Here is a 142,932-nt window from a genome sequence, read left to right on the forward strand (position 1 = left end):
GCAATGGACATATCTACTGTGACATCTCCCACTGGTTTTGTACTCTACAATTTTGAAGTGTCAAGGTTTTATTTTTATCTTTGTTTATGCTACAGATACACTAGGGACAAGAGTGGTTGGAGACCACAACACAACCAATAATTATTGCATCCATGTACAATGAACTCACAATCTGCTGCATTCAAAATGGTTCCTTTGAAATGTCATTGAGACTGAAACATGCCTGCTAGCAGTTTGCAATTGAATCGGTACAGGCTGACAATTACATGCAGTCTGTTTGTGATTTTATAGCAATTAACTGTGATAAATCACAGGCTCTATACTCAGAAATTCACATTAAACAGAAATTCCTCCACAAATAGTGACATAGGTGCTACAGGATGGCAATTTATTTGCAGCTGTTTATATTCTTCACCCTCATTGGCAGTCGTTTCAATTGCTCACCTCAAATTTCAGAAAAGTTTGACCCGCCCAGTTTGCTTTGCCAGTTATTTCCCTTGTCGTTGCTGAATGTCACTGAGTTTTCATGGTCACTGCTTACTGCTTCGAGTGTACGACTCCTTAAATTTTGGCATTTTAACATTGGGGTGTAAGGGGAGTGACTCACTTTTGGAGGCAGCCTGTAGTGGCTGTAGTGTTTGGCACTTCTTTGTTGGCTTACTTTTTCTAAATTGTCTCCAAAACAAGCAGGTAACTGTTTCCCACATACATCACAGTGATAGTGCCGGATTCAGAACCCATCTACAGGCAAACAAGACATGAAGCCAGAATGGATTTCCTTGAATTGCCACTTAATCCTTGATCCAACATCAAGTAAACCTGCATAGACAAACATGTTAAAATGCCAAATTTTGCAGCTTAAAATACATGTTTTTAGCCTGGGACAAAAACCTGTTCTCTAAAGCTAATTTACCCCTTCATATCAATAAGGCCAGGGTAGGAAAAAGTATAAACCACCAATTTAAACTTAAGGCTTAAAGAAGAGATGTGACTGACTGGCTAGTAGCTGAGAAGTGATCACCAGGACTCACCTCCTTCAATCAAGTAACTAAAGTGAACCTCCACATGATGTTTGTGGTGTTTTTGTGGGATTGTCTTAGTGCTACTTACAAACCACCTGTGAAATCTGTGATCCAGTTTTGGTCCAGTTTGTTATTAGTCTGATGATGGTCGCTTAAGAAATTAACACAGCAGCAGCCGAAATGGTACCAACGAGGCTTCAATGAGGTTTCACAAATGACTGATGTGGCAGCGATTGTGCCCAACCACTCTGGGACCAACATGGAACCACAAAAGAAGGTTTCAGATAGTTTTACCTTCATTTAATTATTAGATTTATGACCCTACCCATAAAAACTTTTAACAACCGTCCTTTGAAATGACACACTTTTGCACTGGCATCTTTCCAAATGAAAAAAGAAAAATTTGAAGCTCTCTCATTTACCTCATTATCTAGCAATAACCAACCACAGCACTGTGCAATTCCCTGTCGGCTTTTCATTGAGGCAGATGTTTAAATTACCGGGGGCGCTACTTGGTCGCCAAGTTGAAGAAGGGATTCCCTCTTTTTTTTTTCCCTCTGCTAATGATGAACATCTGTTTACTGTTCCCATACCTTTATCAGCTCTGGGGATAACAAGCCAGCTGCTGTAGATGTCTTTTAACTGTAACTGGACCAAGGTGTAGATGAAAGTGTGCATATAATAAACTTGCATGGGTTTTTTTGTTTGTTTTTTTAAAAACAATTATGCATATCCACATGGGGAAACATTTTTTGTCCATCAGTTATTTTTAACGCAGCCTCTCAGACAAACAGGGGAACATCAGTGCCCGACTCTCATCTGCCAGCATGTGAGAGGACTTCTCTCTCCCCGGCAGCATAAGCTCCCACTCTCACTGTACACGTGAGCGCTGACGTTGTGTTTATCTGATGTCAGGCAGATCAGACCCAGAGCTCGGCGCGCAGCAGCTGATCTGTGCGCCAACCAGCTGATAACTGCCACCGGCACAATCGCATTGCATTACGCAACTCTGCGTGTGTGTGTGTGTGTGTGTGTGTGTGTGTGTGCAGCGCTCATCATCATGATGTTCATATACTGCGGACAGCTGTTTAAGAAACGTTTCAACTGTGTGATGCGCAGTCACATCAGTGCTTGTGAATTTAAGTTCTTTAAAATATGAAATAAGTTTGAAAGGATGGTTTTTCTTAAAGCAGCGCCTGTTGTTGCATTATAAGGAAGCGCTCTCTGGAATATTCACTTTTAATTGAATAGTGCTGTGTTTTGTATATATTCCTTTTCTTTGTTCTTTTTAAACGTACTTTAAGAAGTTTGGTGTGCATGTGTCACTTTTTGACTAATAAATCATGAAGATGACCTTGAAGGTCTTGGTGGACAAAAGCCCGCTTGCAGTCCCACTTACACACAACTTTACTTAAGTTTGATTCTTCTGATTTCAGTGTTTCAAGAAAGAAGAAAATGAAGATGAGGGAAACAGCTGCTGAAGTTAGGTTAGGCTAGCAGAGAGGTGACGATCAGTGAGCAGCAGTATGGCTTCATGCAGAGAAAAAGAACTACTGATGTGATGTTTGATTTGAGAGTGTTGATGCAGAAGTATCGAAGAGTTCTGCCGTGTCTTTGTGGATCTAGAGGAAACAGATGATAACATCCCGAGAGAGGAACTATGGTATTGCATGGGGAGGTCAGGAGTGGCGGAGAAGTGTGTGAGGGTGGTGCAGGACAAATGTGAGGACAGAGAGACAATGATGAGTTGCACGGCAGGAGTGACAGATGGGTTCAAGTTGGGAGCAAGAATACAACAAGGATTGACTCTGAGTCCCTTCTTCTTTGATGGACAGGTTGAGTTTAAATACCTGGGGTCAGCTACCCAAAGTAACAGACAGGTGAAGAAGAGAGTGCGGGCGGGTTGTAGTGGGTGGAGATGAGTGTCAGGGATGATTTGTGAAAGAAGGAGAGCAGTAAGGGAACATATTAAAGATGGTAGTGAGAGCTGTTGTGCTGTTTGGTTTGAAGACGGTGACACTGACAGAAAGAGACGAGGTGTTGCTGGACGTGGCCGAGCTAAAGACGCTCAGATTTTCTTTGGGAGAGATCCGAATGGACGAGATTAAAATGAGCGCATCAGAGGGAAAGCTCAGGTTGAGCAATTTGGAGGCAAAGCTAGAGAGGCAAGGTGAGGAGGGACAGTGGATACTGGACCAAGGATGCTTATTATGGAGCTGCCAGGCAAGAGGAAAAGAGGAAGGTCACAGAGGAGGTTTGTGGATGTAGTTAAGGAGGACATGCAGAGAGTTGGTGTGACTGAGGAGGATGCTAGGGATGGGGTAAAATGAAGGAAGAGGGAGGGAGAAGTTTAGGAGGATGAATGTAAGGTAGGGGTAGTTTGTCTGCCTAGCCTGTAATCAATTTGTAAACACGACTGTAAGAAAAGAAAAAAAAAATGCCTATGACATTCAGGACTTCAGTATTTTTATTAACCTATCTAAAAAATTAATTATAAGATTTGATTATAGAAGATATGAACTTCTCGGTAGGTCTCCATCGATGTCTTGAGCAGTTTGGACTGCAGCTGTGGGGGAGTGTCATTGCCATTATGGAGCAAGGTTTGGGCAAGGACGCAAGCTTTCCCAGCAGTGGCAGACCTTTGCATTGCAATGAGAAGATTAATGTCATTCGCTTCACTTGTCAGTTGTTTTAATTTTGTGGTTGATCGGTGTGCAATTGAAAAGTACTGCTTCTTTTTCTTTTCCCAAGTGGGTTCTTGGACTCCTGACAGCATTCTGAAAATATTACCAGAGTTTAAAGTCAGCATTATTGAAAGTAAGAAACTTTAAAGCCACATGACTCTCTGACCGGCACTAAAAATTACTCCACCCCCATACGTTTGAGGGGGAAGGATATAATTTTATGGGACAAATGAATGTGATCAGCTCCGACTTTCATCTTCAAAGCGAAAAGCGAGTTGAAAGCGTGGCAGCTCCAGGAGCGAGGGAGGTGACGCTCCTTCCTACCTTGTGACTCAACACATTGGGCAAAGCCAAGAGTATCCAGAGAAAAGGGAGGCAGGCAAAGAGGGGCACATGTGGAGTAATGCAGCACTGCACAGTCACTCATGGGCATGCACAGAGCTCTGCAGATACACACTCCCTAAACCTCATGACTAATAGATGAGATTTGCTCCAAGTTTCATCTACTTGCAGCACCTCATGCTCGCTTCACGGAGAGAAATGAAACCGGTTTTCTGCATCAGATGCTCTGCTGATAAGACAACTTTGATCATTCTTGTGCTCGTCCGCAGCATGACTGTTACATACAGAAACGCATATTTTTATGAAGAAAATACAAGGCAGGTTTATTTGTGTTCTTCAAAGCGAGCTTTCCCCGAGACATCAAAGGCTTTTTCAGCGAGATGAAAGAGATGCGAGCCAACATAAAAGACATCCTAACTGGCAGGGCTGGGTTATTTTAAGAGTAAAATAAAATGAAAGCGAAAATACAATCAGCTCCATAAAATAACGAAATTTAGCTGGTAGTTGCAGTGCAGTGCAAGATATGCAAAAAATAGGCCCGAGTTTAATTGAACAAAATGCAGTGACAAGCAGAAAAGTCTACATACCTGATGATACATTTATTATTTTGGTTCTATGTTGGTGATGCATAAAACTGACTACAGGTCCATCCACATCCAACAATAATGCTGCTTCTCCTTGTTTAGTTAAGCAGCCATGTCACATGACCTGAGCCTGGGACGAGCCAATCAGAAAGATGCTTTTTAAAAAAGTTGGACTGATGTGACTCCCTTTTCTGCAGCAACAACAAGCAGCGCTTACAATGGTTTCCTTAAGTCTTTTTGAAGCAGACCACCTTTATTTCTCAGCTACTCTTAAAGTTAATACTGAAGCAGCTTCATGTGGATAAAAGGTTTAGGCTTGAGTCCATACTTTCCACAAACCTTCTGGCTCATTTTGGAGTCTGCAAAACTTCTTTGGTGCACAATTGTCTCAGTTTTATCTGTTTTACTCGTCATGACTTTCTCCAGTGCTCGATAAAGCGCGAGCTCCCCACAGCTCGTGACCGCACATGAATTAAGGATAGAGCTGGGCTGCCACTTTTAGTTCACCTACAGCTGTCTTGGACATGCAGATGTGCATACAGCCTCACAGCTTTGCCGGTATGGCTGTGAACTCCTGTCTTACTGTTATCCTAAACATATTAACCCTCTTAGTAGATAGTACCTGCTGAAAACTCATGTAACTCTATACCCCTGTAGGGTGTAGAATAATCTCCTTCCATGGTGTGAGACTATATCTCACATGAATCTGTCATGTTTTATATATTATGTACTTGAAGCTTAATAATAAAAAAAATTGAGTTGGCTGGACTATCTTATCATATCATATTCTCTGTCAGGCTTTCTCTTCATGCTCCCACTCATCCCATCAGACTGAAGGCACTGCTTCATCTGCTAAAATAGAATTTTCCACAAAACTCAATAATGTTGCTAATTTAGGGTCTAATTTCCAAAGATTCTTCACATATTGCTTTAACTCATCCATATTTTGAACACCACAACAAAGAAATAATTTAACTATTTTTTAAAAACAACTTTTATTTAATTTATGTATATCCTGAGGGGAATATCACCAAAACTCACCTACGTTTGGTACATCCTGCATAAAATGTGTCCCTCTGATGTGCCGATGCTTTAAGGAAAAGGCGTCTGAAATTACATACCCGCCATTACTGCTCTCCATTTCTGCCATGAAAGTAGAGGAATTACTTCTCACTGCAAATCGATTTCTTCCTCATGCTCACGTGCAGTCCTGTGACAGAGATATTTCTTTCACAGGACTCTCTGCAGTCCTGTGAACACCTCATGAGTCAAGTAATAACTTGAAGCTGTTTTTTTCCTGTATGACTTTATCAGTCTCTCACATAATTGTGAAAGAATTCTTGTAAGGTCCCACCACAGCATCTCAGTCTGGTTGAGGTCCGGACCGGGTCTGCTCTGGATCATTCTCCTGTTGCATGACCCACTTTCGGCCAAGCTTTAGCTGTCGGACAGACGGCCTCACATTTGACTCGAAAATACTTTTGTATACAGAGGAGTTCATGGTTGACTCAGTGACTGCCAGAGGTCGGGGTCCTGTGGCTGTAAAACAAGCCCAAATCATCACCCCTCCATCATAACTTTCACAGTTACTATGAGGCATTTGTGCTGATGTGCTGTGTTTGGTTTTCACCAGATGGCATGCTGTGCAATATGACCAAACATCTCCACTTAGATCTTGTTTGTCGTTGAGTCTTGTGATTTGCCCAGATGCAACTTTGCAAACCTGAGGCATGCTGCCATGTTCTTTTTAGAGAGAAGAGGCTTTCTCCTGGTGTGTGCTGTCATGAATCTTAGCATTCAACATGCTAACTGAGGCCTGTAGAGTCTAGTGCAGCTATTGCTGAGTTTCTTGCATTTTTGTGAGCATTGAACGGTTGAATTTGCAGGTACGTTCACTCCTGGGAAGATTGTAAAATTCTGTTAATAAACACCTGAATGTGACGGACCAGCAAAATGCCAAAACCTCTGTTTTTATAGAGGTGATCACACATACTGATGATCAGTTTACCAAGGGTATTTGATTATCAGCACTTAGCCGCTACTTCCCCTGGTGTTTTATTATTATGCTGACCGTACCTGCTATCAGTTTCAATGCCACAGTTGCATTTGTATTGTGTGCCTTTAAATGCTGTTTAATTCATAACAGCATTTCTTTAGTGCAGTAATGAAACATTGCTTTTCCCACCAGAGTCAGTTCCACATTCTTCCATGCTGTGCTAAATCCCTGCTGTGCCTGGTAGCTGTGAAACCAGGCCATATGGCCATTGAGCTGCTGTGGGGTCAACCACTGACCATAACAGCCAAAACAGTGGCAACAAAGATCCACAGCTTCCACTCAGTCTTTGAGCTCCCCTGAAGGCGTACCAACTCCCGCCATCTGCTCGACTTCTTTCTAGCTGTGATATCATTTTGACAGAAGCTTATTTCCACAATATACTCTCGGGATCAAAATACCTGTCCACCTCCAGGATTCCCACTCCAGTGCTTCCTCTGAATGAGATTTATTTCGTGCACACATTACAGCGCGTAGGCAAAATATATGGAGATGTCATCTCCGCTCTTTGCATTTGACACACTGAAAAGGAGAATATTGTGGAGAGAATTCACAAGGGTGTGTTGGATAATCAGAGACTGCATGTGTTAAACCATTCTAGAGTAAACCCAGAACTTACAATGAGATTTGGAAAGCTAGTCTAATTTTTGTATCTATTAATGGTTAATTAATAGTTTCTATGCTATCAGAGTGTAGTGACATAATTTAACAGGTGGTAAATCCAGACCCAACATCCTGTATATGTGCAAATACAAACAGTTCAAAGGGTATAAATATAATTACTATTCAAGAATCATACGCACAAGTTTCCCCTCAAGCCTTAAAATATCAACACAGGTCTGTAACTTGGTGTCAGTTTATGGGTGCGCCATCAGGCCTGAAGTATGTTGACTGAAATAAGCTTGAGTGAGTGAGGGTGCTGTTGCTGGATGACCGGCATATTCTTAGACTGTGTTTAGAGAAGATCCAGCTACAACAACAACACGAGTGCTGCAGCCAACTACAGTTGTGCCTCAAACAGGACAGCTGGATTTCACAACTCAAAAAACTGGGAGCAAACTTTGTATTTTTAGATACTGACCGCCCGTCTTCCAGTGACAGCAGGGCTCAACTGCAGCCTCTCCTCACAACCCTGGATTGGTTGGAGCGTTTGTCGCAACTTTGTTTATTTTTGTTTGGTTTGCAATGAAAGAAAATGAAAAGTAGACACTCCATAAAATTCTCCAGACTCCCTCTCTCATTTCAATTCACCGAATGAGTGAGGGAGGAATGTAAAAATGCTCAAACCTTAAAGTGATAAAATTCCTCCCTGAGGAGGCAGGGGAGGAGAAGAAAGATGTACAGCCAGCAGCAGCTCTGGCATTGATTAATGAAACAGACTCGGAGCTCTCAAGTTCAAAGCTGTATTTATTACTCTGCTTTCTTTTCGCTACACGATGGAGTCTGTAGACTGAGATTTCTGTTTTCCCTCGCCTGAAACTCAGGTTATAAACTGGAACAAACTGTTGATGCAAGTGCTAAATATGATAAACTATCAAATCAGACTCATTCAAGGCAGGATAAAGAGTGATGCACGGAGCTATTTGTGGATTTTGACCTCAGGTAAACATTCGGAGCATTGAAGCCGGTGCAGCGTACTGCTGAACGCTGGGAATGCGATAAATGACTCAGCGTTGTCAGCAGGAGCTGGCAGAGCTGACATCCATCACGCCACTGTGACGGTGTGGCCGTAGCCTATAGTGACTCCTCTGACATTATAACTCTGTGCAGGTGGAGCAGACACTGCTGACTGCAGAAGAAATATTAGTCTTTTTCTGAGCAGAGGTCAAACTAATCTGAGGAGAAGTCATTTCGAGGAACAGCCAAACTATAAACTGTGATTAGGTCTGAATGAAGACTGACTGTCTCGGTGGGATTATGCCTGCTTTATAACAAGCTGCAGGACCTCTGGTGCAAACATGAGTCGTGGGGCATCTTCATTAAAGTTTCCCTTAAGCCCCCTTAAGTAATTAACAAAAGCTCCAATGCTTGGAAACTATCCTGCCTAGCTAGATCTTTCTCTTTCAACACCACGCCAAGTTTTTGTTTGTTTCCAGAAATTAGCACAAGATCACTTCTTCTTCCCAGCTTCATCCCTTTACACTAACAATGAGCAATCAGCCTGAGAGAAACAGGCCTTTCCACTGACAGAGCCTAGACTGAGAAACACATCATCCAAAAAGCCCATCACACTCAGAGCAATCACTACCTTTTGTAACTTTCTTGCTTCCCACAAAGAAAATGGACAAGAAAAAGCTTCAACACCTTCTACAAATGATTACAATCTAATAATGATAACACCACAAGCCACAGCTGTAAGAAATCCCCATATTTTACCTCTGTGTCAAAGAATCAATAACATCACGGAGGTTCAAATTTGTTTTGATCTCCTGCAGCCCCGGCGCTGCTACATCTACCTTTGCCCTGCACAAAACATAGTTTTTATTTTTCACTCCTTTTTTAACTCCTCTCGCCTCCTCCATCACAGGCAGCAGAGGTCGGGATCATCTGGAAGACGGCACCCTGCAGTAGCTTCTCTGTGAACCACCTCAGCAAGCCTCTGGCTGAAGGACACACTCTGGAACGCCTTATTGACCTCGTGCATGACTCCCACGTAAGAATTTGGAAATGCATGCGCCAATACCAGTTCCGGAAAGCGTTGCTGGCACGATTGTAATAGAACCAGCTTTGATTCAGAGCATCAGTGGTCTGATGCTAATGCACTGTAATGAACCAACTGGATCTTATGTAACAGCAGCAGCAGCTCCTGTTAGCACCTGTTAGCATCAGATGATGATGCAGATATTAGTGACTGATGACAACATTTCAAGCTAATTATTTTCAGGTCTGGCATATGGACCAACCAGATCACACAAAACAAGTTTGTTTTTTCTTTCTTGACATAAATTATATATTTTCTCATTTAACAATTGCCTCACTTGCACCAGCAAACAAACCCTTTAATTATACTCCCATGACACAGGGGGAGGTGTCACTGTGAATGCTTTCCTTGGATCGGCAGATGGTGTTGCCACGGCAACAACAACTGAAACTGTCATAGTGGATCATGAGTTGACTGGTGGAGATGGGGAGTGAGGTTCACTCTTTGCCCTTAGATCAGGTCCTGACCTCCTCAGGAGGGGTCCCTTGGGAATGGTAGTCAGAGGTGCTGGTGCAATGATATTCTGCCACGCACATGCAACACGCAGCTTTCTTACTGGTTTTAATATCCACTGGCTCTCAGCTCTCTCTGTGACACCCATATCCTCAGGCCCTCCACTTAAAATTAGAGAGCAGCTGCCCCCAGATTGTCTTATCCCGAGACAGATTCCTAAAATACCTGGGACAGAATTATCCTGGGGGTGATGCAAAGAGGAGATGCGGGGCAGAGAGCCTCTTTTAGAGGTGAGTGTACATAAATGACTATTTTGAACTGTGTTGGTACTCAGGCAGCAGCCTGGCAGGAATGAATGTTTGTGTTTCTATAACAAACTGCCAAAGCTAGGGCATCACACTTAATCCAGTGCCTTAAACCATCTATTTTAGGATTATATGACGTGCTTAGTTGTGTATTTCATTTTGTGTGTCAGGATGTTCATCCATCCATTCAGTTTTCTACCCCTTATCAGGTCCAGATCCAAACCGCCCTTTCCCTGGCTACCTCCTTCACCTCATCTGGGGGCTCACTGAGGCAAGCTCGTGACTATAGGTGAGGGTAGAGATACAGGATGATTGTTATTCCTGCCGCTTCACAGTTGGCTGCAAAATGCCCAGTGTGAGCTGGAGGTCACCCAACACATTGAAGCCAACAGAAGCACTTCATCAAAAAGAAGCAGAAACAAGTTCCTCAGCAACTAAAGTGGATCCTCCAAAGGATGTGATTGAATGCCTTTTCAAAGGCCACATAACAGACATAGACTGGTTGGGAAAACTTCCATGCACCTTTAAATCCTTGAGAGGACAAAGACCTGGTCCAGCGTTCCATGACCAGGACAAAAACCACATCATTCCTCTTGAATCCGAAGTTTGACTAACAGACGGACTCTGCTCTTCAGTACCCTGGCGTACCCCATTTGAGGACTGTGATCACCTTAAAGTTGGAAGCCAGTCACTGGTCTCACTTCTTAAAAGGCAGACTACCACACCAGGCACTGTGCCAGACTTTTATGTGTCAGCCAAGACACTCCAACAACATCCAGAGAATTGAGAAACTCGTGCTGCATCTCATTCCCCCCCGGGGACCCTGCCAACAAGGAGTTGTTTAACTACCTCACTGACCCCTGCCCCAATAATGGGCTCGTCCTCAGACTCTGCTTCCTGTATGAAAGGCCTCAGACTTGTCATTCCACGAAATGGAACTACTACCCCTACTGAGTTGCCAAAGAGTTTGCCAGAATCATTTTAAGGCTGAAAGAGTATCTTGCTCATTCGCCCCACCAAATTCCTCACACGCCCGTTTATGCTTCAGCTACTTCGAAGAGTCACGCTCCAATGGCTTGTTGGTACCTGCCAACTGCCTCCAGAGTCTCACAAGCAAACCAAACCTGACAGAACTCCTTTTTCAGCAACTTCACCTCCAGTGTTCACCACCTGATTTAGGGTTTACTGGCACAAAAAGCACCAACTACCTTGCAGCCACATCTTCATGCAGCCCCCTCGGCAATGGAGATGAAGAACATGGTCCACTCAGATTAAACGCCGGCAGCCTTTCTGGAATGCAATCGACGCGTTGCTGAAGGTGGGAATTGAGGACCTCCGTCGATTTCTAGCACACTTTCACCACATGGCTGGTGATGATCAGTTGACAACTCGCTCCTCTTTTCACCTGAATGTCCAAGACATAGACAAGCAATACAACTACAAAATCACTGATTGATCTGCAACCTGTGGTTTCCTTACGAACACCTTTATGCTCAAACATCATTATAGACAATCAGTGACAGAAGTCCAATAACACATTGGACAGGCTCTTCCTCTCATTCACACACCTCCAGATCTCGCTGTTGTTCCCGCACCAGAACAGTGGAATCCCCAGCAGGGTCACCTGCAAGCACAACACCCAGGTACTCCAACAAAGCTGGGTACTCTGAACTTTCAGTTGACACATGAGTTCAAAGGCTCCTGAGGACCGATTCCCAGACCCTAAGGTACAGGGAAACAATCCGATTGTTCACTGGAGAAAACCCCCAATGTGCAGTCAGAGAACCGAAGCAGATACAAGTATACCCACCCCCACTCAACTGTCTCTCACAAGGGACAGTGACATATTGGAACAGAGTCCAACCCCTCACAAAGATACACAGACATATGCTCTATATACTGTATTTTTGTCTCAATGAGTGTCTGCTTGTCACTGGGAATGTGGCTGTTTGCTTTTCTGTGTGTGTGTGTGTGTGTGTGTGTCCTTGTGGGTTTGGTAATAGAGCTCCAGTGAGAACCGTGACAGTCTGTTTACACTGGTGTCTCAGAGAACTGGGCTGGTGCTCTAAAATATACCTCATGTGGGTGTAAACACATCCAAGGCTTTCTACGAACCGACATCTTTTCACAGGAATCGCTTCTCATCGAGAGGCTTGTGTCACCATCTCCACAGAGAACTAAGTGGATCTGACCAAATAATATAATTCACTGATAGCTATAACTCAGGGGGTGTGTGCTCTCAGGGGCGTTGCAGGTAGCGTGAGCTCCCATTTATCTCAATCTGAGCTCCGACAGTACAAATATACGCCAGCACCAGGAGCGTGCAGTGTTTAATGAGATCGTGTGAGGCTGTTGTTAGTGCAAGGAGAGATGCTGGATTATTGATGCCTCTAAGGTCCTTTGCTGGGCTCATTTCTGGCTGTCTTTTCAGGGTAGAGGTGTGCTTACTCACCTCCAGTTTCAGTGACAGCCCGGTATGAATTACCTTCCTCATTCCCCCCTGCTGACACTGCAGCTAGCGGCCAGCAGCGACGCATTTTAATATGGAGACAAGACAGGGAGACGCACATGAGGGAGAAGCGAGTGGGAGAGAAAGGACAAGACGAATTTGGTGCATGTGCGTTTGGGTTGCTATGAGTGATTTTGTGTTTTGGAAGAAGAAGAGCCGCGAAGATAAAGGGAGAGGCGGTGGCACAGACGAGAAGAAGGAAAGGAGATGAGAGGCGAGATGAGTCCTAGTGAGCTGAAAATCAATAATTAAAAGGTCACACGAAATGAGAAAGTGAAGGTCCTTTCACTAAATAATCCTCTCAACACACAGCTGCCAAAATCTGCTGCTTCCTCATCCCATCAGGTCTCTGGGAGTGCTGACACCAATGTACCCAGGGCTTTATTCATGCAAAATATATATCCTGCTCTACCAACACACACACACGCATATGTGTAGTGTACATACACAAAGAATGAGTCCTGAATTGGCCGGTGATGTGTGGTTATTGCTGAATAATATACTGTTGTGTGCCTCTAACACTTGACTCATGCATTATGTTAAACACACGCTGGTATTCACTTAGTGCATGCCAAAGGAGCATTTGAAAAAGCACTTGGTGACGGTGCAGAAAAAAAATGTTCCCTTTTAACAGGAAAAAATCTCAGAACTAGGCTTAACCGGTTGGGCTGGGAAGTGTGGGGGGGGTAGTAAGGCAAAGGAAGAGCATGAACTAGTGGAACATGCCGATCGGGAAATGTGGCACTTTAGATCCAGAAACAGCTGCAGAAATGTAGAAGGAGAGAAAGTATCGAGGGGGAAAAGGGGTCAAACCTTGGGGAGAGAGAGGACACAAAGTTAATGACATGCAGTAGTGATGATGGGTGAAAGAGAGCTCAGTGGGAGCATTCCTGGGCCTATAGCAGCATGGCTAGGAGACTAATCGTATCCAATACACCCAAACTGAGCTGGTTTCACGGGAAAGTAGAGGAGCCTGATAGCTGATGGCTCCGCCTCTCGTTGTCCAAAGGGCTTTACTGCAATGTCACCATGAGGTCATTAAGATATGACTGCGCTTGATCTTTCAGGACTTATTATATGAACAGAATATTTAATATCTGCCCTATAAATCCAGGTGATCCAGTCAGCCTGAATCAAAGTGACCTCGGTTTGATAACGTAGACAGAGCTTTCTCACCTAAGCCCGGCCACTCTCCTTTTGAATGCTTAAGTCCTTGTCTGGTCTTTCTATTTGCTTGCCGCACTGAGATTTGGAATAATCAAAGAAATTCAATCACCTTGTGCAATGTGTCGCATTGAGGCACCCAGAGCAATCAGTAAGTGCATCACTGGCCGTTCAACTTGGACAAGAGACAGACTTTTGTAGAGAAAAGGCCAAGCTCAACAAAATCTATAATGAACGAACCCAATTAACAAAATGGATGCATTAGAAGCAGCTTTCCACCTTCCTGAGCATCACGCAGTGCTGATGCGTCCATTCTGACAATCTTAGCCGTGGACTTTGTTGCAGAGTCTAAAGGACATCTTAAAACATGAGCCTGGGGATCATGTGTCACACTGTGTTAAAGCTCAGAGTCATTTCCAGTAGCTCTAACTGTTTGGGTTTTTTTTAGCTGGTGGGGGCATGAACTGACTTTGAGTGTGACCTGGGAATACTTCAATTGCTCCCCTTCTGCAGCGCTGACCCGGTCAGTTAATAATCGCTGATCTGAGTTAATGGCAGACTAACTACATAATTATGTGCAGTCTGGGAGCAGGACACAAACACTATAACATAATGGGACCTCAGTCAAGCTGACTGCACAGACCCTGATATGTCCTTTGCTCTAATGTCTTAACACCAGCTTTACATGTGTTGAGGGACATGAGGGTGAACTAAGTAACTAAATACCACAGGAGGGGATCAAATAAGATAAGATAAGATAAGATAGAACTTTATTAATCCCTCGGGTGGGTTCCTCTGGGAAATTCGACTTCCAAAAAGCACAGCAACGACCGAAGTTACAGTTACAGAATTGTTTTATATATATATATATATATATATATATATATATATATATACACACACACACACACACACACACACACATATATAAATACAGAGACAAATATAAATAAAATATACAAAGGGGATAAATAGAATAAATAGGAATAAAAAATAAAAATACAAGTGAATTGCACATTTCAAGTATTGAGTCTATTGCACTGTTGACTATTTACAAAAAGTACTGCACAAGGTATTGTACAGTGAGGTGAAGAGGCACTACAGCTTAGTTGTTCCCCCCTCCTTTGTCCTCCTGTTTCCCCTCCCTCTCCCCTCCAGAGAGGAGTTAAACAGTTTGATGGCGTGTGGGACAAAGGAGTTTTTAAGTCTGTTAGTTCTTGTCTTGGGGAGAAGCAACCTGTCACTGAACAGACTCTTCTGATTGTTTATGGCCGTGTGCAGAGGATGCCCAGCATTGTTCATAATGTCCATCAGTTTCTTTAATGTCCTTTTCTCTGCCACTGTCACCAGAGTGTCCAGCTTCATGCCGACCACAGAGCTAGCCTTCCTGATCAGTTTCTCCAGCCTGGATGAGTCCCTTCCCCAAATATTGTTTGGGGAAGAGATTAAGAGAACAAATTACTGTCATTACAGCCCACAAGACTTACAATTTCAAAGGGGGGAATATTTCTGCTCTTTAATTTAATTAAATTGATCTTCATCTTTATGATCTTATGTAAACACCTGAAATGAAGCTTAACTTTGAGTACTGAACCTTCCTTTTGTATTCTTTTCAAATCTCTAAACTTACTTGAATTCATTGGATTTAGCAGATTTCTTTCTTTTTTGGTTTTTTACAGCTTCTGGGTCAGCATGCTCCCGACTACACTGCTCAGCCAGAAATCATGGAGCACACCACACACTGGCTCTGATCCATTTCTAACCTCCACTTTAATATAACCCACTCACCATATGGGCCTCCTTCAAGGGTAATGATGGAGAAGACTGCTCACTTCCCCCTGTCTGGACAGCAGATTTTCCTATATACAAAAACAGGGACAGAGATTTTAATCACAGACATGTCTCAACTTGGGGGTTGTTAAAATGGGTTAACATAGGTCTGTGTTATTAGCTTTATCCGGTGTGTGGGTGGACACATTTGTGTGTGTTTTGTGTGAGTGTGTGTCAAGTGTTATGTTTGTTAGCTAAAATAGGAGAAGCCTGTCAAAACTTTATCACCCTCACGTGTCTTTTTCCAAACATTTATGTTTTAAGTGGATGATATTTTAAAAAACTGAACAGGCTGAGGATCATTCATGTTAACTTTATTAGTGGCGCTGTTGGAATCAGACTTTTGAACACAACTTTTAGAGCTTGAGGTATATCCAAAGTTTTGGTCCTAGAGTTTCTTCTTCTTCATTCAGCTGATCCCAGTGGATCATCTGTGTGTCGCCCTATCCCTATTATCCTCTTCAGTCATACCAACCCTGTGCATGTCCTCCTTGAACCTTCTCTTTTGTCTTCCTCTTATCCTCCTGCCTGGTTCCTCCATCTTCAACATCCTCTGCTCCATCTATTTCCTAAGCTTCCTCTGCACATGTCAAAACCACCTCAGCCTTGCCTCTCCAACTTTGTCTCTAACCCACCCAACCTGAGATGTCCCACTCACATACGAATATCACGTCCATCCTGCTGGTCACTCCCACTCAACACTTCCACTTCCAGCTCTGCTTCCTATCCGTTTGATACAGACACAATCTTCATTAGTCTTTTTGTGACAAAGAGGCACCATCTTAAATAGGGAGTGGCTGTTAATAGACTTTTTGTTTGTTCGTTTGTTAGTTTTAAGCTGAAGACTGTTATATACTAAAATCTAGTGTATAGGAGTCTGTTTGCACTATTTGACTGTTCTGAACTAACCTTTTTCAATTATTTATTAAAGGTTGTGCATTAAAGATGGGCAGAGCTAACTTTTGTTTCTGGACTCAATATTTTAAAACCTCATTGTTAACTTTTTGGCCTGTAAAATGTTTTTTTCTTTGTAGCCAGAAGCCTGTTGAAGTTAAGGGTCTGGCTGCTGGGCTGCAGTCAGCAGACACTTTGGGTCCTTGTCTAGCTTAGCATTAGCATACTGTCTGTGCAGGTGCTTGTAAACAGCCAAAGTGGTGTTAGCAGCATAATGCTGTTTTGCACTTGTCCTGGATACAGTTTCCACTTTACCATCACCTTCTCATCCTTTCTGAGCCTCTAATTTTCTCCTCTTGCACAGGAACTGAAATCAGCTGATTGTAGCACAAGTGTAAGCGGAATCAATAAGCGTATCAATGGGCAAGAAACTGGTCACAAAGTGATGTGTGGTGGTGCATCGAAAACTACCTTGCAAATGTTTTGGTCGCTTGCAGATTGCCACAGTGACTGGTAATTTCTATGGAAGGTGGTGATTTGTTTGCAAACTCAGACACTCAGCAATTTCGAGGAACCACTTGCCAATGAACTGGGGCATACACATTTTACCCTAGCAACTGCCAGAAGGCCTCTAGGCCTGTGTGACTGAGGCCTAAGGTGACCGACTTGCCTCAAGTGGCCAGAAGCTGCAGTGTTTTTATCTCATTTACTCAGTAACAGAGGTGGGACCAAGTCATTGTTTTGCAAGTCTCAAGTAAGTCTCAAGTCTTTATCCTCAAGTCTCAAGTCAAGTCTCAAGTAATGTCAGGCAAGTCAGAGTCGAGTCTCAAGTCACTGGTGTAAAAGTCCGAGTCAAGTCACAAGTCTGAAACTTTGAATTTCAAGTCCTTTCAAGTCTTTAAAAAAAAAAAAAACGAAAAAATAATGTTGCAGTTATATGCTAAATGTAAATATTAGACCATGTAATTTTAAAATCTGTGTTTTTCTCAACACATGACAAAATAGTGAACTTAGAAAATATACACAAATTGTGAAATTGCACCTCTTTAAAATGCAGCTCAATTAAACCTAGCTCCAAGAATAATTTTCACCGACAGTTCTGAGATAAGCTGCATGTTATTCTTGGATGCGGTTGTAGGACCAGCTTTAAAATCGCATGACAAAAATATCATACACATTAAAAAAAACTGTATCACCAACGTAGCCTGTACAACATTTGCTAGTTAGATGAAGTCAGCTATCTCATTGTAGCATATTTATATGCATATTTATAATCATACGGTTCTTGGAGTGAGTGCATACACTCATGAAGTTTAGTAACTTCAGGTCACTGCAACAAGCCCAGGTACAGTTTACCGACGGATGGGTGCAGGACCTTGAAATGCACCGTGTAGAACGAAAGACCATCGTACGTATCATAAGTTTACCAGTCTCACAAATTGTCGTCATAAATACACATTCGTTAACCGTTTATTAATAGGACCTTTGAGCTCAACGGTAATTAATTAGTAGTGGAAATAATTTCTGTTACCCATCACAGAAATGTAGCAGTGACAATAATACTGTATGCTGTAATCGTACTGGGCAATTAGTGATACAAAAAACCTGTTTTATCCTGTGAATAAAAGTATATGTTTTTGTCAATGTACCATAATAACAGAAGCGAAACGCAATATTGTGTCAGGACAATTCACTATTTATGCACAATAAATAAAGGAGCATAGCGCGACCATTTCTGTTCAGCACCAGACTTGCTTGTAACCTATATCACTAATTATGTTATGAAAATGACGTATTAACTACTAAAAAACACTGACCTTTGTGTAAATGCTTGGAGCAGACTAACCTGTGAGCTGGAGTGTTCTGGGACGTTATATTTGGTCTTAATGGCTGCAATCCAGTCGCGTCTTTGTTACTTCAGAAACATGGCTCGAACAATTTCTCTTCAACGACATAATCCGATAACAACCGATCTCTTTACCCGTCGGCTTCCCGTGGCTGTCATGCGACCGGCTATTGCAGTTAATAATACAACGGCTTCTTGTGTTTCTTTTTATCGCTGTGTAACTGATTTTAATTGAAAGCCTGCGTGCGCTAGTACCGCTTGCCACGAGTTCCCAGAATCCTTTGCGGTTCTACCCGTGAATGACGTCACATTTTCAATCTCTATAATATGCATGTTAAATTTTATATTTGGGGTAAAATATCAAGTCTTTTCAAGTAAACCGGTTCAAGTCCAATTCAAGTCCCAAGTCATTGGTGTAAAAGTCCAAGTCAAGTCACAAGTCTTAGAACATTTTTTCAAGTCAAGTCTAAAGTCATAAAATTAATGACTCGAGTCTGACTCGAGTCCAAGTCATGTGACTCGAGTCCACACCTCTGCTCAGTAAATCTAGCAAATTGTTTCTTTTACTTATCTACTTTATGGTTTATTTCAATTGTCAGCTATTATTCCAGCAGCTGTTTTAATGCTTTAATCATTTCTACTCTAATTTATGAAATTATCAGTGTGAACCATTTTTTCCATCACTTATCATCAGCGTTTAAACTTCTCCCCTCGATTTCCACTTTTCATGCACTGCCACAGCGCACACTGTTGGATCAAATCCTGCTTTATATTTGCTGAGCAGGTGCTCTGCTCTTATAAGTCAAGTTCTGAGTACCACCTTGGCATTTTTAGTGTCTGTGGTTGGAAATCGCTGGTACTTCATTTACATCTGAACACTCCAACTTTGTCCGGCATGTCTGTATTCATCAGCTGCCATCCCCAGGCTCCTAATATTCAGCGCTTAAAATGAAAGACTCTGGGGAGTCAAGAGACCTTGCATATCACAAATGACTGATTGGAGTTGGGGTGACAGCCATGTTAGTGCCCCCTCCCTAAACTCTCCAAGGCAATAAAGCCAAGGAGGTGAGAGTTTCACACCAGCTTGACCCCCTATGAACAGTCTCCATGGCGTGTCAGAGGTGACCTTCTGTAGGGTTCAGGGGTGAAGGTCCTAAAACAATAATATAACAATCATTGCACCCGCCCCCTTCTGAGCAACCTGATGCCCATCTGGAATCCACCACATATTAACACAAAGATGGCTAAGAATTATGTTTAAGCTCTGCCTTCAAAATGAAATCAAACACATGTGATGTCTGGTACCAGCGTTAACCTAAAATGCAGCTCTCATGAATATTCCTGAACGTGCTGAGTGAAAGTTTAATCTGCAAGATCCTTGAACCCTGTTGAGTGGACCACAGTGCTCTGTTAGGTTATCACGCCTCCATCTGCTACATTCCCACTCACTCCGTGTCTTTAATCAGTAACAATGAGACCTGAGGCACCGCTAAAACTGCAATAGCACAGAGGGACAAAGTGCTTGATCAGGTTTTGATCAGTGTGCATATTACTCCACATATATCACCCCTAAAATAAACTGGGCAGCTGGAATTCTGCGGAAAATGAAAACAAAAAGAGAAATGCACAGATTTCTGTGTCTCATCACGTCGGCTCCGTGCACTGACAGGATTTGTATTGGCTCCTGATTAATGACGGTGGGACTGTTTAAAAAATAAAAATAAAAGGACCACTGACAGTGCATTTTCAGGCCATTTGTAGACAGAGTTTGTACACATTAAGGAAGAGCATATGTTTAATAAATGACCACAAGTGACAGCCCAAGGCAGCAAGATAAATGAGAGCTTCTTAAGTGGAGAGGAATCAGTCACCACGGGTATGTTTTAAACGTTCCCTGTGGGAAATGTTTGAATTAGATGGCAAAGGCAGCTTAAAGGTGCACAGCTTAGGTTCTTTGTGTGATTTGTTGCCGGGCTCCTGCACGTATAGCCATCGGCTTTAAAATTTCCTTTGGAAGAACTTGATATTGTCCCGAATTTCTAAAGTGAGATTTAATTTCTCCCCAGCTGAGGGTTTTTTAAAAACTGCAGTCATGAGCAAAGTCAAGGAGACACCCGTACCGAAGCAGAAAAAAAAAAGCCTCGGTTTATAGAAAATGAATCTTTCAATGAAAATGTTCTCAGAAAATTGAGGATTACAAATGGATGAGGCGACACAAATTCAGCATGCGTGGGATACATTTTGATCTTCAGATATAGAAAGAGAATGTGACTTTAAATTTTTTTAAAAATGGAGGGAAATTGGCATGAAAAACTTTAATCCACTAAAATAACTTTGCTGAGCTTTGTTTTCCTGGGGCCAATTAAATCCTGGGACGAATATGCTGCTCCTTTGTGAAAGAAATACTAACAAAAACAAATAATTTGGTCTGTACACATCATTAATATAAATTCCCATCTAGGAAGTCATTACTTAATGTTTCTGTTGTGCCAAACAATCACCTTCTGAATAATTATTCTCGGTAAAGCCGGTGCCTGTTATCAAAAAAGTAGGACAGATAACAGAAGTCCAAATTCTCCTGGGAGGAAAAGCCAAAACTTTGTGATCTTTAATGACACAAGCCGCAGTCTAGACATGAAACAGGAAACAGAATATTGAGAAGCCGTAGTCTTTAATGGTCACGGCCACTTTGATTCCCATGGTAGCAGTCGAGTCTTTTTCATGCTCTGTTTGCTGCCAGCCGCCCACCATGATTGCAGCCCACAGTAACGTCTCTGATGGTGCGATTCCTACGGTCAGTGACTAAACACGTTCAACCCCTGCTGTCCATGCTGTGTGTGCAGCGCGGGCAGAAGGATGGCAACTGAGGTGGAAAGGTTTTTAAAGAATGTGAGCATCCATGAGGCATTCATGACCTTCAACCATGATAGCCTTGTAATGTATCTAAACTCCAAATCCTTGCCTGGAAGATGAAGAAGTGTGGTCGCTCTCTGTGATGGATAGCTATTTCATATTCTATTTCATGCTGAGGAGCTCGGCAGTGGAGGGGAAAAAACTGTTGATGTCTTCTTTTTTCTTCTTCTTTTCGTTTCTGACCAAGAAACGAGAGGGAAGCGGCAAATTCTTACATTTTAGAAGCTAGAAACTCTTCTTAGCCTTGATTCTTCCACACAGCCTGAATTCTTTTAGCCAAGCTTTCTTGTCATTTAATAGATAATACTTCTCCAGGCTTCTACTGAAACCATTTCTGATGAGGCTTCAGTAAACAGGCTCAGATTTCTGTCAGGTAGTGTGTCAGGTGTTTGCACGATTTTTCCCTTTTTGTTAAGGAACCTGACTTTTAAATGCTGTTCATCGGATGTAGATTAGTTTGTATGGCTGCCACTTCTTTTGTCCTCCAATTATCCAGTTTCCTTAATTTTTTTAAGGACACAGTAAACACTGTATTGAGATATGCTGAGTTTTTAGCTAATAGTTCTGTGGGACTCACCTTACTGGTTCAAAAATACAATTTCATGCCTGTCAAACTGTGTTATCTTTGGTATTTTTTCCACATTCAACGAAAGAAATTGGGGGAAAAAATTATTTGTTCTTGCCCCTAAGCATACAGTTTAAAATCAGTACTTTGCTCAATTGTCTGTTGTGTGTAAACACAACACTGTTTCATCTCCCGAGTTATGTTTTTTTTTAATGATTTGCACTTCAGGGTTGAGTGTGTTAGCAAACAAACAAGGTCTGGACTGAAAATGAGGAAAACGGTTGCCAACATTCAAAGAACAATATGAAAGATCTTCACCTGGAAGTTGTTGCTCAGGTTTGGTGCTTGGAAGCAACATTTAAAGCAATCAAGGGTGGCTCAAGACTTTTGCACAACACTGTACAAAATCCAAAATGTCATATGTTATTGCAGCTTCCCTTTGTTGATCTATCATATTCCAGTCATTCATTTTCTCCCTCTTATCCAAATCAAACTGGCGGGTGGGCTGGAGCATATTCCAGCTCTCATAGGATAAAAGTCAGGGTACACAAAGAGACAGACAACCATTCACACCTACGGCTACTTTAAAATCACCAATTAACCTGACATGCATATCTTTAGACTGTGGTGGTGATGGGTGGGGGTTGGGTCAGTCTGCATGCAGGCAAATTTGCCCAACACACCCCTGCTGCCCCATAATATACTCCATCACAATCATCTCTCGTGACTTCTCTGTTGACTTACACTGATTTCTTGCAAATAATCCGAAGTCACTGTTGAGTCACTGTTTTTTTTTTAATGCTCGTCTTCATTGCCATAGCTTGACTCACCTTCATTGTTTAGAAATAACAAAGGACAGATATCCTGAAACCTTTTTTCCCCAAAACACTGCTTGGACTAAGCAAAAAATCCGTTACCTACCAACACTCATGTGTGGATATTAGTGAGGCTGACAGGTACAGCTCTGCTTATGGAGCCAAACCACTGCTCCAAATGAGACAGACTACTAAGTTACTCTTAGTAAGAATGCATTCGTAGCAGACATTAAACTATCAGCAGTTGTGAAAACCCCTGAAGAGCACAGTGTTTCTCTCACAGTGGGTAAAATGCTCCTGAGGAAGTTGCACCTACCTGAGCTTTTGTTGTTGTCTCACACCTATTCACTAAGCCCTCCTATTGACTGTCATTGTATCCTAAAGAAATGATAATGGCCACTCTGTCTTTCTTCCAGAGTGGCGGGGATCTGTGAGAGAAGCCTTGTGTGCGTGCATGTGTGTGCATGTGTGTGTGGTGCTGGGTGTCCACTTTCTCTCGTTCACTTCATGTGTTGCCAAACTGGAAACAAACAGGCATTGTGCTCCAGTTCTGCGGCGGTGGCCCTGAAGTTCCTGTTTATGGACCCATCACTTAATTGTGGCCTCACACAACTATGCCCATTATCTGCTGTTTCCCTGTGAATACTGTAGCCAGTGCGGCTTTGCTGAGGTCTAATGGAGGGCCTCTATCCTTCCAACATCTATATATGATTTGTTTGGGACAGTTTTTGAAGTAAAAATCAACAGATATGTAACAAGATTCCTTGCTTCACAGCGAGAGTTTGCATCATGGGCTGCTGACCTTTTCTTTCTGATTTCCCAAGTAAAATAATTGAAGCTACATGTGTCTGAATTTGCATGAGCAGCAGCCGTAGCAAAGTTCTCAGTGTGATGCAAATTTAGCGATGCAGACGCATCTGAAGTAATTCTTTGATTGCTTCGCATCCTCCTCTCCTTAGGGGTGCTATCTATATCTGAGGGTGTTGATTAGATAGCAGTCTCCACCCACATTTGCAATTCAAGGAATTGCTATTCTCACATTGCTATGCGCACCGCCGTGTGGTTGTTCCGCAGGGTGAAGACTGTAGTTAACTCATAAATGATCAATATGCCATACAAGCCTCTTTCACAGAGAGTGAGCTTTCTGAATGTCCCTCTGTGGAATAGAGACGGGGTGAAATGCATGGATGTACTTTTGATTTACAATTCCCATCTTGCCTGTCAGGACTAAAGGATTAAAAACAGCTTTTTAAGCTTCGCACATAAACAGTTTCATACATTTTGTCACATTCTGGTACAGACGTCTTGTTGAAATATCAATTTTTACCACGTCTGGATTATCCATCCAGGGCCTTAACGCATCGGGCACTTATGTGTTTAATCTACTCTCTGCCAGCAATGTTCTCTGTCCTGTCCAGTGGAATCCTTTGAGATAACTGAGGGAACTGAGATCTGCAGCTAGTGATGACAGCCTGCGTGACCATGGGCCAAACACAAATTTGCAAGTAAACTGGAAATTTGTCAAGCTGCCCTTTGTTGGCCCCTATGTTTCATGTGTTAAGTACTCTGTTCAAATCAGCCATGCACTTTAAATCATGGCGACCACTTAGAGCCTGCTATCCCCACAGATCCCCACATAGCACCGGAAAGCATCTGACCCTGGACCTCAGTCTTAGTTTAGCCGCCCGTGCTAAACTAGCTGCACGCTCCCACAATAACAGTATTGACGTCACTGACCATCATTGGACACGTGCTGCCTTCAGGTGCTCATTTTAAACTCAGATTTTGGATATTTGGAGAGCTGACATAGAATGGATAGAGGTGGAAAGAAGAGACAAAATAAATAAATAGATAAATAAAACAGATAAAATGCAACCCAGTAGGCTTCATTAAACATCTAACAGTATTAATTTGATCCTAGTGCATGTGAGTTATGGTTATTTAAGCAACTGGCCTAATATGGATGTTTTCTGATACTTAAATATGGATGCATTTAAAATGTACGATGTGCCATGCATTCCGGCGCTTCTCATACATGAATGTGTTTACCTGCTATGGGGACTGATAAACTAATATTTCCTTTCCCTACACACAGCTTTACATTTGATTGGCACCCAGAACACTCGATTCAATATTTAAACTAAACTTTAACACATAACTATAAGTAATCTTCCCTGTAACAGCGCAGCATTTATTTTACTTCAGGTTTGGTACTTCTCCCCCAAATGTAAAAATTAGACAGATGCTGTGACAGATGCGGTTTTCCTAATAGATAATATTGAATTTTGCTCTCATACGATAAAGTTAATTAAATACAGTTTTATTTAGGCTGTCCTTCTTCGTTTAATATCGGGAATCCCAGCTTCATTGATACATTTGATACGTACGAGTCTGTTTTGATACATTTAACATTACATTAGGTGAAACAATCTCAATACACGCCTCCTTTTTGTATTTACACTGTGACTAGGTGGTTGCTTAATACACAAACGGTGTCACCCATGAGTAAGATTTAGGTCTGTGTGTATTTTGGTACATCCGGACAGGTCTGGGAATTCTTTCCGACAGTCCTTGAACGCCTCGAGCTGCAAAACTGCGAGAGAAGCGGTGATTGAAGAGGATAGCAGAGCGGCGGTGGCGACGACGACGGCCATCTTAGAGCTACCGTGGTAACCGACACACTCATCTCCTGGATTTAATTTTTCATGTGAGACAAACACTCCGCCTGACTGACGAAGGGAAGAGGAAGAAGAAGACGGCTGTTTTTAACTTCGCCGCGGTTGAACTCGAAGTCGGGATGCGGTTCCGAGGGAACAAGCAATTTGCATCCGCAGTCGGACTGGTCCTCGGACTATTATGTGCGGTGGAGGCAGCTAAAGGTAACTAAGCTGGGATTTAGATCCCGTTGTGTCTCGTGAGTGTCAGAGGCAGACAGTCTTTTATTTCATTTTATTGTTTGTTTGCGGCTGTCTGAAGCCACTTAGTCGCTCCAGGACGCTGAAGGTTACAAAGAGCGGTTAGCAGACAGGGGCTGTGCGGTCCTGAGGGGGGATGCGTGTCCAGTAACCTGCTCCGGGATTGCCAGCCCCGGAGCCGCAGCGGATGGATGTGGCGAAGTATCCCGCCGGTGGACAAGTGCATCCCGCGATGCTTTGTCCAGTGCAGCCTGAAGCAGAGGGAAATTAGCCATTATGGTCCAACTGCACTTATTCCCTGTCCTGCTTAACATTGCCTCCTTAGTGCAAGAAGTGTGCCGCTTTATGAGATAATATCGAGGCTGTGAATGACCCCCTTCTGTCATCCGCATCGATTCTATTTTTGGCATCTAGTCACTTCTTTAAACTCCTTTTTTTTATCTTTGTGTTTTGTATTATTAGGATTAAAAATCCGCTTCAGCCGCTGCATGCTTTGTAATATTGCCCGTGGCTGGCACTCCCTGTACTAATCTTGTTTTTAAATACGTTTGAGTACATCTGGATTAGGGCTAGTGGTGATATGTTTCTTTACCCCCAACCCACCCAGTTTTTTTTGTGTGTGTGTGTGTCTGTTTTATGGCCATGCTGTTAAAACCACGCAGGTTTATTTTTCCATTAGTGGGTTTAATACTTGGGGTTTGGCAACGTTGTGTTCGCACCAGGATCGAGTGGCTTGGTTGGCTGCGCATTGCAGATCCTCTTCACCCTGTCCCTGTTTCGTTGGTAGATTTAAAAATTTTATGTGGTGTGATCACGGGCTTAAAGTGGGGGGAAAACACACACACGCTCAGTAGGTCTGGGCCTACTTTTGTGCAGAAACTATGCAAGACCCGAAAGTGCATCTGCCCTCTTCTTGTGCAACGTCACCGGTGGGCATTTGCTGCAGGGCGGTCCACCTCTCCTGCTCTACAGTGGCTCCAATCTGACCACCGTCGATGCGTGATTTACACATCGTGTTTCATCGTTAAACTCCCAATCGGCACACTCCCTAGCGTGAGCTTCCTGTTTCAGGGTGTGTAGAGGCAGGTGCGACTTAATCACCGGCCATATCGGCATGCCCAGGCAGGGCTACAGAAGCCAGGGTGTGCTTTTGTCTTTGACAGTTATTGTGATGAGAATACAGGCGGTGAAATAGACACAGATTTTAAAAAATGTCTGCACAAATAAAGGGTGGGGTGGGGGGATTATTCTAGTCGTAATTCAGTTGTTTCCAGGTTAAGCAGCTGGGAATGCACCGCTTGTACAGCAGTAACTTCATTTCTTTTTCCATCCATCAAAAGAAAGAAAAGGCCTGTAGCACCTAGGCCTGGATAGTGTGGCTGCCTTTTAATGATCTACTAAAGAGCGTGCGTGAATGCATGCGTGCAAAGTGCACCTGCTGCCTTTCCTGTGCTTATCAGCGGACAATACCTGTGAACTGGGCATCTTGATGTTGGCTTATCTTTTATTAACCAAAGATTACTTGCTTGTTTGTTTGCACTCTTCCCTACAGCTTTGTTTTCATTGCTTTTTTCCCTTCTCATTACCAGCCATCTCGCAGCACATGAAGAAACCAGACAGTCCTTGGGTAGTGGTTCTTGTTCCCTTCTCTCGGTGTTAGCAAATATTAGCACTATGGAAACTGATTGAGCTGAAAAGCTTGGCACAAACAGGTGATTTGGCAAACTCTGACCCACAACTCAGACCGATAACACGGCCGTAAGACGTTAAGGATGTGTTGAAACGCTATCTTTTTGGCTCCACCTATGATCATATGATCCATCCGATTGGTGTGTGTACCAATAAAGTCAAGAGCCAAACAGACACATCACTTGTTTTTCCGAGGTCTCACCCGTGTAACTTATTTAGTTTTCTGTATACTGTGAGCAGCGGCTGTGTGTCTCCCATGCTCCAGAGTCAAAACATTAGGTCTGCTGGGATGCCTGAGTTTGTTCTGTGCACACAGGGTCAGACAAAAGAGAGGCCGGCTTGTTGGGAAGTTCCTTCATTCATCATTGAATTAAGCAATTGTAGTTGAACAAATCGGATGCCCTGCTTTGTGGGGTGCAGAGTTAACATGTGCGTTCTTCTCGCATTGCTGGGGCTTTTTCAAGTCAGAGACACCCCCCCCCCCCCTGCACGCTGCCCAAAAAAAGCTTCCTAGCCCTGCATTAGCTGCAGAAGCCCATCACCAATCAATAGTTACAGTTAAAACAATGTAAATAAACTATTTATTTAACAGCTCAGCTCTGAGGTGTCTTATGGCAACCTCATTAAAACATTCTTCAATGGTGTAATTAGCTCAATTAATTAGTTATTACGTCAACATTTTGCTCAAATTACATTACTCTTACATTTTCTACATGCTGCCGACTGTCTCAATGGAGCCCATTTCAAGCCTTCAAACTAGCAGCGATCCGGCTGACGTATGTTATCTTGCCGTGTTATGGCAAGCAGAAACTATGTGGATGCACACAGCTGACAATGACTGCATTGTTTGCCTCTTCCATGCAGCTCGAGAACCACTGTGGCGTCCTGCTATTCAGAGTCAGTCCAGAGACTTGTGTTTTTCCTTAGAAAGTATGCCAGTAAGTATGGGGTTGGGACAAAACATTGATAAAGTCATATCTCGCTGTTTGCTCTCGAGATGCAATTATCGGGTGAAAATGTCGATCTTTTAATAAAACGTGCAGCAGCGGCTCTAAACAGTTTCCCCTGATAGTTTGTCTTAGTAGAGTCACCGCTTTATGACTCCTCCTCGTGGTGCTTATCAAATGATTGATGGTAAACTGAACCGAGGCTGCAGTGAAAAAGAAATTTAAGGGGGAAAAAAGACAAATCGCACATTTAATTTCACACATTCTTGAAACTGAATGCAAATTATAATAAATATGCACAGACCACACTGCAGTGAGTTAATGCATCACTCTTGCTTTTTGCTTTGTTTTTTGTCTTTAATTATGCAAATATTGTGATGTATTGTAGGCAGTTTTGTCTCAGAGTCGCTCATTGAGGCGTTATCATGGTCTTAGCATACAGTGATATTAGTTAGATGGCATGGCAGCAGCTTAAGATCCAAAAGTGTGATGTAGCGCTGAAATTAAAACTGAGCTCACTTAATTAGCTGATACGTGTGTTGCATAAAAGATGGATTGCTTCAACATTATTTTAAGTTGTTGAAGAAGGAAGCATCTAGAAAGAACTTGTGGGAGGGGGGAACACACGTAGCTTTCCTGAAACATGATTAAAAATATGAAACGCATACCCCTTTTTTTCTTTAAACTGTTTGAATAACAAAAATACAAACCTGATTGTGACTCGCTCTGTCATTTATTCTTAATTTCCCATTCACCCATTAATCCTTTCATCAGAAAAGCATGTTTGAACTAGGTGTGAACAGCTCCACAGGGCTACAGGATGCTTTCAGTGCAATTACTGCCTTGTTTTCAGAAACTTTGCGCGCTTAATGTTTCTTTGTTATGCTGGTGCACCACTTGCTGCGAAAATGTTTTGGGTGCATGCCGTGAAAAACTGATTACATATTTAGAACATCATGTCCAAGCTGGATTTAATATTGAATGTTTCTTCTGTGGAGACTCACAAGAAGCATTACAAAAAAGTTGCCCTCTTTTGGCCTGAATAACAGTTTGCTTGCCCTGAAGGGAAGCTCCAGTCACACTCGTTACCTCTTAACATTTTTCAGTATTTATTCAGAGATTTCTCAGAGGAACAAAGGGCTTTTATTGGCTAGATGTTTGGGGGGGGTCGGGATCTCGACTGATCACGTCACAGTGCGGTCACTGTTCATGGAGTTGCGCCTCAAGCCCCTGAAGAATGTGTGTATGAGTTAATCCCCTGAGAGTGCTAAGCATTTCCATTTGGTAGTTTGCCACTTAGGCCACGACAATACTGGACTCAATTTGTGTCTGTGATGACTTTCCTCTCATTGGTGCCTTCAGGAGCTGAAAGGAGTCAGTGAACTGTCAAGAATGGGTCATTCAGTTGTGAATATTAAGCCGGCCAGAATACTGGGAAGTTGTGTCGACCACCAAGAAAGGAGTCTGGAGTCAAGTCAGCCTGTGGTTGTTAACTTTTGCGTGAGATATAAAAATAACAACGTGAGAAAGTGCTTTTTCATTAATTTCCCCGCTTAAATCTGCCTTAAATCTTTTTTTTTTTTCATATCTCTTTCTGCATTTGAAACTAACACTGCAATAAACTACCCAGGTCTGCAGAGAATGTAATAAAAATATCCCCTTTCCTCATAAAAATGTCAAAAGTGAAACCGAATGCATAGAATGCCGTAAAGTAATAGCCAGTGATGATTATCCTATTGTGTTATTTCTATAAAAGTGTAATAAAAACCAGAGCGAACAGGGTTTAACTGAGTTCAGCAGCTTATCTGGCTGTTACCTCCTACCATTGCTGCCGGGCGAAGATATTAACCCGCTCAGCTATTCACATTTAGGCGTGTTCTCATTACGATTTGGTTTCCCTGAGAAGCAGGTAACCAGAGAGCACATCACCTGCCGCAGGTCGGCTACACCCGAGCATCTGGTTAGTTTCGTCTGTTTTTCTCTTGTGTTTTCACTCTCACTGGCCCCTTTTGTGCAGCTCGCACAGAGAGGTGATTGAGTTGCGTTCAAGGCCCCGCAGCTCCCCACCCCCGCTTCAGAGGACCGCCGTGTCGTCCGGGGTGTGTTCACTCTGTTGGGCGGTTGTGACTGCACGGAGGACAAACAAATGTTGTTGCCTGGCAGGGAAACTGAGAGGCTCTCCTGTGTGAGCCGAGTGTTTAAGGAGTGAAGGGGGCCTGAAGTCTGGGCTGCGTTAAGGGTCTTCGGGGTTCTGTGAACAGTCCACAGTCTGTGATGGAAGTAGCTTACGTCAACAAGCTCCAGAGCTTTTAAGGCAAGGCAAACAGAGAAGTGTGCCTGCTTTTTCACACCGTGAGCAGATTATTCTTTGATTATTTCTGGTCCACAAAAATGGACTAAATAGTTCAAGTCATTCCTTGGCTCACATTTGCAAGCATCACATACCTTAAGCTGTTTGGCCACAGCTTCTGTTTCACTGTGCTGCCTTAAATCCCTGAAGTTGTCATCTAATTTGCAACGAAGGCACACCTGTCTATGAGGCAAACTTTTCTTCTGGCTAGCACAAAATTATTGAATAATTTTACATAGTTAAAATGCATATGCTGAGGCAGGGGATATAGCTGGGGCATTCAGCATATTCTTCTGTTAGAATAATGTTTAAGTTTCTAGACTCTCCATGAAAAACCCATAAGGTCTGACTATTGCCTCAGTGCACACACTCCCTCCTTCTTTTCTCAGTGCAGCTACTCCTGCAGCTAATGGGACAAATGTGATCAACCTGGCAACAACAGGCTTTATTTAGTCTCAGACAACACACTCTGCACGCGCTGCTTGTAGACCAGGGGTCACCAACCTTTTTGAAAGTGAGAGCTACTTCTTGGGTACCGATTAATGTGAAGGGCTACCAGTTTGACACACACTTCTCAAATAACAAATTTCCTCAGTTTAACTTAATTATGTGTTATCATTAATAATTAATGATATTCATCTATGTACGGACACTAATTATGTTAATTATTTTTCACCATAATTATAAAGAATGCAATTAGGAAACAAGGTAGGAAACATAAATATCAATATGCAACGCTTTATTTCTATATATCTCTGCAAGTATTTACATTTTGAAGTGATCACTTCTACAACATTTTCACTTACCACTAACAAATTTTAACAAATCATGCACTGTTACATACATTATTTTTGTATGTATGTAACATACAAAAAATCAACTTTCAAATTTTACCGAACTTTTCACCAAATTGGCAGCATTTTAAAGCAAATTGTCACATGTTACACTTAACAAACACATTTGTTTTTCAATAATTAAATTAAACTTTGACATGACACTGTAATGTTGCCACTGAGAACTGTTCTCAAACTCTTGACCAAGTCGGTTTATGACTTGAGTGTACTTTTCTGCAACTTTGTCAAAAGTCTCAGATGCAGAAGCATTGTCTTTCAGCACCATCTGCACAGAGGGAAAGTGCAGCACCTTTTTTCTCTGTAAATGCACAGAGAAAATGTTCATCTGGGCTTTAAATCCATTTAAAGCACTTATCATGTCAGCAACAGTCTTACCTTTGCCTTGCAGCTCACAGTTCAAATGGTTCAGTTTCCCAGTAATGTCTGTTAAAAACGCAAGGTCAAGTGTCCACTCAGTGTCCTCCAGCAGAGATGTGTCTTCCCCTTTGGATTGCATGAACTCCTTGATTTCACCCAAAAGTGACAAAAAACGAAGCAAAATCCGTCCCCTGCTGAGCCATCGGATTTCCGTATGTAGTAGCAGGTCACCATATTCAGCTGACAGCTCCTCCAATAGCACCTTGAATGTTCTGTGCTGTTTAGCTCTGGAGCGGATGCTGTTTATGATCTTCACGACGGGAGTCATGACGTGCTCGAAGCCGATCACGTTTGGGCATAACGCCTGCTGGTGAATGATGCAGTGGTAATGCATGAATTTTGGGAACTCTGTGTCACCTTTACAGTGAGCGATGAATCCCGTATGTCGGCCGATCATAGCAGGAGCCCCGTCGGTAGTCACTGATACCAGCTTTTCCAACGGTACCTTTTTCTTCGCGAAAAACTCCTTCACCGCGTTATAGATGTCAACTCCCTTCGTTGTTGTCTTTAGCGGCAGTAGTGTCAGAAGTTCTTCTTTTGTGGAGAAACCATCAAATACCATCCGGATAAAGACCATCAGCTGTGCTGTACTGCTGCTGTCGACGGACTCGTCACACTGGATGCTAAACCAACTGCACTTTGCCAGATCCTGATCCAACTGATCGGCCAAGTTCCCGGACATAGCCGACACTCTTCTAACAATTGTAGTTGCCCCCAGCTGGACATCAGAGAGAGTGGAGATTACATCGTTTCCATATTTCTCGTCTTTAAGCACAGTTTTTGCAATTATCATCATTGCTTCTTTGAAATACTCCCCGTCTAAAAATGCCTTCTTTTTCTTAATCATGAAATGTGTAGCTCTAAATGAGGCTTCGGTTGCTTTTTGAGAGTTTTTCACCGGTCTCGTGAAAAAAGACTGCTGTTTGCTCAAACCTGCCTTTAATTCGCGGGCCTTTTCCGCTCGCAGTGTGCTGCCCTTTGGGTAGTTGGCATGGTAGCTTGTGTGACACGTTCGGAAATGTCTCTCCACGTTGTGCCGCTTTGCCGTTGCCACAGTTGCCCCGCAAATGAGACACACGCATGAATCTTTCACAGTGGTAAAAAAAACTCTTCCTCCCATTCACTGTGAAAATTATGTTTTCTTCCTTTTTTCCGCCATGTTTTCCTCATCTCCTCACCTTTGCCTTTGCTGGTCTTCACGGCAACTGTTTCCGTGGAGACCAGCTAGCACTAAATATTAGATCATGATCTAATATTTAATAATAAACATTTTTTTAATATATTATCTCTAACAAATTAACGCCAATGCAATTGTGATAAAAAAAAATAGCAAGAAAAAATAAAAATAGATGCAGCTTACTGGTAAGTTGTTATGGTGAGCTATTTTTAGAACAGGCCCGCGGGCGACTCATGTGGTCCTTGCGGGCGACCTGGTGCCCGCGGGCACCGTGTTGGTGACCCCTGTTGTAGACCATTCAGCCACTTGTATTCCCTTGATTGGCCAATTTTCCTACTAAGTTTATTATATTTCTCAGTCTGGTTAATCAATCAGTGGAATGAGGCTGATTTGTGTGTGTGTGTGTGTGTGTGTGTGTGTGTGTGTGTGTGTGTGTGTGTGTTAGTTATATCATAAATAAAATTTCCATATACTTGGATGTATGTGATAGGCATGAATGAATGCTCTAATTGTTGCTGCACAAAGGGTAAGTGTTGCTCTGGTGTGACCAGCCATAGCTCTGCATTTGCATGTAATCAAACAAGATTTCAAGACTTGCAGGCTGCCGGCCTGTCAAATATAAAATCGACGAAGCAGACCTCCACTGAATGTCACAGGCCTCACGTGTGACTGCAGCATCATCATTACACAACAGGTCCTCGGAGGTTCACCGGCATTACGAGGCTTGATCTGATAATTACAGACTGATCATCTGCTGCTATCATGCAGCTACAATCTGGACAGCTGTGGCATTTTTCTCTGGTTCTTCTAGAGTAAGGACGAGTGAGCCGTGTTCTTATTGTGTTTGGTTTAATCTGTACTGTTAGGGAGGATTATACAATGAAGTGAAAACTTTTGGCAAGTGGTTTGAGATTAAGATTTTTATCCTTGTGTTTCCCTTAGGGGAAATATGTTGTGGGCTCAGAGTTGCTGCCAGAGTGTTGGTGTTGGGGAGGAGGATTCACAGTCCTGGCATAGATGGAGAACGAGTGTAAAGGCTGCCTATTGAATCTCAGGATTACCAGCACCTATTGTGACTCTAACGTTCTCGCAGGAAGTATTTCATCACGGTTAATAGGCCAAACTGTATAGGTTAGGCTTCTATAAAAGAGCAAGGCAACCATAGTCGGGACTTTGTCTTTGTGTCCAAGTGAATGGACAGCATGTAACCCAGTGCAACTCCACCACAGATTTGAGGTTTTCTGTTGTTTACTTTATTTCTTTTGAGCAGATTTGATCTCTATCTAGCTGCAGCACTTGCCAATCGTGATTTAGTATATATGAAAATTGAAACCTAAAATGCTGAAAAGGAAAACACAAATCTTCATTTCAAGTCCTCAAATGCCCCTCTGCTTCATGAGAGCTCAGTGCAGGTGGCAGAGACGCAGAGCTGATTAGTCGAAGGCATGCCACAGCACAGCTTGGCGCACACAGACAAATAGAGTACTTGATCCTGGTCCATCTGTGTCATCAGTCAGCTGTGTTTCAACTTTGCTCTCCAAAATGTTCTCGATCTCTGTAGTTCTTCCTGTCATTTGAGCATCTTTTATGCTCTGGAGGGACCAGTGAACAGATAATTTACATTATAATAAACCACTTATGCTTGCGCCCAAGCAGCAGACTTCAAAGAAGTGTAGGAATGACTACCCGGCTGTCGGGTCTCCATGTGTACTTGTCCATATCCACAACTGGTATCATGGTCACCTCTGTACAAATAGTATATTGGTTTACAAATCATCTAAGAATTGAAAGATGCTGGTTTCAATCCTGGGAAGAGACACAAGTCCCTTTGGAATTGCATCAAGAAGGGCATCTGGCTTAAAAATCTGCCAAATCAAACATGTGACTCTACCTGTTGTCGTGCCCCCCCTCACCCTTGTGAATAAGGGAGCCCGATGAAAGTAGCTCCATGCCGACCTCTACATGTACACGATCAGAATTTGGCAGGAATTTGTTTTCTCCAGGTTTCTTTGATGTCTTTATATCTCGCTCGTTGCACGACCTTGTCATTGAATGAAATAGACGCATCCCATTATAGGATTAAATGACATTGGCCTTATTTGCTGTGTAACAGGATTGCATGGCGCTGTGTGGTTGCCGGCCTGGAAGTGCATCCAGTGGCCCACCATCTGTGCACATTTAGTAATAATATCTCGATATGTGTGTTTGTCTCCAGCTTCTGACACATTCATCCCTCAGAGGCTTCTTGTATATTTTCATTTTTCCCGTGTCTATCTTTCTGTGTTTTGTGAACTTATTTGTATTCATGGTTATTGGCGGGGGGATAATGCTGCCTGAAAAGACTTTATTACACCGCAAAAGGCCAAGATTGGTTTCAAATGTCTGTGTATTTATGGCCCAGCTCTGCATATAACATTTATACTGAGTACAAAGACTTGCTTGTGTTAAAAATAGGATGGTGAATAACTAGTCCATTTTTCTCTTAATCTTTAAATATATGCATGTGTGTGCAGTGGTTAAAAATGGCTTTCCTTTTCTGTTCACCTTTTACCTGATAAGTCTGCACCACAGAATTTAAATGACACATTAAATGTGGTTAATGATGCACCATCCCTACTGTTTATTTCTCTAGGCATCTTAAAAATGAGCGTGTTTCTTTTCAGTCTGTCGCAGTGATAATGGGGCCAGATACTTTTTTTTTTTTTTTTTTTTTTTTAAAGAGCTTTATTTTGCATCCCGTTAAAAATGGATTTAACGTGAAACTACTTTGTTCCTTGTTGCTGTGACCTCTTTTGAGCCTTTTAACTCAGAGAGCATCTTGGCAGCTCCTGCGGGCAGTTATTTTATGACCAGGACTTAAAAACTTCATGTATAGAATCACCAGCCAGTAAATGCTTGAAGTTTGTTGACTTTGCTTAAAATTATGGGGAGGTTTTTGGGTTTTTTTTCAGTTTGATAGTTTGACATTACAGGTTTATGTACGGCTAAAATCAGAGTGGCGGCACAATCGAGATTTCTGGTGTGTTCCACTGGAGCACTTCAAGAAAAATCACATCATAATTCACGTATACTTGGTTACATTTATATGACAGTATTGAGTAGATGTATCACTGCACAGTTAGAACTGTGGTGGACCTCCTCTTTGCACTTGCGGCAGTGCAGCAAAACAATTGTAAATGTAATATAAAATTACTGAGGGGCTCTTTGGGAGAGAGGTGCAGCATATCCACTACTTTTGGTATCATAGAATATATTTATGATTACGGTTATTTAAGTGCTTTTTCTTTCTCTGTCTCCAATTTCGGCCTCCAGTTTTCTTTTCTGCTCTTTCACATGTGAAAAACTATTCTGATTAATTTTCAGTGATTTTGATGATCAAATAAAAATTCAGTTTAACAAATTTTAGGATTAGCTGCTTATCATTTTTAACATGGTCATTTTTGGCATTAAAAAATACAATTAAGATTAGTTGGTGGTTAATATAACTAGTGTAAATCTGATTTATTTTATTTGTTTTTTGCTAACACAAGACACAGTAAGGCCAGTTTCAGTTTAATGTTAATCACTCAGCTTTCCGCTGAATTATATGCTTTGATTTGTATGAAGACTTGAGTCTGCAGGTTATAATTGTGCTGGTTGGGCCTATGCACTGCATTAGATGGATTCATTTCCTGATTAAGTTAAATTAAAGAAATGGCACTCGTCCAGGTTGAAAATCCTCAGTGCTGCAGCAGCAGGCCTTTAACAGGCTGCCTTGTTTCAAAGGCCTTACTTCTAATCTCATCCCAAAGTCTCCCCCTTTTTTTTTTTCTTTTTTTTTTCTTTTTTATTAAAAGCAGCCAGTCCATCCCTTAAAACACATCTTCTCCCCTTATAATCAGCATATTATTATTATTATTATTATTATTATTATTATTATTATTAAGTAAGTAAATTATTCAGATTTGCTCATGTTCCTCTGTGTCAAATGTTGTCAAAGCACAACAAATGTTCTCACTACTCACTGCAGGCTTGATGAAGCGATCTTGTCAAAAAGGCTTTGTTGGCAATTTCATGCAATCCATGTGAGATTTCCCACTTTAAATAAAATAATGTTTTAGATTTGATTTCCTGGGAAGTGTCTGTTTGATTTGGGCTGTGTTTTTTGACAGCAGTACGGTAGCGGTAATCTGTCAAAGGTGTGCCATCTGTTTTCTCAGACATGTTAACATTTTTTCGCAGGCGTATACATCACTATTAATTATTTTTCATTAGTTTTGTGTTATACAAAAAGCATGCTTCAAACTAAAACTTATAGCACAATAGGTTTGCACAATTAGACAAACACATTTATAAGCTACAATATCTGTGAGTAACTCCAGCCAGTTAGAGTATTCACACAGGACGTCTTGAGGTGTCCTGTGGTGTCTGGCACCCTAGATTGTTGGCAGCAAAACCTTTTTGATTAGGGCAGGCGAAACGGATCAACGTAACATCTTTAGGAATCTCAGGACTCAAGGTTGCCCAAAAGAAGTAGCGTTGTCACATGGCAAGATGTTCCGTGCTATACACCTGTCTGTCTGAGAGTATTTTCTTCATCTACCTATTTTTATTTTCTTTTCTTTTTCTTGAGGGGAATGGAGGCATTCCACTTGGCATTTTTGCTGTCTCAGTGGGTTGTCTCCTTGAGAATAAAAGCCTGTACAGCTATACATAATTTAAATGGCTCATTGAAGCTATCATTTGGGGTTGGGCTCCATTCTGCACATCCTTTTTTCACTGATTTCCTTCTTTTACAGAGCAAAGACGGCATTCGGGGACGTCCTCTGTATCCTCAGTGTTGAATTTTAAAACCTCATTATATATCAGTAAAGATGTGGGTTGACCACCATTAGACTAGCTACCAGGTTTTTCCAAGGTTTTCTAGTCCTAGTAAGCATTATAGGCAGAGATCACCCTCACGAACTTCTGATGCACAAAACACATACACCTCTGTGAATATATCTCCAACTGGATCAATAGTTGCCAGTAGAAAAATGGTATCTGTCACCTAGCATTGATAAGTAAATGGGCATTGTGTTTAATATATTGGGGCAAATAACTCTTAACTAGTGCAATTCATTGCTATTCTATCTGAGAGATGTCCTGTTTGGTTCATCTCATGGGCAATCGTGGCTCAAGAGTTGAGAGTTCGCCTTGTAATCGGAAGGTTGCCGGTTCGAGCCCCGGCTTGGACAGTCTCAGTCGTTGTGTCCTTGGGCAAGACACTTCACCCGTTGCCTACTGGTGGTGGTCAGAGGGCCCGGTGGCGCCAGTGTGGCCCGGTGGCGCCAGTGTCCGGCAGCCTTGCCTCTGTCAGTGCGCCCCAGGGCAACTGTGGCTACAATGTAGCTTGTCATCACCAGTGTGTGACTGGGTGGATGACTGGATATGTAAAGTGCCATACAAATACAGGCAAGATTGCAGGTTTATACAAAACATTTCAGAGTCTTGGAGGATACTGCATGACCTCTTGCCATTTAGTATTAGTCCTGAAGGCCATAAAGGACTCGTGAACAAATGTGATCATGTGACCTAGCTCACAGTAAGTGTGAGTCTGAAGAAGCTAGAGCTGATTATTGTAGTACTGGTCTGTTCTGGCAATCTGTCTGAAGATATCCACTTCACTTCAGGGTCACGAGATGCAAAGACTATTCGTTAGGCTCGATCAAATCAAAAATTACTGGCAGGCAAAGCAGCGCCTTCAATCAAGGCACTGGTGTAAAGTTGTGTCAAATAAAATGTTTTTTATATTGTTAAAGACTCAATTTGAGTTAACATAGTGACGTTTAAACTCAGTTTGTTGTCATAGCTGTGCAGTATTTTTGTCCTTGCTAAGACTAGACTTGAGGTTATTACATATTGTACGGTTCAGACACACTTTTAACGGGTTATCAACTGTTTCATAATGATTATTTAATGTCACAGCCTGTATAAAGTGTATAATTGTTGTAAGTCATGATTGAAAATCCTTGCTTGGTAGATTGTGCCAAATTCCTTCGCTGTAAGGCTATCTAACTAATTTCTGGGTAATACTGCTAATGCTTGGTGATGCGTGTGTCGTACAAATCCCGTGCAAGTAGCTTGTAATTAATTTCCATTGATTGTGCAATAACTGAGAATTACACTTAATTATGCAATGACACAAATGCAATTCATTTGCTTCACTGAAATTGGATTTGGCAGGCTGTCACCAAATGTCATCTGAAAACATTTACATTGTGGGTTTTCTGTTTACATCTGTGGCTACTATTTAAAGCTCATAATGTAATTGTAGCCCAGACTCTCTTGGAGAACATCAGGCACCTTCCTATTAGTAAAGTAATTTCACTGCATGCCATATTGCAATTGCTATGTAACTGTAAAAAGTCAGGTAGGAAAAACATCTGAAAATGTGTGCGTTTTGTGTAAGTCTTAGTGGAACGACACACATTTATGAAGGTCTGGATATCCTTTGGGTCAGTTTGCTTACTAAAAGCGTTTCTGGAACAATTAGTTATCAGTTATTGAGTGTAAAAGTTTAACAATACACACATTCATGTGTACATTCGTGAGAATATCCGTGAACATTTTGAAGCACAGATCCGGTAATTAATCGTAAAGCTGTTTGTTGTCTTGTTAATGAATTTTGTGCATAGGATCAGCATTATCATGTGCAATTAATTGGTCGATTTTAAGATTTCTGTTCATGTAACCTTTTATCATTTTTTTTTCTTTGTTATTGATGTAAAGCAACCAGAAATGTAAAAATGCAATTTTGAGCTTTTAAACAAGGTGATTAAAGGAGAATATGGCTCATGAAATAATTATCATGCTGAGCTATAAGCGTATTTGAGTAACTGCCAGTTATGTTTAGTACTGTGCAAAGAGTGTTTGATTATAATTACAGTTTGATGTTATGCCAAAGTTTTTATATTGTGTGAAAAATGCCAAAGTGTGTGTGGACAGATACAAAGCATTGATAATGGACCCTCCCACTGTCTTTTCTTTAAATCCAGTTTGTGTCTGACACTCTCAAAATGGTCCTTTTAATAGCAAACCAGGCTTTTAGAGGCTATTATTTAAGCAGTTCAGCACTGCAATGTTTCCCTGCAGTGTTGTGATTAAAAGTGGAAAAAGCTCATGAAGCAGGTAATTGATGTTTAACTTGTTTGTGGAAAGTCTGTATCTGCCCTATTGCTTTTTGTCTCATCTTAGAAAATTGAATGTTACAGAAAAGGCTTATTTACATCCAACAGCAGCCTGAGGTCACTTCACGTGTGCTTTAACAGCTGTAGCATTCTTATCAATAAACCCCCCAAAAGTGCCTGTATTAACACTGGGAGTTTTTCTCATCTTATTGATTATTAAAAGAGATCACTCTCAATCCTACCTGTTATATAACTGGAAATGTTTCCTATTTGTGAGCCTCCTAATTATGCTGTGATCAATGATTTCCTGCCATTGATTGTTTAGGCTATTGCAGCACTTCATTGTTAGCAGGGATTAGATTGTTTCTATTCAAATTTACCATCTGAATAAGAACTGCGGTTGGTCGGGGTAGAGGCAGCGTGTCTGAACGGATTTCGGCAAGCTCTGTTTGTTTGTGTCATCACAGTATAAAAAGTAGAGCTGTTATATAATATTTTCTTAATGTGATATTATGCCTGAACTAAAGCTACAATTCCAAAATGCAGTGAATCAGCGTCAGAGCGATTTGGACGTATTTATGTGTTGTTGTGCCTCGTCTGGTTACCTTTTCGACCGTATCTGTCCCCCACGGCGTGCTGTCAGCCAGCGTCAGCGTCACCTTTGCAGATCAGTAGCACAGGAATACCGCCCTCCCTCGCATTCTGAAGTGCTCGCATATTGGCTGTAAGAGAACTGTATCTCCCCGCATCAGCGCCATGTTCTGCACCATCCCAAATATGTCACTCACTGCAGCTTTTTACTGCAGCCGCCAGCTACAGCCGAGTCCCGTCTGCAGCTGGGCTTCGTCTCAGGCCGATGAGCACGCAGTGATGTAAACGGCTCGACTGCCGCTCCAAAAACTGGCCTGAAAGTCTTTATCACCCCTGAATCTACTGTCAGGACAAATTAACTCATGCAAACTGTGGATCATGCTTTGTAACTTGTACATCTTAAAACTGAAGCTATAGAAGGATGTTCAATACAGGGTTTTTATTAGTGATGAATATTGATATTATTGATATTCCTATGCATTTGTCATCAGTTTTAACCCTTTAAATCCTGAACCAAAAATTCTTTTATTTTTAATTGAAGCTTGTGAGATTAATTTTTCCTCGCTGATGCTGTCTGAAAAATGTGCCAGTATTGATACACATGCTTGGCGGCACATCAGTGTTGGACCTGCTCCTTCCTTCTGTAAACAATGCATGTTCTCATTCCTTCAGGGCTCATGGTTGCCAGTTGCTGTTGTATGTGATCTTTTCTTGTTTTGTGTTGCTTCTAATGTCGTTTCTAAAAATACCATTAAAAGCATCCAAAACCTCATTAAAAATGTATTTAAGCTTCACTGGTGAGGGGAAAGAAAAGTCAGGCCAGCAATGAGATCACACACACACAGTGTCAGTTTGTTATTCAGCATTGGTGAGAGGAAAAACAAGTTGCCAGCTCGATTGTGGACAGATATTTAGTGTTTTTACTTTTTACATACTCTTACATTTTCTGTCTCGCTCTCCCTCTGACAGTTAATAAGCACAAACCATGGATTGAGACAACGTACCATGGGATCGTAACAGAAAATGACGACAAAGTTCTTCTGGACCCTCCTCTGATTGCACTGGACAAAGATGCTCCTCTACGCTACGCAGGTGAGAGAGAGCGTTTAATGCTGCTGCATCTGTTCCTTAACAAGAATTCTTCTTTTCGCACCAAATTACAGAAAACATCCACTAATTAGTTTGTACCTTTTGAGCTTTGTGACATTATCAAGTATTATGGATGCAGGAAAAACTGCAGGAATAGTTTATAGACTTGAAGAAGAAAAAGAGTCCATCCACTTGCTAAAATCTTATTCTTCTTGATAAATGAAATAGAATAAAGCTTGTTTAACACTTGATTCTTTAAAAAATTACATCTATGTCATGGTTAATGTGTGGAGGTCTCTTTCCCTGCAGGGTGTCTCATTATACATTGCTCGTAATTCTTTCTGTGATACAGGTTGTAATCTTAGATTAGCTATGCACACGGATACAAATCAAAGCAGTGAGTCTGCAGTGAAGAAAGAAGACAGTAACTGTCAGGTCTTAATTGTCAGCTCACTCTTGAATAAGTTCTGCTAACACATTTCTGCACATTAGTTTTTTATGACTTGCCTGCCATACTGATGTACAGTTTCTTACCATATCCTCCAGGCTGAACCTTTTGATATTCAGATCAAAAACTTTTTTCAAGTTTTTTTTCCCCCCCTCCCTCTCTCCCACTGTAGAGGCACAATTAGTGTGCTTTATGTACCAAGGCAGCATTAGCTCTGGGGTTTTTAATCACATCAGGCTTGACTTTGGCCATGATTCAAAGCACCACAGCACTGGAAATGGTTTCCCACCATCTCACATCACATGAGTTGTGTGATCTCTTGTCTGCGGCTCTCTTCACACTCGGTGCTCTCACCAGGCTTTATATGACTATTTTAATCACAGATTACTCCCCCTGATTTAGAATGTGAGGCTTTAGCATCCACGTGCACGCCACAGGACATGCCAAATGTAATCTTCTTGACAAAGTTATGTGAAATTTCTCCTGAGCTGATTGGCTTGGCAGCTTTTTAAGGTGGACAACTGCACCAAGAGAGCCATGATTAGAGTAATATGCCCAACTCTCTGCATGATGTTTGTCTCCCTTCACATAAAAATTGTTTTGAATGCAGAGCTTTGGGGAGGGGAGTCCTGTTTGTTTCAGCTCTTTTGATGAGCAGGCCTTTTGCGATTGGACTGTGTGTCCTTGTGAACTTGCTCTTTTGAGACAGAGCAAGCAGTCCGGCTTCACGTGGCAGCAGGGGTGACCTACTCTGTCATGCAGCCTCCTTTTTAGTCGGTTCTTCTGTGCCAGCAAGCAGGGTTCACTTTAAGCCAGCCTGCAGATCATTCAGAAGCCCAATCCCAGGTTCTTAAGTCAGTCTGAGGAACAGAAGCTTCACCACGAACGAGGAGTTGCTATATAAGTTGTCTGTAAGGCTGATTCGCTGTGGGACGGGCAGGGTAATTGGAACTGAAATGGCTGAGACTAAAGCCTTTGAACACAAGCTCAGTGCTCATGGATGACTGTGTTGTAACACAAGTGTGAAACACAAAGCAAGAATGGCCCACCCACCAGATCTGGTTATTTCATTCCCTGAGAAGTAATAGACAAGGCGAAAGGAGGAAGAATCTTGTTTCTGCCACACAGCTCCTGGAAAATGGGTTAAGATATTAACCTTTTGTGAGTGTGTGAATGTATTGAGAACATTACTCACTGTATTTAATTAGTACTAGGCAGGCTGAGGATAAATGTTTAACTATCCTTGTGATTGCTGACCTGATCCGAACTGAGAGGCCTGTGAGATAAATGAAAAGCTAAGGAAATCCTAAACTCCTGATGTGAGCTGGTCGTTAGAAGCGTGTTAAACTCAGCAGCCACAGTGCCGACTGCATGTCAGACTTTAGCAGCACCTCCATCCATCCACTATACCAGCTTGCACTGGCTAATGTGAAATCCATTTCTAATTGTTCAGTAGGTACAAACAAAGGCCCAGCTCACCTGTTAAAGAGATTGAAAACGTCAGCTAAGCAACAAAAGAAGTTGTCGTTTTGTTTTTCCTAAGCTACTTTATCTTCATGTCTTAAAGTTTAATATATAAAATATATTAAAAAATGAATGAAAATGGTAAATGTGACGCTTTGAGAAATATGATTTCAATGTGACGGGACTGACTTTCCACACTTGTCTAAAACGGACTGTCTAAACTATCCTCTAATTATATATTCTTTTTCTTTTTTAACTTGTTTAGTACTTGTTTACTCTGGTGTAGCCCTTATTCCCCACTCGCAGTATGTTTTTTGTTTCTCTGAGGGAGGTATTGTAAGCCTTTAGCTAGCGTGTATTATCTTCCTGTCCTCTGTGTGTGTTATCTCTCAGCTTCTAACTCTTCTCTGAACTGATCTGGGTTTATCTTGTCTCCCTTCCTTGTAGAGAGTTTTGAGGTGACCCTCACTGAAGAAGGTGATCTTGGGCTCTTTCTTCTGCCTTGTGCTTACTTGTTACTATTAACCCACTAACGCTAAAACCAGCATCCACACTTTTACACAGAAACTCCTCGTGCTCATGCTCTGTAAACTCCCCATTTGGTTTTCTTGACCTTGCGTTTTATTTTCTCACCCTGAAGTTTTTGCCGTTCCAACAGCTGGATGAAAAGTGTGATGTGGGGGCTGACTGTTCTTAGAAATATCTATGCATGAGACATCCATTGCAGTTTGCAGACCCTAACAGTTTTTCAGCTGTCAGCAGGAAACAGAAGCCGCTTTAAAATAACACAACAACAAAAAACAGGAGTTCTGAGTCTCTTTGCCGTTTTGTCCAATTCGGTCCTTTTAATTCCCCGGGAAAAAAAAAGAAAGGGGGGGGGAAGCAGAAGGCTAAAGCAATTTTCTACACAACTCCAATTTAAAAGTCTGTGTAGGATTATTTTATAACCTCTTTAACATGCGGCAATTGGAGCAGAAATTGAAACTCTAATTGGTATTTTAAGAAGCTGAACCTTAAAGTGTAACCATCTTAAAGGCACCGAGCATGCTCTGTTGTGGCCGTTAATGACCTCGTGATAGCTGCACAATTCCAGTGACTCCTGTGAACCTTTCTGACATTTTAAGTCTTCACGTGAGATTGCTGAGATTGTTAACTAATGCAAACTCTCTCTGCTGCAAAGTTTCTGTTATCGCATCTTTGCCTCAGTGGATCTCTTGATTTCTAATTCTCCACCACTAACCTCTACCATTAGCATGGCTGCAGTTGTCATTTGATGTGGATGTCAAGCAAGTTGATATTTCTAACCCCAGTTCTCATCCAGTACTTTTGTTTTTGTTTGAAAACTGTTTTTGTACTGGTTTAGTTCTCTATGATTTCATGGTTTTCTTTTCAGTTCATTTTGCAGTAGTTTTGGGTCAGAGGCAAAATTACACAGGAAGACTTTTCTCAAATTGTGCCAAAATATTAAGCGTTGTCTGGGCTTTTTTTCCCCCTTTTCTTTTCTTTTGCAGACATTTAAGCCAGGATGGCTGAATCTCAATGGTCTCTATTGTTAAGGATTTCAATTTTTGTTCCTATAATTTGTGTTATATATTGTTTGTCTCATGAGATAGGATGTAACGTTTTTGTTTTTTTTATTCTCAACAAATATACTGTGCTCTATATGCTTACTTTTAAACTTTGTTTCATGACTTACTTTTTTAATATCTTAAGTACTCCTGTGAAATGCCTGTCCACATTTTTTCAGTTTCTGCCTGCATGACTGGATGCAATGTTTTCAAGTGGCTTGGAAAATACACTCTCTGTACTGATACGTAATGTCACCCACCCCCAAACTACTCACCCACACGGGCTTCCTCCACAGACCCCACGCACCTCAATCTACAAGTCCCTGGCTCCCAAAACCTGTGGCTGACTTTGATTTGATTTTGTTTATTTTTGAGGCGTTTAATTAATTTGTTTTGTGGTTAATATAATTGCTTAATCGCTTCATTAGACGTTTAAATTTCACAGCGGTCACCAGTTATTCTGAGCAAGCTCTGTTTTGGCTCTTAACATGTTCAGGTGAGATTTGCGGCTTCAGGATCCACGGGCAGAATGTCCCTTTTGAGGCAGTGGTCCTGGACAAGTCCACTGGAGAGGGGGTTATCAGGGCAAAGGACAAGCTGGACTGTGAGCTGCAGAAGGAGCACACCTTCACCATCCAAGCCTACGACTGTGGAGAGGGTCCTGATGGTGCCAACATGAAGAAGTCTCATAAGTGAGTTAACCCCTGCACTAAAAGTGTTGCACAATTATCTTTGAGCACATTTTCTTTGAGATAAAATGTTTTTAACTATCTAAAAAAAATATGACAGAGCAGTGGGAAGCCTCAGATTTTGGCTCACAGTGATCACTTGTTCATACGCTACTATAAAGGAATACAAAAAGAAAAATCATTTTAGGTCTCCTAAGTAAAAAAATCCTGATTGTGGTTCAAATGCATCATCAAATCTGATGCATTTGCCCTGACGAATGGGTTATGAAAGAAAAGCAGAGCAAGCACACAAGTGTGCAAATATAAATATGTGGTTTTGGCGTAAAATCAAAAGCTGCGTTTTGTTAAGTCTTTATGCTGATTGTGGGAACTGTCAAGGGAATCCTTTCCCGAATGAGCCGTGTAATTATCCATGAACATTTGGTGACATGAATGCACATCTGGATTGTGAGGATTTCCAATCTTGAATGAATGGAATAAGGGTCATGATTAGATGGTTATTTGATTTGTCTGTCAACAGAAAATTAAGCTGCACCTTTTCAAAAAAACAAAAAAGATCAGTAGTGATGAAGTAATGATTACAAATAGAGTCGACTCAACACAAGAAGATTATTCTTTCCATCTGCAGTAATCAAGCAAAAGCCAGGCCAGGGCTTAAAGTCAAGAATTTATTTTATTTTAACCACTCCAGGATTTGAGATCAGTCTTAGTTATCCATGAATGAGGATGATCATGTAAGGTCTCATTTTCATAATAAAATAACATAAATAAATAAACCATCGACTATCCAACTGATAAAGTGTCCTAACTTGAATATCTCTCTATCAGGGCCACTGTCCACATCCAGGTGAACGACATCAACGAGTATTCACCAGTGTTCAAGGAGAAGTCCTACAAAGCCACCGTCATCGAGGGAAAGAAGTACGACAGCATCCTGAAGGTGGAGGCGGTGGATGCCGACTGCTCGTTCCAGTTTAGCCAAATCTGCAACTACGAGATTGTGACCCCTGATGTGCCCTTCACCATCGACAAGGATGGTACGGATGTTCACATAGCGCCTTTGTCTTTGTGCCCACTGGAAAAAAGCCGCAGCCCACGCCCAAGACTCATGAGTGCAATGACACGCTTCACAGTGCCTGTTGATTAGTTTAAATGATGATGCTGCAGGGCCGTCATTCAAAATTCAGCACAAACTTGTCGGTTTGCAAGACAATGACGGCGTTCTTTGAACATCACCGAGCTGGTCAGTGATTAGTGCCGGATTTTAAGAGGATTTCTTTTTATCTTTAACAAAAAATAAATAGAAAAAGTCAAGACCCAGTTTTCAAACTCTGACGATTATAATGCCTAACTAAAAAAATAAATAAGGATGGGTGATAATATGAGGAGATCAGTGAGAACCGGTCATGTGACACTTTAATTTCACTTTAATTGTGAGACTCTGCATACACAAAAGCTTTGAAAATAACTCTCAGTACAGCGTCTCAATTCAAAATGTTATGAATCCTAAGAGTGGTCCATCAGTTTGTTTGGCTTGTCGATAAATCCCTTTTGTTTTGTTTTTTAAATAGTCTTTACTCTATAATTCTGTTTGAAACGCTTAATGTTTTAGTGCTTTGAGGATTTCTACACCTACCGATACCTCTGCCAATTTTAGCACAGCCACAGCTTTGAAGTTAAAGAATGGTCCTTCTATTAAAATTACATTTTCCCCCCCACCTGCTCTGTTCAGGCTTTATCAAGAACACAGAAAAACTGAGCTATGGCAAAGAGCGCATGTATAAACTGACCGTGACCGCCTACGACTGCGGAAAGAACCGAGCCTCTGAGGACGTGCTGGTGAAGATCAGCGTCAAGCCCACCTGCAAGCCCAGCTGGCAAGGTATGAAAGCTCTCCTCCTTTGTTGTAGCTCGTCAGCCATCACTGTTAAGTTGTGTCTTTTGTGTTGAATGTAAATGATCACTGACGCAGTCCAAACAGGCTGAGAAGGATAATTGAACTCCTTTAAACTATAAGGCCTCATTCAAGCTCAAAAGAAGAGGAATACTTCTTAATGAGTGATTAGTATTAAAAAGGCTTTTAATTAAATAACATCTTTTAATGCTTTTTACTCTCTCTGCTTCTTTTTCAGGCTTCAATAAGAGGATTGAATACGAGCCTGGCACTGGTAGTTTGGCCCTCTTCCCCAGCATGCACTTGGAGACCTGTGATGAGCCAATCACGTCCATCCGGGCCAGTATTGAACTGGAAACCAACCATATTGGAAAGGGCTGTGATCGTGACACCTACTCTGAGAAGTCTCTGCATAAGTTGTGTGGTAAGGAACTGGAAATGGTCCTTGTCAGTAGTTGTTTTATAACTCTGTGAGCCACATACAAGTAAGTATACCATCTTTCTTTATTAGGAGCCAGCTCCGGCACTGTGGAGCTCCTTCCTGCTCCCAGCAGCTCTGCTAACTGGACCGTAGGGCTGCCAACCGATAACGGCCACGACAGCGATCAGGTGTTTGAATTTAATGGCACCCAGGCCATCAAGGTTCCTAATGGTATGGTGAGCACCAGCCTGAAGGACCCCTTCACCATTTCTGTGTGGATGAGACACGGCCCTGGGGCCCACGAGAAGGAGACAATCCTCTGCAACTCTGACAAAACGGGTAGGAGTCACAGCTTATTGTGAATAAAATAAACATGCGTATTTAAAGGCTCCAACTATTATTCAACTGTTAAAAAGGGGGGAAAAAGATAACTGACTCACTGTATAGATTAAATCTTCCTGTCAGTCCACTTTAATTGAAGATTTAGCTTTATAATAAGATACACCCTGGAAAGGTTGCCAGTCTGTCCAGGATGTACTCTGGACACATAGAGACACTCAATCATTCTCATTCACATTCACACCTATGGGCAATTTAGATTCAACAATTAACCTAACCCCGCTAACTGCATGACTGTGGGAGAAAGCCAGTGTACCCCGAGAAAACCCATGCAAACTCCATACAGTGGAATTGAGCCTTCTTGCTGTAAGGCTACAGTGCCACCTTGATGTCCCTATTGCTGTAATTCCAGTAAAATCATGCTAATAGCCACAAAAGTTTAATTATATATGCTAGACCATTATATATAAACCACCTATCAAAAGGCAAAAATGCCTTGTTTTTAGCATATAAATGACATGCACTACCCAATTTTCACCTTTCCTAATGTAATAAAGTGCATCCATTCGCCAGTGGCATGATAAGATTAAATAATACTGTAATGCTGGCATGAAATATTAATAAAAATCTTGGAACAGAAGGTTTGAAGAGTTCTGTAGGACAGAGCGTCTTGTTTCATACATATAATAAGCATGGCACATGGACTCATTAATCTCAAAACTGTGCTGTTAAAATATCTGGCGGATACTGATTATTGGTGCACATATGGTGTCTGAAGAGATCCTCTGATTAAAAAAAAAAAAAAACAACAACAAAAAAACCCTACCATTGAAACTTCAGGCTATAATCAGTGTTTGTGCTCAGCTGGTGGTCTAACACATGGAAACGTGATTCCTTTTTAATTTCTTTCTCACATCCCGCTGAGCGCTTGCTGACCTTTCCATTTTGACAGTAGTTGTAAATTTTCTCCATGGTCACAAGCTCCTTGATCTTACGGACTGTAAAGTCTCTGCCGTGGCCAGTGACGGGGAGCCAGTTCATCAGCTTCGGCCCAGCTGCTTATATAAGGAGGATTACATCAGGGCTGTGGCCTGGACAGGAAGCTCCCATACCCATGAGATCATGGGTCATTTGTGACCTTTGTTCAGCAGAGTCTGGAACAGAAAGACGAATCTCATTTTGCTTTAGCTTTACAGAACCACGTAAAACTGAAATGTATTTTCATCATTTAAACCATATTTTAAAATTTTTATTTGCTTCATGTTAATGATAAATTGACTGTTTCTTATATGGTGTTTTTCTACTCTGCATGGGCACTTTTTCTAACGTAGACCATTCACAACTGCATTCATGCAAGCACTTGCATCTAACGCGCACACTACAATCAATATATTAGGAACAACCTACGGTTCAGTATCTTGCCCAAGGATACTTTGGCATGCAGAGCAGTGAGGGACTGAACCACCTAACTTCTGATTAGTAGATGACCTGGTCTGCCTCCTTAGCTACAACCACCTTTGTGTCAGTTTGATGGTGTATTAATAAGTGTTAATTGGTTACCAAAAAACAACAACCTTCCCATAAAGGTTAAATCTTTCAGAATCAGATACAAGGAGAGGATGCCCACTCTGTGAGAGACTATGTGGGCAAATAGTTCAGCGTTTTAAGAGTGATTGTGAAGACGCAAAAAAAAAAGCATAATCTATGTATCCATGAATCAGGGTATTTAAGGACCATCCATTTCTATCAGCACACTCATTGTACTTATGTTTTAGATGTATGGCTACATACATACATATGAGGGCACCATTAATGCTAAATGTTCACAGGTATTGCGTCAGTCTGTAAAATCCCATCCAGGCATTGTTTTCTGTTTTCTCCTGAGGTTTTGCTAATTCCAGTAAGGCGTTGCTAAACCACACTGTGCATATTACAGCCACATAGCGATTTTTTTTTAATAGAGAGAGGCTGCTAAAAGGGCCTGTATTCAGTCCACACCTTCTCAACACTTAGTGTTCTGACAGATTACAGATTTCGACACTGAGCTGGAGCACAAGAGTTCAGTTTTACCTGGAGAATCATCACGAAAACACATTTGTTATGGTTTCTTAAGAAGATTGTGATATTTTCCACAAATACATTGCTACACATTTCCATGGATAGTCAGATATTTAATTTATCCCACAAGGGAAATTGTTGAATATTTTAGAGTTACAGTTTCTCATCCTGATCTCTTCTGTCGTTTTCTTCTCTGCAGAGATGAACAGACACCATTACTCGCTCTACGTCCACAACTGCAGGCTGATCTTTCTCCTACGCCAGGAGCCATCTGAGGCAGAGAACTATAAACCCGCAGAGTTTCACTGGAAGCTCGACCAGGTCTGCTGCTTCCAAAACTCAACTTTGTGCCAGTGCACAGCATGAGGCGGCACATAAAGTTAAAAATAATAATAAAAACCAGGTTTCAGTGTACTGCAGAGTCTAGATTTCAGGTTTTCACTCGTCCTGCTGTCATCTTTCCAGGTGTGTGACAAAGAGTGGCATCACTATGTGCTTAATGTGGAGTTCCCCACTGTTTCTGTATTTGTGGATGGGACTACCTTTGAGCCCTTCCTGGTTACAGAGGACTACCCACTGCACGCCTCCAAGATAGAAACTCAGCTCACGATTGGTGCCTGCTGGCAAGGTAAACAGTGTAACTGATTTTTGGAGAGCTCTCTTTTTTGACATTTATATCATTTATATGCATTGTATTGAAACACAAGTTCTTCTTTTGTGTGTTTGATACTCTATTAGAAAGAGTTAAAACTGTGTTCATGCTAGATGACATAAACTACCTTGTATAAACTGTTACTTTATATTCAGCCAATGGCGTATTAACTCTTTGTAATATTAATGACGTGACCTCGTATGTAGCATCTGAATCTCTCCTCCAGATCCTCAACCTTCCTCCCTGTCTCTTCCTGCTCTCTTGTTTCTGTCCTTTACAGAAAACTCAGGACATGACAATGACACTGAGACAGTCTCTGAGCCCAGTTCAGGTTGCTCACGTCTTTCCCTTACTACTCAGATATGTCCATGTGTCCACAATGTCCCACCATGCTAATTGCATCCTCATTCCATTAAGACTAGAATGATTCCTACCCATTCTAGATGCAAAAATAATTTGTTTTGTTGCAGTATTGATGTTCAGTGGCGCCTGACTCCCATGTATTTTATTTTCTCTTCTAACTGCAAAAGCTATGCAGTTGGGTTTTTTTCTCATTTTCCCCTTATTTGTTTATTTTTTCCCCCAGCATTTGATACACCAGCAGATCGCAAATAAATCTATAACGAGTCAAGAGTCCGATCCAGCTGCAGCCTTTTAGCCATGCTGGCTTTTCTTTCAGAGCTTGACCTTGAGGCTGGAAGCAGTAACTCCTCTGTATCACATAACAAACCTGCAGCAGAAGCGCGCACACACACATCAGTGGATGAATACGCGACCTTGAGATGTAGTTTGTCGCTGACTCCGCAGTGGTGCAGACTAATGCTCATTATGATGTAGCTGGAAGACAGGAGTGGCGTACCTCTCTCGAAATGTCAACTCCAAATTTCAGATCATGAGCATTTTGCGGCCCTCAAGATGGCTCTGTTATTTTGTGAAAATGAGGTGACTAAAGAGGATTAATTCATCATTATCTTACGCAATCCCTTTGAGTTTCTTTTTTTTTTCCCTGTTGGTGTCATTTCTTTTCCCACAGTAAGCCGTTCACCCTTTTAATGCAAGCGTTGCATGCTGCCGCTGGCGTGCATAAGCTCATCAATCATTTGCCTGTCTTGCTCTTTGGGCTTCGGGCCTTTTGAAGGGCACACATACTAACTTGCATGAACTCCATTCACGCCAGCTTTGTACAGTGCGACAGCATGCTTGAAGCTCCAGCTCAGAAAAGGTGAAGCCTGTGAAATCTACCCCCTAAATAACTTCTATGTGTTGTCTTGGAAACCAGGTGGAAATGCTCGAATGGCGCAGTTTTTCCGCGGTAACCTAGCGGGGCTGATTATCCGCACCGGCAAGCTGGAGAACAAGAAGGTGATCGACTGTTTGTACACGTGCAAAGAAGGACTGGACGTGCAGCTGCCTGAGGAGGTAGCTTCAGCTATCAAGGTGAGGAGGCAAAGAAAGCTTTGAGTTTGTGAAGTGAATCTTTTTTATATCATTTGACAGCTCGCTCAAGTAATGAACTGTGGTTCGTAACATCCAACCAAATAAAAATAAAAAAAAAAAAACAATTTTTAATTTTAAACCTGCAACTTTTGGAGAATATTTACCTCAAAAGTTGCATTTTTGCTGAATGAATTACTTTAAGTGGTTCTCCAGGACTGATGCTGGAAAGGATTGTTTATGTTTGTTAGCTCAGCATCAGTCACAGGTCATGTTATTCACAAATCCCTCACCTTGTTTTCTTCTCTCAGGTGGAATTCAACCCCAACCAGTCCTCTCTGACTGTGGAAGGTGACGACATCGATGCCTTTGACAAGGTCATGCAGCACATCTCCTACTTAAACTCCCGCCAGTTCCCAACCCCTGGAATCAGGCACCTGCGTATCTCAACCACAGTAAAGTAAGTAGAAGAAGAAGAAGAAGCCAGAAGCACTTATTGTTTTCGCAGCCTGGCCTGTGTCTTGTCACTTCATCTGTTGGCCGGCAGCAGCAGCCCTGTGTTGTTTATAAAGCAGGTCCTTTCTGCCTCATAGACATTCAGAAAGCTTCTCTGCTGCTGCTTAAAATGTGAGGATGGTTTATTGAGGTAAAATGGAGGTCAAGAGTTTTACCTGATGCCCATAACAAAGAGAATAAACACAATGTGTTTTGCTGCTTGAGAATGACAGACTGAAGAGCAGTATCCATTTTTTCCCTCTCCTTTCTTTTCTATTCTCTTTGATGTCTGCAGCACTGGAAAGTCAGTAAGAACAGCAGTAGTTTTACTGATTTATACACGAGTATGAAATGAATATATCAAAGCTCTCGTGGTTGTTCTGAGCCTAGTGTGAGATTTGTTCCAGTTGGTGAAGTCGTTTAGTATTTGTTCTTATTTGCACATGCACAAATGTGCATCAGCTCCCAGCTTTATGATGTGGACTGAGTAATCAGACTAAATTGTTTTTATTTTTTCTTGTGATGGCAGTTAAATTTTTATAATTGATGAGGAACATTTGAAATTAGCTTTTTATATGTTGTTGCAGTCAAAGTGACATTTAATGTCAGTGAAAAGAAAGAATGTGTTCTTTATTTGTTACACATCAAACAGCTTGATGCATAAAAATACACAAATACCCACAAGAACTGATGAAACAATTTTATTTTGCCATTTGTACAGATAGGTGAGCTTTAGGCTTCTACACAAGCACAAATAAAGGCCTTTGTCTTTTATGCCGCACACTGTTGTTGGCTCAAATTTGTTCACATACCTTCCCAACTATTCAGCATGCCACTTTTCTTCTATAGGGAGAAGCAGCAACGTGATTTAAAAAAAAAAAAAAAGACAGAAGGAAAATCACATTTCTGAGCATTTAAAATCGTCTATTTCACAGATGCTTTAACGAGGAGTCCTGCGTAACGGTGCCAGATGCTGAAGGTTACGTGATGGTGCTGCAACCAGAAGAACCCAAGATCAGCCTGAGCGGCATTGACCACTTTGCCCGCAGTGCAGCTGAATTTGAGAGCCAGGAAGGAGTGACGCTGTTCCCCGAGCTACGCATTGTGAGCACCATCACCCGTGAAGTGGAGGCCGACACGGAGTCTGAAGCTGCAGAGGGAGCTGACGATGACCCTACAGGTAAGAGATGTGCACACTGGACTCTGAAGCAACTTCCTATCATGCTAATAGGATTTAGCATATACACAGGAGCTAACCTGAACCTGTCCATTTAAACATGGCTGCATATGTAATAGTAATTATTGCCTTGATGGCATTACGGAGTGATGATGTGTTGGAGTGATTTAAGGCACATCCGGACTGGAGGAGCTGGGAATCGAACCACCAACCTTCTCATTGTACCTCCTGAGCTTTAGGTGCTTGTTAAGAAAGCAGCTGGTCTTCCGTTTGCACACATAGGCCCGTGCACATACTATGTCGTCCCCTCAACAAAAATAGAGCGCACACACTCACTGGTTTGATTTCCCTTTAAACCCTCACCTGTCTGCACCTTTGACAGTGAATGATTCTGCAGTTACAGGGTGTGTACAGTACAGACGTCTGTGCAGAACTACAGTAGCAGTCTATGTTGAGGATTACGCTTGGGGGATGAAGGGATTGGGAAAAACAGCGAGAGGGAGGGTGCCATCTGTTCAGCTTGCACATAAGTTAAGTGGAGGAGACACAATAGACAAGCTCTGAGGTTGACACAGATACCACGAGATACGACGTCCTGCGGTGAGCAGCAGGCCATAAGGGACAAAAGGGCTTACAGAGCTCTGCTGCTATCACCTGCATTACCCTGCCCCACCTTACACACCTCGCAAACAAGAGATGACACGGTAGATAATTAAGAGTCATTAAAATGGAGCTTTGAAGAGTCAAATGGTACAGGCAGTAGATGCATGAAATATTAATTTGTTTCATAAGCAAGCTGAGGATGCCGACTATTACAACATTATGATTTAAATAATAAAATCACTTTCTCTGATATACAAGTATAATAACATTGCTAAATCTGCTGCAGTTGTTTTATTGGACTAACTGTTGGAGCCAGGATTCTCTGTTTACCAGCATTTCTAAAGAGCACGTTGCATATTCTATAATGTCAGTAGTTGACTCGTTTTAGCATGTCTCATCAGTTCTGGATCTTTCTCTCTTACTCCAGTTCTTTAGATTACTTTGTTTTGTTGATTGAACAGAAATAAAATCACAAATATTTGTTCCCTTGTTCTTAATCTGTATCTATTTGTTTGGAAAGGGCAGCCGGTTCTTGAAGAAATAGAGAAGGAGTGCTGTTTCAGATTTTCAAGAGTGCTCCAAATCTTCCTCCTCAATCGTTTTTGTGCTTTTGTTCTTTCAGTCCAAGAGACGGTGGTGTCGGAGGAAATCATGCACAACCTGGACACGTGTGAAGTGACTGTGGTGGGAGACGAGCTGGACGGAGAGCACGAGAGCCTTGAAGTGGACATGTCCCAGCTGCAGCAGCGCAGCTTAGAGATGAGCTCATCCAACGTGGGGCTCGTCATCACCGGTACAGACCACCGTGCTCGGCTAGGAAGCCTTAACTAGCATATAGCCCTGGTTTCTGCAAAACCTCTAATAGTTCTGTGAGATTAAAGAAGGAAAAATGACTTAGTGTCATTAACACTTCCCCCCCCTCTCTGTGGTCCAGGTGTGAACACCATGGCCAACTACGAGCAGGTCCTGCACCTTATCCGTTACAAGAACTGGCACACCGAGGCTCTCTTTGACAGGAAATTTAAACTGGTCTGCTCTGAACTCAATGGTCGCTACATCAGCAACGACTTTAAGGTCGAGGTACGTCTGAGCGTTTGTCACGTGCACACTGAACCGTGACCAGCCTGTCCTGGTGTTATCCACATACTTGTGCGCCCTCACTTCAAGTGTGGTCTTTATTTCTCTCTAGGTTAATGTAATCCACACAGCCAGTCCCATGGAGCATGCCAACAATGCCATGGTGCAGCCCAACTTCATCAACCCTGTCCATCACGCCTCTGTGGATCTGTCTGGGCATAATTTGGTCAACGCTCATCAGGCCTCAGGTACTGAAACATGGAGAATGCTTCATCCTTTTTCAGCAGGTTGCATAGAAAATCAGTAGTCATCTGCAGCCATCGATTCACCAAAGTTTCAAAAAAAAAAAAAAAAGAAGAAAAAATCAAACATGCATCTGTTTCAGCGACGTGGAAAAAGACACAAAATCAAAGTATAAAAATCTTTCCTGCAAAAATTAATTTAAGGATGCCTGGAAAATAAATTAAGCAGTAGTGTTTATTTTTTTCCTCAGTATTGGCTGCAATATCGTGTTTATCTGTTGAATGCAACACTAAATATCATAATCAAAGCAGTAATCAGCTTAATTGTTGCTGTAGAAAAAGATTTGTGATATGAAGCAGGAGGATTACAGCCTACTAAGCAGAAGTGGGGCATGTATGAAACACTAGTAGTGTGTCTGTTTTTTAATGGACCAAGTTAGGGATTACTTTTGAGCGCTGTTTGTGACATCTGTACAGGCAGTGCACACTGAGCACGACCTTTTATTTTCCGGCTTCTGTATTCTTCTAAGCTGACTGCCTCGCTAAGCTCGCCACTGCACCAGAGAGGGCTCTTCCTGCTAATATGGAAAGTGGAGCAGGTTGGCGCGAGATGGGCTAAGCTATTTAAAGAAAAACAGCCTCAACACCTTGAACAGCCAAAAGCACGTGTGTGTACAGATCGCTGGGAGCACGCCATAAAGCCAAAGCGGCGGTGGAAGCTGCGGCTCCACATATTTGATCGTGAAGTGTTGTTTTGCGTCTAACTAATCACTGTGTTTTTCCTGATGTGGTTTACCTCCTCGTAGTGGTTCCGAGCGCTGCCACCATCGTCATCGTGGTGTGCGTCAGCTTCCTGGTGTTCATGATCATCCTGGGCGTGTTCCGCATCCGAGCTGCACACCAGCGCACCATGAGGGACCAGGAAAACGGCAAGGAGAACGAGATGGACTGGGACGATTCAGCCCTCACCATCACCGTAAACCCCATGGAGGTAAAACGACGCGAGAGGAGGAAGCAGGGAAGCAAAATAAGCAACAAAAAAACATGATTATGATGGTGATTAACTGGTGAAAAGCTGTTTAACAGAATTTCGCTGCTGGTGTTAGGCTGTAGCCCAGACAGCTTTTCGCCTGCTAATGCGAACTGGGTGATGTTAAAACTGTGCCCTAGTTTTGTCTGAGCCCCTTGTAATTAGCAGCCTTGTGGGGACGAGAGAGAGACTCTGTTGCAAATATGTAAGTCACATTACCTGACTGACGCACAAGAATGAAACGAAAGGAAGCAGCTTCTTTTCCCAAAAGCCCAAAATGAAGCGAATGAGTCAGCTCGTGGGCTGAATATATTTGTACAAGAAGATCCATGTCTTTCTGAGTCATTCGATTACTCGTTGTTGCTTTACTGTTTGTTAAAAGGACCGATTATTTACCACGTTTTGATTTGCTTTAACTCCCATCCTGCTGTGACTAAATCACAGCACATCTGCCGAGTGAGACTTTACACATTTGACCAAAATAATCTGATCATATACAAACTCGCCAGTGAGACATACAGATTTGTTAAAAGATGATGGCCTTTTTTGGTAGCTCTGTTTTGTTAAACAGAGCTGAAACGAGACGCTCAATTTCCTGAGTATCTTGGAAATGACTCTTTCAAAGTGGTTTGTTATTTTTATTGCATGGATTTGGTTCGTAGGAGAAAGTTATTGAGATAATGCAGCGTTTCGGCAATAAGAGACGTGCATTAAATCCTCTCCCGTGGTTTTATTGTATGTCGCTGCCTTTTAATGCTAATCTACATCCCATGTTAGCTTTTCACCTGATGTGTTGAACTTCCGTCATATTTACATCAAAGTGTACTTGAAACGTCCGAATCTATTTAGGTTTGGTTAATGTGTCTCATGTGCACAGTTCAATGACATCGAGTTTACCTTGAAAGGCTCACTGCTATGACTGTTGGGTTTTTTTTTTATTGTGTCTAATGGCCCCAGTGTTTTCTAATGTGTGAAATTCAGAACAGTGGACGTGATAAACCTTTGTCACCACCACAGAGGATTTTAAGCAAACAAGATGTGATTGAAGGGCAGACTTAGCTCAAGTTTTGCAGATGAAAAACGTGGAGCTTATTCCAAGTGTTTAACAAAATCTTAAGGAGGTAGGCGTATTATTGTGAAGAGTCTATAATCAAGAGACGTCTTCATAAATGGGAATGCAGAGGATTTACAACAAGGAGCAATAAGAAGGCCAGATTAGTCTTTGCTAGAAAACATCTAAAGGAGCCTGCACTTGTCAGATTAGCAGAGGCTGCTGTGTTGTTGTCCAAACACAGTTACATACATGAAAATGATGTGAAACAGGAAGGTAACCTGCACGGTGCTCAGCAAAGCCATGATCTGTATAAAGTTTTTCTAACACGGATTTAATAATAATAATAGATTGCATTTATATTTATTTACAATACCACTATTCATTCACTCTCACATTCACACACTGGTGGAGGGAAGCTACAGTTGTAGCCACAGCTGCCCTGGGGCAGACTGACATATCGCGCCGTCGGCCCCTCTGGCCATCACCAGTAGGCGGTAGGTGAAGTGTCTTGCCCAAGGACACAACAACCAAGACAGACAGAGCTGGGGATTGAACCAGCAACCTTCCGGTTACAAGATGAGCTTCCCAACCCCCTGAACCCCCCTGGTCGCCCAATTTAAGTAATTGAGTATTTAAGATCACAAAATGAGTGCCCACAGTCACAGTCTCCATCTTTTCTCTCGCTGTCACTAATGCAGACGTACGAGGACCAGCACAGCAGCGAGGAGGAGGAGGAAGAGGAGGAGGAGAGCGAGGACGGCGAGGAAGAAGATGACATCACGAGCGCTGAGTCAGAGAGCAGCGAAGACGAGGAGGGCGGCGAGCCGGAGGACCAGCAGGGGGCCAGCAGACAGCAGCAGCTGGAGTGGGACGACTCCACCCTCACCTACTAAACACACACAAGACACCCAAACAAGAGCTCCTGACACACACATCAGAAATTCACTCATACTCCCTCCCTCACACACACACTCACAAACACAGCACTCCCTGCAGTTTCATGTCTAGGAGCCATGATGTAAAAACTTAACAAAAATAAAAAAAATCAAGAAAAGGAGAAACATAAAGTCCCTTCAGCGTATATATGGTCAAGGTTTTCCTGTTGTTATCTTAGTGGTGGTACTCAGTGTAGTGTAGTCATCACCAGATTGCTGACTTTTTTTTATTTATTATATTTTAATTCCCAGGAAAACCTGGCTTACATTGGAACTGTGTGAGGAAGCCAACCCTGCACTTTGTTTGTTTTCTCTCAGATGTACGGCTTTGAAGAGCAGAGTAATCGCTTCTCCTGATGTATATTCTTTGCTAATGCTTGTAGATTAATTCGCTAAACTCACAACTAGCTCCGACTTGGGTTTTCTTGACTTGTAGTCCACAGTGAATCGAAAATGATGCTTTTAACAAGTAGACTGCATTTTCCTCTTCCATTTCTTTTTTTTTTTTTTTTTTGTTTTTCTTTTTAGTGCATGGAGAAATTTTGGGGAAGTCATGTGTAGAGAAATAAATTGCTTTTTAAAGATTTTTGTAAATATAATGAAACCATGTAATTAGTCAATGTGTTAGTGAAGACCTAATCAATGGGGTCCAATATCTACGATTATGTAATGTAGACTATTTGTGTCACACAGGCTGTCGCAGCATGCCGCTGAATTTCTGCAAAAGCTGTTCCATCACGCTTGTACAAAATGTCTCGCTTCATGATGCGAAACCGAGGACTGTTCAGCGGTTTCCATGACAAAAAGGTGTCCATTTCGTCCCTTTTCTTTAATCTTTTGCGAGGAGTAAAGTAGTTTCTTTTGCTTTCTCGTAGGCAGAGGGCTTAGTTGACGGTTTCAGCTTCACATGATGCTTTTGCTTCGCTTGCACGCGTGGCAACGCTCTACTCCTGGCTTTAGTGTTGTTTCATTCCCAGCAGATCTCACTGATGTACACTACAGAGGGAATCTTCTTTCAGTTTCAGAAAATGTCGTGTGGAATCACAAAGATCGGCTCAGCAGTAGTGCCGTTCGTGGTGAAAATAAGGGTACTAAAATGTCCTCAGCAGCTTTAAAACCGTTGTCCCTGTCCCAGTCCCTGTTGTGGTTCAAGGAGAAACCCTTTCAAGCTACTGAAAGAAAATGTTTATGAGCTTTAGTGGAGACTGGCTGAATCGTTGAATTGCTGGCAATGTTTTATTTTTTTTTCTTTTCATGGCACGGCTATTTTACCTAAAATAATACTACATAGCCTGTATGAGGTACATTTTAAACTGTTTGCTGCTTCAGCAGGAAAACACTTTAAAAATGAATCTTTGAATCTTAAAGTGAGATATTTTTTTGCAGTAGACCACTAGATTTTATTGTACATGAAACTGTACTGTAGAGTTGTTCAAAGATATTTGTTTACATTTGGTAAACTTATTTTCCTTCAGGTATTAGTATGAAGCTTACGATTGGGAAAGTGTGTCCGACCTCTTGTCTCCTCTCAGACACTGTTGTCCATAACTTGTATATAATCTTTCACCAGACCAGATAAAAACGTGCCGTCACACTGAACGATTTTAGTGTTCGTCTTTTATGGGAGGGTACAGAGTAAAATATAAGCGTTTCCCAAACCTGCATTTATTACGACCATGTTTGGGGCTTTGGATTGTGCAGAAAATGGCATTATCGGGATTGGAAAAGTCTATGCGTGCAAATCCGTTTTCAGAGGCCAAAATTAATTAAAAACACCTTCAACGCTTATTATTATTGTTGATGTAAAAAGTTTCCAGGCTACTTTTGTTTTCAGCTCAGTGAATCCATTTGATTTATTTGATTTTCTTTAATAGGTGTGCATTTGAAACTTAGTGAACAGTCTCCCTTCCATGATGACTTTGGCTTGTTTTAAAAAATGAAAAAAATAAAAAAAATAAAATAAAATAAAAAGGGGGGGGGGGGGGGGCGCCAGGTCTGAGCCGGTTGAGATGGGAGTGCCTTTTGCCGATCATAGCGTAATTAGCTGGTCTAACAAACACACTTATCCGTGCTCTTTTATTTTTATTTTTATTTTTAATGCTAGATTTCTTTCGTAGCTGGGGAGACGTTTTCTCTCAGTTTGTCGCGATAATAGGCCGACGCTAGTTTTATTACAGGTGAAAACATTTTACGTAGATGTCACGTGTCCTTGTTGATGTGTAGAGGAGTAGATCCACATTGTATCTTCTATAGATATTGTACTTAAAAATCATATTGACGGAATCCACATTTAAAAGATGTACATTATGAAATTGCTTTGGCAGCATACAGCGTGTATACTGACCTATTTGTGTATAGTGGAAGGTGAGTTTCTTTTTTCTTCTTTTTAACAGTGTCCTGTTGCTTGAGCTGTTGAGAAACAATTTTTTTTTTTTTAATTTTTTTTTTTTTTAGGGCAGCATGAAATTTCACAAGAGTATATATGCCTGTCGGTGACGCAATTCTCACGGTTTCATTGTGTCAAACACTTCATGTCCACATTTCAGCTACAGTTGAAAGGTTCACTAGCATCTCGTTTGCTTTCTGGTGCGCCCCCAATGAATGTCACTGCCTAACAATCTGAAATGCAACCATACTGTAACAACATCAAGATGAAGTAAGGAAGGGTGGGTGGATGGACAGGTGGGTGGGGGTATATTGACTTTGCATGAACCACAAGTGTGTGTGTACGCTCCACGTGGGCCTATGAGACCGGAGTGAGAAAGGAGACGTGATACACTACTGATTCTCAGATTGTCTGTTTCACACATCCATGACACTCAAGAATTTTTTTTTTCTTCTTCTTTGTTTTAAAATCTGCTCAAAATGGACGGTGACGGTGTTTTCAGCGTGGTTGGATGTTTCCTTTGTGCTTGTTGGAGCTGCTCTCTTTTCTACCAGTTGAAAGGCAAATGTAGTGAGGTTGATGCTTGCTCGTAAACAAAATAAAGGAAGATGAGATGGGGTATAACTTCTGTCTGCTCTTGTTTTCCTTCATTGTATTCTCTAGTGTAAACGTGGTGCCGGTGCACAGCATGGGAACACACCCTGGGTGGGGTGCTGTGAGTCTTTTTTTTTTGTAAATATTGAGCACTGTTGCCCTCTGGTGGTGAAACTGAGATCTGCTACAGCTCCACGATAAAATATAGTGCTGGTGGATTTATTATGCTCCTTTTCAACTCCATGCTTTTATTCGTGCGCTCTACCAGGGCTGCTTTGCATGATTCACATTTCAAACTGTGTATAGTAGAACCACCAGTAATACCAGTAAGGCCTTAATGCTTGGGTATATTTTTCAGTTCCCTTTCTTAGAATTGGCTGCCCCTCAAAAACGGGTTTGAACAGCAGGTGGGTGGGCCTCCTGTGCTCAGAGCATATTTATGATACCCACTCTCAGTGACATCATACAGAGACAAGATTTGAAAACTGTCTGAAGTGAACCTTGAGAGCAGTTTGAAGCTTTAGGCACTCCGGGACGACACGTATGTTTGCCAATCTCATTATTTCAGACTTTGCCCATGTTTAAAATGAGCATCCACGAATGTAACCATGTATACACTCATGACTTTATTAGATTTGACTTGCTAGTATCAAGTTGGACCCTCCTTGCCTTCAGAATTACCTTAATTCTTTCGGCAAAGATTCAAGACGGATACACGGTGGTCATAAAGTGACGGACATGGCCTGCAGTAACACTCAGGTAAGCTGTGGTGTTTATTTGATGCCCAAAATGTGTGAAGAAAATATCCCCCACACCATTACACCACCAGCAGCAGCCCAATCAGATCCATGCTTTTATACTGTTCACGGTACTCTGTTTGACCATGCTAACATGCCTACATGCAATGTGATTGGCTGATAAAATATTAATGCTGATGAGCAGCTGAACAGGTGTACATAGTGGCAGGTGAGTGTACATGGTGGGAAATAAAACATGAAGCCTGTTGTTAGTTTTATTTTTACTCACATTAAAAGTAGCAAGAATATCAAGATTAATGCTGTAAACATTGTGACATTCACTTCTACACAGACTCTGATGCGAGTTTAAAAACTATCAAACTTCATCACTGTCAACATGAAACTACAGTCATCAGTTTGAGTTGCATGATAATAAATGCATAGAGGACTCATTAAAATAATGGAAACACCCAAGTGACACTGAATAGTGGTAAAGCGTCTCGATTCATTACTTCATCCTGTAAAATCTCTGTATTTTCTCCATGAACAGACCGAAGACCCACACTATTAATAAAACTATGATTCTCATATTGTTGGACGACGGCTGCTCTAATCCACCCTGCAGACTCAGCACATTTCAACTAAACTGGTGAAAGACTCATCGAGTTTTACTGAAGATATCAGACTCTACATCTCACCTGCACACAAGTGACGGCACAGTTTTAGCTGAAATAAAAATACACCCTGAAGGAAAACTGCATCCTAAAAACAGCACTGTTGAATATTGAAATTTTGGAATAAAGAATCACTGCACAAACCACAAGATCATAATAACAAACTGTCTGCGCCGTCCTCTACATTCACGCACCTTTTAGCAAATCACACGCTCGTACCTAAAATACATTTTTACACTTTATCTGGACGATTAAAAGACATTTACAAAGATTGACGTGTACATATAAAACAATACTGTTAAAAGTGTCAGCGTCTGCAGTAGCACTTAAAAGCGCACTGATTGTTTAGAAAATCCATAATCGGATGGCACATTTTTGTCTTCATTAAAAACACACTTTTTTTTTTTTTTTTTGCAGAACTGCTATGACTTTGTTTTCACACCGGAGCTAGCTAAAGCCATTATTTTGTCTTCGGACCCTGGAAAAAAGAAAGCAAAATGAGGTCAACAGAAATATCTGAGAAAGTATCAGTTTTGTAGTAAAATCATCTTTATGCTCACCTTGGTTTGCAGTCACTTTTTCAAACTGGCTCAGGGTCGCTGTGGCGTTTTCAGTGAGGAACGTCTCGTCTTCTGGGGTGAGCTGTCACATAATTACAACATGAATGAAAGGAAAGATTTGAGGCAGCTAGTGAGGGCTGCATGACTGAAATGAATCATTTCAGACTTTACGTAGCACAAGCCGCTGAATCATCCTCAATTCTGTGGATAATCATGTGTGCTCTGAGTGCTCCTCACCTTCTCCCCCAGTTTTCTCAAGGCAGTGAGGATTTCCATTTTCTGCTGCGTGTACACGTCCCGTGACAGTTTTCCCACCATCACATCGCGGTCCATCTGCACAGTATGCCACACACCGGTCGGCAAATGAATCCACACATAAACACTGAGGCGTGACTGAACTCTGCTGTTGTGGTCAGAAATGCGTGTGCAATCATGGCAATTTGGGGCTTTTGATAATTTCTTTGAACTGTTCTTCCAGCAAACATCTTTCATGATATTAAGCAAGAAGAATTTTAAAACAAGTTTGAATTTTTTGGGGGATTTCCTCCAATCCACACAGGGTGAAATAATAGGTTTAAATATAGACATGCACTCACTTAAATCTTTCAATAAGTGGACAAAGTGGATGGAATAATGAAGGATGAGGAATACCTCTAAATTCTTCAACTTCACCTCAAATGAGCACAACACATGATCAGAGCAATAATCCCAAACACACATCAGAACTGGTTTCAGTTTGGATAAAACAGGCTAACATTAAGCTTTTGGAATGACCTTCCCAAAGCCCCGACCCCATTCTTGTTGAAAATGTATGGACTGCATTTAAAAGTCGTGTCTGTGCCAGGAAACCGACCAATTTAAATGGATTCTGCCAACACTGCCGAGAAGATCGGTCAGATATGCAGCAAGAAGTATGCCAGAAGATTGTTGATGTTAAGCAAAAGTGGAGATGACAATTTAATCAAATATTAGTGGGAATGTATGTTTATGTTTGAGACTGTATGGTTTAGAGAAAATCCAAATTAAATTCAATCTTGTGCACACAATTCATGTTTTTCCAAGTCATTAATACAGAAAGTAAAAATGAAACATCAAAGAAATCATTAAATGCCCCAAATTAACATGATATTCATGCACATGATGAGGGTGTGTAAACTTCTTATCACAACTGTGTGTGTGTGTGTGTGTGTGTGTGTGTGTGTGTGTGTGTGTGTGTGTGTGTGTGTGTGTGTGTGTGTGTGTGTGTATGTATATATTATACAATATATATTTGACATTGCAAACCTCTGCCAGTCTGCTTCTCAGCTGTCCTGGCTGCTTCTTAGCAAAAAGTCGTATCACCTCCGGGGTTTTGAAGGCTTGGCTGATGGCAGCTTGGATTGCCTGATGAAGACAGAAACATCTGAACGTTCTGACATTTTACTAATCAACAGTTTTCTTAATCAATGTGCTATAACCTATTTAATGCACTCCTAATACACAGTAGTAGCACATTAATTGTCCATACCAGTTGCATCCCACTGAGTTCATCCACAAGTGTCATATCTCCTGACATTATTTTCTTCAAGGAGTCATTGAATTCACCCAGCTGCTCCAAAGTTTCCTTCTTTGTCTCTTCGTACTCTTCCTCATCCAGATCTTCTCTGGAATAAACAAATGAAGGAATCAAAACTGAGACACAACAAAAGAATAGAGAAGCATTTATTTACTCACTGTTTTTTTATTCTCTTTGTTATTCTTCAGGTACTGCATGCCAGATTTTCATATACAAAAGCACACAAGAGGAGTTTATTGTTTTTCTTTTTCTGTACTACACCTGCATTCCTCCAGGTCCTGAAGCTGCTGCATTAGTCTGTCAAGTTGTTCCTCCATATTTTGCCTCAATTTTCCAGTTTCTGATTTCCCTCGAGAGGCCATCTTCAGTTAAAATCCTATTTTTCCTACGGGAACTGAGAGAACTGGCACCAAACAACAGGTCACGTTAGGTTTTGTTGCTGATGTACTTCACAGATAACTCAAAGATGACCTAACGTGCTATTTCCACTCGATGAGAGCAGAGCTGTTAGTGAAAAAAGACACAACACTTTATCGGATCTAACAGTCTCTTTGGCGACTACACTGATAAGATAAATGTATCTGTGTGTTGGAAGTTCATGCAAACAGTCCAAGTTGTTTTGTTAGCTAAACAGCTAGCGTACATGCTAAAGGAAAACATCTTACCGGGAATTTCTTTGTAAACAGCTGCAAATCAGCCTTAGTAGAATGTTAGCATTTGCTCAAGAGTTTGTCGTAAATTAAAGAAGGTAGCCGTTCTAGAGGAAAATTAAAAATAATTACTTAAAATACGGCTATAACACGTTTACTATTAGTCGAGACGTTTGGGATTTGGGGAATTTGTGATTGTGAACGCAGCACCACCAGAGCGGGTGCGGCTCACCGCTTCCTTGTCGATTGTGTCCAATCGGATTAGTGGATTTTACAGCGTAGTCCGTGACGTCAAAGGAGGAAGCGGGTGAAACACAAATGGTATCTGTAGCTGTTTGTCTTGGTACTACAATGACTACATTATTTGACATTATATTAAAAACGCATAATTTGCTTTTAAGTTAAGCACCGAGTTCATGTTTTGTCTGTTTAAGGGTCCCGTACGTGAATCTTGGACGTAAAAGGAGGCTCGCGCTGTGTGCTCAATAGATAAGCTAAAGTTAGCTACTTGTTATAGTCGAATGCTAACGTTTAACATAGATAAAGCGTCGAGCTTTAGTTTTCTTTACGTTTGTAGTTCCACTTTATGAAGCTCACAGACTGTATTTACGAGGTTAAACTACTCTTGATACAAATATACTGTTTCCGCCCCCCACAAAGCGATTCTCGACATGTGATCAGCCAAGTCTTAATCAGTCTTCGTTTCTTCTCCTTGTTTGTGCAAACCCAGCTCCAGTATGAGCCATGGAGGGTCACAGTATAACCAAAGTGGTCCTGCTGGCCTGCGGGTCCTTCAACCCCATCACCAACATGCACATGAGGATGTTTGAACTGGCACGAGATCACCTGGAAGACACAGGTTGAGTTACATGAAAATTGGATCTTTTAGTGTGATGCATCTCCACCTTTATCATCCATTCTTTTTTTTTTTTTTTTTTTTTTTTTAAATGAATGAATGATACTCCAGCTTTAATTCTGGGTACTCCAGCTTTCTCCCACAGTCACCCAACGCAGAGACATGCATGGGATGATTCTAAACTTACTGTAGGTGCAAATGTGTGCATGAAGGGTTCTCTGTTTCTATATGTTACCCCTGCAACATATTTGCAATCTACCCAGGATGTACCCTGCAATCCTGAAATGGATAAATTGGAAGAAGATGGATAGATGTGCAAAAATTAAGTGAAAGGGGTAGCTTTGTCGTAAAAAGGGATTGTGAATTAGTACATTGGAGAGACAAGTGTTTTGGATAAAATTGTTATACCAAAAGCCCAGATACAAAATAGTTCAAGAAGGAATTATGCTTTTGTAAATTGATTAATATGACAGTACAGAAAAGCTGGCAGTGTTTTAATATTGCATTATTATATTATTAATAGACACTATTAGGTTGTGCCTCATACTTGATTTGGGAGTTTTATGCCAGATCCCCTTCCTGACCCCTCCAGCTGGAATGACTTTGCATTTCACCACATACCGTATTTTCACGACCATAAGACTCACCGTACTAAAAGGCGCAGTCTCAGTTATGTGTGCCATTACTGTATTTAACACACACATAAGGCGCACCTGATTATAGGGCGCATACAAGTATGCGTATTTAAAAATGAAGCGGGAGCAAAACTGAGTTTGGTACTCACATTTTTATTACCGGTAATTGTCATCAATCAAACCCATCGAAGTCCTCATCCTCTGTGTCTGAATTGAACAGCTGTGCTAAATCTCCATCAAACATTCCAGGTTCACTTTCTTCACCGTCAGAGTCACTTTCCGTGCCGTGCGGCTCCTCGGAAATGATGCCGGCTTTTGCGAAAGCTCGAACAACAGTGCCAGCAGACATGTTAGCCCAAGCATCTACAATCCATTGGCAAATTGTGGCGTAAATCGCCCGGCGCTGCCTTCCACTCTTGGTGAAACTGTGGTCTCCATCGGTCATCCATCGCTCCCACGCCGCTCGCAGCCTTACTTTGAACGGGCGGTTCACACCGATGTCCAGCGGCTGGAGTTCCTTTGTCAGGCCTCCCGGAATGACAGCAAGCTCACAGTTCATTTGTTTCACTAGCTTTTTCACATTGGCTGTGAGATGGGCACGCATAGAGTCACAGATCAACAGCGATGGTGATGCGTGGAAAAAACCACCTGGTCTCCTTACATACACCTCCCTCAGCCACTCTTTCATCATTTCCTCATCCATCCAGCCCTTTTCATTTGCCTTAATGATGATTCCTGCTGGAAACTTCTCTTTAGGCAAAGTCTTTCTCTTAAAAATCACCATAGGCGGCAGTTTCTGTCCATTAGCATGGCAGCCAAGCACAACAGTAAAAGAAGACTTTTCGTGCCCCGTTGTGCGTATCGCTAGCGTGCTGGTCCCCTTCTTCTCCACAGTGTGACTCACCGGGATGTCAAAAGTGAGCGGGACCTCGTCCATGTTTGTGATGTGGCTGGGCTGGATGTTTTTGTCGGCGATGTGTTTGCTGCAGTAGGAGCGGAAGATGGCCAGCTTTTCATTACCGGTATAATCCGCTGGAAGTTGCTGCGCTACCGTAGTCCTGGTCCGGATGGAAAAATGGCACCGTTTCATAAAACGAAAGCACCAAGACGGACCTCCTCGGAAATGTTCAATTTTCATTTCTTCTGCTAGCGAAACTGCTTTTAGTCGAATGGTGACCATCGAAACGCTTCTCCCGCTCGTTCTTTGCTCGATGATCCACCGCTCGAGTCTTTCCTCCAACTCGGGCCACCTCGCCTTATGTCCGCGGAAACTCAGCTGCGTCTTCTTGACCTGTCGGAGCTTGTTTTCCAGCTTCCTCCACTTGCGAACCATCGATTCATTAATCTTAAATTCTCTCGCGGCTGCTCGATTTCCATGTTCCTCCGCGTAGCTGATGGCCTTCAGTTTAAACTGTGCTTCATAAGCGTGTCTCTTTGCCATTTTCAGGGTTGTTAAAACAACGATGTTCCACATAATCGCACATACCTGACCTTTTATACAGGTATGTGCGATTGTCCGGTATATACGATCAACGCCCACACTTCACCCTTTAGCGTTCTCATGGTGTTCTCTACTACGTCCTCCTTACAACACACAGGGCGCACTGCACTATAGGGCGCGCCGCACTTTTTAAAGAAAATCTAAGGCTTTTATGTGCGCCTTATAGTTGCAAAAATACGGTATTTTGATTTGGCAGACCTGGGATCAAACCAGGGATCTTTTGTTTGTTAGGCTAATGTGTAAACCACTACACTATCGAGCTAGAACCAATTATTTATTCAGTAAATGCTGATTTCTTTGATTCTGTCTTTGTTTCGGCTGTGGCTGCCTGGATTCTATTCTGCTTAGTTTCCCGTGTGTCATTTCCCTTGTGCTCTCTTCCACCTTTCTTCTCTACTCTACTGTTCTGTCCAATAAAGTCTAATAATTCAAATATAATATTTTACCTGACCAGTACTTAAACACGTGTCTTCTTTTGTGCGTAAGGTCAGTATAAGGTGGTGAGAGGAATCATCTCTCCAGTGGGTGATGCATATAAGAAAAAGGGCTTGATTGAAGCCTGCCACCGTCTGGAGATGACTCGATTGGCTACCGAAAGCTCAGACTGGGTTATGGTGGATTCCTGGGAGAGTTTGCAGCCAGAGTGGGTGGAAACGGCTAAAGTAGTTCGGTGAGTTGACATTTCTTGCGTCTGAGTACTTTTGCTTTGCTTTAGATTTGATATGTGTGTGTGTGTGTGTGTGTGTGTTCTAGATAAATTAATTCTTAAAGTAACAAAATCCATTATAGAGGTTTGATTTAAACCTTAGGGATTAAAATTAAACTTGTGCAGGCTTAATTAGATATTAGATAATTAACATCATTATGCCTCACATAAATGAAATCATTATTTAGAATCTTTGTCATCTGTTTTCCTGTGGCAGCAGGAAAAGGAAGAAATGCAAGGCAGGAAATGTGAGAGCCTTCACTGGTATGATACTTGATACATGTTATGATTTGCCGAATACTTCCCAGAACTTTGCAGGTGCAGTTCAAACAAGATAGAATCAGACAAAGTCAATCAAAATTCCTTAATTGTTTAAGTTGAAGGCTGAAATTATTAAATGCTGATGGTGAAAAGAATCTGAAATAAAACTGCAGCCTCACAGACTTGAAGAAAAAAACCCATAAAAGGCACAAAAACAGTTTAATAATGAGATCAAATGCATTTAGCATAACGAGAATTGGATTTTGGAGCATTATTTTGCTGATTGACAACTACCAATAGTAGCCTTTTTCCACTTTATAGCAAACTGTAAATATAGTATACACTCAGCGTGGTTTTTGCTTGATAAAAATCTTTGATTCCAATTTGTAAATTTACAGGCATCACTATGAGGAGCTTCTTGCATCAGAGCAGAACATCGATGATGTGGACACGATCAAGTATGCAAAAAAGAGGCGCATAGAAGAGAATCATCACAAAGACAGAGGTATGTCATGCCATACATTTACCTCCCTGTCATTGTCTGTAACTTTTCTTGTCCATCAAACGAGCCATGCAACAAACGTAGTTGTCAGGATTTTTCTGTTTGCAGCTTAACTGACAAGAGAATGGGTTTAGGGTGTGGATACACAGGTGTGGTGTTAACAGCACGAGCTGAGCCTCTGGGGGATGGAAGGGAAAAATATGCATTATGGAAGCACTTGAATTTTTGCTGAAGGTGCATTGTAAAAGCTGGCAGGTTGAAGTGCATACTATGCTTTGCATTTAAGTTCTACTAGCATCGCTTAACCCTGTAAAGCTTGAACCATGAAGTGTAATTGCCAGAATATTCTGACAAAAAATGTATTAAATATCAATTTTATCAGTTTGCATATATGAGTTATATGTGAGCTACAGTTGGCATTTTTGTGCAATGTATTACTTAAATACTTACTGTCCAATTTATTCAGGAAAAAAAATGGAAAACAGAAGATGCAGAGGTCACAAAATCTCATGTATCAAATACGTTACACTTGGCATTACAGGGTTAAGATGTCAGCAGTTCAGTTTAAAACCAGTGCAGCAGAACTGAATATCTTCTTCTTTATTCTATGAATCACCCTCTTTCCTCATCAAAATTTCAACCCTGCAATGATCTGCAGTGCAACGTGACCACTGACAATTCATTAGGACATTTGGGTGTGTTCTTATTCGCAGCTAATGTAGGCAAGTTCCAGTAAGCGCACTTCTTTGTTATTCCACACCTTCAAACTCAACTGATGTAGAAGCTGAAATAAATAGAATTTGATTTCATGTGTGTCAATTTCAGGCAGTCACATATGCACTGTTCTGCCCCATGACAGATAGTGAATACACTAATGGTCCAAACTTTAAGAAGACCCCAATTCTTCCATTCTTTAAATTGAAATTCAAGCAGCTCAAGTCCAACGAATAGCTTAAAATAGTGTAATGTTACCTAAAACTAAAAAAATACATATTTCAGAAATATACAACGGCCTTTTTTAGAGAACAGGAAATGGATTAAGAACTTAAACCTGTTCCGCAGCAAAGGAGGTTGATCGAGCTTTGACGGTTGGTCCTACCAACCTACTTTTGAACAAGAAAAAACATGTTGAGTGTGACATCAACTTTTAAATATGAGGAGGAAGCGTGATGGTCTCGGGATGTTGGTGACATGTACAGATTTAGAGGCACCTTGAACCAAAATGGTTCTGCATTGCCATGCAGTACCCTCTGGTATGCACCTAGTTGGTCAGGGGTTCATCCTACACCAAGATAAAAACCCAAAACATAAGTCCAAGCTGTGCCGGAACTACAGTAGGAAAAAGAAACAAGAATGGAATGGCCAGCACACTCTCCATCCTAAAAGTGCCATGCATTTATGGGAACTTCTGCAACACAGCTGGGAAAAACTTCCATCCATCCATTTTCTTCTCCTTATCCATGGCACGGTCGTGGGCACAGTAGCCTAAGCAAGGATGCCCAGACCTCCCTCTCTCCAGCCGCCACCTCCAGCTTATCCCGAGGAACACAGAGGCATTTCTAGGCCTCTGTGTCTCCAGCAGGTCCTGGGTCTGCCCCTGGGCCTCATTCTGGAGTTGGCCAGTAGGCATCCTTGCCAGATGCTTGAACCACCTCAACTGACTTCTTTTGATGTGGAGGAGTAGTGACTCTACTCTGAGCCATTCTCAGGTGGCTGAGCTCATTTTCGCCGCTTGTATACGCGATCTCATTCTTTCAGTCACTACCCAGAGCTTGCGACCATAGTAGAGGACAGGGACGTCGATTGACTGGTAAACCGAGAGTTTCACTTTCATGCGGCTGGACGGATGGATAGATGGCATTGTAGAGATAATGCCATGAGTGTTTTTAGCTGTTCTCTCTGCCAAAGGTGACTACTTTGATGAAAAGTTTAGATTACATTTTGATTTATAAATGGATTCCATGGTTGTTCTATGCTTTAATCTCAACGAGACATTAAACTGCTTAAATTTCAATAAAAAACTGGAAGAATTGCGGGGTTCTAAAATTTTTGACCTGAAGCATATGCACAGTGTGGATTAGTTGACTCTTGTGTTGTGCTGACAAACTTGTTTCTCTGTGCTCAGATGAGCTTCAGCTGATGTTGCTGTGCGGGGCTGACGTCCTCGAGTCTTTTGGGATTCCCAACATGTGGAAGCAGGAGGATATCGCAGAGATCGTGGGCCGCCACGGTTTGGTTTGCATCACCCGCAGCAACAGCGATCCACACAAGTTCATCCACCAGTCAGACTTGCTGTGGAAGTATCGCAAGAACATCCATATCGTCCGCGAATGGGTGACTAACGACATCTCAGCCACTCATGTGCGGCGGTCGCTGCGGCGCGGCCAGAGCGTCAGATACCTTCTGCCAGACAGCGTCATTCACTACATCAAAGAGCACGGCCTGTACAGCTCTGAGAGCGAGCAGAAAAACGCAGATGTGGTTCTAGCGCCCCTCCAGAGGTACACGGGCGCTTCCTCAAGTTGAGGAAATTTGACTGTGAATTTAAAACAAAACACAAATTCACATAATTCAAGCTTCCGACAGTGCCTGCACTGAACAGGGGTCTTTTCTAAGAATGGGTGTGTTTCAGGTTGTTGAGTGAAGTGATTTAGTAACAGTTTCACTTTGCCAGAACTTTTTGTTTGCGTGTGTGGAAAAATACACAAGATCACAAAATAACTGAGCAGCAGATCATATAGATGAGCGGTCACATAAATGTGTTTCCAGTCAATCAAAGGATTTACATTCAACTGTGAAATGGTGAGCCGACGATGTTTTTATTAGATGAAATATGGTGCATAGAGAATTAATTGAATCACACTTGTTTTACCACAATTATCCTTTCCATGTCTGGCTTCAGCGCACTCCTGTTAGTCAACGTGTTTTTGTACCTAGAGCTGTATTTTTCCATGCTTTAAATACCCACTTCTTCAGATCTGATGATAAAGACATGATATGTGATATTCTAGAAATAAACAGCACTTTGTTTACCACCTTGTGAGCCGTTCATTGTTGCTTTTATCGCACAGATAAGAATCCTTAAAAAGTCCTAGCTTTGCTTTCATGATGAAAATGCTTATCTCGCAGGATTATCCTTACTTTTAGATTTCCGGTGAAATAACGAAACTTCAGCCAAATGAAGAGATGTGATTATAGTAATGGGGTTTAAACTAGAATATAACACAGAACATCATCATTAGTATCAGAATTGATCATTATTAGTAGTAGTATTTTAATAATAATAATAATAATTTTATTATGATTCGTTTTGAAAAACATTATTATTTCTACCAATTTACTCTGAGTATGTTTTAGCCAGCATCCCAAACTCCTCTGTGTTTTATTTAAGCAGTTAATATGTCTGCATTGTCTTTACGCACATTTCGAGCGTTGGCAGGGAAAAAACCCTGACGTGGTTTTCCCATGTCACAAGACACCCCGTCAGAAGAAGCAACAACAACGCGAGTATTTGGATAAGTGCCCTGTGTTTCATTTATTTATTTTTTCCACACTTGACTTACATCAATCCTTTTCACACTGCATGCCAGATAATGCAAGAGTGTCACTATGTTCCTCATTGCACATAAAGGTGTGCCATTTTTACGTAAGCCCTGTTTGTAAGAAACAGAAGCTGTTTGATTCTGTTTATGTCTAGACTGGAATATTGAAATCCCTCTCCCTATAAAACTATTATATAAATATAAAACCTTAAATGAGATGAGCATGATTTTTTTTTTCTTTTAACTGGGAATATGTAGATTGTTGAAACTCAGAGAGAGTCCAGTGCCACAGCAAATTCACACATAGTACAAAAAGATTACAAAAAAAGATAAAGTGCCAGATAATGTATGCCTACCAGCTACTACACTACGAGATAAATACATATAATCACAATTTAAGATTTCTCTAACTGTGCAGTAAAAAGTATAGTGTGCAAATCGGTCAATATAACATTTACAGTCGTGAAAAATCAAGATTTCAACAGGACTGTGCAGCCCTTATTCCATGATTATTACCTATTATTATTATTATTGTTATTATTATTACCTATATATATATATTAGCTTGTAGAACCACCTTTAGAAACAGTAACTTGGAAGTTACAACTTTCTGTTTGATTTTTCAGTCAAACAGAAAGTGACATGGTTGTGGAGGAACTTTGGTCCACTCTTCTATGGCTGTGCTGCCTTTTTCTATTTAGAGAGAAGAGGCTTTGTCCCGGTGATGATTCCAACGATTCCAGCTGCTCCTTGCTGCTGCTTACCTTCTTAATTCCTATCGAAGCAATTAGGGTGGATTTCGCTTGTGTACTTAGTCATGTAAAATCTCTTTTCACATGGCTGTATTTACTGCAGTTATATAACAGAAATAGAGTGACTGCTTTGCCATCATTGTACAAGTGATTAATTCTGAGTATATTTTTGTTTTATTAAAAGAAAAGGATAAAAGCCTTTCAGTCCATCATTCAAATCCAAACACTGCTTCTGGATAACATGCACCATTAGGATTTGAATGCCATAAAGGCGTGATGCCTGGGGCAAATTTTCACAGCCATGTTTAAACTGAACTGTTGCACCAGTCTGACACGTCTGGCCTCTTCTTTACTCTGGAACAAATCAGTTCACCTCTCTCATCCTCAGGTGACAGGACACACCTGCCTCTGAGTCTCCTGATCTCATATAAACAGCATTTGCCTCAGCCTCCTCTCAGCAGTCTGCACCTGACCGGCTCAGGATCACCTTGCACTTACACGCTTCCCAAAAGAAGGAAAAGTCAAGTCCGTCAGCATGCCTGCCAGCCTGAGTGGCAAATGGGAGATGATCAGCAATGTCAACTTTGACGACTACATGATTGCGCTGGGTAAGTCCGCGTGTTGTTTCCCTCCAGAGTATGTGCATTCACATCATTCAAAATGCACTTTTGTAGAGAAACACGGCAGCGGGGCTATTTATCATTCAACCTCTTTTTCCACTTTTCCAGGCATAAGCGCTTCCTTACGAAAAATTGCTGCAAAACTTACCTTAAAGAAAACAATTGAGCGGCAGGAGGACCAGTTCGTCGTCAAAACCACGAGCACTTTCCGAAACTACACGGTCACCTTCAAAGTGGGCCAGGAATTTAACGAGTTTACAAAGGGACTAGACAACAGACACCTGAAGGTGAATGGGAATGGCTAAAGTGTATCATAAATATCATAATTGGAAGGGTTTGTTTCATAGATAATTGATGCACTTTGAATATTATGCATGTTGAAAAACGAGTCGCGATTCACGCTTTTGCTTCTCTGTTACCTGTGCAGTCACTCGTGAGATGGGAGGGGAACAAACTAATATGTGAACAGACTGGAGAGAAGAAGAACAGGGGATGGACTCACTGGATTGAAGATGACAAGCTTCATCTGGTAAGACTGTGAATTTGGACATTCTACATAATACACAGAATTTAAAAACTATGTATTATTGAACTCATTTTAATCTGTTATATTTAAATAAAATGTAATTATTAAAACTTTTCTGACCTTTTCTCCTTAGGAGCTGTTCTGTGAAGGACAAGTCTGCAAGCAGGTTTATAAGAACGTTTCAAAGACGAGAGAAGAAGAATGAAGAGTTGGAGGAGGATCTTGAGGTGGTCCAGAATTAGAAGATTAGTAGATTTATCAGCGTAAAACCCTGACTGTGAAACCCACCCCGAGAGTTGCGACTGGTGTCTTCCCCGTTGCTTATATACTCGGTTCAGGTGGAAACGTCTGTACTCTCAGGGTATGCATTTACACCACTAGATGGTATCGCTGCAATACTTTTGTCAGATGCTGGTCTGTCTGGTCCAGCAGCCTGTCGGTGCGTGCCTCTATCCCAAACCGTCAAGAATGTTTATAGCACCATTCAGCTGGCTGAAAAAATGTCTTTTTTTGTTAAATATTTAGAGCTATGAGAAAAAGGAGACACGGGTGCCGCTTGTGCTCTCCGTCGTGCATTTTGTTCAATGTTTCTGTAAATTTCTCATTCATGCAAGAACATTTATAACCAGTGTAACTGAAAGTTATTCATAGGATGTTTGTAATACAGTTTTGTTGTATGTAATATGTGAGTAAGAAAAATAAATCTGATGGAAAAGTTGAAGCTTTTTTTTTATCTTGTTCTTAGTAAATTGACAGGTTTTTCTTGTGCCATTAATCACACGTCACCATCGGATCGACCGGTAAAGTCACCGTACCCCGTCGGCTGAATGCTGCTGACACACTTCAACTATAAGTTACACTAATGCATACAATTTGCTGCTTGAGCTCTGCGGTAGAAGCTTCAGGTAACAGTAGTTTAGTGCTTCTGCAGCAATCGTGGTAACCAGAATGACTAAAGGACACTGAGCGGATTATCCCATGCAGGTCACACTTTGGGAAGAACCCCTCATCTCTCTTTGTAATTTAAAAGAGGTCATTCATCAGCGTGTGCAGCTAGTTTTTAAAGCTCAACCCTACTTGATAATTGCATAAATTGCCAGACAAATAGAAATGTGTTGAGGAAATTCTGCGCTCACAGCTGCCCTTCATTGATCCACTTCTGTGCCCAGAGAAAATGTCTCATCTGATTTGACTCTGCAGCACCACCTGTCAGCCACCTATGATCCACTCCCAGGCACTTCATACACTACTCACACTTTGCCTTAGGTGACCTAAATAGGTCACATGGGGTGGGGCAAGGTCTCATAGTGACTTTACCCTTAACCCCAGGTAATGGTAATGACCCACACCTGTTTTCACACCATCCACGACCCTCAGGACCACCTCCAAAGGGGACAGCCCCCACCTGGGACTCTCAATCTTCTTCATTTGTTTTAAAAACTGAAGAAGCTTCTTGGATGGGAAGTGAAACATCTTCACAAACCTAAAGAAATCCAGTTGGACTCTTTTTTTTAAATCTAGGACAGATATTTTTGCACTTATATATATATTCATGAGCATACCATAGAGTATAAATAGTAAATGAACTGGTACTTTCTAGTTAGTTGATCAGTCAAGTGGGACTACTCAAGGTTTAAGTGTCTTGCCCAAGGATACTTGGGTACTTTGGATACTGACTGCCTGTGGGTTTTTTTTTTTTTAAATATATATTAATTACGGCGAGTTATTGCCAAAAATTTTAAAATTTGGTTGCCTATTTAGTTCATCTGGTGTACTGCCCACCCTGTCACACACGTGATGTGGCTGTAACTGCGTTAAAAATAAACAGGCATTAAAATTAAATGTATAGGCACATACTGTGCAGGCATCTTTACCTGGTGACAGATGATTGGCAATTACGTCACTAATATAAGTCTTTGCAGTGACCTTGCACCCCTCTGACTGGCCATGGTTCACGCACGCTCAGTTTGATGCGTTTTATGTGGTAAATGTGACCTCAGTTATAACCCGAGGTCACGCTAATGCAGGAGCGTTACATTAAAGTGACATAAACAGACTTTTATACTTACACAACAGATGAAATACTCCATTTATCTGTGCGACACGCTACGCACCCCCACCTTTGGTCCCTTTGGTCACGTGACTTGTGGAACCAAAATGGCCGCTGTTGTATTTTGACGTATAATAGCTAGCTACTTTTCTTTTTGTTTCATTCTTGGTAGAAAACCAGCAAACAGCAGACTTTTTGGGGGAACTATATTTCGCCATCCTCCGAATATCGGTGTCGTTTTTTTATCTTGAAGACAATCAAAATCCTGACACATATATTTGTTGAACGAGTTAGACTATGCATATTTAGATCTAATACAAGCTAGCTAGCTGGCTCTGGCTGGCATATTAAAGCATTAGAAAGTGAAATAGCTAGCTGTCTTAGCTGGGATGATGGAGGAGTTGAGCGCAGATGAGGTAAGGTGACAATATGAATAAACGCTTACACAGGGAATTGAAATGATTTTACGTTACTGACGTTAGAAATGTACGTTTTGCAAATTCTTCCTTTACCCCTTTTAGGGGTATTGCTGCTAGCTGAGATGCTACAAAAACTAGCTGATGGAAGAAATACATTTTCGATAAATATCTCAGTTAGCTAGAACACGGCAGTGGGTGTCACGCAGTTTAACTCAAAGGCTAATTATTCACTTCTTATATTGGGAATATAAGAAGTGAAAGAACGAGAGGCGGATTTGGGCCGTGTTCTATTTAGCTGGAGCAGCTGGGTTGCTAAATGAAAGTAGCTAACGTAATGCTACAAGCTGGAGAACACTGCTCTTATATAAAGCATCGAACATATTTCAAGATATTGTTAGCCGCTTGTAAGTGGCAGATATTTTTCGGTGTTGTGTTTTGACAGGGAGATTAGGAAGGGAAGACGTTCTTTTTACTGATATGTTTTCGCATGTCACCTCGCGGCGGTTTAGCTGACAGTCAGAAATTAGCCTGCGAGACGACTCAGCATAAAAAACACACACAGAGACCGGGCCACCATTGTGCAATCAGCCGTGGGCCGATGCATGGCCATTGAGCTGTTTATGTGAAATCGCATACAGCATACTGCAGCTTACTGTTATCATTTTCAGCTGCTCGATTAGCATTCAGCAGAGTGTGCAGCAGATAATTTAGCTTTAACGTCGCTCCTCGGCCAAGCTGCGAAAATTGGTGTCCGCATCTGACTTTATTCGCGATGTTTTTCTTCAGATCTGACTTTAAAACGTATAACAAAGAAAATCTTTGCCTTTCTGGGCAATACATGCATAATTTGGTTATTCTTACAGTGTCCAGGCGTTTATATACATACATATAGGTTTATTAATAACCTATTAATACATTTCAACATTATGCAGTTATGAAGAGCTACAGAGTTCTTTTAATGACCCTTTATATCTGCTCATTCAAGATTCGCAGGAGGAGACTGGCACGATTGGCAGGAGGACAAACGTCCCAGCCTAGCACCCCTCTCAGCACACCCCTGACATCCCCACAGAGAGAGACTCCACCTGGACCCCTCCCTGGACCCTCAGGTGCTGCACCCCAACCCGTGCCACCAGCTGCCTCTCAATCACTGGGCCTCAATGTCCACAGTGGTACCCCTGCCACATCACCTATGGGCACCTCTGGTAAGAAATTAAAGCAAGGTTCTGGGAATTTTCTATAAGGAAAAAAAATATTGAAAAAAGGTTTGTGGCATTGAATGATTCACAGTGTTAAAATATCAAAAATCCCCCAAATCAGGGTACACTGTGACAAAAAAGTGTACCCTGCTAGACACGAATGGTGAGCCCTCTAGTACAAAGGTAGAATGGAGGCTTCGCTCATGCACAGGCTCTAGAAAATGCAGCAGAGATCCATGTATGGATACAGCAACAGTTTCCTGGCATTGTTTGTTGCTATGCATAGCCAGCTGCTTTAAAGGTCTTCCTTTTAGGCCCAGTGGTGCATTTCCTAAGTGATTAATAAGAAGAAAAAAATACTGGCAGTTTACAAGCCAAACCTTCTCACTAACTTATTAATGTGTATTACATCTGACATTGGTAGCGTAATCATTCAATCGCATGATTGTTGTATAACCAGGAGAGAGCTGTTAATTCCAGCCCGCTATCCGGAGTAAGAGCCTCTGTTAATCAGATTTCTCACTACCTGTCTGCAGTAGTCAGTAAGCAATAGAGCAGGGCGATATGGCCAAAAATATTTATCACGATATATATTTGAAAATTTGCGATAACGATATAACCGACGATATAATTGATGCGAGACAAAATACAACTCCACAACATTACTAGCGCAAAAAGACAACCTTCCATTTATTTTCACTTAAACAAGAAGCTGGTTTTTATGTACATTAAAGCTTTATAAAAATGTAACAGTGCAAATGCAAATTCCTTGCTGAAAGTTTAACCAAAAGGCATTTCCAGTAGAAATGGGCTGACATATCCTGAGCATAACCATGTATAATATCCACTGAAGTTAAAAAGAGGTGCTTTGCAACATTAAACTGCAGTGTGCAGTACGCATTTTTCGGACCATAAGGTGCACAGGATTATAAGGCACATTAAGCGAAACAAAGCAGTCAGATAAATCAAACTTGATTAAACTCATTCTTCTTGCTTCCTCCACTTCTGTACCATTGATTCATTAATGTTGAATTCTCTGGCAGCTGCTCTATTCCCATGTTGCAGTATATTAATGACTAACCTCGTATTGTGGATGGATTATCTCAGTTGTTCTCCTGACTGAAGTTTGGTCCGTTTACAGCATCCTGCCATGCGATTGCATTTGTCTCTAACCATGAAGAACCTTAACGTTAACTTTTATAAGTGGAAAAGTGTTAGTGTTCGTCCTCCAGCTTCACTGTTTATGTTATGCTAACATAGCTGTGTCGCTAGCGATCACGTAGCACATCATTATATACCAGCTAGCCCAACTTCAGTAACCCTACAAACGTCACTGCTGTTTAGTTTCCTGTCTTCATTTATGTTGGAAGTGATAGCAGAGCTGTACGTTTGATTTTTTTCAGAAATCTCTCAGTCAGAACATGCAATATCATGCTTAGGTAACTAGCAAAACTAGCGAGCTAACTTCCGCTAGCTTCCTGCTAACTTCTAACTCCGTTAAATGTAATAACTTTTGTTTTCATGGATGCCTGGAAGTTAAACTTTATAGTTACACCTGGTAAAGCAGCAATGCTGATCGTTTTATTAAAGATGAAAGAATTTAGACAGTTTTTAACGCTCAGTGATGCTGCAGTGTTGTTTGACCTGAAGCATACGGAGTTTAGGACCCAGATTACTCCCAGATTTAAGAGCATCTTAGTCTGACAAATACGACAATAACAACGGCCGCTTGCATGTTCTGCAAAAAAATGTGCTTTGTCGTGTATCTGACGGACAAACACCAAATCAGTTCCACATCACTGAAGTTGCACCATTTTTACAAACCAATTCTGGTTCATCTGTTTCACTCAACAATCGGCCATGTGCGTATGAAAACAAAGGCACTGCGCATGCGCGTTTTACTCCCATTCTATCGCGATATTTCATTTTCCTATCGTTGCCTAACATTATACCGGTATTACCGTGAACGGTATAATATGGCCCAGCCCTAGTAAGCAACTTAAAAATTGCAATCTGAGCCTTTGCTAACCCAGACTGACTAAACAGTTGGTTCTTCCTTAAGCAACAGCTGTGACACGAATTCTCAAAGTGTACATGGTTGCTTATTCATGTTATATCTTTGTGTGGTTCCCAGTGGTAAGTGTTAGAGAATGGTAGTAAAAAAAGTGCCGTATTTTCAGCATTAAACGTCATCTTTGATTACAATATCAGGAAAGATTAAGATGATAAAAACTATTTTGTACAAACGTCTTGATGCATTCTCAATCATCCAGGAAAGTAAAACTCCAAAAGTTAATTCTGTTCATCTGGACGTAGCGTTTTGTGGGAGAAACGTTTCGTCACTCATCCAAGTGACTTCTTCAGTCACAGCTGACTGCAGGTTTCCCCAAATCTTATAAACAGTACATTTGCATTGATACAATGCTGTGATTGCAGCCATTCCCCAACTCTCTGTGAATGGGACTCATGGCCATTGATCAGTGGTCTTTGATAAGTGGGTTTTGGTCGGTGGTTGTTGATCAATGGTCGTGAGAATTTGCGTAATTAGGATTAAGGAACTGACCTCCCAGCCCATTGTTCCTTCAGTGGGCTGGTTTCAGTCATTATGGAAATGTACTGTTTATAAGATTTGGGGAAACCTGCAGTCAGCTGAAACTGAAGAAGTCACTTGGATGAGTGACGAAACGTTTCTCCCACAAAACGCTACGTCCAGTAGAGCTGGGCGATATGAGATTTTTTCATATCACGATATGTTTTTTTTTTTTCATTTCAGGCGATAACGATATCTATCACGATATAAGCCAAATAACTATATTTGTAAGATTTAAATGTGCTGTTGCTCACAAGTAAAATGTGAAATAATCAGCAGCTTGTTTTTATTTAAATATTTATTCCCCATAATAAGTTCAACAGGGTAGATGTACTTAAGGAACATGAGACTTTTTCAGATAAATAAAGGCAAATATTGCAAACTACACAAAAGGCAGCCACTAAAGCGTTTAAGTTTCAAAACAAAACAAACGAAACAGACTAAATTGTCAATTCCACTTAGAAACAAAATATTAATTCTAAAAATAAATCTTAGTTTGTTTTACAGAAGAACAGACAAAACTGACTAACTTTTGTCAATATCAAATAAACTGAGAACTAAAAGGAAATTCTCAATCTCTCCTTGTTGTATAGCTGAGCTTTTCAAACAGTTTTAACAGTTACTTTAGTCTGACAAAAGCCGAATGACGAATTAGCGCTTCCAGTCAGAGACTGAGGCTACGTCCACACGTACATGGGTATTTTTGAAAACGGAGATTTTCCATTTTCGTTTTAAAAAATAATCCCGCCCACACATAAAGGCAGAAATGAAGGAAAACGCTGCTATGAACATGCCAAAGCAGCAGGTGGCGCTAGATTCCTAACCGTGCAGAAATGTTGGCCAATCAGAAGTCTAGAAGCCTCGGTGGGAAAAAGTAAACAAAGCTGGGGCATAGAAGCAGAACCGAGTCGTATGTGTGGAGGGACAGTAACTGTGTGTAAGCATTTAAACACTGCAGAGAGTAGAATTAACAGTAACAGTATTGTAGAAATTCATTTCACCGAAACAATAACGTGGCGCGCAGTGTGACGCATGCACCAGTTTATTGTATTTCCAGACTTGCTTTCGGCACAATTTACAGTGCACGCTACTCTGTTTTTTGTCAGACTTGAAATAGCCGAAATACCTTCACACTACGGAACTTCTATGGCTCTTCCGTTCGACAATCTCTCCGGCATTGGAACCATCATCTGTTTTCTCTTCGGTCACACTCGGTTGATTTTTCTAGTCGGCACACTCATTTCCTCCATTACCCGCTGGCTGCTTCCCAAACAAACACACGTGCGGCTTGGCACTTGTGCTGTACGTAACAAGTCACGCGACGTGACGCTGTGGCTGTGATTGGTTTGGCTCTGCGCTACTTAATTTAGATTGGCTGACCTTTTTTTATTTTTTTATTTTATTTTTTTAAGTGGACAAGAGCGGCGAGGTCTATCGCGATAGCTTAATTTCTCTATCGAGTAAAAGTTATATCGCGATACATATCGTTATCGTTCTATCGCCCAGCTCTAACGTCCAGATGAACAGAATCAACTTTTGGAGTATTTTGTATAAAAACTAAACCTGAGGCATAGTTGAACAATCATTTCAAAGTCAAAGCCTTCTTTTTTAAAAACTTGTAGATATGTATATTAATATTTTCTTCATTTCTTTTTTTTTTTTTTTCCTGGAAAATGTATCCTTTTTTTCCCTGACTACTGCCACAACTTTAGGGCCTTTTTGCACATCCTCTTCCTCATTTCCGCTTCTTACATTTCTTGATCTTTTCATGTCATCACACTCTGATATTATGCCAGCCATGTATAGATTTACCGTGTATGTCCTAGATTTTGGTCTACATTTACTGACATAGAAAATTAGGAGTTTCCCTTTGATCACAACATCCAGATGCGTTTGTCAGTCCACATGCAAGGCATTTGATTGGTTTATTCTTTTTGTTTCAAAATATTTTCATTGAATACATCAGAAAATAGGATTTAATGTGAAAGGTAACTCGAGGGCATTTCAAAGAGGAATCAGCCCTGTGTGCTGTGCAGTTCACTGGTAAAGGTGTCTTCCTTTCTTTCTGTACAAAGGCCAGTTGCAAGTGAAGAGTAAACATGACTGATGTTTGGTTTTAGGTGACTGTTTGACATCAATGACCTGGATCCATCATGTTTTTTGTTTCGATTTAATTTCCTCAGAGTTCTTAGTGTGCTTTTTTGACTATGTCGTTACCCTAATCGCTGTATGTTGGGACTGATTATACCTTGAAAGCAATAAAAAGATTAGAAAAATCTGTAAAAAAGGAAAAGACATGATAGACTAAAATTCAACGCTGTGCAAAGGATTTAAAGTGTACAGTATGAATCAATACAGTCAATATTTTTCATTTCTCGAAAACTTTAGTTCATCTGAGGGGTTGGTGAGTTATGTCGAACTTAAAGTCAGAGCTTTCTGCGTCACAAAAGTAGCTTTCAACCCTCTGCTCACCACATAACATGGTAGGGAGCAGGTTACATTCAGTTTCGATTTAAAGGCTTGGGGGATTTTTGTGTTTCTCTTATTTACAGTATGTAAGTGCACAAACTGTGCAACTTTCAGTCAATACAGTTAATTTCACTTTGATCTGCTGACAGACTAAAGTGACTTTGTTAGGCTGTGGAAGAATAACAGCAATGTTATATTGTATGCAGTTTAAAGTCCTCACGTATGCACTCAGCATTGCAATAATTAACTCAAATTAAACGTTTTTCTTACTGCTCTGTGCACACAGACCGCTACACCTGTGTTGAAAAACACAAGAAAAAAAAGCAAATTTAAAACCTTACTATTTCCATTTTATCTGAAGACGGAGGCACAAGAAACCCTCCAGAAATGTGTCAGATTTGATTCATTTTTGTCATTGTTGTTCAGAGAGATTCACTTGTGGTGTTTTGTTCTTCCAGGGGTCGCTTATGGTAGTCAGAGCAGCGAGGGTGTGAGCTCACTCTCCAGCTCCCCCTCCAACAGCCTTGAGACTCAGTCCCAGAGTTTGTCCCGATCGCAGAGCATGGATATCGACCCTGCCTCCTGTGAAAAGAGGTGAGAGCGTCTCCTGTGTCCGATTGCCCTACCCAGCTTCTGTGTTCATTCTCAAATACTCCTTATCTGTGGAATTAGATAAATATTGACACTGTGTACGATTGAGCTTGGAGTAATAGCATAGTTTGCTTGGAGATAATGGCTTATTAAGAACTGTGGTTTCTCTTTTATTCCAGCATGTCCCAGGTGGATGTGGACTCAGGGATAGAGAACATGGAGGTGGAGGACAGTGACCGCAGGGAGAAGAGAAACTTGACTGAGAAGGTAAGCAGTTAGAGTGAACATTAATCAAAAGATGTCGCCTCCTGGACTTTGACCATATCTATCAGGATATCAAGAAAGTTCTAACCGAATAAACATTAAAGGAGTGTCTGGTTGTTTGCAGACGGGTGACTTTCCACAAATGCTATTCTTGGTTTCATTTTTGTTTATATCAACTCATTCACACGTACCTCTGTTGTTTCTTGCTCAACCAGAGAGATCATGAGATAACGAGTATCCTGAGACTCAGTAATGCTTGTTCATTATGCATGTTTTGTTTTTTTTTGTTTTTTTTAAATCAAGGCTTCACTGTTTTTTTTCTGCATCTTAGGAAACTTCTGCAAACTCAGATGTCTCTGAAGAACAGGCCCTGCAGCTCATTTGCAAGATTCTCCGCGTATCGTGGAAGGAGCAGGATAGAGATGTCATCTTTCTCCCTTCACTGGCTGCAGAGTTTCACCAGAACCCTAAAGAAGGTAACGCCACTAAACAACAGCTTTGACCATAAAAAGCTGCACACGTGGGAGGCTCGTCCGACTGTTGTTATGTTTTCTCCGGCAGTATACTCTGACTTCAAAGACCTCATCAGCCAGATCCTGATGGAAGTCTTAATGATGTCCACCCAGTCACGTGTCCACAACCCCTTCGCCAGCTTGACAGCCACCTCACAGCCAATTGCAGCAGCCAAATCCCCCGACCATCGTCTGACACTGGTGCAGCCCTCCAGCCAAGGTGGAAGCCCAATGGGCCCTAGCGCTGGATCCTTTGGAGCCAGCTCTCTGTCCAGGCAAGTGCCACGAGTCATTATTAAGCTCGCGGAGACATATCAAGGCTGTTGATTGGGCTGTTTTTTCTATTTACTTTATTATCATGCTGCCATGTTCTTCCCAGTCTTTTTCATCATGCTTTAATCATTTCTGTTTTTAAGGCTTTAAGATCATTCTTGTCTTAACAATGTTATCCACAGTCTGTATGGCTGTGGTAGTCCTCACCCAGTGGCTTTGGATGCAGCCAAGAGGACCTCCCCCTCTCTCCTCACCCCTACTACACCGTCTACCCCACAGTTCGTTGTTCCCCCCAGCCCACCTGCTTCCACTCCTCCACGGCACTCCCTCAGTGCTCCATCTGCCCCCGTGCCCATTTCCCAAAGGTATCGCCCTTACTCGGTCACCACTCCCTGGGTGGCTCCTTCCCCAACAAGCCCGAGTCACAGAGGGTTTAGTTTCCCTGGACCCTCTCCCAGCCCTGCAGGACCCTCCGTTCCCCCCAACACTCCAGTTTCTGTGCCACCACCTTCCCCCCAGTCTTTATCCTTGAGCTCACCTATGGGTCACAACCAACCCTCCTCTGCAACCTCTCCTATGGTGCCTCCTTCTCCCAGACTGAACACTCGACAGGCTGCCTTTGCTGCCAGGATGCCTCCATCTAGGTATCTAAACTGTCACTTGCATGTCAGAGTGGAGTGCAAACGCAAGCCAACTTACTAAAGCCTGAACCTTTGGTGATGTTTCTGTTCATCACTGGTTATATCTGCTCCTGCATTAACTTTCCTGCATTTAGACGTTACTAGCACTTTAACATTTCTGTGGTTAAAATCTTGTGAGAAAATGAGATTTAAAAAATGCTACCTCTACCACAAAGTAACTATTTAAATTTAGGCAATTAAAAAAATTAATACATACATTTAATATTAACAGCTGTAGTTCTTTGTATAAGGTCATCATGGCACAGAGCTAGCATGAGTGTGCTAAAGGGATAGAAAACTGGTTTAAAAAGAGAGAAAATAGTCTCCATGAAAGCATGCATCTTCCCTGTGCTCCCTTTCTCATTTCCTTTTTTTTGTTTGTTACTGTTCCACATTTGTCTTGATGCTTTTTCCTCCCCCCTGTTGGCTTTCTGCCTCCTCACGCTTGTGCATCATCCTCCTTTCTTCCAGTCTTTCTCTCATTTCACCTGTTTTTCTCTCGTCCTGTCAGCCCCTTTTCGTTCCTGTTTTTTGCCCTCTCTGACATATCTCAGGACAGCGATGATGAAGATTCTCAGGAGGAGCAGGAGGAGGATATTTCACAGGTTCAATTTGGGTCCAGGTACACCACTGCGTGGTGTGTGTTAATGCGCGTGTGTGTGCACGCTTGCTCAGGGATGGGCTCTGATGCATGTTCCAGCGGGTCCGGTAGGCTTGCCACTAACCGTGCACAAAGACGCCAGGCGAGATTAAAGAAGATTAAACCATGTTTAGGAGTGTTTTGGTCATCGACATTCAGAGATAAATTCCCATAACTATAAATTTTAGTACATGCAATATGGAGGTAAGTAATAACCACATTAACTCTTCTGCAAACGGCTTCAAGATGTAGAAAATCTTCAGTGCTATGAATGGCTCATTAATGACTCTGCGTTTCTGTCTGTATAAGAATCCATTTTTACGTTCCCATCTTTCTTTTTAAGAAGGAGAAATCACCCTTAGCTCAAAGACATGTGAGCCACTGTTTCATCATTATGTAACCCGATCAGACAACATTAGATATTTATGTATAAGCCTACCAAACCCGTATTTTGTGTTTTTGATTGCAAACATTGGAAGTAACACCATGAATCCCTGACTGCAGAACTTCAAGCTCTCTGGCACTGCCCTGCCTTTGATTCATAAATGGAGTATTATGTCTCTAAGAAAATATTGTTGCTTACTATTTAAAACCATCATTTAGCCAGTATATGTGTATATATGTATGTGCGCAGAAATACAGAATATATTGCTCACATTAGTAAATGAAATCTACTTTGTTGATATCTCTTTTTTATGCTGTGGCTCAGAGAAATTTGGAACAGGTTTGACCTTTGCAGCTTTAATTTGTTTCTGTTGTCTAAATCATCTTGACATTATTTTAGACTAATATGGAAATTGATTGACAGCAAGGCTTATTTTTTTATATATATATATATATATATATATATATATATATATATATATCTCAAATGTTTTCGCTCACACTTTGAGTCTGTCTTCATTGTAGCCTCATTTGTGTTCATTGTAGCTTATAGGATCCATATCTTCAGTAGCAAAGTTGCCTAAAAATCAAACCGTATGTGTTTTTGTTTGTTTGTTTGTTTGTTTGTTTGTTTTATTTGAGGACCATAAGTACAAACCTTAAAAAGTGTTGATGAAATAAAGTAATTTGATTGGGTACCGACATTAACATTCTCTTGCAAGGAGCTGAGAAACTGTTCCTCACAGTAGCAGAAACGGTTAATTCACATTTGAACATCTAATTCACATTTGAGTTCAGTTTGCTTCTTATCTTATTGAAGAAAGAAAAAAAATCTGTAGAGCTCGACCCATATAGGACTTTTTAAGACTCATACTGGTATTTGGTGATTTAGAAACAAAATTATATCGGCCATTTGTTTTGTTTTGTTCTTTGTTTGTTTGTTTTCAGGCACACAAAACATAAGCAGATTCCCTTTTTCTTACATGTAATTTGTGTGCTCTTACTGAGTTGACATGACAATACAGTTTAACACTAATCTTATTTTACCATCTGCTCTGATCACCCGGTGGTTGAATTTTGCAATGCTACCTTTAAAGTGCTTTAGTTTGTCGTCTTTCGGGACTTTTCAGGAAAGTTTGATTCTAATGGCACGTCTGTCCACACTGTGACATTTCCTGTTATTTGATGAGCCCCTCTGTCTGTGTCTAATTTTTTTTGTAGTCTTGGGGCATGTGGAGGGGGGATGTCCTGCGAATCAGCCAGCGACCGCTTCACCATTGAAACATGCAAAGAGACAGAGATGCTGAACTACCTCATTGAGCGTTTTGACAGTGTTGGCATGGAGGAGAGGAAAGCTCCCAAGGTAGATGACAATCTGTGAGACCAATAAATATCCCGACCAGGATTTATAGCAGATGATTTATTTTTCTTTCCTAAAATATTTAAGATTTGAGATCAAAATCCTAATAAGAGCTGATATATAAAGGTCTTTAATATGTTCTTCATGTTTCAATTGTTTTAAAATGCGCTGAGTATAGAAGAACAGGTTGTGCTTTGTAGACTAGCTGCAGGCATTAGGCATAGCTCGTCACATAACACTTTTTTTTTTTAATCACACTGCAGTCGTTCTCACTCTTCTCTCTGTGTTTCTTTCTCAGATGTGTAGCCAACCAAATGTCAGCCAGCTTCTCAGTAACATTCGCTCTCAGTGTATTTCCCATGTTGCCCTGGTCCTTCAAGGCGCTCTGACCCAGCCTCGGTAAGAAGCCATCCATTAACTCAGACGATCTCTGGGTTTTTACTTCTTTTTTTTGTTTGTTTTTTTTTTAACGCTCTCACCATATTTGTGCATCTTCCATTCCTTTTCCCTCTCTGTATCCATAGCAACTAGTCATTCACCTTGTCTCCAAATGTGTGATTTTATTAATTAATTAATTTGCTGTGTGTTTACTACTTTTAGGAGCCCTCTCCAACAGTCTCTGCTGGTACCTTACATGCTGTGTCGGAACCTTCCATATGGCTTTATTCAGGAGCTGGTGCGCATTACTCACCAGGAGGATGAAGTATTCAGACAGGTGACGAGCACATCCATCCATTCTTTTGGATCTGTTTATGCTTACTCAAAGCTGTGGGTTTTTTCCAAAAGAATTCTTTGCTTCCTGTGCACTATGGCTCATACTGTTTGGTACAGACCGGCTCTTTACACACACCCATAAATAATCTAGTTAACTGTAATTAATGGGGATGAATCAGTTTAAAAAGGTGGAACTATATTTCTTCATAACAGCTGGAGATGATCTCATACAGCCATATACAGTTTGTACTGGGTGATTCAACTAAGCAAACCCCAAATATCCATTTTTAATTGTCAGGTTCAGCACAGATAGAACTGGAAAGTCTGCACGCTGAAGCTTTACCAGCCCAGCATGACTAAACAGACTGTACTGGGTTGAATCTTTCACGCTGTGTTTCTCTGGGTTGATCCTGCAAAGCCAGAAATGATAATTCGTTACAAAAACATCCTTGCCCTTTTTTTTCCCCAACCTATTTCTCCTGTAGATGGAGCACCTAAATTTAAACAGCTAGAAGGTGACGCCTTTATTCCCCCCATATTTTGCCATCTGCTTGTCCAGATGCATGAATATAAAAATGTAAAAACAGAGTGATCCCATGTTTAGGGCAGCTAGTTAAACGCCCTCACGGTGATGTGTAAATACAGACCGTGTGAATGTTTCTCCAAGGTCAAAATGCACTGAAGCATGCTGTTTAATGTGTTGTTGTTTTTATTTAGATTTTCATCCCCATCCTCCACGGCCTGGCTCTTGCAGTCAAAGAATGTTCCTTTGACAGTGACAACTTTAAATTCCCCCTCATGGTAAGGAGACATTGTCCTGGTCTTTCCTGCAGCTGCCGTATTTCTGTAGGGAATATATCATACAGCATGGGATGAAGCACACATCCACACAACTCATTTTTAGCACAGTTCACATGTTGGGTTGTAATCTTTTTCTGACCTGATGTCTGTCTTTGATTTTACAGGCATTAGCTGAGCTTTGTGAAATTAAGTTCGGAAAGACTCACCCGGTGTGCAATTTGGTAAGTATACAAATGGAAAGGTAAAGCTGCATCGTAACACCTGAGTGTTGTTCACTGGGTCCTTATGGCTCCAATTATTTTGGACATCTATTGTGAAAGCAGTTACCCTGAGCTTATTAATAAATGTAGCTGTTGTAAATGTACTTTCCTCATACCAGGAAGGTATGAACTCTGCCTGTTGTGAGAATTTTCCTGTTACATGGAAAAAGGGCAAGAGGAAATTCCCTGGTGGAGGGGTGGGGTCTCTTAGCTCTCTTAGTGTTTGTTATCTGTCCAATAATATTCTTTACTTAGTGTTTAAGTTTTTAAAATACTGTGGAATTAATTGATGTATAATTAGCCATTTAGCTTCACTTAGGGAAAATGAGTTATGAGTTACAGTTACTGTTGATTAGTATATAATATATAAATGTATAAATCAGTGTTATTAACCACACTTGACAATAACATGTATTAAATCAATGACTGTGTAATGTGTGCAGGTAACATCACTGCCTTTGTGGTGTCCCAAACCTCTGAGCCCTGGATGTGGCAGAGAGATTCAGAGACTGTCCTACCTGGGAGCCTTTTTCGGCCTCTCTGTGTTCGCTGAGGATGATGTGAGTTGTTCTCTACGATGAGTTGTACTTTGTCTGAATCTCAAATAAATCAGGAGTGTCAAACGTAAGGCCCGGGGGCCAGAATCAGCCCGACTCCAATCGGTCCGAGTGAATAGCTTAGGAAAAGGTGAAGGAGGGCATAAATTGTGGACTTCTAACTGTCTTATCAGAAGTTTTTCTACTTCTCCTACTGATGAGGACTTCCCCTGTGACCCTTCTTATTACACCATATTATTATTATTATCTAATTAAGTAAAGGATAAACTATGGGAAGTAACGCAAACCTCATATTAAAAAAAAAAAACAGAACAAAACTGAAAAGTACCAACCATTTCGATGACAAAAGTTTTTTGTTTGTTTTTTTGCCTTTTTTTTTTTTCTTTCTTTCTGTTTTTTAGACAAAAGTTGGAGACAAATACTTCTCCGGCCCGGCCATCACCATGGAGAACACACGAGTTGTCAGCCAGTCACTGCAGCACTACCTGGAGTCTGCAAGGGTAAGTCTCTATTTCATGTTTTTATTTTTTATTTTTAATAGTTGTTTTTTCCAGCAGTGTGGAATGATGTTGTTTATTGATTTATTTTTTTTAAATCAGGGTGACATGTTCAAAGTTCTCCACAACATCCTGCTAAACAGTGAAACGCGGGAGTTGGCTCTTAATTACATGGCAGCTCTAGTCAACTACAATGTGAAGAAAGCCCAGATGCAGGTAAAGTTGTATGTTTTACAAATTGATGTTTTTCATATTACTAGATTCAGACCATAAGGAACAAACCTGATTAAAAGTATATTAATTTTAGAAGTCATTCTTGATATTATTTAATCTTCGGGGGCAGGTGTTTACTGTGTGTTTGTAAAGATTTTAATAAAAAAAAACCAAACAAACCCCACGTTCTCCTCTCTTCCAGACTGATGACAAGCTGGTTTCGACAGACGGTTTCATGCTCAACTTCTTATGGGTGCTGCAACAGCTGAGCATGAAGATCAAGTTAGAGACAGTGGATCCCTACTATATTTTCCATCCACGGTGTCGCCTTGTCGTCAGTCTTGAGGAAACGCGTCTCAAAGCCACCATGGACGAGCTCAAGGCCTGGCTGTCTGAACTACGTAAGCTGGCATAACCAGAAATGCTCACATACATATGATCATTTCAGTAAATCTAAGTGGACCGCATAGGTTTTGAAGAGGGCGGTCGTTAAAGATAAATATCACTTGCATGTGAACTCGTAATTCTGCAGTTCTCATGAACTAATCCTAAGCATATCAGAGCCACGGTTTTGTTTTGGGGTATTTTTAACTAATCTAATTGGTTAAAAGAGTCACTTGTAGAGACTAAAGCTGATATTTGTGTCCTTATAACCATAAATTTCATCTGTGAATATCTACAGATAAAGACCCCGCCAAGTTCACAGAACCCAAATTTCCTACCGAGTGTTTCTTTTTGACGCTTCACACCCACCACTTATCCATCCTGCCTGGCTGCCGGCGCTACATCCGGAGATTACGAGCCATCCGCGAACTCAACAGGTACACGCTCACACATCTACACAGACAATCATATCGCGTTAAGTGTATGCGTGTGTATTAATACTGCTATTTTTATCTTTTAGGACTGTAGAGGAGCTCAAAAACAGTGAGAGCCAGTGGAAAGATTCTCCCCTGGCGAGTCGACACAGAGAGATGCTCAAACGCTGCAAAACTCAGCTTAAGGTCAGTGTTACGTACTTGTAGATGGAGCCACTGTCTTAATTCATTTAATGATCAAACATCAAGGACCAATTTAAATGTAGAGATGTGAGAATGCTCTCAGCATTTCTTGGTTGGGTATATTTGGAAGACACGCGTGGCTGATTTTGGCACGGAGCATGTTTACAGACGAGTGATTGTTACTGTGTGTGACAGAAACTGGTGCGAGCCAAAGCTTGTGCTGATGTGGGCCTTCTGGATGAGAACCTGCTCCGCAGATGTCTGCAGTTTTACAGCACAGTCATCCAGCTCATTCTTCGCATGGTGGACCCCACCTACCCCAAGTTAGTCACCTCTCCTCTGACGCACCATGTTGCCATTTGTTTTGATATCGATGTCAGAGGAACAGCTGTGGCATCACACAGTTTGTCTGTTTTTTTCCCAGTATTTTTATTTTTTTTGCTTCACTTCAGTTTATTATTAAATCAAGAAGTAATATGTTTGTTTTTCCCTCCCTTGCGCAGCATTAACCTGCCTCTGAACCCCGAGATTCCCAAAAGCTTTGCCGCTCTGCCCGAGTTTTACATTGAAGATGTGGCAGAGTTTCTGCTTTTTGTTGTGCAGTAAGTCCTCTGCTCTCTGCTCATCTATCATGTTTTAATGACTGTCCTGTGGAGGGCAGTAATAAAATGTTAACAGGAAGGAACGATGAGGGGGAAAATACAGATATTAAATGCTTAACAGGTCTATAAATGTGTATATACATGTATAAATCCATAATTCCCGGTGAACTTTGTGAGGAAAAATTAAATCCAAATAAGGGATTTGTGAACTGCTATCTCCTCTTTTCTCACAGGTACTCACCCCAGGTTTTATATGAGCCATGTGTCCAGGACATTGTCACCTTCTTGGTGGTGTTCATCTGCAGTCAGAACTACATCAGGAACCCCTACCTTATCGCCAAGTTGGTGGAGGTGCTGTTCGTCACCAACCCCGCTGTTCAGCCTCGTACTCAGCGATTCTCTGAAATGATGGAGAACCACCCGTTGTCCGTCAAACACCTGGTCCCTGCTCTCATGAAGTTTTACACTGGTGAGCTTTATGTTGTGCTGCAGCTCTCTGCTGATGTTGTGCTCGGTAGAATAAAAAGCTTTACAACTTGTTCTTTACTACAAGTTGTGATCTTTTCAAGCAAAAAGTTCACTAAAATCTTTCCCTCCTCTGGTCAGATGTTGAGCATACCGGTGCTACCAGTGAGTTTTACGATAAGTTCACTATACGGTACCATATCAGCACGATCTTCAAGAGCCTCTGGCAAAACATTGCCCACCATGGAACCTTCATGGAGGAGTTCAAGTGAGTTTGCTATTGACAAAAACAGCAGTTGCAATGTTTAATTTAATTTTTTCCCCCTTATTTTAAAGAAATTGTGGTTTAGAGTGTGTGGCTGTATGACTTTTCCAGCCTCACATCCTCTTCTGTCTCCTTTTGTCCTTCTTTCACACCAGCTCTGGCAAGCAGTTTGTGCGCTACATCAACATGCTGATTAATGACACCACCTTCTTGTTAGATGAGAGCCTTGAATCCCTGAAGCGTATTCATGAAGTTCAAGAGGAGATGAAGAATAAAGAGCAGTGGGAGCAGCTGCCAAGGGTCAGTGCTCAGTTTTTTTAGGACCCTATATTTGTTTATCAGTTTTTAACAGAGTCTAGCAAAGACAAAAATGTCAGAGGTCATGTTTTATCAGATTATCGCTTCATTCACAGTTGTGCTGAGCTGTGAAGACAGGCAGAAGGTTACTGCCATTGTGTAGGGTAACTTATTTATTATTTTGTCTTTTTTTTTTGTTGTTTTTTGGGGGGGTTGTACAAATTTTCAGGAGCAGCAGCAGAGTCGTCAGTCCCAGCTGACTCAGGATGAGCGGGTGTCCCGCTCCTATCTGGCCCTGGCTACCGAAACAGTTGAAATGTTCCACATCCTCACCAAGCAGGTCCAGAAGCCTTTCCTAAGGCCTGTGAGTGTCACTGTTACCAATGAACACTTGATGTATTCTTGAGATTTATTCTCAGTTATACAAGTAATATAAAGGAAGCATTATTTGCCATTTTCCTCCAGGCATAGCATAGAATAGGTACGTTGTCATTCAAACATACACCAGTTAGTGCACGTTAGAACAAAATGTCGGTCCATTGACTCGACATTGGACTAATGTATGCATCCATCCACCCATCCATGCATCCATCCATCTTCCCTTTTCCACAGCAATAAAACAGCAAAAAACAATGTATATCATTATTCCAGACATAATGCACTGCCATGAATATACAGTAATGTGAAACAGTCCAGGGACAGTTTCAGAATGTACCTTGTTTATGTATAAGAGGGGTGTGGGGGTTATGGAGAGTTCAACAGTCTGTCTTGGGCAATGAAACTATTGGAGAATGTGCTTTTCTAAACAGTGGCTTCTTCTTCACACAGGAGCTGGGGCCTCGTTTAGCTGCCATGCTGAACTTTAACCTCCAGCAGCTGTGCGGGCCCAAATGTCGGGACCTGAAGGTGGAGAACCCAGAGAAGTATGGCTTTGAGCCCAAGAAACTCCTAGACCAGCTGACAGACATCTACCTGCAGCTAGACTGTGCTCGCTTTGCTAAAGCTATAGCAGATGACCAGGTTGGCACTGACGGGAGAGGGGGGGAAATTTGATGTCCGGTCTACATTTAGTTATCCTGAATCATCTGTCGTGACTTTATTGCCGTGCCAGTTAGCATGAATTCTCTACTTCACGTGGAGAATATAGTGTGTATATATATAATTCCTGATTTGTTGAGAGAACAAAGAGAACATTATGAATGATGAAGCCACATTATTGCACATTATTGTTGTCAGAGATTTACATCAGAACATATATGTATGAAACGCAGCAGTTTCTTGTTGTGTGCATTATCAAAATCTGTGTAAGTTTGAAGACATGACTTAAATTTCAAATCTGTGATGTGATGACAGTAAGGTACTGAAGACTGACCTCAGGGACTTGTTGCTCTTTGCAGAGGTCATACAGCCGTGAACTCTTTGAGGAGGTGATCTCAAAGATGAGGAAGGCTGGCATTAAGTCCTCAATTGCTATTGAGAAATTCAAGCTGCTATCGGAGAAGGTGGAGGAAATAGTCGCGAAGAACTCCCAGTCTGAAATGGACTACAGTGATGCACCGGATGAGTTCAAAGGTGTGTGAAAGACTGTTTAAACAGCACAACTAGAACTTTTGAATCTGGTTATGCAGCAATGGTAAAGCGAATCATCTTTCCCACAGCTGGTTTAATAACATCTCACTCTGATATGTGCTGTATCATTAAATTAATCTATCTAGATCACTTCAGAGTAATGTATTGAGATCCTCAAATAACATCCATATAAAAATAATGGGTCACATTGCGCTGCTTCTGAAAGCATCATATTAAATATCTTTCTAGGTCTTCAAATGCAGTTTTTAAATAATATTGTCATTGTGTAAAAGACTGACCTGTGACCTCGGGTCAGTCAATGACAGACGGGATCTTTAACGGCCTCTTCTGCTATTGAATTCCAGACATGTGTGGTGGATTTTGAAGCTCACACTGGTCATCTAGACAGCTTAGTGCAAGGCTATCGAGTAACCACAGACTTAATATAATCTAGAAAGAGTATGTGGTCTGCGTGCCTCCTTTGATTCTCAGATATGCCAGCTAGCCCACCACAGTTGATGGGAGTGTGCCATACAGGAGACTTGAGTATCAGCTGTCTGTGTAGATGAAATCTCCCATGACAGGTTTTATTTTTGTAGCACCGGAGTCCTACTGTAATAACCTTGTGACATTTCAACACAGAGCCCCACGCCACCAAACGCTCTGTATCGGACTTCATGGGAAATTTTGTTTACTAGTGTTTTGATAGGTGCATCAATATTGTGGTCATATAAAACATTTTTTGGACATGTGACAGGCTCCTACACAAACCAACATGGGCACACATGTATGTCACTTGCTGATTACATTTATTTATTTATTGTTTTTACACTTAAACAAAGAAGTTTAATTTTAATATTTTTGCTTTTAATGTTGTAATACTGGTCCCTCTCCTTGTCCAATCAGGGCGCCAGTGCTGCTGGTGATGAATCAGATTTTTAGTGTAGCATCTCGCTTGTAATTTTCTGTAAAATCTGTTTGTGACTGTGTTACAACAGACCCTCTGATGGACACGCTGATGACCGACCCTGTGATGCTGCCTTCGGGGAACATCATGGACAGATCCATCATCTTACGCCACCTGCTCAACTCCCCCACTGATCCCTTCAACAGGCAGCCACTCACAGAGAACATGCTGGAGTCAGGTAACCCCACCATTTATCCTTTTACTTTATTTATTTTAAACAGATAATGTAAATAAGTGTTGCTGTTTAAGGTACGCAAGATAATGCACTTATAGCTGGAGGCGAGGCTAATAATTTCAGGATGCCTAAATGTCACAATGTTAATTCCACAGTGCCTGAACTGAAGGAGAGGATCCACACCTGGATGAGGGAGAAACAGGGTGGACGGGGTGTCTAAGGACTACGTCACTGATGTCTGGCTAATCATCATTAAGGGATCGGTCCAAATCACCTGAATTCAGCATCACTACTACCAATGAGAACAAAAAAAACAAACATTTTGAATGGAGAGGAAAAAAAGGAGACTTGATTTGATAATTTTTTTTCTTTTATTTCTTTTTTTTTTCTTTTTTTTTTTTTGCATTTACCCTTTTTGTCTCAAACCATTATCATGGTTCTAAAACAAAACATAATAAAGCTAAGACTTTTAAGTTTTTCTCATGAGTTTGTGTATATATATATATACATATATATATAAAAAATATATATATCAAAGTATATACATTAATTTAACAATAGTGCATTATAACGCTGCAGAAACCATTACCAACAGGTTTACCTGCGAGGTGCATACAGTCTCTTCATTGATCACCTTCCTTTATGGTTCTCATTTTGTTTGGTATTACTGAGTCTAGTTGGGTTCTGATAAAACTGTTAGCCTCAAGTTTTCTTTATCAAGACTTGTGACGGTAATGAGTTTGAGTCCACGTAATGTTTAATGGTATCCCAGAGATAACTTATGCACAGTTTGTGCTTGTAGAAGAGGTTCAGGATTGGGAATACCCTAAACTAATCCTCAGTGTCAGCTTTTGTTTTGAGTAAAGTAGGAAGATGAGCTGTGGCTCACAATGATAAAGTGTGCCCAAATTTTCCTTCTCGGTCACGTTTTCCCCGCTGACTTTGATAGATTGAATTTACGTGTGTGTGTGTGTGTGTGTGTGTGTGTGTGTGTGTGTGTGTGTGTGTGTGTGTGTGTGTGTGCACGGCCTTAAGTCAAGAACCTCCTGAGCGCCACGTGGACATGTAATCCCCATTTTAGGTCTAGTGGAAGGACCGTGAGAATGTAGCATGATCACCTGAAGCACCATCCTAGGAGCACACCATTAAGTCATCTCACCTTAAAATGGTCTCTTTTAAATAGCACTGTACCTAACTTGACCTTGCTGACCTTAACTGTACAGGAAATTATTTCCTTTAACCACATACCTGTTTTGGAAGCTAGGATTTTGAACTCGAATAAATGATGATGCACATTATTTCACAACTGGTCACCATTTTTTTTCCCCCTTCAGACTGATGTCTTAGTGGCTTTGTTTAGTATCTTTTTTTTTAAATTTAAGTTTAGTGTAAGTAAAGAAAACAAAGACGCCCATGACAAGATACAAAATAACAGATCAGTTGCATTTTATTTATACAGTGCCAAATTAAAACTGTTGCCTCAAGAAGCTTTATATTATAAAGTGAAGACCAGGAGGAGGCAGGACAAACGACACATTGAAACAGAGAGAGAAAAACAACTATATAAATAGCAAAAAAAAAAAAGCTGGATGTGGCAAATATAATGCAAACCTGTTTTCATTTTGTGTCAGCAAAGGTAACTTCCAGTTCTAGGGAACATAAAAGTTGCAATCTTTTTTTGGAATGTGAATAGGTTAGTCATTGTTCTCAATTAAACTTGGCAACAGTCCAGTATTTACTGGCAAGGACACCTGTTAAACTTTTAACTCCGAGTTCATTCCAAAAAGAAACCGCAACTGCAAAAATATCACAGGAAAGTGAATTGCTTTGAATCAAACCTGCCTCTTAATGGTTCTTGCCAGAGGTTCCCTCCTGTTAAAAGGAAGTTTTTCCTTCCCCTTGTCTCCATGTGCTTGCTCAAAGGGGTTGTCTGATTGTTGAGGTTTATTCTGTATTATTGTATGGTCTTTACAATAAAAAAAAAGCGCCTTGAGGCAACTGCCGTAGTCATTTGGCGCTAAATGAGTAAAATTTAATTGAACTGGTTATATTCAAACACAGCAGGAAATGTATTTGCTCATTTTATTTTGTTTTATGGTCAGTGACATCTCTTGTGCCTGCTTTAAGGCAATATTATAATTATAATAATTATATTAGCAAAAATATAAATAATTTGGTTTATAAATTCGTGATGCACGGAAAAGTTACGTCGCTAGGCGGCGATCTTTGCGGTAACCCACGGTGCTGCGGGTAGCAGTAATGAGAAATCCTGCAGTGTGGCGTCACGGGCGAAAAAAAGGGAGCGACACCCCACCTATTCCCTCCCCCTTCGCGACCCCGAGTCACGCCATAGGCTCTTCGCCGCATTAGTCGCCGCTCTCTGTTTGCTCATTGGCCCGCCAGCCTGTCCGTGAGCGCGCTGAGAGGGAGTTGACGTAATCTCTTCGGTAAATCGAGACAATCTACCAATTCTTCTTCTCGCTAGTGTGCAGATAGGCGTCCGCCGTTCATCTGTAAGGGAGACTAAAGTAGTCAACGAAGTGGCCGTTTCCAAATACAAATCCTTCCACCGGAGGATACCGCTATAATGGGTGTTTTTCACGGAAATGGACTTTATAGCAGTTTCCTTGCGCACAGATTCTGATAGAAACAACACATTTTGACGCCTGCTAGCTAGCGTTAGTTCTCGCCACTGTCCGGTGGTTTTGGTTTTGTCTTTTGCAAGAGTCTCCAAGCGTAAGTATATATTTTTAAAAATAATATATTTATATTTTGGGGGACTGTTGTGCACTGGGTTGTTATTACAGTTTAGTTTCAACGATGGATAGGGAGCAGTTGTCTGTGTCAACTAATACATGTCCGATGGTCAGTGGACCTCTACGTGGCCATGGTTGCGATAACACAAAAGAATTAAACATATATATGTACTTAATTGTTACAGTATATAGAATAATTTGTTTATAGGTTTACTTGATTATAGTTGGATAGCTGTTTCCGTTAGACTGTAGGTCGTAAATATTGAAGTCGGAGCCAATAACATTTAACGGGTTAAAGCTAGCTTAAAATAGAAAATATAATTGCTACTGTTGAAAGCTTCGCCTCTGGTAGGATTTAACGTCAAAACGCCTTTAACCCTGCCGGATAGGGTAAATGTGAACAATGTATCCAGTCTGGGCTGCTAAAATAAGCATGCAACTCCTCCCTTGCACTATTCCCCAACATGCAGCGGCGGAGGATTAGCCTACTTCCTAATATCAGCGAATGTGATTTTTTTAAAAGGGGGAAATTTAAGCTCTTCGTCTGCACAAAACGAACAGTGTCAGATGCAACAGACAGGCCCTCGGTTAGCTGTCCCGCTGTAGCTCTCGCCAAATAGGGGAGATAGGATTTCATGGGCGTATGCTTCGGCAAGTATGGCTGACTGCAAGTACATGGAAAAACATAGGATATTTAGGCTGTGTAGTCACCGGGTGCGGACTGTAAAAACGATGGAAAGTTGTGTGGTATTTTAACGCCACGTTATTTTATCCATGCAACAATCGTGATTTGTGATCTTCGTATTTTGTTTTCGGCTAAAGCGCATTTCACGTAAACGGTGGGTTTATGATATAAATATAAAGGCTTACATCCTCTGTTTGATTTGCTAAATGTATGATCGGCTGCTGTTTACAAAATATTAAAGGCTTCATCGGGTTTGGTCGGCCATATTTGTTGTAGGCTGTTATGACTGAAAATTGGGAGGGGGTGGACTTTCATTGTGTTTGATTTACATTTAGTGAAAACAGGCTCTGCTCCTTTTCACTATAGCACTTTTGTTTTATTTTTAAAGAAGGAAGCAAACATTGTCTGGCTTACCTGCATCACTTATTGTTTTAACTGATGAGATGCACACTTGTTTTTCTGTTTCCTTTAGGAGGGATACACACAAGGGATCTTACAGGGAGACTGACTTAAACTGCAAACATGTCTGGGGCTTCTGTGAAAGTCGCTGTTCGAGTTCGACCCTTCAACTCGAGGGAGATCAGCAAGGAGTCAAAATGTATCATTCAGATGCAAGGCAACACTACAAGTAAGTGGCCTACTGGCATGCATGCAAGACCACCAACACAAACTGGAGGGAAAAAAAGCATCTTGATTTTATGCAGGTCCAGTCTGCAGGAACACTTCAGTGTACCATGCATGCTCCTGCATGTTCTTCCTTTAGGCGTCTTAGCAGAGAACAGTAGAATGAGCAAACTGAATAGTGGACGGTTGGGGACGAGCAGCCTGAAAGAGAATAAAAGGCTTACAGAGTGAAATTCCTCCTCCTCTGGAGGGGTGTGCATGCCAGAGGAGATTCTGTGTGAGAAACGCTTAGTTGGTTCACGCTGGGAGACCCAGGGGTCGTCCCACAGCGTGGCCTGCCAGCACCCCCAGTTCAGCTAGGGTTTATCACACGGCCACTGTTTTTCTTTAATGGATGTGTGTGCTGCTTTATAGTTTATGGTTGCCTTATCTCTTGAGTGTACACAAACAATTTGTGAACAGGTTGTTGGATGCATATAAAACACGATTGGCAGTTAATTATTTACAAGATTTGCATCCCTATTTGAACCACAGTGATTGAGATAGAGATCCAATGTGTATATGTGTCGTTCTGGCTGCTGTTACAACCAAATTTCCGCTTGTGGGACAATTAAAGGATTATTCTATTCTATTCTATTCAAAGTCTGACAGGTTAAGTAAAAATATACATATTTATAACTTTTCTCATGTTGCACTAATCCGTGATTGAGGCATAGGGAAGGATGTTAAGACCATCTAAGATTTATTATGTGATAGTGCCCTTATTTACTGTAAAGCATGCTTGTCGACAGTGTTATATGATAAGCAATAGCAGAGCAAGAAGAGAAAACCTGAACGTGGTTTGCAGTCATGTGATTCAACCTGCTTACTTGTGAGTCATCCGTTACTGTGAAGCACTAGCTGCCTCCTTACTCATGACTCTGTCGTGTGTGCTTCATTCCAGCTGAGCACAAGCTCCACGACGTTAGCGTGGAGGCATTTATTAACCCGCAGTAACGAGACAGCATGTGGAAACAGAAACATGCTCTACCAGCAGGCTCTCGAGTTTTGTCTGTCAGTCTTATATCACCCTCATTAGACTAAGCTTATATGAATCTTCCATAAGATCAAGTGTCCCTACCAGTTATGGCTCACTTGTCCTTTATCTCTCACACTCTACCAAAAAGAAGCTTTGTGTCAAATCCCTAGTAGTTTTACTCTATATCCTTGGGTTTTCATTATGCCAATGTCACCCGAAGGAGCTGGAGGGTGACTCGTGGTTTGTAGCAGAGCTGCAGTGGAATATGCAGCGTTTTGTAGGGGGGTTAGTCAGTGAGTGTGTGTGTGTGAGCGAGCGAGGGAGAGGAGTAGGCTGCGGTACTGCCTACTCTGCCTCCTTTCACATGGGCAGATTGCAGAGCAGAAAGGGAGGCTGGCAGGCGGCCATACTCTCCCTTCGTCAGGACTTCATTGCAGATGGTATGCTGAGAATGAGCTGTCTTATTTGGATGCCGAGAGGCCGAATCTTACCTGATGGCTCAGACACGCACAGGATCATACTGAGACTTTTTTTGTTGTGGTCGTTGTATTCCCCCAGACTTTCTAAAAGCCATTGTGCATTTTTACTCTAACAAAATGAAATAGACACAGCATTGCCATTTGAACAGTATTTTAATAATCAAGATTTTTATGGTATGTTTTTAACAAGATAAATAGATACAATTAGTCACATGAGTGTTACATTTACCAAGGAGTTTTTATTTGTCATCCTAGTGTTTTCTTTCTAAGTGATATGTTCAGCATCCATCTGTGTAAATGTCAAATTTTGCATCATTGAAAAACAAAAATCTAAACATGACTCATCCCAAGTTTACCCAAGTTGTTTGACACCCAAACAGCTTTGGGTATCAAAAACCCAACAACGTAGCCTTTCCAGAAGGCGTGGAAGGTGGCTACGAAACAGTTGGTGTCTGACGTGGTGAAACAACAGCATCTAGAGAAACTTCTAAAATCCATGCTACTGGAAATTCCCTTAAAAAAAATCTCTGGTCAGTATGTTATGTTTTTGCCTGTGTAGGATAAGCTGTGATGTAGCACTAGCCAGTCAGTGTGTGCGCGCAGTATGGGTGTACTTCTAATGTTTTCACTGGTCTTTGCTTGCATTTAAATTGGGCTGAAGGCTGCCTGATGGAAATGGGATGTTGCGTGGTCAGCTTGTATGTGTTTGGCAGATGTGTGCGTTATGCCATGACACTCCCCTTATTGTTGTGACTGGCTCAAGGGCATATGTGCCCGCCTGTGTGCATGTGTCAACAGTACAGAGAAAGATGGCGGTAGGGGGCAAGAACTCGGTCTCTTTCTCGCTCTTTCCCCTTTTCACCATGCAGAGAGGGTTGTCAAGGATAGGATGAGAGCAAAGGAGCAGCAAATTGATTATCCAGTGTGCAGGAAATGTGTCCAAGGCCTCTGCAGGGAGACAGAAACAAAGCAAAGGCCTCATTCAGGAGACGCTCTCAGACATACCAGAGCTAATGTAATTATAAAACAGTGACGCGATGGCCCGCTAATTTTGTGTTGGTACTCCAAATTAGAGATGGACCGATCCGATATTACGTATCGGTATCGGTCCGATACTGACCTAAATTACTGGATCGGATATCGGAGAAAAATAAAAAATGTAATCCGATCCATTAAATATCACGAAAGCACCTCACAAAACTTGCAACACACCGTAACTCACCTCAGAACGTTAGCACGTCGGAGCAGTATGCATCACGTGATAGAGCGGCTGTGGCATGCCGACCTGTCAGTGGTCTGGATAGCATTTGGAGCTTTGCTAGCAACCCGGCATTTCATCTCCGACAAAGTTATCCCAAGAGAAGTAAAGCAAGTGTGTAAGTCCATCTCTGAATGTTTGTAAAGCATTCCTGCATTAAGCTTAACAAGCGATATATGGAGCGACTGCCTCTTCTTGCTGCTACTTCAATCATGAAACTGCTTAACGATCAGCTGATCGGCTTTTCTGTCGCGAGTCCGTGTCTCTAGTTTGCTTTTGGCCCACTTTGCACCAGAAAGAGTAAACCAGCGGCTGAACAACAGCAGCACGTTTAAGCTTGATCAGCTGTTGTTAGAATTTATTTAATATTACTTTCTACTCGAGGATCTTTTTCTACGTAGCTGACGGCTGGTAACTGTGCAGGGGTGGATCTAGCAAAGTTTAGCCAGGGGGGCCGATAGGGCATTAACAGGGAAAAGGGGGCACAAAGACATACTTTTCTTTCTTATTCTCATTTAAAATGTCTAGCTTTTAATAAATAATTATCTTACACCCAAAGTTTTAATTTGATGTAAAATGAATAGAAGTCAATTACTGTATATAGTAACTATTAAGTCTAATATATATACCCTAGTAAGCTATAGTACTTTTTCCTTTGGGAAGGTACCATCTGTGCAGTCTGCAATTTTGTTGAAGAAAGATGTTGAATCTATTTAATATTTCTTGAAAAATAATTGATTTCTGTGCATTTTTTTTCACACTGCATCAAATTAAGGTTGGTTACATCGATTAAGCATCATGAGGTGGAGCGTGAGGGGTGGTTCCCTATTTTTTATTTATTTATTTTTGTTGTTGCTGGGAGTTGGAACCCTATTAGTTAGGTTGCTTAATATTTATGCTAAGTACTCTTTAAAATACCAGAATAGGGAGGATGGTGCAGGTTTAAGTTTATTAGATTGATCAGTATTGCTGTACTATGAAATTTTTTTTTTTGCATACAGGTATAACAGAATAGCTTTAGTGTAGTTGTTGTTTTAAACTTGAGTATGAACTTACACAAAATGCAGCAAGATATTTAAAAAAACAGTTTTGTTTATTAAAAAACACTATATCGGATTCATATCGGTATCGGCAGTTATCCAAATTTATGATATCGGTATCGGTATCGGACATAAAAAAAGTGGTATCGTGCCATCTCTACTCCAAATGTTGAATAACTCCAGTACACCCAAACTCCGCCTTAATCTGGGGCCTGATGTGTTCTTCACTTCAGTTTCCATCTTGTTATGCAACTCATGTGTTATGTGCCCCTTGAGCCAGGGAGGAGCCACTCACGATGTATAGCCAGAGATGATCAATAGAGCTTACAAAGCACACAGAGATGTTATGATGAAGCATTTTGTCAACTGATTGCAAACCTGCAGTCTAGTCTAGTCGCTGTCTGGTGTTCAAAATAGTGTTTCTAATGCTTTATCAGTAGTCTACACTAGCCACATTTTCAAGAACGGGATGTTAGATGATATTATCACTTAAGCTAAGAGTAAACAAAATGACCAATTGAAAGCACAAACAGAAGGTCACCACATCAATTAAACCTTCACCTTTCAGATACAATTCACCCAAGTGTGCTCTCACTATGAGGTAAGTGGATGCTGACCTTACCCTGCAGGGAAGAACGAGCTCAGCTCCAGTGTCAGTTACACATAAGAGGAGGCTCTCATCACAGCAGAAATAACAATGAACCATTTTCACATCAATGAAATGCAGTTATTGGTGGGACATGCAGCAAGGAAGGTGGGTTTGGATGTGGGGCAGTCATACTTTCGCTGAACCCTGTGCAGACAGGGCTGATTGACCCGATTAAGACCAGTAATCCTTTGGCTTGCCTCAGATCACCACGCCCAGAAGCCGTAATCCTTGTGACCCTTGCAGGTGTATACATACCGACATGCACCTGCTCTAGGGTGTTACATTCCTCATCACTCAGATAGTTCTAGAGCCAAACATTCACAAATGTACAGAGCAAACTTTTACATTCAAACATGACCTCCTAATAAGGAGGAAGGACAGGCAGCCTGTGTTTACTGTGTCACGGGACTGTCAGCTGAGAGGCACAAATGCATGTCATGCAGCTCATCCAGTTTTTAGCTGAACTACTGGTAGCAGGTGTCTTACAGAAAGTCACACAGTTAGTGTATCGACGAGCGTGTTAAACTAGCTGTTGAAGCTGGGGAGACTGTGTGCTAATATTGTTATTGTTACGTCTTAACTCACATTTAACATTGCACCTGGTATTTTTGAACAGCGTACAAGCGCTCTGTTCTTGGGATGGGTATCGTTTAGGTTTTATCCGATATCAGTACCAAACCGGTACTTTTGAAATGGTGCCGGTGCTTAAACGGTGCTCGAACCGGTTCTCGAACCGGTGCTTAAAGAATGGAGAACACAAAATTGGTCCAAAAACCTCTCATGTTCAGCTGTTTTTTGTTTTTTGTAAAAAGATAACAATGTTAGCCTTTTCTGCAGCTATAGGGGATTTATGGTATCACTCTTGGCTGGAAGCAGTGCTTAAACAATGGAAAAAAACCACAAACTTTGTCCCAAAACCTCTCATGTTTAACATTTTTCCACTTTTTCTTTGGTCATTTTAGCCTTTTTGGCCAGGGTGACGGGAGTATCTGCCATCAAACAAGAGGACAGCCGCATGTAACTACGACGGTGTTTGCTAGTTCACCTTACATGCATTAATGTAATAACGCGGTTAGCGTACTCAACGTAAATTACACACAAACAACATTAAGCTACTCACGCAGAGAAGAACGGCTGCTGCTGCATCATCATCCGTCATCATTTCTGCTACACTGGCAGGGCTAGGGGCCAGGACTCTACTCTTCGGGTTTTTGGGGGATGTTGCTAACTCCGGGTCCGATAACAGGCACCACACCCGCAGTAGATGTGCACGGTGGGAGGTCTCGCAGCAAGCTATCAAATACGGCGCATTTCTCGGCTTTTAACAAAATGCTATACGTCGTCAGATTCGAGGTGTTACCTCCTTTGCACAGTATCACCTTAAAGCACTTGTTGCAGGCTGCTGAGTTTGCATCTTTTGCTGTGAAGTACAGGCAGACTTTGACCGCCTCGCCTTGGGCATTTTTAATCTGTTGCTCTGCTCTAAAAGAACCTACGTACCTGGGCCCGCCTACTATCCTTGGAAACGTAAAATGATTGGCTAGAATATAAAGTGTATGACATCTCAGGAAAAAAAAGCACCGAAATAAAGCACCGAAATGTGCGCTGCTTTTCGGTCTGGTTACTACCGTTTATGTCAGAACCGGTACCCATCCCTGCTCTGCTCACCCTTACCTGTCCATAAACATATTTAAATTTGTAAGCAAGACACCGACTTTTCATGGAGCATTATTGCTAAGTGCACACTATCTGCCTAGCTAGTGTGTGTAAATAATCGTACTAATACTTGTATAACATCTTTCTAGACAGAGTATTCCAAGTACTTTTTTTTTTTTTTAACAAAAAGCAACATGTACCTAGGGCTGGGCGATATGGCCTAAAATCAATATCACGATAAATTGAGCAGTTAACCTCGATAACGATAAATGGACGATAACCACCCCAAGTGCCAAAAAAAACTAACTTTTTTTTTTTTTTTTCCATTTGATGGGGCTGTGGCAGGCAGCATCGTTCCTCCAGTTATTTTGATAATATTATTCCCCCTAGACCTATTCATTGCAATTATATTATTACCACTTTAAAGGACTGTAAAATGTCACTGAAAATAAATGAAGGCAATAGTAGTAAGTACTTTTAGTGGTTAAGATTTATTAACTGAACAAAATAAAAAGTGTAGGATACAATATGTAACCATGCTCTCTAAAAAATGTGTATCCCTTGTAAACAAAATAGTTTAATAATAAATATGTTTCACATTGGCTATTCACACCCTCACCGTCGTGAGGGTGTCACCGCAGTTTGCCACACTGCGCACGCGCAAACACAAATGTCAGCGAAAAAGACGGCGTAGCACGGCAGTGCAGCGTGTGATCTGGACACAAGCGATGGAGGGAACTTGTAGAACTTTGGAAAGCTCATCCGAGCCTTTTCGATGTGGCCTCACAAAATGATCACGACCACAACATCCGTGAAAATAGTTGGATCTACACTGCTGCTCAATCACAGCTGCCTGATCAATGTTTTTCATTAGCAATTTAGCAAAGTTGATGGTGGTGGTGTGCGTGTCTGTGTGAGTGAAAGACAGAGAGGGAGAGCGAGCGACAGAATTTCTGTTATAACCTTCGCTTTATGTACGCACAGTGTGAGCACTCAGGTCGCATCAGAGCATCGGGGCGTATAGTGTGAGACCCTGCATCGTGACCTATGAACTTCTAACCCCTGCGAGTCAATCGTACAGTTTGAGCAGGAGCTGAATCGCGCGACTGAAAAAAATCGCACAGTGTCTGCCCAACAGGTAGTAGAGTCACGTGACTCCACCCCGTCAAGTCTGTAACGTAGCACAGCGTCTTAAAGGGACATGAACATCGCCAACCTGCACATGCCTTTTTCTTTTTTTTTTTAAAATACCGAATTTACCGACATGGGCAAAATGACGTCGATGAGAGTCATAAATTTCGGTAACGATAAATTTTTGATATATCGCCCAGCCCTACATGTACCCATTCAGATAACCACTCATGCAGCGCTTTATTCTGTGCCTTTTAAGCACTTTCTATCATATGCACACTGACTCTGATGGATCCATTCAGGCATTCAGGATTCACCATCTTGCTTGAAGCTTCTTTGACATATGAAATGTACCAAGCCATAAACCCTAGACCAAGGTACATGCCAAACTTATAAACAGGAAATAGAAACCCTGTAAGGGTCTGATGAGCTGTGCCTCATGAAACCACTGTCATATGTTCTGTGGTTGTCTTCTGTAGTAGTCAAAGCAATAGCAATACTAAAACATCTGCAGTGAATGAATAAAAGCTTCTCTTTTTCTGTATTCTTTGCTTTTTTTAAAATGCATATGAGGGAAACCCACCATATGCCTTTTATAATATTTTGTTATAATATTTTGCCTTGTGGTTCTTCATGACGCTCTGTTTGGGGTCAGCTTTGCAAATTGTTGTTAAATGCTGATGTTCTGGCAGTTATTGAAACCGACTGGTGGACATATGTTTGGGACGTTTGAATAGACACGGTCACTTTGTAATAGCATGTAGGCTGCTGAATGCTGACCTAGTTACAACAATACTAACCATAGGTTTTAATCAGACATTCTCAGGTACTGGAATCGTCTCTGATTCTCAGATTCTTTTGATAAGCTTCTCTTCATGTGTCACATGTTTGGCAAATGGCACCATTCTTATTTAAGATGAGAAACAAAGCATTGCACAGAGCCCCGATGGCCTTACCCATTAACACTGAATTATGTTTCGTTAATAAGAAATGAATAAGAACCCACAACAGTGCATTGCACATGAGGGTGAAGCTGCCATATTCTAGATGTGGCTGAGGTCAGAAGGGAAAGTGTTAAACTCAAAGTGGTTACAGCTTTGTAACTGACCAAGTTTCTTGTGGTTTTCACTTCAGTTTTTGTTTGCTTTTTGGCAGCTAGGTTTTATTTTGTTTCCAGTGTTCCTCCTTTTAAACATTTTACTTTAGTCAACATCAATTTACTTACTCAGTAATCTACATAATTATGCACACTCATTTGCTCAAACTGCAAACAGTTTTTCATGTTTAGCATGTTGTTTGGGCCATAGTCTGTGGAAAATGGGATCCTGATGTCAACTGAAGTGAGTGACACAAGGCATTGTGGGATTTCTTGGTACAGAAACTATGGAAGGAGTCTGAGCAGTAATTTCTCAGACTTAGAAAAACTGTGGACGCAGCGACGCTTGCTGTGGTCGAGCTAGACTAATGAAATATCTTAATAACATGCAGGGCTGTAATGTACTGTGTATTATAAGCCGTGGACTGTCATTAACAGAAGCTACAGCCAAACAGAGAAGAGACATCTGCTGTTATATATCAGCGTCCTAGCAGATGGATAGAAACACCTCATTAATTGATGCACTCCATCTATTGAGCTAACGCAGCCTGAGATCTGGGTAGAGTTAGCTACTCGTCATCATGGTTAAAGATTAAGCCATGGCAGATTTTACTTTTCTCTCCAGAATTTTAGTTCAATAACTGGATTTTTAAAATGGTCTTCTTTGGGTCTCGGGGAGATTTCTCTAAGCCTAAACAATTATTAACCCAGAGTATAACAGATGTCTGCTTTAGAAGGCAGAGAGGCTCTCACTGAGATCACCCAACCATTCTCCATGTTGACACAGATCAGGCCAGTTGCTTTCCATTTCCATTGTTGATTATTTATTTGCTTTTTGTTTTTCTGTTTTGTCATATCTTTGTGTTTTAATTGCTACATGAAAACAAAGACACCACAAACCTCTTTTTTGCAAACACTTGCAGCAAATGTCATAGTTGGATGACGTGATCCTCGGTTGTAACTTGAGGGCTTGAGGATCAGCTCCAGATGTCTTTAAGCGTAGGTATTACCAGTGCCATAAAGCAGTACATCTGGAAAAGCAGCATACCTCCTGATCTCACGAGGTTTATTTTTCTCACATAGCACACTAGCTAGAAATTTGCCATACTCATCTTATGGTTACGTTTTTTTCCATGCATCCCATTGGTTAAATTCTATCTACCTCATTGTTTTTAGCTTTTCAGCCTGCGACAGAGATCAGAAAATCTGAGTGAGCCTTTTGCAGAAAAAAGTGGGATATTAGAGGAGCTGACTGGTGGGGGGGGAGGGGGTGTGCAAACGCAGCCGCAGCAGAGAGACAGTGAAAGTCGTGCATGAGCACACTTCACGTGTAGGACAGCGTGAGGCAGCATCACATAGCAATACATCGTGAGGTTTTGGTCATAATTATGATTGAGGCTGACCGTGCATGTTTGTAGCTTAGCTACCAGTGAAGGGAGACAGTGCCATTATTTTTTTTTTTTTTTTTACATCCGTTAGTCATAATTGGAAGCCTGTGTTTGCATTTTCACTTCATTATTTAAAATACAAAATGCGAACAGAAATTAGTAGAAATTGAGAGATCTCTGTATTTAGGCTGGTTCAGTTGTTTCTAACTCTCCTTGTTTTTCTTAGCACTGAAAATGTTTCTTTATCACTCTGCTTGTCTCCCTCATGTTATTGCATGATGGCTAAGAAGAATGCAAACATTAAACGTCTGCACAGGATAATCAGCACATGCAGGGTTCAGAGTATAGGATGATGCTTTTGTGCTTTCATTTGATTACCTGCACACCACATAACCAGCAGGTATTTCTTTAAATGTCTTTGCGTTCCCAACAGCCTGCATCCAACACCATTCATCTCTGACTGGCAGCAAAAAAAAAAAGCCAAGATAATGGCATGTTTGTTATCATGTTCCGTCAGTTCTTGGCTTGCTCCTCTTCCCTGCTCTTTGGTTCGGTGCTTAAGTTGACTGAAATGGTCAGACTTTCCCACATTCAAGAAAGTGAATGTGTTTTTAAGTTTTTTGCCCTCACCGACACGGCTCTCTTTCCAGACTGTGTTGTTTGGTTTCCTCCCACAGTCTGGGGCTGAATTCAGAGGCAGCCCAGGGAGCTTTGCAGTCTGAGCACGAGTAGCTTGTTGGTGGGCATCATGCTCCCTGTGTATTATTCATGCGTCCAGAGTGGAGGGTTTGGCAGTGTAATATTTTTGAAACCTTAATTAATCAGGCGGGACAGCTGACCCATGACTAGGTCAGGTACTGGATTCCTTTGCTGGGAAGCTAATGAAGATCATTGGAGTGTACACCCACTCATGGATGCATATGCATGCAGCACACAGACTTTCACACATCACTTTTGTTCTCTGCAGAGAAACTGTTCTGTGAAAGGTTCACTCATCTAATGTTAACATGATGCATCAATCTCTGCTTAACCCTAATGTTTGGTTTTTTGAAAGATGTACACCAAAGGAAAAGAAATGTGAGGTTTTCACCGATCCATGCGCCTGCTCCGTGTTCATGATGTCACAATGCGTACAGAAAGCCAGGGAACATTTAAAGTAAGACTTGTGTTGCAGAGTAGAGGCTAGTTAAGAAAATCCAGGTCACTGCTCTGTAAAATAGGAGCTTGTTGTGAGCAGTGCTGTCTTCCCCGTGTCTGCACAGCTCGGTCTCCACCGTTGTTCCCACTGTTTTTGGGCCATATGATAATCTGAGCACTGAAGAGATGCTCTGAGGATTTCTGCACTGAATTTTTTCTTTTTCCTTCTGTCTTTGATTTTTTTTTAATTTACTCCCCCTCCTTTTTAAGCACAAATTCAAATATGCAGATATCTGGAACTGGATTCAACGACCCTAAAAGTGAGGTGACCCCAAAACTGATATAAACATTGTCTACTGACATCAATAAATGTCATGTTGTGTGGCTCCACAAGCTGAATATTGGCTGCTTAAACCATTGCATCCCCACTGTTTTTAGACAGACTTCAGATGTTGTTCTATCATGATTTAAATATAAAAACAAGTAATGCTGCACTGCCGATCCATTCATTTATACTTGTCAAAGAAACTTTCCTTCCTTCAGGATTTATTGTTTCTGACGGTAGGGCACTGCACTCATGTTAAAGTCATAGGTTACTGGAGTTGAATCAGCCCCTCTCTCCCTTTTTTTGCTCTTCTTGTCATTTTTATGACTTTTTCAGCTGTAATTTCATGTTTTATACCATCATCTGTGTGTAAATGTTATTAATTAATCACTGCTCTAACTCGCAATGTTGATCACCTCAGTTGAGTTGACATTAAAATCTTGTTCTGTAGTGTGCAACCAAATTTTCTAAAAATTTAAACTTTAGAGGAACTGCTTTCTCTGTAAATATTTTCAGTTCCTCTTTTTTTAGTTGAGCACGTGCAGCTCCACGGGCTTATTGTGCCAAGATTAATGCAGGAAATATTCAGTGCTCTAAAAGTAAGTGCTATTTTTAAATTGGAATATACCAGACTCTTTGACCTTTTGAGGCAGCAGCTGCACCAAGGAGAATATAATTCTTGGAAAAGCAGTGCCTCTTGAAGCTGTGAAATTGGCTGAAAAAAGCTAATTTTTTCAGCCAATTTTTTCGCCAGTACGAGATTCCGGAATGGCACCACTTACCTCAACATCCAGCTGTGAAAGCTGCATCAACCTGAGCCAAAAAGTGATCGAGCTGGAACAAAGGATGTCCACGCTATACCAAATCCAGGGGGCTGAATGCGAACTTGACACGATCCTCCTTGGCAAAGCTCAAACCACCGCTACTAGCGCTGAGCTAGCCGACACAGTGCACCATCCAGCTGCTGTGTCCCAAGATCCCGCCAACAGTCAACACAGGCTCTCAACTTGCGTCGCTGGTGCTTCTGCCAAGGACGAGAACTCCTGGTTTCAGCTAGGGGCCAGACCCAAGGCTCTGGTCAGCTCCACTCCACTCCAACCAGCGCCAGCGCCATGGACCATGGTTGAGACGCGTGGTGGCTGCAGAGGGGGCAGGAGGATCCGTCTCTCGCACCCTCACCCCTCCGGTGCGGTAGTATTGGAGAATAAATTCAATGTCCTGGATCCTGTGGACTTTCCTCCTCTGACCGCTAGCCCTCGCCATCCCGCTGTGTCGCTGAGGTCTGGCCATCTCCACCACTACGCCCCCGGAGCCGCGGCGGGCAACCCGACGCTGTGGTGCAAACTCACCGCGGAGAGCTGTGCTTTACCCCGGCTCCTCGGAGAAGAGGACCCACGGCGCGGCTACCTGGGAGTCACTCACGCAGTCCGGCTGGCGCATCTCCATCTGAACACCCCCGGTGTCGCGGCGCGGGCGTCTCAGATGGCCAACAGCCCTCGGTGGCACCTCCTCTCTCCACACTGGTCCTCAGGGATTCCATCGTCAGGAACGTGCGGATGAGGGGGGCGCTCACGCTGTCGTTCCCGGGAGCCACTGTTGTTGACATAGTGGACAGAATTCCCAACATTCTGGCATCCCACCCACAGGTTAACCGGCTCATCATCCACATCGGCACCAATGACATCCCCAAACAGCAATCTGAGCTGCTGAAGTTGGACTTCCTCGAACTCTTCAGCCTCCTTGGTCAGTTGCAGGTGAGTGCTTTTATCTCTGGGCCCACCCCCACCTGTGGCAGAGGGATAGGCCGTTTCAGCCGGCTGCTCAGCCTTAACACCTGGCTTTCCTCTGCCTGTATCTCCCACGGTGTGGGTTTTATTAACAACTTTGATGCCTTCTGGGAGAGGAGGCATCTTTTTGGGGCAGACGGGCTCCACCTCAACGCCTGGGGACGCCGTTTGCTGTTCGCCAATTTGGCATTTGGCATACAGCACTCCCGCACATCGCCACTGTCTGCCACTGACTGATGTTCCCCTGGTCCCAGCTCCTATATTTGTTCCACTTTTAACAGTAATACACAAAACTCTGGACTAGGACCTTTCTCTCCCACAGTAAACACAATACCCGTCATAATCACAAACAGAGAGCAACAGAATTATCATAAATCCAGTAACTCCAAAAACATTAATAACCTCCGGCCTCTTCAAAAATATCAACATCCATTCAACTCTATTGTCAATAATCCACCAGTCTCAATCAGTATGGCACTTTTAAATGTACGCTCTCTGTCGAACAAGTCTTTTATTATTAATGATTTAATTTTAGATAATAAACTTGACTGTTTATTTTTAACTGAAACATGGCTGGGTTCGGATGCACCAGTTGTTCTCACTGAGGCCTCCCCACCAAATTTTAATTTCTCTTTTTCTATTAGAAGTGGTAAGAGAGGTGGTGGGACTGCATCTTTAGCCAACAACACACTCACCACCAAACAAATTTTATTTGATCATTTTACCACTTTTGAATTCCATGCTATTGTTTTCAGCAGTTTTATCTGTCACAATTTATAGACCACCTAAAGACAGCGCTGCTTTTATCAAGGAATTCTCAGAATTTTTAACAAACATGCATTCAAAATATAATCTGATAATTTTAACCGGTGATTTTAACCTGCACATAGATAATCCTTCTGACCCTGCAACAAAAGAATTCTTAAACATTCTTCACTGTTTGGATTTTATCCAGCACGTCACGCAGCCGACTCACAACAGAGGACACACTCTGGACCTGGTCATCACCCATGGGCTGTCCACCAGCGTGTCCTCTGTTGTTGACTTGGCTGTCTCTGACCACTACTGTGTGTTTTTTAACATCACCGGTTTTATTCAGCGGAAGACCTCGGTGCGAACTGTGAGGAGGCGCTATCTAACCTCTGAAGTGGCTGCAAATTTTACCAGGGTTTTAGTCAAATGCCCCCCTGTGATTTTACCTGCACCCTGCGATTTGATTTTTAGTTATTTTAACAACAAACTGAAGAAAAGCCTTGACTCCGTTGCTCCACTCACCACCAAAAAGATTAACGTAAAACATGCATCACCCTGGAGAAACGAAGAAGTCAAAAAACTCAAAAGAAATTGCAGGGCAGCAGAAAGGAGATGGAGGAAAAATAAAAATAATATCAACCATCAAATATTTTCCGAGCAACTTAAAATGTACAATAATACATTAAGGAATTCAAGAAATTCATACTTCGCCAAAATAATCAGTATTAACAAAAATAATCCCAAGGTCCTCTTTTCCACCATAGATCATTTATTTAACCCTGATTTTAACAGCTCCCAAAGAACCCCCACAGACTCGCTCTGTGAGCAGTTTGCAGACCACTTCAGGGGAAAGATCAGCGCCATCAGATCTGATATTTTATCTAATCGCGATATGATTGTAAACACATCTGAGGGCTCGATTGTACCTGAGGAGACACTGGACAGCTTTGTCCTGGTAAATGCTGAGAACCTTCAGAAAGTTTTCTCCACAGTGAGACCCACCACATGTCTTTTAGATCCAATCCCTTCTTCACTCTTTAAAACACTTTATGGATTTTTTGAGGCTGAGCTTTTATACATGATGAATTGCTCTCTTCAGTTGGGTGTCTTCCCTGCTGCCTTTAAAACGGCGGTGGTGAGGCCCCTTCTGAAGAAGAGCAATTTGGATTGTAATGATTTTAATAACTACAGACCTGTATCCAACTTACCATTTTTAAGTAAAATCTTAGAAAAACTTGTTTTTACTCAGATTAATGACTTTTTGAATGATAGACAGATCCTGGAGATATTCCAGTCTGGATTTAGGGTGAACCACAGCACAGAGACGGCTCTCCTAAAGGTTTTAAATGATCTTAGATGTAACTGGGACGCCCAAAAGCTCTCAGTCCTGGTGCTACTGGATCTAAGCGCAGCCTTTGATACAGTAGACCACGCTATTCTTTTAAACAGACTAAAACACATGGTGGGCCTCTCTGGTGCTGTACACAACTGGTTCACTTCCTATCTCTCTGACAGAACTTTTATGGTGAGTATGGATACATGCTCCTCTAAGATCCATAAAATGACATGTGGTGTGCCTCAAGGGTCGGTTCTAGGCCCTGTACTTTTTAATTTGTATATGTTGCCTCTCGGCAGTGTCATCAGGAGGCATGGAGTGAACTTCCACAGTTACGCTGATGACACGCAGCTGTACATCTCCGTGTCTCCTGATGACACCAGACCAATGGATGCCCTTTTTAACTGTATCTTGGATATAAGATCTTGGATGGCAGAAAACTTTTTACAGCTTAACCAGGACAAAACTGAAGTTTTAATTGTCGGTCCTGAGGCTCAGAGAGAGAAACTCTTGTCTAAATTAGAGGCATTTTCACTATGTCCTTCGCTACAAGTGAAAAACCTGGGTGTTATTTTTGACTCTGAGCTTGGTTTTATCCCACATGTTAAACATGTAACCAAAATTGGATTTTATCATCTAAAAAATATAGCCAGAGTCCGCCCTATTCTCTCTCGGGCCAACACGGAGATGCTGATGCATGCTTTTATTACCAGTCGCATTGATTACTGTAATGCCCTGCTCTCTGGTCTTCCTAAGAAGAATATTTCAACTTTACAACTCTTGCGAAACTCGGCAGCTCGTGTGCTGACGAAGACCAGAGGGCGGGCCCACATTACACCGGTTTTAGAATCGCTGCACTGGCTCCCCGTGTGTTTCAGGATCGATTTTAAAGTTCTTTTATTGGTTTTTAAATGTCTTAATGGTCTTGGGCCTTCTTATCTCTCAGATCTGCTTTTACCATACGAACCCTCGCGGACCCTGAGGTCCTCTGGTACTGGCCTTTTGATTGTCCCTAAAGTCAGGACACATACTCACGGAGAGGCAGCTTTTCAGTGGTATGGTCCTCGTCTGTGGAACAGCCTGCCGGAGGAGCTCAGGGCCGCAGAGAACGTACATGTTTTTAAGAACAGGCTCAAGACCCACCTTTTTAATTTAGCTTTTACTTAGCGTTTATTTATTTTTTATGCTTATTTATTCTGTCCTGTTATTCTATTATTAATTTAGGATTTACCTAATATTTCTTGATTTTATTCTTATTCATTTTTTAATCTTCTTACTCTATTTATATTTATATTTATATTGTATCCTGTTCTTATTTATTTTATCATTTTACCCTGTATACATCGTATTGCGTCATATCTCCAGTGTTTCCTCGGAGGGCGCTCTCTGCACCGGGGCTGTTATTGACCGTGGCTGCTGGGTCTCTGGGGTCCTCTCAGCCTGGTTGGGGGGCTCCTTTGCCTCCCTCCGGCTGTGTGCCCAGCCCGGAGGCTGCGGTCTGTGACCGGCTCCCGGTGCAGACGGCTCTCTGTTATAAATGTTTCCTCACTTGGCTCATGCGAGCCCAGCCCAATTTTTACTCTTTAAGTGTGCGCGTGTGTGTATGTGTGTGTGGGTGGGGGTGGGGGGATATATGTGTATTGAGAGTGTGGGGAGTGAGTTGGAGGGTGGGGTGGGCTGCTTTTAACTATGTAAAGCACTTTGTGCTGCATTTTTTCTGTATGAAAAGTGCTTTATAAATAAAGATTGATTGATTGAATTAAAGGTCCTGGAGTAGAGCAGGGCGATATGACCAAAAATATTTATCACGATATACAGTTGAAAATTTGCGATAACGATATAACTGTCGATATAATTGACAATCGACAAAATACTTTACAACTCCACAACTTTATTAGTGCAAAAAAAGTGCATTAAAGTTATATAACAATTTAGCAGTTCAAATGCAAATTCCTTGCTGACAGTTTAACCAAAATGCATTTCCAGAGGAAATTGGCCGACATATCCTGAGCATAACAATGTATAATATCCACAAAACTTAAAAAGAGGTTATACACACACACAATACGGTAATATTATGTTGAAGCACAGTACGTATCACTCCGCGAAGCTCCTGCCTACGATAGCCGTAATGCTCCGACAATCCATCAAGCGGTGCGGCTTCGTAGCTCAGCAAAGTCGTACTAAAACATTTGACAGATTTTCGAGCGCCGTGTACATAAAATCATTTCGAGGTCAGTAAACACAACCAGAATTAATACATAAGGCACACGGGATTATAAGGGGCACTTTTGATTTTCAGAAAAATCAAAGGATTGATGTTAAGTGTGCCATATTTTCCAAAAAACACGGTAATAACGGCGGCCCGCTAGCATGCTCTACCAAAAATAGTGGTTTGTTGTGTATCTGATGGACGAAAGCCAAACCAGTTCCACACCACTGAAGTTGCAGCATTTTTACAAACCAATTCTGGTTCATCTGTTTCAGTCAACGATCCGCTTTCGCCCATCTCATTCTCTGTCGCCGCCATGCTTTTTCCACCATGTGCCTATGAAAATAAAGGCACTGAGCATGCGCGTTTTACCCATATTCTATCGCGATATTTCATTTTCTTATCGTTGCCCAACATTATACTGGTATTACTGTGAACGGTATGATATGGCCCAGCCCTATCCTGGAGTATGTTCCCAGAGTTTAGGTTGACATACAGAGTTTAGGTAATTAGAATTGAAACCATTTTTTCTTTCTTTCTTTCTTTCTTTTTTTTTTAAATTAAGAAAGAAAGAATTTAGTCTTATTTCAGCATTGATTTCATTAACCCTGCATGCCATCACCTGTGAGGCTGCCTGGCATCCCTCTCTCTTTGTTGTAGTTCTGTGTTTGTTTAGCTCCTGAATGGAGTCCTGCTGGCCTTGCATGTTTTCTCTATCTGGTGGCTTCTAGAAGCCTCTCTGTAGTCTCTGTTATCCTGGACTCAGTGAGTCCACATAAGCTGCTAATATCAAGAGGTAGTTGGAGCACTCGCCAGCTATCAGTGTCTGTGGGCTCAGAGCAATGTATGGTTTGGCTACAAGTTCAGCGGAAAGGTTGGGCGGCTGAAATCTGTCCATTCCTTCCTGTCACTGACAGTCTGTCGGCATGCTAGGCACTAACTGCCATCTGCTGCTGTATAAATAGACAGTCGTCAGAGCTGGAACAGCTGGCACATGGGCCGGCCAGGGCTGCGCTTCTCCCACTGCTTTCTAGCTAAACAGGCAACTCCACCTATGATCAGGTTACGCATGTGGGGCTTTTTTGTTTCCTTTTGGAACAACTTTTGTTAAAAATGTATTGATTCAAGATTTTCAGCGATTTCTTATTTCTCACCATGCTAACAAGAAACCCAGTATCCTAAATTGGGGCGAGGAATTAAGAGAAAGCCTGTTACCACATACATATATGCATATTAAGGGGGAAAAAAGCATACTCCTACTAGACTGCCTCTCTTTTCTCTCTACTATCACTCAAAATGCTTTAAAGAAATCCTCTTAAGTTGGTAGGTGGTGGGATTTATATGTGATAGCTCAGAAACAGAAAGTAAACAGGGGCTTTTTTTTTTTTTTTTTGCACTACATGCAAACACTGATTTCCTGCTCAGACCATATTTCATCAGATAACCTAGGCGCATGTATTGAATGCATTTAAAGCTTGACTTTTAGAGCATCAGTTAAAGAAAACATGCTTTTGAATGGAGCGCTGTTGTTTTACATTTGCTTTTAAGCTAACTTCAGTCACTTTCCAATGAAAACACTGAGAGTATATATTTTTCTGAATGCTTTTTCTTCCCTAAAAAAAGAGAGGGGGGGATAGGGCAGTGTGAAAAGGGTCATTGTCACAGAGGGGACTCGGCGCATAGAGCCTTGTCATAACAGATTACCTAATGTGTTTTGCAGGCTCAAACCCTGCATGCAATACCCTGCATTCAGTGCTTTGTTCAAGTGTCTTCCTGTGCCTTTTTTCCTCTCTCCTCTCACCCAGCAGAAGAATGACGTGATCGGACTTCTTAGTAGAAGCTGAGATGCATTTAGTGCCTTCCTTTAAAGTTCCAGCAGTGCCTCTGAAGTACACTCATCTGATCAAATGAAAATGTGTGATTCTTTCATGAATAGAAAGTTTGTTGTAGTTTGTCTGAGTCAGTGACCGTGATATAGATTGTTTTAAAGGGTCATGTCTCCTTGTAAGAAAAACTCAGCTCGCTGCTTGGAAAGTTACGTATTTTTTTTTTTCTGGCAGAAGTATTTAACAGAGGCATATTGATTTGCTGTGTCGATATTTTTTTAATTAAAGGCCACCTGGCAACCCACCCTGACCTTACATGAACGTCACTGTATCCAAAGGGGGTAATCAAGGTGTAAGTTTCTATTTTGGAGATGTTGTATGTGCTGTGTTGTGGCTGCGACAAGCTCAGCTGTTTGCAAATGTGCGCTGCAGTGCTCAGACACTACTTTTAGCCCTCAGCTTTAAGCCGCATCCAGCGACAACTCTGTCACCTGTGCCGCAGCCCTGGTAACCAAGCCATCAAACACACTCTCCTAAATACACTGGATGCAACACGCAGAGAATTTCTGTGGCCAGCTCAGCATGTACCTCATCCAAACTTGAGTCTTGCTACTTGAGAGTGAACAGCTATATTAGCGTTACTGTGGCACTGCTCACATCGTTGGTTCATGTCAACAGCTGTTTCGCTTCACCATTCATCCACAGGTGGGAGGCTGTAGTTTGAAATAAGTGTACACAACATTTTCTATTTCTCATACAATACCTCACACTTTTTACCAAAAGGAATAATTGTGTTGTAGCATGAAGCAGCTGTGATTCTTATCCATACTGCAAGAACCAGACGTTGAAGTGTCACTTGACAACGGTGACCTTAAATGGAGATTTAATCTTTTAAGTGATTATACTTACCTTTTCCCTCAAGTCTTCTGTATAGAAAATGAATGATACTCTGCTCTTCATGTGTCATAACTGCAGGCAATGGGAAGTAGGCCGGACTCAGGTAAAAGTTTTCTCAAATTCCCGGTAAGCAACTGAAGCAACTACCAATGAAAGCGAAGATTACCGCTAATTGACATATGACCTGGTAGTACAATAGAGGGTCACCTAGGCAACCAGAGCTTGGGGTGTGTGCAAGCGACCAGCCGTCAGCTTCAAAGTGATGTATGACAAATGAATCTCTTCCAGTGTGAGCACAGCTGAATGCTTAATTTGTGGATTTGCCATTTCATCAGTTTGTGTATGTATTTGCCTGTGAAGGCGAGTTTTCAGCCAAGGCTAACATGCTTCTGTGCAGCGCGTCGAGCAACGTGTGATGCTTTGCATCGATCAAATGTTGATTGATTGAAAAGTGGACTGGAACAGGGAAGGAAGCGACAGCAGAGCTCACCAGGAATGATGCAAAAAAACCAAACAAACCCTAAACTGTGTGTTGTATGTTGCTATAACAACTCAGTTTCCCTCTGGGATCAATAAAGTTCCTCTGCTCTGATCTCAATTCAGTGCTGGCTGCATCTGTGTAAAACATACCAGCTGTGGACGTAGAGGATGCAGCAGTTTCACTGTCAGACTTTGTTGCTGTAATGTTTTAGTTTACCCTCTCTGTCTCTCTGGCTTTTTATACCAATGCAGGGTGTTTCTTGGGGGGGTTGTTTGTTTTTTAGATGGCAGAGGGGGAGAGGGAGACAGAGATTAGGTTTTAAGCGGCATTTCTAATCAGCACCATGATCCACATTATCAGATTATGTTATTGGGAGAAATTCCATTATTGAAACAACAATTTTTAATTGACTTGCTTCCATCTTGTATTTTACATATTAACTAGCAGAGAAGAAAATCATTCTAGACCCAGAGCTCTACCAAAGCAGAAAATTATTTTCTGACATGGGGTTTGTTTTGGTGAGGTTCCATTATTGTTTTGGGCACCTAGATGTAATCTCTAGAAATAAAAACATCCAGTGACGGTGAATTGCAATCCATTTAAAAATGATTACTATGGCCTTCAATATTTAATAATAAGTAAGAAGCTGGGCGCTAATGCTGTACGCTGAATTTTAAATGTTTCTCTCAGCTGCTATTACAAATGGATTTTCTATCACTAAAAGTAATTTGCCTGTGAAGTTACATTTCATGAGATTATTTAATTAGTAGTTAAGTGCACATGGTTTTGGTTCAACTGGTGTAACCAACATTTTTATTTAGTGGAAAAGAGCAGTCTGTACTCTTGTGAGTAAATATGAATTGAATGTTTGAAGTGATATTATTCAGAAGTGAACATCACACAGATGCGCTTGGATATGCACACAGAGACCCCAGGGATGCTATTTAAATTCCTGTCTTGTTCAAAGAAGCACGTGTTGTCATTCCAGCTGTGCACAGATATTCTCTGGGTTCCTTTAACTTCACCCATTTGTTTCTCTTTCAAAGTTTCCATATGCATTCACCCTAATGTCTTCACCCCCTTCCTGTGATCCCAGATAGTCATCGATCAGCTTCACTTAGCAGTCGGCGTATCCTTAGAGGGTTACTGGAAGAGAGAGAGGTCGATTTTGTTCAGCCATTTTAGACTCTGGCTGTTAGCGTCAGGTGAAAAGGGCTAGCTTTTAGTCTCCATCTGGTGCTTGGAGACCTCCTAACAACCTAATTACTGAGGGCTTTTTTTTTCTTTCCTGGTTGGATTATAGACCCCATATTGAGCACTGTAGCACAAAATGTCTGCTGGCAACAACCAGCTGAGGTTGATGTCAGGATGTGGTTAGTTAACTGCTGTTCACCCTGAGGGCTTGTGGAGGGCTTGCATCCTATCAATCCTAAATTCCTAGGAGCTGAAAATGTAAAACCGTAGCATTTCGGAAGAGCAAACAGATGAATGTGCCACACAATAGCTTTTGTTTGTCTACGTTTCTCAGTCTTAAGAGAATTTTGACTCCTTTTGAGTACCTCATATGTGTAGATTTGCATGTCATCTGTTAATGTAATGGATGTTTAGTGCTTACCGACGGCGGGATGGTAAACAGTGCCTTATTGAGCCTGACATTATAAGTGGCCTAAAGTCTGCAGTGCCGCCCTCATGTTGGTTGTTAAGATGTGCAAAGGATTTAAACCTGGAAATCAGTGTTTGATAAATGACTGTAATTATCCATAAACTTGAATTTTAAGAATGTCTAAATAGTTTGCGAGGGCAATAACGGCGAACGCTCGAGACGAGAGAAAAGAGGACGAGATGTGCTGCATCCTCCACGTCTGTGCCCAGTTTGAGTTGTTATGGCAACCAGAATCTGGTCCTATACCTGTTGCCATGGATGAAAAAGACGGAATGATGACGTTGCTTATGAGGCAGCAGGATGCGTTTGCCATTTCAAGTTCAGGATGTGACTGTGGCTGAATATTAAGTGGGGGGTACTATAAGTATTATTTATTTCAGTCAGGACTTGTGACTTTTACTAAGTGTGAATCCCTGTTCATGTGCTTTATGAGATGTGCAGGTGTAGGCATGTCATGCTAGAGTGTAAGGGCACTGTTTTGTGATTGACTGATCAGATATATATCAGATGGTGAGGATAAAACTCTCCACATTCTGCCCGTCAAATGCAACAATTTGACACATGCATGTGACACACCAGCCCAACCTTTCTACTCCTGGTAGATACAAGTACCACGACTTTGCGTATTTTCCACAGTCACATCCTGATTGATTGCAGCTATCAATCAAATATTGATGTTAAATGTATAGGTTGTACTCCTGATTGTGAGAAGAAAGGAGAGAATGATAAATCCACACAATTTAAGAATTGTTGCCTTTCGTTTTGGAAAAACAATTAACACAGAAGTGTGGTATGAAAAGAATATGTAGAATATTCAGGCATGGAAAGTTTTTGCTGCTAGACGTTTTCTGATTGGATTAAAGCACAACTACATCTATATAGTTTTTGGGGATTATTTTATTTTTAAGACTCAGATTATTATAAATTTCATATATATTATGTATAGTAGCTGATCTCAAAACAAATGTGCCATTATGTCTACATTATGTATATGTGTTCATTGTTATTTCTAAATAAATGTTGCTAAACAATTTTTAGTACAGTGGCACTTTGGGATCACTGGAATGTGTTCTTGTTTACAGATATGCATACATTTTCAACAAACTGTAACTAATAGTGCCTGTAGCTGATTAGCTTGTCTTAAACTGTTAATAAGTAGTCTGCAAAGAAGTAGAACAATATATTTAAAATAAAAAATCATTTGTTTGGTGTTTATGAACAGCAAGTTTCTTAATATACACCGTGATAATGAACATAAAAAGAATGGCACGATAAAATTACACACATGTCTGTGTTTTTATGCCTGAGCGAAGCAAACGAGACCCACAGGCCTGCGTTTGTGCTAGTCATTATAATAATGACAAATGAAATAAAACCACATAACCAGAATAATTTGCAGTCCACTCTTCCACTCGGTTAACAAAAATCAAAAATAATTGTCACAGGAAATAAAGTCATTCAGTCCTTAAAAGGTTTCCTGTTATGCTTTTCAGTTAGACATAATGCCACTTTTTAATTTCCACTTATTTTTAAACAAAATTGGGATATGTGCTATTGTTAGTGTTAATGTGTCCAAAGCAGAGAAGTCTAACTTAAAAATACAACCAATAAATCTCAATTTGGATTTATTAATTTGATCCTTAAATCTCTGTGGCATCGGACAAAACACCTGTTATGCTTGAGTAGCACTGATCTTTGTCTCTCTTGGTTCCCTGTACCCTCACAATCGGACTCTGCTTTATTCATTCAACCAATTTAAACAAAACAGATTTTTTTAGTTCTCGGTATTACAGCATGCCACCACACTGTGTGCAGAGGAACAGCCTGAAATGTGAGCACGCAAAGAAGACGCACAAACAAAACTGCTATTTTATTTTTATTTTTTTTAAACAGGAAATCTTCTAAACAATGGGCACAGCTTATTTCGGTGCCCATTGGACTTGTTCTTGTTCCTCCATCTGTCTTAGCTGTTCTTGAATGTAGCACAGAGCCTCCCAGCTGTTAATAGACTCCAGTGCTACCTGGCTAGCTAGCAAAAGCACCATTAGCAAACACCATTTGCTAACATAAATTCACAAACTGCTGCAAAGCAACAAAAAACAAATCAAACTTGTTGGCGTAGCAAGCATGAAATATCTTGAACTCCAAATAGTTTGCTGTTAGCTTCCTCCATGCTGTGTAAGCTCTCTTTCTAGGACCTAGTGCACCCCTGGTCACACACAGCACAGCAAACCAAACATAGAATAACTTATATTTGAATAAAATAGATGGCTCCCTGTTGTCACAGTACCACAGACACCCAACCCAGCTATTTCAGTCAGTATCAAACCAATATCATGAACAAATATTAGAGTGGTGTGGGGTTTTTTTTCTTTTTACTTCTTTCAACACAATGTGTAAATAAAAGCCAGACTGTGAATATGTAACCGTTGCCATTGGTATCCTTTATGTGCAGATGCAGCACTAGTTAGAGCCCCATTTTTGAAGGTGTGGGTATCTTGACCTCAGAACACCTTTACAGGCTCTTACAGAAGAGACCCACTCTTATGACACACTGATGACACCACATGGGTGAACCAGCTCTCCTTTCTGGGAGCAATGTTGTGAGCTATTGAATGAGATAATTGTACTACATGAGCATGATTCATATTAAGGAGCTGATCAATCTCCTAGTAGTTGCTACCATGTAGTGTCTTGTCCAAGATTGAACTTGGGAAGATTGAGAGAGTCCAAGATTAAAAAGCTTGTTTAATGCTGATTCCCTGTATGGTAGAGTTTGTCACCATCAGACTTCTGTCCTATAATAGGAATATCGCTGTCTAAATTCCCCCACATGTGGAACTCTCTCATCATGTTTCTGTTTTTAATGCTTAGTTGCCTCATTGACACTGAATCAGAGCTTAGGCTGCTTTCTCATTAATAGCCACTGTAGATTGTTCCAGGAAAGGCGAATAAGGGCACTGGTAACCTAAATCCCCCTTCATTTCTTCATCCCCAGTCTCCAATTTCCCTTTGGAGGCAGGTCAAAGTTGAAATTGGGATTTATTTAGCAGCCTGTCTCGCTGTATCCTCTTCCAGTGCCCAATATGGAAGCTGCTACTCTGCCTGCGCACCTTAACCTGTTCAAAGATTGTAGAGTGCACAGTCAAATGGATTATTTTTGCATGAATCTATATGAGCTTCAGTGAAATAGCTGCTGCTTTAATCATCATAGTTTTAGCATGAAGCAGTTAGTGTTCTGGTTTCTGAGGACATGCTGTGCTTTTCTGTCAGCCTGTGACCCATGGAGGACGATATGCTATCCCCGACTCTCCAGATCTCCTGCATTATTGATAAGCGCGCTGAAATCCTCTGAGCACACAAGGCACTCTGCTGGCGACATCTTGATGCAAAAGCCTCTCAAGCACCGTCATGTTGAGGAGCCAAACCTGGCTTTAATTTGCCCATTAGCACAGGGCATCACACAACGCTAATTATTCCTTTGTGACTGCTTCTGCAGACTTCCCTGGAAAGATTGAAAATGCTCTAAATACTTACGCTCACAGACTGTAGCATTCTTACTAAGGCGCAGATAGTTTTTTCCCTTTTGTCCTGCCTTCGGTTTCTGTTGTTGATCTGTTTGGACTGTTGCTAGGGCCTTGAGCACTCGCATTTTTTTAGTCTCTCCAAACCCTTCTTTCACTAGCCTCTTTCTCACTCCTTCCTCTCCCACTTCCTCCTCACTTCTAAAGGTGGTGGTATGCATTTGTCTGCCTGGCCTGAGCAAAGTCTCTTGCTGCAGCCATGGCACAAAACAACTCTAATCCCTAAAGTTTAGTTTGTCTAAGAGGAGTGATTTCTGTGGTTATCTTATAGTAAATTAACATCCCGCTTTCTGCCTGTCACATATCCAGTGTGAAATCTAGTGCACTTGTCACCGGCAGTACCAACCAGCATGGTTGAGGAGTGTGACATGCCAGGCATGGCAGCAGATTTCTGTTCATTAAAAACTGTCCATGTGGCGACGGGGAATGGCTGAGTAGTGTTGAGCGAGAGCAGGTGAAGTGGTGTGATTGAAGTAGGCTGGTGTTTTTCATTCAAACTGTCATTTTGTAATGATGTCAATCTTAATGATGATGATTAAAACACTGGTTAAGGATAAACCATATGTGGCAGAGCTTGCTGCAACAGTTGCAGTTCTCAAAAAAAAAGAAGCCAGCATCTCGTAGTCTGCCACTGTTTCATGTGACTTGCATTGCCAAAAATATCTCTCTAATTGAGGAACAGGAACCTGAGGTAGCTGCTATTTGCCAACCAGGATTATATATATATATATATATATATATATATATATATATATATATATATATATATATATATATATATATATATATATATATATATATATATATATATATATATATATATATATATATATATATATATATATATATATATATATATCTTAATATCTTATCATTTGGGTCTATTTAGTAACTCCAATTTAAATTTACAGTCTTTGTTTATTTATTTACTTTAAAAAGAAATGTAGGAAAGACATGAGGAATGCATGGTTATATATATTATTGAGCACAGAAGCTGCTTTTGGTTGAAGAAACACAACTAAAGAATTCTGTAGAAGACATCATAAACTAACTAAAGGCAGCTTTTTAAAATAACAGAACATGCGAGTAGTTTTTGTGTCACTTCAACTTTCAATCTAGAAAATATCAACCCCATTACTAATTTTGTTCCTCCTCCACAGCTATCCTCAACCCCAAAGCCCCAAAGGAACCAGCAAAGACCTTCAGTTTTGATTACTCCTATTGGTCGCATACCTCTGTGAGTTTTAACTCTAATCACTAAAAGCAAAGAAAATATGCAAATCTTATTGTGATGCTACATATATTTAAATATATTTTTCTCTTTTTATTGCAGCCCGATGACCCCTGCTTTGCCTCACAGAACCTTGTGTACAATGACATTGGAAAGGAAATGCTGCAGCATGCTTTTGAGGGTTATAACGTCTGCATCTTTGCTTATGGCCAGACAGGAGCTGGCAAATCCTACACCATGATGGGCAAGCAGGAGGAGGGGCAGGAAGGAATCATTCCCATGGTTTGTTCAACAAAACCTCATTCACCATTCACTGCACTGCAGAGACTAAGACAAATAATGCAATCCCTTGTCTTGTAGTCTGTTTACTATTCCTGCTCATTTAGAGCCTTGAATGTATAGTACAACTCGCAAACTGCTGAGTCCATTTAATCTACTAATTCTGTACACATCTTAGACCATCAGAGCTCTGGAAATATTACACGTAGTGCCTTGTTTATGATGAAAAGCCTGAAAAATATATGCATAACAGATTTTTTATATACACTTAAATAATGTATGTAATGACAAAGGTGTCCTCTCCCAAAGCTTTGATCTGGCTCTTTCCCCTCCTTTGATCAGATTGTCAGATCTAATGGATAGAAAGTTTCTAAATTCACCTTTCAGAATATTTAAACAGTCTAAAATAGAAGAACTGAAACAACTTTAAGTCCTTTAAGCTGCAACCACACTGAAAGCAATTTAGAGCGGTGTGGAAAGTGAATGACATTTGGCCAAAGTTTACAATTTTAGGTTTTCAGGCTATAACTATTTAAATGTTTGCTTTATAAGAAGCCCACAGATCTCACACCTATTTATCGCCTCTTTTATATCTGCGGATGCCGTCATTTGAACTAAAATGCTTTTTTTCTTTGCCACTCAGCTGTGTGAAGATCTGTTTGAGAAGATCAATGAGGACGGCAACAAAGAGGAGCTCTCCTACTCAGTAGAGGTGAGTATCATTCTTCTTTGGTATCTGTAGTCCTCATGGTTCACCTCTGCCCCCAACTTTTTGTGTTCGCTGCTCTTTCCTGAGCATTTCCCAGACTTCAGTCACATACTGCATGGTTTTCTTTGCAAATCTCTGCCAGTAAAATTGGGAAAACAAAAGTGTGACTGTGAAGTTGAGGTGCGATTGTGATCCGGATAATTTCCCAAATCTGGGATAAATAAAGTATATCTTATGTTCTCTGACCTTAATATATGCATGCAAATACCTCCTCTTATATATATCAATAGTGACATTAATATATATTCTTTGTACAGAGCTGCACAATATTAGCTTAATATATTCAACCTGGAGCACCTGAAATTACTCTCTGTACTTCTGAAATTGTTTCCAGGTCAGTTACATGGAGATCTACTGCGAGCGCGTCCGAGATTTGCTCAACCCCAAGAACAAAGGGAACCTACGAGTCCGAGAACACCCGCTGTTGGGTCCCTATGTAGAGGATCTGTCCAAGCTAGCTGTCACCTCCTACACAGACATCGCTGACCTGATGGATGCTGGCAACAAGGCCAGGTGAGCTAAGCCCTGAGATCATGCTGAGATCACAGGAAGGAGCGGGAGGGGCTAAAGTTGTGGCGACAGCTGTGGTGATCTGATAATCAACGGTCAGTCAGGTTGATAAAAGATAAAAATTAGCTTTGATTGAGGAAATGTTCTTGTATGACTCATTTGCAAGGGTTGAATTGTTAAACAGCAAGACAGCTCAGCCTTCACTGTGTTACCGCCTTAATTTTTTATTTTTATTTTTTTTTAAATATAACTGCATGTCAAGCTTGACCTGGCAGGTAATGAGTATTTTTCAATGAAATGTGCGCGTGCACGAGGGCTCGTGTGAGGAGGAGTGAACCCTGCCATAATCTCACTGTGCTGACTTAGAAGGCTTATTTCTAGAACATGCCACGTAAAGCCCATATCTCCCCTGTGACTATCCCTCTAAGCACTCCTCATGTGTTTGTGTTTGGCGTCCTCGCGTTATTATCCACCTCCGCCGCACAAAGTAATCCTTTAGATTTACTTCACTCTAATAGGTGTAAAACCCACTGATGATAGCGCTAGTAATAGCCAAGACTAAGAATTAGGAATTAATTTTCCTTTAAAAGAATATTGTGTGGTTATTAAGGTGCTCAGAAATCATACTGTTTATTTCCTAACTGTGCCCATATGTGCTAAACTCCAGAACTGTGGCTGCTACCAACATGAACGAGACAAGCAGCAGGTCCCATGCTGTTTTCACCATTGTCTTCACTCAGAGGAAACACGACAGCGAGACGGACCTCTCCACAGAAAAGGTCAGAGCAGGAAAACAGTCGCCCTCTTTGTTTATAATTAGTTGGAAAACATTCACACTCAAATACACTTAAAGTTCCTTCCTTGTGTTTGTTAGAGATGAATTTCTTTATGCTGTTTTATTTAGACTGAAAAATGGGTTAAAAGCTTTCTTTGGTCCTTTAGTCTCCTGAAGTTAGTGGTCACAGGAGGCAGGGGAAAAAAAAAGAGAGAGAGCCATTTTAGATTTGACTTTTAGAATTTCCTCAGACTGTGGAGGAACAAAGACCGCTGTGTTACTGAAAACAATGCCTATTGTATGTGGCCACTCTGTTAGATTTTACACCCTTGCTCCATCTCACTTGACAGGAATGCCCCCAAATGCTTTGAATGTGTTCAACAATTCATTCTGCAGATTTTTATGGTGGGATTTAAACCATTAAACTGGAATTTGTCTCTGTTTTCTAAATGCAAAAATGCTAAATGCAAAAAAGTTTTGCATTTAGCATTGATTTCCTTTATAAATTATTTTCTAATGTGATTTGTGTGAATCTGCTGCTTGGCTCGGGAGCACCAGGCATACGTTTTCCTTGACATAAAAACTATAAATAAAGTGAAAGTGGAGCTTTCATTTTTTTACGTCATACCTCCAGCAGTGCTGTTTCTGTTGCAGTAATGGAACAGATCTTTTGTAATAGATTACACTGACAGAGCTATTTCTTCACCTCACCAGAGCTGGTCAAGTTTTATAGTGCGTGCTTTGTCGCTGATGCTCAGCTCATTACTGTGTCCAGGCTGTTCATAAGATGCTAACCTGTGTCATGCAGTAGCTTTGGTATGAGGAGTCTGTACATCATCCAAGTGCTGCACTGTGCTCCTATCTTTTTTTCTGATGTGGTCAACATTATGCAGAAATTTAGATTTGGCATTGGTGAAGCTAAGAGCTGTATTTTATTTATTTATTATCTCTACCCACCCTATTAAATGCACATTATTATAGGCCTGATGCATCTAATGCATTTACTCCCTCCCTTTAGGTCAGTAAAATTAGTCTGGTAGACTTGGCAGGCAGTGAGCGAGCAGATTCAACTGGAGCTAAAGGTACCAGGCTAAAGGTAAGACTCCGATTATCCCAAACACCTTGGAATCACATTTTAAAAAATGGCTTGTACAACCTGGAAATCTGTGTAATTTTATTCTGTTTTTGTTTTTTGTCTGTGCTTGCAGGAAGGAGCAAACATCAACAAGTCTCTCACCACGTTAGGAAAGGTTATCTCTGCCTTGGCTGAAGTGGTGAGTCTTACACTTGATTTTATTTCCTTTATTTCTCTCCTCCTCCTTCTTTGCAGTCGTTCTCTTATCCTCTACAACTTGACCCTACCTTCAAAAGGAATTCATGTTTGTAGCCTGGCATGCTGTAATGTCTGCCCTTCTGTTCTCTCTTCTCTTGTCCTTGTAATGCTTACTTGCACAGGATAATTGTACCAGCAAGGTAAACCCTTTCACAGCTAAACCACTAACCTGTCATTCATCCCATGAGACAGATTTGACAGCCTTTGGTCATGTGGCTGTTATCAGTTTTATCACTTTAAACCTTAAACCCTCAATCCGTGCACAAGAGCAAATGCATGTCAAATTAACTCTCTCCTCATTTTACCTGACATATTGACCCTTACACATAAGGATCTTTTTTTTTTCTATTACAACATAATATTGCACAGCCTCCAGTCGTTTCCATAATTTGTACATCATTACATCAGCTCATTTTTACTCATATATTGATTTATTTATTTTTTGCTTACCGCAGAGCAAGAAGAAGAAGAAGAGTGATTTCATCCCATACAGGGACTCTGTTCTGACATGGCTGCTGAGGGAGAACCTCGGTATGGATATTAGTATCACTTGATTAATTGACGTTACTATGTGACAATAGTGGTTTGCCAGTAAATTACGTATGAAAAGCCAGAGAAATTGAGCCATTTGCATAATGGAATATGCTGTCAGGATTGAAAAAAGAAAAGACTTGAAATAGTCTACATTGCACTCAGGAAGTTTTAAGAAGAGCATAGTCGGCTCACCTCCTTGGTCCAGACGTGTCACAAAAAGTGCGCAGTGTATCTTAGATTTAGTCTAATGAAGCTCTTGATTACACAAAAAATTTATTTCATTTGACGAGCTTTTAAAAAGTGTTGTATTTTCATAGAAATTCTATGTGCCTTTGGTCATGTTTGGTCCTCAATGCTTATCTGACATCTCTACTGATCTTTTATCAGGTGGGAACTCCAGAACAGCCATGGTAGCTGCCCTCAGTCCTGCAGACATAAACTACGATGAAACCCTCAGCACTCTGCGGTAAGCTTTCTGTCCTGGAGGAAGATTGTGATTGTGATTGTTTGAATTACACTTAAAATTATTTGTTTTATTATGTTTTTAGCTATGCTGACCGCGCCAAGAACATCAAATGCAATGCTGTCATCAATGAGGATCCCAACAATAAGCTGGTGCGCGATCTGAAGGATGAAGTGGCCCGGCTGAAGGAACTGCTCCGTGCCCAGGGCCTGGGAGACATTCTGGACAGTGAGTTTTATGCTGTCTCAGCTGGTCGTATCTGCAGCCAGCGACCTTCTCTGTCAGGGCCCACCACAAACTGGCAACGTCTTCTATCTTCATTACTGTCTCGTTACTCTCAGCCATCTAACGTTTTCATCTCAGTGCTTGTACTTGTGGCTGGTACATCACTAAAAACAAAGAATGAAGCAGCTTTTAACAAGTTTACCTCAATAAAGGTTTATTATGCCTCAGTGCAGTCATGTATAGAACGTCAAATATGTAGTATATTTAAGGTTGTATGTGTTTGACTGATTGTTTGACAACACATGTAGTCACTCAAAACTGCACTAAAATATCATTTGCTATATGCAGGAGTAATGGCTCATAGCCTTGTCAATTAGATACATAATATACCCATTAATGACTTCTAATAGCTGAAGTGATGAATAACCTGACTACTTGCTAATGCCTGCATAGATCACATCTAATAGCGTAGCACTTAGCAAAACATATCGTGACGTTTCTTCTCAGCTTTGTTATTGTTTATCCAGCCCCCCCAAAAAAAACAACATAAAAAATATCTGTTCCTCCTATTCTACTGGTGCTGACCTCTGACCCTTCTCATCTTTTCCTGCTTCCCCTCAGTTGATCCTATGGGGGATGATTGTCCAGGAAGTGGAATCAAATGTGTGTATATGTGTGGTAGACTTGCACTGTATATCACTATTTGCCCTAATTATAGTAGCTAACATTGCTTATGAACCCCATTACCTGTATATTGAATCTGCTACCAGCTTTGCATGTAAGTGCCTTTGTTTTTTTTAAAAAAAGCAAAAGCTTAATAGAGTCCCAGAAATGCAAGGTTTCCATAGGTGTTCTTATAACTGGCAAGAGTAAGCATGGCAGTAGGTTAGCATGCTTTGCGCTTTATTGTTATTTTTTTGTTACGTTTTTCAGAATGACAGGGGGGGAGGCAGCTACTTACAGGCTCAGATCCATTTTAGAGTAGCCCTTTAGTTTTCCCTGGCCTCAAAATGCAAATGCATCGTTTCATAATAATGTCTCACTACCTATGACTCGCACTCTTTAAGCTTATTTTAATCCCGGTTATTCGTTCTGCTTTTTATTTTGTTTTCTTTCACTAATCATCCCCAGCAGGTGACGGTGCCCAAAGCTTTAAAATGCCCCTTCTGAGTTCTCAAACTGAGGCTCAGAGCTACAGACGGAAAGGTGCTTAATTTTTGTATTTCTATATAGAGGCACCAGAGGTGTTTGTGTAAAGATTTGACTAACTTTGTGCACTTTAGTAGTTAGTAGAGTGACTAGTTTGCTAGTGTGCTTTCTGTTGTATTCTCAAGCATCCCTAACATCTTAACCTTAAAAATGTTTCTGCACCATCTGATGTGCAGGGCAAATAGTTAACTAGCTCAAGCTATAGTTGGGTGTGTTTTTGGAGAAAAAAAGCCCATATCTCAAGAAAGTCATCATCCCCCAGAATATTTACCCTTTTCTAATATCACTTTGATTTAGTTTGGTCCTTAAAGAGCTCACTTGTGTGTTGCCTCAGAGGCCCTTGAGGTCATTATATTGACATGAGCTACCTGACCTTTGAGTGAGGCTGCTGTGGCTTTTGTTATGGCGGATGCTGTGTGCGTATGGCGCGTGTGCTGTGAATTAATCTAATCAACTCCAGGCTGAACTTTCTTTGCCAGCATGTGTCCACGTCTCTCCTCTGTCCTCCTGCTGGACCTTCTTGCAGTCTCCATCTCCCTCCCATCCTGTAGCCGATACTCGTGATAGCAGTTTTCACACAGTGTGTTCACCCTCGTTCACACATACACAGAAGCAACAAAGTGACACCTCCCTATTTCTTCCAAACATACTACAAATTAAGAGCTCAGAGTTAATTGCTCTCCACTGTAATTGTGACCACCATAAAAGCCGCCCTTTAAACTGGTTATTAAAGGCTGAAATCTAATGCGTTTTCTCTGGAAGATGATGAGTTGGAGCGTAACTGCCTGGAGTGAAAACTGCTGCTGTCTGTAGCTGACTATCATGCTGGGTGTTTGTCTAAACCCTACAACGTAAAATGTGTGTCTTACATTGGTCTTTCCTCCCCTTTGTCCTTTCTCTTTCCCCATCTGCCCCCCCCCCCTGTTACTTTCTTTCCTTCTTTCTATTTGGTATTTCGTTATTCCATTTTTATGTGTTTTATTCCTTCAAACCTTTCTTGGCCTATCCCTCCTCTTTCTGTGTTATCTTCCTTCTCCCTCTCTCTTTCTTGTTGTTGGCTCAGACCTCAAAGACATTCAGAACAATAAGAATAGATACTTGATAGCCTCAGAGAACCAACGCCCTGGCCATTTCTCCACAGCCCCTATTGGTTCCCTGACAGCCTCGCCGTCTTCTGGCTCGCTGTGCAGCCAGGGGGGCCTTCAGTCAGTCACCAGCATCCAAGAGCGAATCATGTCCACGCCTGGAGGGGAGGAGGCCATTGAAAGACTCAAGGTAAAGCAGACAATGGTGTATGCAGCACTTTTAAAATCACACTGACTGTTTGTTGTTAGGAAAGTTAAAAGTCCCGCAGCCATCTTCCTACTCCGGCCACTTAAAGGTGTATCCCAGATATCTCATTTTATACCCTGGCCCACATACAGAGCTTTGATCTTAAGTGGAACTCCTCTTTCTGTTAGTGGAATAAGACATTTACAACTATGTATTTATTTGCTGAGATATGCAATTATAAGAAAAATAAATATAATTTCAACAATATCTAAGTTTTCCTACATAAAGGAGTAATGTAACTGTAGGAAAATAAGTCTGTCAGCAAAACTCTGGACTTAAATTGTAAGAAATAAATGCGTAAAATAAAAAAATCAAAAGTTCAGTTACTGCCCAGACTATCCTGTAATTATAAAACGAAAGTTTTTCTTAAATCACAGAAAATTTTCTGTTTGAATATCGTTGAGGGACGTCTTTATTAGTAGGGCGGTTTTGGAGCCTTTGCTGGGCCAATTCTGGCCCCTGGACCTTATGTTTGACACCTCTGCTCTAACCAATAGAGGCTTGAAGAAAAGAAAAAAAAAAACAACTATTGGTCTTAACTGCTGGTTTCATGGTTAATATGGCAAAAATAATAAAGTAATTGCGGACTTTTTCAATGCCACACGGGACAACAGGCTTGTTTTTAATTGTTAAAAAGTGTATTTTATCCACAGTGTATATAAATGTAGAGATGCAGCTTTATTTTTTATGATTAAATATACAAAATGTATTAGAAGTCAAGAAATTCACAGTAACGTGAAATAAGATAAAAAGGGAGAAACTGTAACTTATTCAATATATTTGTTTAACGTTAAGATGGCTGTTTAATTTTACGCCACATACAGCCTTTATTAAAACCCTGCCTTGCGTATCGGTCGTCACGCAGCTACCGAGCCTTATATGCCTCCCACTCACAGCAGTCTCTCACACTCTGTAGATAGGGTAGCACATAAGATTGCAACATCCACAGCCATGAGGAGCTGCAGTTTCCATGGCAACCGTGGTGCCCGGTCCCGTCTGTCATCCAATGACGTCAAGCACCAACGCAAATACGGTGGAAATCAGACCAAAATAGATTCAGTCTTATCAGCTTTAGGCTTTAATAGTTAGGAACAGCGTTCTCTATCAGTGCTGAAACTATTTTTGGGAATCTAAACGCAAGAAAATAAGTCATAATCACGTTGAATATACAAGTTTATTTTGTGAAGGGAAAGTATAAACATTACACATAAACATTTGACAGTGATGAGGCAAAGGTAATCTCCCAAATCCAGGTTGGTGCGCTTGTTCCTGCCTCCAATACACTGCTAATAGTTACTTTTATATTACACCGGTTTGGTTTTTCTCATAATTTCCCCTTTGTTCAGGAATCAGAAAAGATCATTGCTGAGCTCAATGAAACCTGGGAGGAGAAACTGCGAAAGACTGAGGCAATCCGCATGGAGAGGTCAGTACAGGCAGACAGTGTTTGTTCATTTCCATCTTTATTTCCCGAGGGGGAAGGTGTCTGTCCAACGTGTGCATTAAAGTCTTCCTCATTGCATCCTGTCAGTCTTAAAGGGGTGTGCGGTCTGTCTCAACTGTGTGTCAAATGCTCTGATAGCATTGGAAACTTCCCCCGACACACCTCTCAGACGTCACATAGAGGGATGTCTGTCATCCATTATCTGCAATTTGACGTTCACTCCCACCTGATGCTGTGATTGGCCACGTTCCTTCTCATTCTAGCTCTCTGAAGCTTTGTTTGTTTGTTACTCAGCATGTGTGGCTAAATGTGACTATTACCCCCCTTTTTTTTGTATAGGATATTCTTGTCTTCTCCCTCTTTGTTGGTCATGATTTATCTATCCCCCTCTCTCTATGAGCACAATTAAGTTTCAACACTGTCAAATATCACATCTTAAGAACTGTAACCAAACCTTTAGTTTTCCCCTAGTACTTTACTCTCTCTCTTCATCCCTCTGTGCTGTCTGTTTTACTTTTCTCTCCCACCTTTTTTTCCATCTCTGCACTAGTTCTGTCCATTTCACTGTCCTCCTTTGTCGTCACACTCGGCTGAACAAACACCCCTCTCAGACATCAACCATGCTACCGTCTGTCCATAGAGTCTAACTGGTGCCATTCTCAGCCGGTTGTCATGCTACAAATCACTTACTCCAACGTTGCACACCATCGGTTCTCATCCTCTTCGAGTTACCAGCACAAACGATCTTTAGTGGGGAAAAAAGAAGTGCACACAGTGTATGTTGCAGCAAGAATAAAAGACCAATAACGAATGCTTTCACTGAGTGTACAAATGTTTTTTTGGCTGTATTTCAGGGAGGCTTTGCTTGCAGAGATGGGCGTGGCAATCCGTGAAGATGGAGGCACTTTGGGTGTATTCTCTCCTAAAAAGGTATGACAGACTGGGTGGGAGCGCACAGTGTCAACATTCCCACTGGTGGTGAAGCACATCCTTCCTCCATCACTTCACTTTACCTCACTGTCTTTTTCCATGAGAACCCTTCCTGGGGTTTTTTTCTTTATCATTCTGTCTTTCTTTCCACTTCTTATTTGCTTCCTTCACATACTCAGCTTAGCGATGAAGGGCCATTTGACGAGCCTTTTGATTGTTTTGCCACCAAAAAGGTTTGTTTAACCAAATAAGCTGGCAGAACTACATTTCCCGCATTAGAAATAGCCCCACTTTAGACAGTTTAGTCTTTAATAGACATTTTATGTGCATGGTCCAGATCTACACTTTTTCTGCTCATTGTTTTGTACTTTTACTCTGCTGGATCATTTGCAGTCTTATTTTTTTTTTCCTGTAGATGCTCTCAGTGCTATCAGATCCTTATGAAATTACAAGCAGTGGCATGTTCCCTTCACTCCATCAAGTAGAGGCAGTGCTATAGTGCAGTGACTTAAAAACTGGTAGATATGTTTATGTTTGTTTGTCAGTAGAGTCATTAGTGCCTGAAACAACACACGTCATCACTTCATGAGTTTGTGAGTGTGTGTGTGTGTGTGTGTGTGTGTGTGTGTGTGTGTGTGTGTGTGTGTGTGTGTCCTTTGTTTACATCCGATTGTCTTCCATAATTTCTTTTCTCTCCTTTCACTCACTGCTCCACGGGTTAGCCTTGCGATCTCTATGCAGACTTTAACGGGGTATTCTCACCTAAAAAGGTTGGTGTTTTGGAGGAATAGCTTGCAGGATCCTTTTTGAAGTAGTTCTGTGAAATATAAGACTCCAGAGTTGTCAGGACAGTGTTGATGTGACCGCTTCTGTCTACATTTGCAGACAGAAGCATTTGTTTGATATGAAAATATCCTAGCATCAGGGGCAGTTTCTGCACTTATGAATGTTGATTAAAGCAGCGAAATTCTAGAAATGTTTTTGTGGTAAACTGTCTGCTTCATGTGTTTATCTGTAGACCCCACACCTGGTTAACCTGAATGAGGATCCTCTCATGTCTGAGTGTCTGCTCTACTACATCAAAGACGGAATTACAAGGTAACCTAAACCCGAATAATGACCCTGCCGCAGTGGATTTGGAAAGTTCTGGCAACTCTCCCAGGCAAGGTTGTCTGGAAAACTACTGGGTCTTTTTATGATCAGGCTTAAAATCTGCTAATGAATACATTTTGCTTTTGTTTATGTCACCTCTTTGTCCTGTTGGTACCCTGTATAGACTCTTTCTGTTGAGTCAGTTGTTACATTTCAACTTACAGAAACACTAACTGTACATTTTTGCACAAATGGCTGACAATGCATGTGTATAGCAGTATGCAGTCTCTCAAACTGGCTTCTGTGATTGTTTCAGAGTGGGTCAGGCCGACGCAGAGAGAAGACAGGACATTGTTTTAAGCGGTGCTCATATCAAGGAAGAACACTGCTACTTCCGCAGCGAAAGGAATGCAAATGGAGATGGTGAGACATAATACTGGCTGCTGGTGTTTGGAGGTGTTTGTATTGAATGTGTGCTAAATTAAGTTGAGCAAGATGTTTATAGTGTGATTTTAAAAACACCTAAACACATACAAACGAAACCTTTTTTTTTTTTTTTTTTGAACGGATGAAACGAGTATATAAATATATAGACTACATCTAATGGGTGACGTATTTGTGGGTTTTTCTTTTTGGTTTTTTTTTGTTTGTTTGTTTGTTTGTTTTTTGAATGGTGATGAGTCATTCAGAATGATTGATTTGCGATTGGTTTGTTTTTGCTAAAGTTATTGTCATGCTGGTGCCCTGCGAGGGATCGGAGACCTACGTCAACGGCAAGCGTGTTGAGGACTCGATCCAGCTTCGTTCAGGTATGTGTGTAGAAAGTTTTCTATACAAACTGCGAACATTTGTGTGATGTCTGTAAGCAGATATGATGTAACTAATTTCTTAATGCCCAAATTATGAAATGTATTTATGACCTGTAGCGTTTAAGAAATTTCTTTCATGCTTGTGCTGCCTTCTCTAAGGCAATCGCATCATTATGGGAAAGAACCACGTGTTCCGGTTCAACCACCCAGAGCAGGCCAGAGCTGAAAGGGAGAAGACGCCATCGGCCGAAACCCCCGTGGAGCCCGTTGATTGGACATTTGCTCAGAGAGAACTCCTGGAGAAACAGGGCATTGACATGAAGCAGGAAATGGAGAAAAGGTATGCAATCTATGACGTTCATTTATTTTAAATATGCGAGTAGTTGTGTGGCATTAAATGTGGATTGTTTGATGTGTTTCAAAACTTTTATTTTACTCTGCTGTGTAGACTCACTGAGATGGAAATCTTGTACAAAAAAGAGAAGGAAGAAGCCGATCAGCTTCTGGAGCAGCAGCGACTGGTGAGTTCAAATAAGCCCCTTTTTTGTGAATTTAAAGAACTCACTCTGTTTTTTGTTATCAAAGATGTTTTAAACCAGTTAGTAATAAGTGCAGAGTGGGTGTAAAAGGAGCTGTAATGTCAGTTCTTCCTTTTGTTAAAGTTAATGAAATCGCTACTAGAAGCAGCCTATTGAGTGAACGTGTTAGTTTGGGATATTTTGTGTGATTTTTGATGTACTTCAGGCTATCTCTCGTGGATTTCAAAGTAAAAGTATCTCCAAAGCTACGATCAGTTACAATTTGACAGCTTGTTTCTTTGGATGGTGGTTTCATTTGGTCCTTTTAAATCTCACTAGTACTAATTCTCACTCCGAGCTCTGACACTTTGAGATGTTTATGTGTGAATCACACTTTTACTCCTAGCGCATGTCTGTTCTTTTTGCATGGAAGTTTTTCTGGTTTGAGACAGATAAGCTTTTACTGGCTGTCCTCTTGTGTTCAACAATTTATTTATTTTTTCTGTAGCAGCTTGATTGAGCAAGAATTAGACTGTAAAGCTTTCCCCTTTCCAAACCCCTGTTTTCCCCTTTCTTGTGTCTTCTTTAGTGGATCTGAATCTTGCAAAACAGCAACTTGCAGCTAAAATTGATTTGATATGAAGATCAAATTTCCTTTAAAACCGATTCAGCATTTATCAGCATCGAAAAACATGTTAAAAAGTGACGCTGCTTTTGCATGGTTCATTTTAATAGCATGTTTTCTTAACTCATTCAGTACTGGTTGTGGACTAAGTTGCAGTGTTTGCCGGAGCTGGTCAACTCTGAAGTGGCTGTTGATTTGCTTGGATTAGATTTCTACTCTAGTTTTCTTACTCTGTTTTGTCCTGAGTTTCATCTCTTCAATGCAGTTGCTGATATGTACAATGCATTGTGATAACAACAATTTCTGCTGTAGTTTTTGACAGATAGTGACAATGTGGTTTCTCATTGACTTCTTTGGCATCTGTGAGGGCACGACTGAACAACAGTTACCACTGCTCACAGTTAACTCAGTGAATCACGGGGCCTCGTTCACATCCTGGTGGTTTTATATGTGCAGAATTACACACAGAGGGTTCATAACATAACATGTCCAATTCTTCCCAAAGATACGTACAGTCTCATACACACAATCGAAATGATCTCTACTGGTTGTGATCTGTAATGTATGCTGTCTCCAAAAAAATGAGAAACTGCATTTTTTTTTTTTTTTCCCCTCCAACTAACAACTTTCTTGTAGTGGATTAACACTTATCCGCACTTCTGCATCTCCTCTCTCTACTGGCTTTCTGATCAACTGCAAGAACACTGTCTGCTAACTTACCACTAATACTAAAGCCACTCAAACCTTCTGGACTAAAGGGGGAAA

At 41.3% G+C, this 142,932-nt stretch overlaps 6 protein-coding genes across 29 annotated transcripts in view; 5 read left to right on the forward strand and 1 right to left on the reverse strand.

The window, feature by feature from the left end:
• Window positions 1-25,250: 25,250 nt before the first annotated feature.
• clstn1 (calsyntenin 1) lies at window positions 25,251-62,447 on the forward strand. 4 transcript variants are annotated; one of them, XM_082517977.1, is made up of 19 exons: window positions 25,251-25,559; window positions 41,738-41,860; window positions 44,217-44,246; window positions 45,834-46,029; window positions 46,855-47,063; window positions 47,759-47,908; window positions 48,159-48,344; window positions 48,432-48,680; window positions 50,938-51,059; window positions 51,204-51,366; window positions 51,671-51,721; window positions 52,670-52,827; window positions 53,136-53,284; window positions 54,255-54,499; window positions 55,722-55,892; window positions 56,034-56,179; window positions 56,289-56,424; window positions 57,225-57,409; window positions 59,201-62,447. In XM_082517977.1, exons 1-19 carry the CDS (start codon window positions 25,478-25,480, stop codon window positions 59,393-59,395), a joined length of 2,946 nt encoding a protein of 981 aa, XP_082374103.1. In that variant the 5' UTR covers window positions 25,251-25,477; the 3' UTR covers window positions 59,396-62,447. The 4 variants fall into 4 exon arrangements, with proteins under 4 accessions (XP_082374103.1, XP_082374105.1, XP_082374104.1 ...); XM_082517979.1 differs by lacking the exon at window positions 51,671-51,721 and having other exon boundaries at window positions 25,252-25,559; XM_082517978.1 differs by lacking the exon at window positions 44,217-44,246 and having other exon boundaries at window positions 25,252-25,559.
• A 968-nt stretch (window positions 62,448-63,415) lies between these two features.
• lzic (leucine zipper and CTNNBIP1 domain containing) lies at window positions 63,416-66,793 on the reverse strand. The gene is made up of 7 exons (XM_082517983.1): window positions 66,609-66,793; window positions 66,205-66,346; window positions 65,896-66,031; window positions 65,673-65,771; window positions 64,626-64,721; window positions 64,389-64,470; window positions 63,416-64,306 (listed from the first exon to the last, which is right to left on the reverse strand). The coding sequence occupies exons 2-7, from the start codon at window positions 66,303-66,305 to the stop codon at window positions 64,251-64,253; spliced, it is 570 nt and encodes a 189-aa protein (XP_082374109.1). The 5' UTR covers window positions 66,306-66,346; window positions 66,609-66,793; the 3' UTR covers window positions 63,416-64,250.
• A 31-nt stretch (window positions 66,794-66,824) lies between these two features.
• Window positions 66,825-74,089, forward strand: LOC309696660 (nicotinamide/nicotinic acid mononucleotide adenylyltransferase 1-like). 2 transcript variants are annotated; one of them, XM_082517982.1, is made up of 5 exons: window positions 66,825-66,914; window positions 67,324-67,452; window positions 70,072-70,255; window positions 70,951-71,057; window positions 73,180-74,089. In XM_082517982.1, exons 2-5 carry the CDS (start codon window positions 67,338-67,340, stop codon window positions 73,578-73,580), a joined length of 807 nt encoding a protein of 268 aa, XP_082374108.1. In that variant the 5' UTR covers window positions 66,825-66,914; window positions 67,324-67,337; the 3' UTR covers window positions 73,581-74,089. The 2 variants fall into 2 exon arrangements, with proteins under 2 accessions (XP_082374108.1, XP_082374107.1); XM_082517981.1 differs by having other exon boundaries at window positions 66,870-66,936.
• A 1,703-nt stretch (window positions 74,090-75,792) lies between these two features.
• Window positions 75,793-77,215, forward strand: rbp7a (retinol binding protein 7a, cellular). The gene is made up of 4 exons (XM_082517984.1): window positions 75,793-75,956; window positions 76,077-76,255; window positions 76,396-76,497; window positions 76,628-77,215. Exons 1-4 carry the CDS (start codon window positions 75,884-75,886, stop codon window positions 76,697-76,699), a joined length of 426 nt encoding a protein of 141 aa, XP_082374110.1. The 5' UTR covers window positions 75,793-75,883; the 3' UTR covers window positions 76,700-77,215.
• A 1,288-nt stretch (window positions 77,216-78,503) lies between these two features.
• On the forward strand, window positions 78,504-98,786 carry ube4b (ubiquitination factor E4B, UFD2 homolog). 3 transcript variants are annotated; one of them, XM_082518989.1, is made up of 29 exons: window positions 78,504-78,960; window positions 79,949-80,168; window positions 85,680-85,815; window positions 85,992-86,079; window positions 86,408-86,552; window positions 86,638-86,863; window positions 87,044-87,505; window positions 88,053-88,163; window positions 89,787-89,928; window positions 90,224-90,324; window positions 90,526-90,640; window positions 91,357-91,440; window positions 91,605-91,661; window positions 92,144-92,260; window positions 92,659-92,757; window positions 92,857-92,970; window positions 93,170-93,368; window positions 93,650-93,788; window positions 93,872-93,971; window positions 94,164-94,291; window positions 94,472-94,570; window positions 94,804-95,039; window positions 95,177-95,303; window positions 95,456-95,600; window positions 95,827-95,961; window positions 96,426-96,617; window positions 96,995-97,169; window positions 98,165-98,311; window positions 98,464-98,786. In XM_082518989.1, the coding sequence occupies exons 1-29, from the start codon at window positions 78,934-78,936 to the stop codon at window positions 98,526-98,528; spliced, it is 4,131 nt and encodes a 1,376-aa protein (XP_082375115.1). In that variant the 5' UTR covers window positions 78,504-78,933; the 3' UTR covers window positions 98,529-98,786. The 3 variants fall into 3 exon arrangements, with proteins under 3 accessions (XP_082375115.1, XP_082375113.1, XP_082375114.1); XM_082518987.1 differs by lacking the exon at window positions 88,053-88,163 and having other exon boundaries at window positions 78,507-78,960; XM_082518988.1 differs by lacking the exons at window positions 87,044-87,505; window positions 88,053-88,163 and having other exon boundaries at window positions 78,518-78,960.
• Window positions 98,787-100,718: 1,932 nt separating this feature from the next.
• Window positions 100,719-142,932, forward strand: part of kif1b (kinesin family member 1B) — a 67,244-nt gene continuing 25,030 nt past the window's right edge. For 3 of the 18 annotated variants that reach the window (XM_082519485.1, XM_082519469.1, XM_082519470.1), the window contains exons 1-25: window positions 100,724-101,044; window positions 102,222-102,377; window positions 129,250-129,326; window positions 129,423-129,602; window positions 130,243-130,311; window positions 130,703-130,881; window positions 131,546-131,657; window positions 132,672-132,749; window positions 132,862-132,927; window positions 133,109-133,126; window positions 133,442-133,517; window positions 133,908-133,986; window positions 134,069-134,211; window positions 134,830-134,871; window positions 135,340-135,414; window positions 136,559-136,692; window positions 138,096-138,175; window positions 139,048-139,123; window positions 139,303-139,356; window positions 139,846-139,893; window positions 140,142-140,221; window positions 140,532-140,638; window positions 140,941-141,024; window positions 141,184-141,364; window positions 141,473-141,545. In XM_082519485.1, the coding sequence (XP_082375611.1) occupies window positions 102,272-102,377; window positions 129,250-129,326; window positions 129,423-129,602; window positions 130,243-130,311; window positions 130,703-130,881; window positions 131,546-131,657; window positions 132,672-132,749; window positions 132,862-132,927; window positions 133,109-133,126; window positions 133,442-133,517; window positions 133,908-133,986; window positions 134,069-134,211; window positions 134,830-134,871; window positions 135,340-135,414; window positions 136,559-136,692; window positions 138,096-138,175; window positions 139,048-139,123; window positions 139,303-139,356; window positions 139,846-139,893; window positions 140,142-140,221; window positions 140,532-140,638; window positions 140,941-141,024; window positions 141,184-141,364; window positions 141,473-141,545 (2,217 nt within the window). In that variant the 5' untranslated portion in view covers window positions 100,724-101,044; window positions 102,222-102,271. Of the gene's footprint in view, window positions 101,045-102,221; window positions 102,378-129,249; window positions 129,327-129,422; window positions 129,603-130,242; window positions 130,312-130,702; window positions 130,882-131,545; window positions 131,658-132,671; window positions 132,750-132,861; window positions 132,928-133,108; window positions 133,127-133,441; window positions 133,518-133,907; window positions 133,987-134,068; window positions 134,212-134,829; window positions 134,872-135,339; window positions 135,415-136,480; window positions 136,693-138,095; window positions 138,176-139,047; window positions 139,124-139,302; window positions 139,357-139,845; window positions 139,894-140,141; window positions 140,222-140,531; window positions 140,639-140,940; window positions 141,025-141,183; window positions 141,365-141,472; window positions 141,546-142,932 lie in introns of all 18 variants that reach the window. The other 15 variants (XM_082519478.1, XM_082519481.1, XM_082519468.1 and 12 more) reach the window with 14 other exon arrangements.

The sequence above is a fragment of the Aulonocara stuartgranti genome (genome assembly GCF_965226115.1).
Source record: "Aulonocara stuartgranti genome assembly, chromosome: 20".
NCBI lineage: Eukaryota > Metazoa > Chordata > Actinopteri > Cichliformes > Cichlidae > Aulonocara > Aulonocara stuartgranti.

Coding starts and splice junctions, on each gene's coding strand:
- clstn1 (XM_082517977.1), top strand. CDS start 25,478: ATGCGGTTCCGAGGGAACAAGCAATTTGCATCCGCAGTCGGACTGGTC. Junction 46,030..46,854: donor AACATGAAGAAGTCTCATAA/GTGAGTTAACCC, acceptor TCTCTCTATCAG/GGCCACTGTCCACATCCAGG. Junction 51,060..51,203: donor TTCACTGGAAGCTCGACCAG/GTCTGCTGCTTC, acceptor TCATCTTTCCAG/GTGTGTGACAAAGAGTGGCA.
- lzic (XM_082517983.1), bottom strand. CDS start 66,305: ATGGCCTCTCGAGGGAAATCAGAAACTGGAAAATTGAGGCAAAATATG. Junction 65,772..65,895: donor AACTCAGTGGGATGCAACTG/GTATGGACAATT, acceptor TGTCTTCATCAG/GCAATCCAAGCTGCCATCAG. Junction 64,722..65,672: donor TGAGAAGCAGACTGGCAGAG/GTTTGCAATGTC, acceptor CATACTGTGCAG/ATGGACCGCGATGTGATGGT.
- LOC309696660 (XM_082517982.1), top strand. CDS start 67,338: ATGGAGGGTCACAGTATAACCAAAGTGGTCCTGCTGGCCTGCGGGTCC. Junction 67,453..70,071: donor AGATCACCTGGAAGACACAG/GTTGAGTTACAT, acceptor TTTGTGCGTAAG/GTCAGTATAAGGTGGTGAGA. Junction 70,256..70,950: donor GAAACGGCTAAAGTAGTTCG/GTGAGTTGACAT, acceptor GTAAATTTACAG/GCATCACTATGAGGAGCTTC.
- rbp7a (XM_082517984.1), top strand. CDS start 75,884: ATGCCTGCCAGCCTGAGTGGCAAATGGGAGATGATCAGCAATGTCAAC. Junction 75,957..76,076: donor CGACTACATGATTGCGCTGG/GTAAGTCCGCGT, acceptor CCACTTTTCCAG/GCATAAGCGCTTCCTTACGA. Junction 76,498..76,627: donor AAGATGACAAGCTTCATCTG/GTAAGACTGTGA, acceptor TTTTCTCCTTAG/GAGCTGTTCTGTGAAGGACA.
- ube4b (XM_082518989.1), top strand. CDS start 78,934: ATGATGGAGGAGTTGAGCGCAGATGAG. Junction 85,816..85,991: donor CCTGCCTCCTGTGAAAAGAG/GTGAGAGCGTCT, acceptor CTTTTATTCCAG/CATGTCCCAGGTGGATGTGG. Junction 90,325..90,525: donor GGCGCTCTGACCCAGCCTCG/GTAAGAAGCCAT, acceptor TACTACTTTTAG/GAGCCCTCTCCAACAGTCTC.